General features: G+C 35.6%; 1 long non-coding RNA gene across 3 annotated transcripts; it reads right to left on the bottom strand.

The window, feature by feature from the left end:
- Nucleotides 1-10,091: 10,091 nt before the first annotated feature.
- Nucleotides 10,092-116,715, bottom strand: LOC309635288. 3 transcript variants are annotated; one of them, XR_014248727.1, is made up of 5 exons: nt 111,131-116,715; nt 98,152-98,269; nt 49,118-49,286; nt 25,495-25,701; nt 10,092-19,408 (listed from the first exon to the last, which is right to left on the bottom strand). It is a non-coding gene; the product is annotated as an uncharacterized lncRNA (long non-coding RNA). The 3 variants fall into 3 exon arrangements; XR_014248729.1 differs by lacking the exon at nt 10,092-19,408 and having other exon boundaries at nt 22,903-25,701; XR_014248728.1 differs by lacking the exons at nt 10,092-19,408; nt 49,118-49,286 and having other exon boundaries at nt 22,903-25,701.
- Nucleotides 116,716-144,179: the final 27,464 nt, after the last annotated feature.

Here is a 144,179-nt window from a genome sequence, read left to right on the forward strand (position 1 = left end):
TGCTTGTTTAATTTATCTTTAAATGGAATTGAAGTCTGTACACAAAACGAGTTTCTGCTTGTTAGAGCATCAGTGTTGGCGATTTAGAATGGGGAATTATTCTTTTGAAACAGTTCTGAATCAGTACCTTACAATTGAATTAGTCCTGTGCTCCTGGGAAATCTTAAAGTTCTGACTTCTTAAAACCTCATGAAACTTCTCCTTGATGGTAGCAGTTCTCTAAGAACATTACTAAGGTGACAATTATTTGAGCTGTATTTACTTTTTCATTTTGATAGTTACTCAGCATCATTTAGATTCCCCATGTCCTTTCAAATTGGTAACGTTATAGTCTGTCATTTGAATTTAATTTGTTTTTAGTGATTTGCTTCAGTAGCTATTATATTTCATCCTAGGAGTATCTCAGTTTTACAGGTGAAAATGAATTACCTGTATCTTGTAAATGAAGCTTAGTAAGAGGATACAAATGATAGGATGATATATATGGTAAAGATCAAAATACAATTATTGTTAAACTTGGTCTCAGCACTGAGACAACAGCTAAGGAATAAAGCTTTTGTGGTAAAGAAAGCCTTGAACTAGAAGACATAACATTTGGCTCCTAGTCTTAATGCTGCCACAAATTTGCTATATGATTCTGACTAATTAAACTATCTGGGCTTAGTTTCTTCATCTATAAAATTAGTGTGTGTTCCACAAGAGTTTTTCCTACTTTAACATTACAATTTGAGTCGTAAGAAGCCCAGAAGCATTCCTGAGTACAAAAGACTTAGTTTGAAATGCCATTAGAACCTAGGATGAAAAACAAGAGCATGGGTGTACTTGAATATGGATGTCAGGACTCTGGTCGGACTCAGGAGGAAACACATGGCCCAGGGCAAAGCAGGCTGGAGGATTCGAAATCTGATCAGTCTGAACTTAGGGAACTGACAAGAGCCATAAGTGTAGGACAAATGAATAGAAAGATAGATTTAAGGCTCTATTCCAACATTTTGCCTCCTCCAATCCCTCATACACTTCCTGTTCAGGCAATGACAAACCCCAATTAAGTCTGGCTTAAGAATTGAAAGAAGAGAGAGTAAAGCAGGAATATATTGCTGATGTAAACTGAATCTAGGTAAAAAAAGAAGACAGACTAACCCTTACATATGTAAATCAAGCCATTTTTCCTCTTCATTTACGATTTTTAACGAAAATTGCTTTCTTATATTGAATTTAGGCATGTCTTGATATCTAAGGTGACATACTGTAAACCATCCCTTAAATTCATAATTTTCCTGGTGTTGATTATTTAATTTTTAAAAAGCAATGTCAAGTTAATCACATAAATATTTTGAACCTCCATGTCTTTGCAACTGGGACTATAAACCAGGAATTTGATATTTCTACAAAAATGGAAGGATTCATTTCATTGAGTTTTCTTTTCTCTGGATCTAAAGGTATGTAAGCGATAACAGACAATATAGATATGACTTTTAGAAATGAAAAATGAAAGGGAAGGATTCAGTTCCTAGGCAAAAATAGAACTTAAAATACCTATTGGATATGTCCATTTGAAGATCATGCCATCAAGCCATCTTCCAAACTCCCCTCTCTCTTACTCTATAATTCCTTTTATGTTTCTTATTTCTTCCAGGTATCCAAGTCTAAAACTCAAAAATCATCCTTTACCTTTTCCCCTCTCTGGCCTTTTGTAGGCAGGTAGTTCTAAGACCTTTTAGTTCTCCATCTAAAATGTATCTAACATCTAACTTATTTTTTTTTCATGTCCATTCCCCAAACTACCATTGCCTTCTTAATTTATTCTCAATATATTCTAATTCAGAGGTTACTTCTGCACATCCCTTTATTAATTTTCTCATTCTGAATTTTATATTTTGAAAAGTTCTAACCATAAAATAAACTGCATTTATAAGTTGGCATGGTACTTAGTTAATTTACCTATATTTTATAAATCCAAGATATGTAATGTGTAACTACCATAAAAGTTTGATCCACCTGTAATAATCAGCATAACCACACAAAGAAAATATGCTCTTTTAGCACCCTGTGCAGTCCTCCATTTGTGGACCACACAACTTGGGGCTACAGGCTACATACCACTGTTCTAATCCATTATAGTGAAATACTAATTTCATTATGTTTAGAGCAACTATAGAATTTATTGTTCAAACTGGATCACTTTGAACAATGAAAGGGAGGATATTAATAATTATTATAATTACTCCTAGTGGTATAAACTAGAACTGTCCCAGGCAAAGTGGGAAGTAGGCTCATCCTAGTCATGTCACTCCCATCTATAACCTCAGTGCCTTCCATCACCAATGAATAGAAGTAATTTTTTTAGCTTGACATTCAGGAACTTCATATTAACCCTTCCTGTCTCTCTGATGGGTGTATTCACTGATCTCCTCACATCCTTTGTTTAAACTTTTCGACCCTTGCACCTTTGTTTACATTATTCTCTCTCCTTGGAATGCTATCTCCATACTACTTCACCAATCTAATCCCTATACAAATTTTAAAGTAAAGTTTATCCCTCCTATTTCTGATAAAGCTCCCATACTTTTAGTCTGCTGAGATTACTTTCTCTTCTCTCTGAACTCCTAAGCACTGGTTGATCACTTGTCTTATACATGTAAGCTTGCACTGATAACAGATTTTTAGGTTTAATTATCTGATAACTCTCAAATGGATTTCAGATTCCCCAAAGGCACCTTTCCTATCTTATACTTCCTTTTGGTACTTTAGGATCTTCTTTTATTCTTTCTCTTCACTCTTGTTATCTAGACAAGAAGCTCTAGAGGTGATGTTAAATGAAGGAAGGGATTCTAGAGATCAGAGACTACAAGAGATACTCTCCATTGAGATGAGAAACATGGAGGCTGGACAGATGGACAAAGAGACAAACTGTGTGGCTACACCAATAGTTAATAGAAGGGGAATTGATGTGAGGCATCATGACAGTGGGTCATGGAGAAGAGAATAAGTAGGTTGGGAACAAATCATGGGAAAAGTTGAGAGAAATGGCTGTAGTAGAATCTGAATATTGTCTAGCCCTTGAAACTTGTTATTCAAAATGTTCCACAGTCCAGAAGCATTGGTATCACCTAGGAGCTTATTAGAAATGCATATCATCAGGGCCTGTTCTAGACCTGCTGAGTCAGAATCTTTATATTAATAAGATCGCTAGGCAATTCCTTTGGGAAGTACTGGCCTAAAGTATCCATTTGTCTTTGCATATAGATTTTATGGTCAAGCTGGGTTCTGGTGCATGAGTGGATCTGTCTGAGTTGAATATTCAGGGGTGACCCTCAGTATATCTAGTAATAAAGGTGAGTTGATTAAATGCTAAGTTTAAATCTAGTTTTAATTCCCCATTATTTCCTTAGTGCTTCAAATGATGGTATAGGACTTGTATAGACTTTCACAGAGATGGGGATGGAGGAGATTTGAGCTCTGTGTGTGTTAGAATAATATTTTTTCAGATAACAAACTGTGAATTAATAAGATTTGGGTGGGGAATAACTGAAATCATCTAATTATTGATGAACCAGAGTTTTCAAGTGTCTGTTCATGTCATTAGGATCTGTAAGGTTTTTGACCTCATATATATTCTTGCCAGTTTCAAGTGCTTCAGTACAGGAAAACAGTTGGCCATCTGGTTTTACTAAACACTTTCTCATGTACAAGGACAAGATGTATTACTTGGAGCAGCTAGAATTGCACTGTTGGAAGAATTTAGGACACTTCTCTATACAAACTATTACTCAAAGATGAAGAGCTTGGCCTGCATCAAAAATTAAAGAAATTTTTGTTGAGAGTACTTCTGATTCTTTCTTCATATGCTTCAGTTTTCTGCAGCTGTGTATAAATAAGCATTTGTTTAACTAGAGAAGGTATTTCACAGTTTGAGCTACACATAGCCACTTACCCACCCTTCCCTTCGTGGAATAGAGGATTTGCTCTCCAAATCTTTAAGTGAATCGGTTATGTTTTTCTTGTTGCTTTCATTATTAAATTGGAAATGACACTTAACTAGTTAAAATTTTGTTACTTAACAAGAAAAAAGTGAAGTCACAGATTGAAAAAGACTAATGGTAAATTTCTGATAAAACATTAGTTGTATTGTCCTATAGAAAAAAAAGCAACATTAAATAATAGAAAGTAACAAAATTCAGGGTATGGTGTTAAACATACTGTTTCCACTACGGATGTAACAAACTCAGAAACATGGAAACCTTTCAACATTACTTAAAATAAATAAATCTTTTCCCCCCATGATTTGATCTAACTAGTTTTCAGCAGACTTTCTTTTTTCCAATGATCCCTGTACAATTTGTCATAGGATGCTTTGATCACAGTTAATAGCAGCAGAAAAATATAAGGTCAAAACTACCAATTTATATCTAGGAGGACAGAATCAAACAGATGTCAGCTGGCATATGTATTTGTTCAACCACAGGCAAGATTACTCAGCAAATAGCTAGTTGATGTGTTTCTCGACTTTTGTATTTGATCCAATTGTTTGTTTAGCTAATAATTTGTGCTTGAGGCAGTAACATACAGGCATTTGTCAAAATATTGCTTATTGTAAGATATTAGCCAGTAGCTAAATTTTAAATGTAATTTAACAGGAGGAGCAGGATATTTAAACTGGGGATCAAGAGAACTGGCAGAAAACAGTGGCATTATGTCCTCAAATTCAGTCAGATTGGAGTAAATGTATTTATAGAGAATTTGTGACCTCAAGGACTCCTTACACATGTACAGGCATAACTCAGAGATATTGTGGGTTCAGTTCCAGACCACTGCAATAAAGTGAGTATTGCAGTAAACCAAGTCACATGAATTTTTTGGTTTCCCAGTGCATATAAAAGTTATTTACACAATACTGCAGTCTATTAAGTGTGTAATAGTATTATGTCAAAAAAAAGTACATACCTTAATTAAAAATACTTTATTGCTAAAAAATGCTAACCATCATCTGACACCCCTACCCCTCATCTCTGGGAAATTAAAGATTGTTCATGTAAGAGGCCTGTCTAACTCCTGATACTTTCAATTTCAATACTTGTACTGGTTCCTTTCAATCAAAATTCTAACTAATTTAGAATCATGGAAAATTTATTATGCTGATGTTTAAACTTATTTGGTGGTAAATGTGGCAAATTCTTTTTAAATACCATGATGACGAAAAATACTGACAAAAATCATTTTATGGGTTTTCACGTATTTTTTTAAAAACAGTAATGGTGACACATTTTTGAACACTAAAAAAAAAATGAAATGTCATATTTAAAGTCAGACTCCAGGCAATTTGTTTGAATAACAAATCTGGTTCTAAAACCAGCAAAACAATTGAGTTTTAAAAAATTCAGATGCTAAGTTAGTACAATAAAGTATATACTGTATTGTTACGTGCAGGAATCACTGCCGTCAATAGAGAGACCCCTGCAGCATCTACACAACTCATAGCTTAAAATGAAGTAGCAATTCAGGGAAAAAGTGTCACTCGAATATTTCCTTTTCTTTTCCTTTTAATCCACTTGCTCATTGTATATACAGTAATCCACTTTTATTTATTTATTTATCTATTTATTTATTTGGTTGCACTGGGTCTTAGTTGTGGAAGGCAGGCTCCTTAGTTGTGGTACGTGGGCTTCTTAGTTGTGGCATGCATATGGGATCTAGTTCCCTGACCAGGGATTGAACCTGGGTCCCCTGCACTGGGAGAGCAGAGTCATATCCACCTTACCAACAGGGAAGTCCCAATATTTTCTACTTTTTTTTAAAAAAGAGAGAGCTATGATATTTTTTAGACCATTAGAGTTAGCTCTTTAGTTATCCAGTGACAAACGTCATGAGGCAGGTATATTAGTTTTCTATTGCTGCTGTAACAAATAACTACAGATTTAGGGGCTTAACACAGCACAAATTTATTATCTTACAGTTCTGTAGGGTAGAAGTCTGACACCAGTCACTGGACTAAAATCAAGGTATTAGCTGGGCTATGTTCCTTTTTGGAAGCTCTAGGAAAAAATATGTTTCCTTGCCTTTTTTTAACTTCTAGAGACTGTTCACATTCCTTGGCTCCTGACCCCCTTTCTCCATCTTCAAAGCCAGCAATACTGTATCTCCATGACAATTCTTCAAGACTCACATCTCTCTCTTCCTCTGATTTACTCTTCCATCTTTAAGGACTACATTGTGATTACATTGAATTACATTGGCTCTACCTAGATAACCTCCCTATTTTAAGGTCAGTTGATTAACAACATTAATTACAGTGGATCTACCTGGATAACCTCCCTATTTTACATTGGATCTACCTGGATAACCTCCCTATTTTAAGGTCAGTTGATTAACAACATTAATTCCATCTGCAAACTTAATTCCCCTTTGCCATGTAAACCTAACATATTCACAGGTTCCAAGTATTAGGACACATCATTGTTGGGGGCATAATTGTGCCTACCATAGAGGGAGATGAAGTGGAGCTATGAGAAAGCAGGTGGAAATGCTAGAGCCACATGAAGTATAATTCTTTGGGGGAATCTTTGGAATACTGTGAAGATGGCCCAGGGTCCTGCTTTGCAAGGTCTGGTCCATGGATCAGAACATGGGCATCACCTTGGACTTTGTTAGAAAGCAGAATCTTGGACCCCACCACAGACCTACTGATTTGGGAATTGAAGTTTAACAAGATCCTCAGGTGAGATTCATATGCATATAAAAGTGTGAGAGGCAAGGTTCTATAAGAGGGGCTCTGTTCCTTTAACCAGAGAAACTTTCAGTTGTATGTGCTTCAGTTATTGGGCTACTACTAAGTTTTCACTTGAAGAAATTGTATGGGAGCTGAAATAAAAGTTTGATAATCCCAGCTGTAAAAGATGCAGAGACATTCTCTTCTCAGACGTTTCTATTCCCACTGTAAGTCCATGACTTCATTTGGCATTACTGACCTGCTTCTTTAAGTATCACAATTTTCTTATGGGGGGGTGGGTGCTGGGGAGGAGTGGGAGATGAAAAGTGACAGAAAAGTGTAGACAGCTAATTGTTAAACTTCCGGAGGATGAAAAGAGATGGTTAAGTATAGTATAGAGATTTAGAATGAGGCTCTATTTAGTGACACACTGAGCAAATTTAATTTTACTATCTATTTCTAATATATTGGTTTCTGCCAGACTTTTTTTGGCTCAACTTATCCATTTTAAGTACCTTTTCAGTCTCAATTTAACATGCCATTCTTTTTTTTAAAAACATCTTTATTAGAGTATAATTCCTTTACAATGGTATACCATTCTTATAATATATAACCTTATTAATGTTTGCTGAGTATTAATGTTTTCCATGTGACTCTCAATTATATGTATTATTATAAATTATTTTTGGTATAAGCTTATGCTTTAATAAATATGTCAGCACATAAAGTTAGAAAACAGTAGTTTCCTAAGTCTTGAGAACAAGACCTGAAAACATAATCTCAATCTCTAGGAAAAGTGTAGAATGCAGTAACAAGAAAACGGCGAGCACTTTGGAGAATTTTGGAGAATTGTGACATCACAAGGCTTCAAAATAAGTTCATTGGAAACAAGCCATAATATATTTTATATCCTTCTGTAATAGAGTTGTTAGTATGGTAAATCAGGAAAATATGTGCACAACATCACTTGAGTAAAGTACTTGATATGCTTCGTGTAATTTTCATTTGTAAATCAATTGATAAAATGCAGGGTGAATGACAGAAGTGATAAATTCTGGTCTGGTTAAAAACACTGTACTCAAGGTGTGTTGCATGGTGATTTACAGAGCAGAGAGGTCGAAGGCTCATGATAGGTGTCTGTCCTTGACTCCAAGCTACTCATTTTTATAAAAGCCATTTAAGAAGATGAAAAATGATGTTTTTTTCTAATCTTTGGTTTAAGGGTTTAACGGGGTGATGAATAGAATATACAGTACGGGGAACTGGAATTAAAAATTGTCATTCTTAAAGGGAATGCTGTGATTAAAGTCACAGTGAGTTTCATCAGTGTGGAGGAAAATTTCTTTACATATCAGTAGACAGAGATGGTGATCTGCTTGTAGAAACACAAATGAAAAAGAACTAGGGTTCTAACTGATCATAAGTTTCCCATGAGCTAATAGTGCAATACAGCTATATGAGGGCAGGGACTACTTGGTTTTGAATCCCCAAAGTCTAGCCTAAAACGTAGCACTTAGGTACTTGGTAAATGTTTGCTGAATGAATAATTACTGAATTATATAAAACCTAGCATTATGTCTGGTTGTGGTAATAGAAGTCTAGAGTCTATAGTATAAGATGATTTACACCCAAAATAGTACATCTGCTCTGGGTACCATGTTTTTAGAGTTACACTGACAAAATGCTATGCAGGAGAATAAAATGGAAACTCGAAGAAAAACTAAAAACTGTGTCCTGTGGGGAATGTTATAGTGGAACAAAAGAGAAAATGGAGACATTTTAAATAGTCATTATTTTAAAAACTTTATGTAAACATGAGGACAGGTTTGTTATTATAATAGGTTAAAAGCAAAACCAAAAGTAGGAAAAATGCAAAGCTATAAATTACAGTTTAACCTAAGAATTTTCTAACAAGGCTGTCCACTGATGGAACGAGCCTCCCTTGATGGTGATGCCTTTCCCATCACTGGAGGCTATATGACCATTGGTCAGAGATGCTGGGTAAAGGAGTGTTCATGACATGGAAGGATGCCTTAAAGAAACTTCTGATTCTCAAGCATGTTAGGGTGTGGTTTGCAGATTTTTATTTTTAATCTATCATACTAATCAGGAAATATTTATTGACTTGGCATTTGTTAACTTTTATGGGGTTAACGTCTCTTTAGTTTGCATCTGTAAATTTGAATGAGTCAAAGGGAGAAGGTATGGTGCATAAGGAATGGGAAGGAATAGGACTCTTCAAGACATTTAGGAAATTCAGAAATTTCTAGTTAACCCCTGGCTGCTAAATTTCTATGCAGTCCTCTTATTGATTTCTCTCCTACAGTGAATAAGTAAAAAATTTAGACATGCAAATGAAGCATCTCTGGGTTTCTTCTAATTCCTAGTAATTACATTAGATTTGTATTGCTTGAAAACTTTTTGTTTAATCATTCACTCATATCTCTTACTTTTAGGAATAAAAAAATATTTAAGACATAATCCCTCAAAACATGAAGGGGGACACAAAACTTACTCTTGTAATAGAAAAGTGGAGGGGGGCTTCCCTGGTGGCGCAGTGGTTGAGAATCTGCCTGCCAATGCAGGGGACATGGGTTCGAGCCCTGGTCTGGGAGGATCCCACATGCCGTGGAGCAACTAGGCCCGTGAGCCACAACTACTGAGCCTGTGCGTCTGGAGCCTGTGCCCTGCAACAAGAGAGGCCGTGACAGTGAAAAGCCATGCACCGCAATGAAGAGTGGCCCCTGCTTGCCACAACTAGAGAAAGCCCTCGCATAGAAACGAAGACCCAACACAGCCAAAAAAATAAAATAAATAAATAAATAAATAAAATCCAGCCATTCATAAAAAAAAAAAAAAAAAGAAAAGTGGAGGGGGACATTCAAGATGGCAGAGGAGTAAGACGTAGAGATCACCTTCCTCCCCACAAATACATCAGAAATACATCTACATATGGAAAAACTCCTACAGAACACCTACTGAACGCTGGCAGAATACCTCAGACCTCCCAAAAGGCAAGAAACTCCCCACGTACCTGGGTAGGGCAAAAGAAAAAAGAAAAACACAGAGACAAAAGAATAGGGATGAGACCTGTGCCTCTGGGAGGGAGCTGTGAAGGAGGAAAGGTTTCCACACACTAGGAAGACCCTTCACTGGTAGAGACGGGGGATGGCGGGGGGGAAGCTTCAGAGCCAGGGAGGAGAGTGCTGCTAGAGGGGTGCAAAGGGCAAAGCGGAGAGATTCCTGCACAGAGGATCAGTGCCGACCAGCACTCCCAGCCCGAGAGGCTTGTCTGCTCACCCGCCGGGGCGGGCGGGGGCTGGGAGCTGAGGCTCGGGCTTTGGAGGTCGGATCGCAGGAGAGGACTGGGGTTGGCTGCGTGAACACAGCCTGAAGGGGCTAGTGCACCACAGCTAGCCGAGAGGAAGTCCGGGAAAAAGTCTGGACCTGCCTAAGAGGCAAGAGACCATTGTTTCTGGGTGCTCGAGGAGAGGGGATTCAAAGCACTGCCTAAATGAGCTCCAGAGACCGGTGTGAGCTGTGGCTATCATCACGGACCCCAGAGACAGGCATGAAATGCTAAGGTTGCTACTGCAGCCACCAATAAGCCTGTGTGCAAGGACAGGTCACTCCTAACCCCCCAACCCCAGGAGCCTGTGCAGCATGCCACTGCCAGGGTCCCAAGATCCAGGGACAACTTCCCTGGGGGAAACACATGGTGTGCCTCATGCTGCTGCGATGTCATGCTGGCCTCTGCCACAGCAGGCTCGCCCTGCATTCCAGTTATCACTGCCGTACCCCTCCGCCTCCCTGGCCTGAGAGAACAAGATAGCCCTAATCAGCCGCTGCTTTAAGCCCCTCCTGTCTGGGCGGGGGAAAAGATGCCTGAGGGCAACCTACATGCAGAGGCGGGGCCAAAACCAAAGCTGAACACCAGGAGCTGTGCGAACAAAGAAGAGAAAGGGAAATTTCTCCGTGCAGCCTCAGGAGCAGGGGATTAAATTCCCACAATCAACTTGATGAATCTTGCATCTGCGGAATACCTGAATAGACAATGAATATTCCCAAAATTGAGGAGCAACTTTTGGAGCAACTGTAGACTTGGGGTTTGCTGTCTGTGACTGATTTGTCTCTGATTTTTATGTTTATCTTAGTTTAGTTTTAGTGCTTGTTATCATTGGTGAATTTGTTTATTGGTTTGGTTGTTCTCTTCTTTTATTTTTTTAATTAAAAAATTTTATTTTATTTTACTACTTTTAAATTTTATTATTATTTATTTCTTATTTTTTACTTTTTTTATGTTATGTTATTTATTTTTTTCTTCCTTTTCTTCTGAGCCGTGTGGCTGACAGGGTCTTGGTGCTCCAGCTGGGTGTCAGGCCTGAGCCTCTGAGGTGGGAGAGCTGAGTCCATGACAGTGGACCCCAGAGACCTCCTGGCCCCACGTAATATCAATTGGCGAGAGCTCTCTCAGAGATCTCCATCTCAACACTAAGACCCAGATACACCCAACGGCCAGTAAGCTCCAGTGCTGGATGGCCCATGACAAACAACTAGAAAGACAGGAACACAACCCCACCCATTAGCAGAGAGGCTGCCTAAAATAATACTAAGTTCACAGACACCCCAAAACACACCACCGGACATGGCCCTGCCCACCAGAAAGACAGGATCCAGTCCCACCCACCAGAACACAGGCACCAGTCCCCTCCACCAGGAAGCCTACACAAGCCACTGAACCAACCTCACCCACGGGGGGCAGACACCAAAAACAATGGGAACTATGAATCTGCAGGCTGTGAAAAGGAGACCCCAAACACAGTAAGTTAAACAAAATGAGAAGACAGAGAAATATGCAGCAGATGAAAGAGTAAGGTAAAAACCCACCAGACCAAACAAATGAAGAGGAAATAGGCAGTGTACCTGAAAAACAATTCAGAATAATGATAGTAAAGATGATCCAAAATGTTGGAAATAGAATGGAGAAAATACTAGAAATGTTTAACAAGGACCTAGAAGAACTAAAGAGCAAACAAACAATGCTGAACAGCACAATAAATGAAATTAAAAATTCTCTAGAAGGAATCAATAGCAGAATAACTGAGGCAGAAGAACAGATAAGTGACCTGGAAGATAAAATAGTGGAAATAACTGCCACAGAGCAGGATAAAGAAAAAAGAATGAAAAGAATTGAGGATAGTCTCAGAGACCTCTGGGACAACATTAAATGCACCAACATTCGAATTATAGGGGTCCCAGAAGAAGAAGGGAAAAAGAAAGGATCTGAGAAAATATTTGAAGAGATTATAGTTGAAAACTTCCCTAACATGGGAAAGGAAATACCCAATTAAGTCCAGGAAACAGAGAATCCCATACAGGATAAATCCAAGTAGAAACACGCCAAGACAAATATTAATCAAACTATCAAAAATTAAATACAAAGAAAAATATTAAAAGCAGCAAGGGAAAAGCAACAAATCACATACAAGGGAATCCCCATAAGGTTAACAGCTGATCTTTCAGCAGAAACTCTGCAAGCCAGAAGGGAGTGGCAGGACATATTTAAAGTGATGGAAGGGAAAAACCTACAACCAAGATTACTCTACCCAGCAAGTATCTCATTCAGATTCGATGGAGAAATTAAAACCTTTACAGACAAGCAAAAGCTGAGAGAGTTCAGCACCACCAAACCAGCTTTGCAACAAATGCTAAAGGAACTTCTCTAGGCAAGAAACACAAGAGAAGGAAAACACCTACAATAACAAACCCAAAACATTTAAGAAAATGGGAATAGGAACATACATATCTTTAATTACCTTAAATGTAAATGGATTAAATGCTCCCACCAAAAGACACAGACTGGCTGAATGGATACAAAAACAAGACCCATATATATGCTGTCTACAAGAGACCCACTTCAGACCTAGAGACACATACAGACTGAAAGTGAGGGAATGGAAAAAGATATTCCATGCAAATGGAAATCAAAAGAAAGCTGGAGTAGCAATTCTCATATCAGACAAAATAGACTTTAAAATAAAGACTATTACAAGAGACAAAGAAGGACACTATATAATGATCAAGGGACTGATCCAAGAGGAAGGTATAACAATTGTAAATATTTATGCACTCAGCATAGGAGCACCTCAATACATAAGGCAAATACTAACAGCCATAAAAGGGGAAATTGACAGCAACACAATCATAGTAGGGGACTTTAACACCCCACTTTCATCAATGGACAGATCATCCAAAATGAAAATAAATAAGGAAACACAAGCTTTAAATAACACATTAAACAAGATGGACTTAACTGCTATTTATAGGACATTCCATTCAAAAACAACAGAATACACTTTCTTCTCAAGTGCTCATGGAACATTCTCCAGGATAGATCATATCTTGGGTCACAAATCAAGCCTCGGTAAATTTACGAAAACTGAAATTGTATCAAGTATCTTTTCCGACCACCACGCTATGAGAATAGATATCAATTACAGGAAAAAATTAAAAAAATACAAACACATGGAGGCTAAACAATACACTACTAAATAACCCAGAGATCACTGAAGAAATCAAACAGGGAATTAACAAATACCTAGAAAAAGATGACAATGAAAACACAACCACCCAAAACCTATGGGATGCAGCAAAAGCAGTTCTAAGAGGAAAGTTTATAGCAATACAATATTACCTCATGAAACAAGAAAAATCTCAAATAAACAACCTAACCTTACACCTAAAGCAATTAGAGAAAAAAGAACAAAAAAACCCCAAAGTTAGCAGAGGCAAAGAAATCATAAAGATTAGATCAGAAATAAATGAAAAAGAAATGAAGGAAACAACAGCAAAGATCAATAAAACTAAAAGCTGGTTCATTGAGAAGATAAACAAAATTGATAAACCATTAGCCAGACTCATCATGAAAAAAGGGAGAAGACTCAAATCAACAGAATTAGAAATGAAAAAGGAGAAGTAACAACTGACACTGCAGAAATACAAAGGATCATGAGAGATTACTACAAGCAACTATATGCCAACAAAATGGACAACCTGGAAGAAATGGACAAATTCTTAGAAAAGCACAACCTTCCAAGCTGAACCAGGAAATAGAAAATATGAACAGACCAATCACAAGCACAGAAATTGAGACTGTGATTAAAAATCTTCCAACAAACCACAGCCCAGCACCAGATGGCTTCACAGACGAATTCTATCAAACATTTAGAGAGGAGCTAACACCTAATCTTCTCAAACTCTTCCAAAATATAGTAGAGGGAGGAACACTCCTAAACTCGTTTTACGAGGCCACCATCACCCTGATAGCAAAACCTGACAAAGATGTCACAAAGAAAGAAAACTACAGGCCAATATCACTGATAAACATAGATGAAAAAATCCTCAATAAAATACTAGCAAACAGAAACCAACAGCGAATTAAAAGGATCATACACCATGATCAAGTGGGATTTACCCCAGGAATGCAAGGATTCTTCAATATATGCAAATCAGTCTTTGTGATACACCATATTAACAAACTGAAGGATAAAAACCATATGATAATCTCAAGAGATGCAGAAAAAGTTTTCAAAAGAATTCAACACCCATTTATGATAAAAACTCTCCAGAAAGTCAGCATAGAGGGAACCTGCCTCAACATAATAAAGGCCATATATGACAAACCCACAGCCAACATCATTCTCAATGGTGAAAAACTGAAACCATTCCCTTTAAAATCAGGAACAAGATTGCCCAACCTTTGGTAAACAACAAGGTTGCCCACTCTCAACATTATTATTCAACATAGTTTTGGAAGTTTTAGCCACAGCAATCAGAGAAGAAAAAGAAATAAAAGCAATCCAAATCGGAAAAGAGGAAGTAAAGCTGTCACTTTTTGCAGATGACATGATATTATACATAGAGAATCTTAAAGATGTTACCAGAAAAATACAGAGCTAATCAATGAATTTGGTAAAGTAGCAGGACACAAAATTAACGCACAGAAATCTCTTGCATTCCTATACACTAATGATGAAAAATCTGAAAGAGAAATTAAGGAAACACTCCCATTTACCACTGCAACAAAAATAATAAAATACCTAGGAATAAACCTACCTAAGGAAACAAAAGACCTGTATGCAGAAAACTATAAGCACTGAAGAAAATTAAAGATGATACAGACAGATGGAGAGACATAACATGTTCTTGGATTGGAAGAATCAACATTGTTAAAATGATTATAGTACCCAAAGCAATCTACAGATTCAGTGCAATCCCTATCAAACTACCAATGGCATTTTTCACAGAACCAGAACAAAAAATTTCACAATTTGTTTGGAAACACAAAAGACCCCAAATAGCCAAAGCAATCTTGAGAAAGAAAAACGGAGCTGGAGGTATCAGGCTCCCTGACTTCAGACTATACTACAAAACTACAATAATCAGACAGTATGTACTGGCACAAAAAGAGAAAAATAGATCAATGGAACAGGATAGAAAGCCCAGAGATAAACCCACAGACATGTGGTCACCTTATCTTTGATAAAAGAGGGAAGAATTTACAGTGGAGAAAAGACAGCCTCTTCAATAAGTGTTGCTGGGAAAACTGGACAGCTACATGTAAAGGAATGAAATTAGAACACTCCCTAACACCCTACACAAAAATGAACTCAAAATGGGTTAAAGAGCTAAATGTAAGGCCAGACACTATAAAACTCTTAGAGGAAAACATAGGCAGAACACTCTATGACATAAATCACAGCAAGATCCTTTTTGACCCACCTCCTAGAGAAATGGAAATAAAAACAAATGGGATCTAATGAAACTTAAAAGCTTTTGCACAGCAAAGGAAGCCATAAACAAGATGAAAAGACAACCCTCAGAATGGGAGAAAAGATTTGCAAATGAAGCAACTGACAAAGGATTAATCTCCAAAATATACAAGCAGCTCATGCAGCTCAATATCAAAAAAACAAACAACCCAGTCCAAAATTGGGCAGAAGACCTAAATAGACATCTCTCCAAAGAAGAAGTACACATTGCCAACAAACACATGAAAGGATGCTAGACATCACTAATCATTAGAGAAATGCAAATCAAAACCACAATGAGGTATCACCTCATTCCGGTCAGAATCAAAATATCTACAAACAATAAGTGCTGGAGAGGGTTTGGAGAATAGGGAACCCTCTTGCACTGTTGGTGGGAATGTAAATTAATACAGCCACTATGGAGGTTCCTTAAAAAACTAAAAAAAGAACTACCATATCACCCAGCAATCCCATTACTGGGCATATACCCTGAGAAAAACATAATTCAAAAGGAGACATGTACCACAATGTTCATCGCAGCACTATTTACAATAGCCAGGACATGGAAGCAACTTAAGTGTCCATTAACAGATGAATGGATAAAGAAGATGTGGCACATATATACAATGGAATATTACTCCACAATAAAAAGAAACAAAATTGAGTTATTTGCAATGAGGTGGATGGACCTAGAATCTGTCATACAGAGTGAAGTTAAGTCAGAAAGAGAAAAACAGATACCATATGCTAACACATATATATGGAATCTAAAAAAAAAAAGGTTCTGAAGAACCTATGGGTAGGACAGGAATAAAGACGCAGACGTAGAGAATGGACTTGACATTTGGAGGGGGAAGGGTAAGCTGGGATGGAGTGAGAGAGTGGCATTGGCATATATATACTGCCAAATGTAAAATAGATAGCTAGTGGGAAGCAGCTGCATCTCACAGGGAGATCAGCTCAGTGCTTTGTGACCACCTAGAGGGGTGGGATAGGAAGGGTGGGAGGGAGGCACAAGAGGGAGGGGATATGGGGATATATGTATACATATAGCTCATTCACTTTGTTATACATCAGAAACTAACACAACATTGTAAAGCAATTATACTCCAATAAAGATGTTAATAAAAAAAGTGGATATTTAAAATTCATAGATATAAGGATCACTTCCACTAGAAGTGTTGTGTTGTTATTCAGGGACATGCTTTACTTTTGATGTGACCTTATAGTGCAAACATTACCTCTGGAGTAGAACGATTTCCTAAGGGAGACATGCATTCAGAAAAAAGACTGGCACGTATGACGGTAATATGCTAGAATATCTATGGCGATGGGGGGAATAGTGACAAAATCTCTTGGTAGGAAATGGGAAATTACAGGCTCAAGATTTTCAAGGTACATTGTAGTTTCTAATAACCTTTGTATTAAATCAAAGTGTAAAGGTTCTGTACCACAATCAGACTACATAAAGTTCTGGAAATGCTCTTTGTGACAAAGTTGCTGCAAAAATACATAGAAAAACCAAACAAAAACACTTGAATTGATGTTTGTCATAACTTTTCCCCTCTTACTTGTCCCTGGTGGATTTGAAGACAAAGCCAGTGTTCTGGTTAAACAAAGAAATTGTTCGGGCATAACAATGTGAAATAAAAGATTTTCTGTCTAATTCTTCCCATATGTTGGACAAACTAAGTTTATTGTTTAGAGTACTTTGATAGAGCAAAAAAGTTAATGAAGTAAAAACAAGTAATGAATCCAGTAAATTCATTATAATTCTAAGTCTCCCACTGTCAGATGTTGCTATTAGTTGTTATTACATTGCCATTTCTCTAGGGTAGGATCTACAAATCATGTTTACATTTAACTAGAACACGATTTTTTTCTAAAAAGAAAAATGTTTTAAGGCTGCCATTTTTGAACACTTTTATTATCAGTTAAAAAATATGCTACTTGCTACATAACAAGAATATATGTAACTTATATGTGAATTCTAATGTATAATTATATAATGGACACCAAAGAACTCTGCATTGAATTAAAAATGCTACCAATGTTTTATATCTAAACTGGATGCTCGTTTCCTCTCTTCTCTTCACTCTGAGAATCAACACAGAGATTTATCATTCTCTTGTCTTAAATTAAAAAAAATATGTGTATGTAAGCCTAGATGATATAGTATTATTTTTGCTTGTTTTGAGCTATAACATTTGTGTCATACTGTAAATAGCCTGCAGATTTGTGCTTTTTTCATTTAATTATGTATGTAAGAGGCCATCTATGTTGTTACAACTTGTAGTTATCCATCTATACTATTTTATTATTCCATGTGGGAGCACACTACAATTTATCTATTTTCTTTTAGATGACCATTGGGTTTTTCTAATTTTACTTTATTACTATAAACATTGCTACTGTGAGCTTTTTGGAGCACATGTGCAAGAGTTTCTCTAGTGTATGTGCAAAAATTTCTTTAGAAGTGGAAATTCTAGGTTATGGGCTATGCACATGTTCTGCCTTTACAAAGTAACGCCACACTGTTTTCCACAGTGATTGTTCCAACTTACCCTAGTCCTCATGTAAGTGTTACAGTTAACCTTTATCTTCTCTAACACTTGATATTGTCAGACGTCTCCATTTTTGCTATTCAAGTTATCATAAGTAAAATGTTTTATTATAAATGTGAACATTCACAGACATTTTTAAACAAAAGGAGACAGTAATAAAATGACAATCAAGGAAAAATTGATGTTGTTCATTCATTCAACAAGTATTTATTGAATGCCTACTGCTATGAAAAACATGACTATATAAAGGAAAAATGTAAAAAAAATGTTCTCCCTTTAAGGAGATTACAATATACATAAAACTGAAACATTCAAATAATAGTACAAGACAGTATTATTATCATTTTTTGGATTTCCTTCTCCTCTCCCTTCATATTCTTTGTCTCTATAACTTAGGACTTCCCAAGAAAGAAACTTAAGTGGTTTCTACCTTCAAAATGACTTTGACTGTCTGTTCTGTTTTATTCCTGCCATTTATTCTATCAGCTTACACTCAGACCATTGTCACAATCTTCTATTGAAGGATGATCCAGATCTGAATATGAGCAGAATGGAGAGTTGGATGAGTGAGGCTTTTCTACACGGTGAAAAGATATGCAAGAAGGTAAAAGAAAACAAGGTTCAGGGCCTTAAATGGAAGAATGAAAGAATTTGAACTTTATCCTGTAGACAGCAGGGAGCAGCTAAAGGATTAAAATATTTTTTTCTTAGTTCCTGATTTACTCAGAGGGGATAAGAGATTATATTTAGAAGAGATTTGATGAAGCTAAATGTACAAGGAAAAAAGGCCATATATGTAAGTCCCTGGAATATATTTTTTTTAATTTTTATTGGAATATGTATGATTTACAATGTTGTGTTAGTTTCAGGTGTACAGCAAAGTGAATCAGTTATACGTATGCATATATCCTCTATTTTTTTTTTTAGATTCTTTTCCCATATAGGCCATTGCAGAGTTTTTTTCTTTTTTCTGAATAAATTTATTTACTTATCTCTGGCTGCTTTGGGTTTTCGTTGCTTCGTTTAGGCTTTCCCTAGTTGTGGTCAGCAGGGGCTACTCTTTGTTGCGGCGTGCGGGCTTCTCATTTCGGTGGCTTCTCTTGTTGTGGAGCACGGGCTCTAGGCACGTGGGCTTCAGTAGTTGTGGCACGTGGGCTCAGTAGTTGTGGCTCGCGGGCTCTAGAGCACAGGTTCAGTAGTTGTGGCGTATGGGCTTAGTTGCTCTGCGGCATGTGGGATCTTCCCGAACCAGGGATTGAACTCATGTACCCTGTGTTGGCAGGTGGATTCTTAACCACTGCACCACCAGGGACGTTCCTGGAATATTTCTTTCATGATAAAAAAAGAGTAAAATAGCATATGGTACCAAAAAGCAGTGTCTAAGACAATCTCTAAATTAGCATTTTCAATAAATACAGTAAATTATACAGACAACATTATACTGGAAAAAAATAAAATAAAATCAACCTTCTTTACTTCTTACCTGGTATAAATTATTCTGGATAAATTTAATGCCTACCATAAAGCAGTAGTATTCTGTTTCTAAATAGTTTATTGCTTTATTTTTTAACTTTTGTATTGTTTTAATGTCAAATATGATCAGCTACTTTCCTAATTTGTATATAACACAAATTCCTACCAAACCCTGTAGCTCAGTATTCACTGATTTGGATTCTTAGTTTACATATCAAACATGTTTTTGTAAAGAATATGCAAAAAGATCCAGAGTTCGAATGAAGTATGGAATGAATGAGAATCAGGCATTTGGCTGAATGACATTCAAAATGTCCTATTTCTCTTAATACTTCTTTATAGCATAGTTTTTATGAGACTATTTTCCTGTGAGAATCTTTTCTAGTGAGTTGTGATGTCTTGGGGAGAAAAAATATTATTAGTTAAGATAAAGTTCTGTAAGTAGATCCACTGTGGTTCAAGGATAACAATGAAGGGAAGAGAGAAGAAAATTTCACGGTAGAAACCAGTCTGGAAACTCTTTTATGCTGTAAATGGTGTACCGCATTGTTTTTGGCTTCATTGTATAATGTTTACAGACCTAACTTTACAAAGTAGATATTAACCTTTCAAAAGTAAACAATGAAACCTAAACATACATACAATCTTAAAATTACAATTTAGTTTACTCAATCAAGTCTGGGACATATTTGCTTATGATTGAAGGAAGCTGTTTTATGCCTTTATTAGAATAGTTTATTTTTGTATTTTATTCATTCCCTTTTATTCCTATTCTCTTTTTCCGATCCCCACATAGCCAATAACTGTACTGTGTTTGATGTGTATGTTTTACATTGTATGTTTGAAACAGTCTATACAACTTTCACTATTAAAGCAGACTTCTAAAAGCAAACTAAGCTAAAATTTGTACCTTACTCTTTCTCAATTACATTATTCTTGACCTAAAAAAATAGCAATAATTTTCTTTATTTGGTGTGTGGCTATGTTCTGGCTGGTTTTTTTTGGAGAAAAATGTGGAAAGTCCTAATCAGGATAAAGTATGGGAAAAATAAATCACACATAATTCTAGTGCCCAGAGGTGACCAGTTAACATATTGGTTTACTTCCTTTTAACTTTTAAAAATAGTTCTTTAAAAACAGACTTGAGATCATATTTTAAAAGGAATTTTGTGATTTTTCTACATGGGCATTATAATATAAGCATTTCATTTAAGTATTTTAAACAAAGTTTTATTGGCTATATAATATTCCATGTATAGATATATCATAATTTATTTAATTACCCACTATTGTTAGAATTTTTGATTTTTGTTATAAATAATATTGAACCTTTTTGTACATAAATATTGGTCTTATATTTTATTTATTCCTTATGATAAACTATTAGGCATGGAAATACATTGCCAAGTTATTTTTAGAAAGGCTCTACCAGTTGTCATTTTTATCAGCACTTATAAGAGTGCTCACATTATTAAGCTCTGGCAAATATTGAGTATAATCTTTTTTCTTATTTGGTGGGTTAAACTAAGGTAGTGTTACATTTTTACTTATTTTGCATTTTTTTCAAATATTCACTATCCATTTGTAATTCTTCTTTATGCATTGTCCATCCACTACCTTCGTTCATTTATCAATGAAGGCTTAGTATTTTTCTTATTTATAAGCATGAGTTTTTGTTGTATTTGCAAAGTATTTAAAATTTTTTTTTCAGATTTTGATCAATTTTTGCATTTTTATTTACTATTTAATGTTGCAAAGTTTTAAATTTTGGGTTATTCAAAAACTTTAAACTTTTGTTTTTTATTATTTTCATTGCTTTTATTTTAGAAAACTTTTTCTTTTCCATAGATCAGATAAGTATATATTTACTGACTAAATGTAACTTGAATCCATGTGTAATTTATACTTACTGAGTATCTAAATTATATATTTCCCAAAACTCATGTACCTCAGCCTTGTCTCCTCTTCATCTCTAACTTATGATGTCTCCTCTATTGTATCTGAGATTTGCTGGCAGTTTTTCTATTTCTCTGATCTGTCTGTTCTTACTATGCTGATTTAATTTAATTTCTGTAGTATTTAGCAGCTATGTTGCATATATCTGATGGGACTTGCCCTGAAAGCTTGGATTTGAGGAATTTTACCCAGTGGTTGCCCTCAGTTTTAGGATTGTTTGGCCTCAGGACACTTCTTCACTGCTTTTCCCTCAGCACATGGATGCACCTTCATTGTGTTTCATCCAACGACAATAGACTAATAACACTCTGGTCAAATCCTAGGAGCTATAGGATTCTTGGCTATTAAAACAAAACAAAACCAAAAAAATGAGTCAGCAAAGCAGCTGCTAGTGACTACAGCACAAAAGAGAACTAGGTAAGAATTACCTGCAGCCTCTGAATCATCTGTGAGGAAGTGATGGGGAAAAAGAACTCTTAGAACAACATATGGCCTGTGACCTGACTAGGAAGGAAATGGCCAATGGGTAAATATCCACATAAACCTTGAGAGAATTTTGTGAGTGTGAAACTGTTAGGAAAGTTCAAGAGAATGAATATAATTGTCTCTACTGATTAAGACAGCTTCAGATCAGCTGGGGTACTCAAATCTTTAATGCAGTATAAACTCTCTGAGAGTAGTTTAGTAAGTTATATGATTATTGTAGTCAATTAGATGTGAGATAAAAAGTAAGACAATTTAAATTCCAGGTAGAATTGCATTTCGGATCACCAATTGGAATGAGACTTGCATAAATGATCGTCGTGATGCATTCTCTCATACATTATACTAGTGAAAAGGAGGTAAGAAGAAAGAGAGCTCAATGTTTTCCCTTCCCTACATGCACAAGCAAGGAGGAGTAGAAGCTTAACTGGCACAGAAAAGCATCTAAAGGCAATAACTCCTTTGGAGGGAGTAATACTGATTATTGTTGGCTGTCTAATGTACGGGCTTTAAGAGGAGGGCCAAGATGTGATTTCCCCAAAAGAGGGGCTAAGGGAACCCCATGTTGTTGTTAATTCCTTCTTATATCCAGGCTGCTTCTTACCCAGAGGTCATCATCTTGAATATGAAGCCTCCTTTAGCCCTGTTTAGCATCTACTGTCTTCATCCTAAAGCAGGAAATAGGCAGTGGAAGAAATATATATATATATATATATATATAAATATATATATCCCAATTTCCCATCTCTCAAGAAAACTAGCCAGCAGGATACTGAGTGAATAAACAGAGCTGGAATTTTGAGCATTCATTTGGTTTGATTTTTCTAGCATTCCAAGTTATGTAGAAAAGATTTTACCATTATCTTGACAATTGACTTAGTACTTCCTATTTCCCATAAGGCAGGATGTTAAAGAGAAACAGCAGCACAGCCCCCAATACCACAGAGTCAATACCCTCATGTCCTTTCTTTAGTAAGAAATATATTTTAAAATATTATCTTTTAGAGCCATCAATTCTCTCATTACCTTAAGCCAAAGGCTTTTGCTGGCTAGCTGTAGTCTTATTTATGCACATAATTAATTATTTTTCCAGCAGATGGTTATTTCAGCTAATGGTTCATAGTAAACCTTCTTAACTATCCATTTATTATCAGACTATGGAAGGTGTGGCCAGTACTACCACAGGATGCTAGAAGTTAGTTTTATGCAACCATTAACATTACTCGAATAGGATATCTTGAACAAGAGATTTTTAAAAATCTAAGGCTTACATAATTTTAAATCATGAACAATCTTGTGATATCTATCAGCCTTCCAACCATCTCCCATAACAGAAGCCATTGTGCAAGGCCTTACTGTGGTGTGTGCCAAAAGAGGGTGACTCTCCCTAAGCTGGCGCAATGTCAGTGTTAGGAATACCCAACTGTGACGTAAAAGTACTAATCTCTCCTAGTGTTTTTATAGAACCTTTTCCTAGAGAGCCAAAGGCACAGAATCAATACCAACACCCTTTCCTGATGGTAGGCTTCTTGATTTAGGCTCATCAGCACTTACTCTCTATTAGCCAGATACTGTGCTTGGTGATGAGACACAGAGAACAACACATAAAATATGGGCCTTGCAGTTTAGTGACTTTCAAACTTCAGTGTGCCTAAGAATCATTTTGGAGGCTTGTTAAAAATGTATATTGCTGGTTCTCTTCCTCAGAGATACTAATTCAAAAGATCTGGGCTGGGCCCAGAAGCCTAAATTTTATCAGGTATTTCAGGTAATTCTGGTGCAGACAGTTGTCAGGAATCAGTTGATGAAGGTTTAAGGCAGGACACAGACTTTGTGATCAGATTGGTCACGTACTGTTTCCCCAGTTACTATCTGTGTGATGAAATGAGTTTCTAGTTCCTGGACTCAGTCTCAGTTTCCTTATTTGTAAATTCCTACTTTATAGAATTATTGGGAAGATGTATGGAAGGTACTTAGCAAAGGGCCTCATCTGGAGTAGAAACTCATTAAGCGAGTGTCTTTGTTAGTATTAAAAAGCAAATCTGGACCAACTTTACTACTTTGTGCAATCCAGTTGGGAAATGTTCAAAGTAGGAGTCTGGGGATAATTGAAGAGTCTAGGAGGAATCCACTTATGATGAAAGGCAGGAATGATTCAGCATTTACATCTGTAAAAAGTTAAAAGGTTTAGAGTGGTTGTGGGAAGAGACATAGCTGAAAGGCATAGAGAAGACATCCCTGACCAAAATGCCGAATAAGATGATTAGAGTATTTGATGCAACTAAAGAAAGGAAAGGGAAATTGCAACAGTCTTCCTAACAATTGGCAGGGAGGGTTATGGTCATCCTGATATGTGGGAAGGAACAATAATCTAAAAAAAATGTTAAAATACCATTTCAACAAGAGCAAAAAAAAAAAAAAAGCTGTTCTTTGTTGATAAAAAGAAAACAAAAACAGACAAACAAACAACCACCCTAGGGAACTTTGTCTCCAAAGAGCAAAGAAACAACAAATTGAGGACTTGGTAAGGGATGGAGATCATCAGATTAGAGATCCACATCCTGGGATTATTATTATTTTTCAAATGTCATGCAGTTAGAGTGAAAATAATGAACTATATCTGTTTTTCATAACATTTTAGTGGTCTTATTAATTTATAATATAATTAAACCAAAAACTATTATTTTAATTTTTTTCAAAAATTTTTTATTGCATTATTTTTTATTGTACTATTTTTAGCACTTTATTCGCAAACTTTTATGTAGTGCTTGAGTAAGGAGTTTCTGAACAATGGAAATAACCACTATTTTTGTAAAAGCTTATACAGTATGTGGTGTATGAGGCAATAAAGGTAAGTAAAAAAGTCATTAAAAGTGAATCATTGGAAAAATAATTTACCTTTGTGAATTGCTTGAACCCTAAAGCAGAGGACCGGATTGTCTTTTATTGAGACAGGAAAACCCATATGGCCCTAACCTACCTGGAAATCTTTAAGCTATGTTCCAGTATAGGGAACCAATCTAAAGCTGCCAAAAGCCAATCGGAAAGTCTCCTCATCTTACTTCCCCAAATCCCACCCACTAGAAAACCCCACCTTAACAGAACACTGACCAATCAAAGACTTTCTTAAAATATCCTCCTTTTGCTCTATAAAATTTACTCTCCTTTCAAGCCCCTTGCAGTCTACCAGAACTAAACAGATAGTAGCTAACTTTTCACTAGAGTTAGCTCTGAATAAACAGCATTTGATTAATTCTGTATGTGGTTTTCAACCTTCTGACAATTTTAATAAGGATTAATTTTTAGTATTCCTTATTCACGGCCATATACTGTGCTAATGTATCACTCGAGATTACAGAACCTGTGTCACATCATCGTCCCCATACATGTAGAGACACATCACAAAACATATACACGAATTTTTTCAGCAAGCAGCTTCCCCCATAGAAGCAGAATATACAATCCTTCAGTGTTTTAGCAAAAATAACTCCAGAGAAAGTACCTTTATGTTGGAACATTTGGTTCATTCTGGATGACAGTGTCATAACTTCACTGAATTGTCGGTTTTTTCCCAGTTTACTGCTATTGGCCTACCTCTTGCCGATCTCTTCTGCCGGATGATGGACACGATCCATCCTCATACCTTTATTGTCTGTCAGTTTTGAAGAAGGGGGGAAAGACGAGGAGACGGGACAGGAGCAAGTGTCAGCTGTGAGAATGGAAAAAGGTATAGTTAAATACAGGGTGAAACAAAAATCAAATAATGATTTGTATCTAAGCAGGTTAATGCTTGCCTGATACATTGTAATGCTTTGTAAATATTTTAAAATAAATAAATTGGTCATTAATAAGAAGAGTATACGTTCTTAGTCCTCAAATTAAGTTAATTCCTCTCCCACCCATGATTATAACATGAAACAGGTAGTGGATGGGATTGAGGGTACTTTCAGAGCCAATCTCACCTATAAATGAGTCAGATAGTTAATGTGGTTTGGTAGATTCCTAAAAGTCTATTCCTTCAGAATTTCTCCCATACTCAATGGCCATGGTGACTAAAACTTTTAGAACTGGAGGAATTTACTTTTAGAGAATCCTGGTGAATTGATTATATCTAATTTAGGGGCCATTTAGAAGTCTCAATAAGGTATCTGGAAACGACGACACATTGTTATGTTAGTATCCATTAATCCTTAATATTGACTTGTTCATAGGATTGAGAGTTTCAAAGGACATGATTCTGAGGGAATGGGAGTAATTATTCAAACAGGGACAGGAGTCATAAAAGAGCTGTAGGTAAGAGTGGGACATAAAATTTACTCATGCTGAAATTTTGGATAGGGTTGCCGAAAGCATTTCTCTATGTTGTTAATTACATGCAGTTGGAATCTCTTCTTTCAATTTCCCTTCCCTCCTCTCCTCTCCCCTTCCCTCCCCTCCCTTTCTTTCTTCCTTCTCTCTTTCATTTTACATTTAATTAAAGTAAAATCTTACAATTGAAGATCCTGTTAAGGGGTAAAATTGAAATGCCTAATTGGTATGATTTAGCATTCATTAATCACATAGATCAAAATATTGATAGTTTTAAGAACATTGGCAGACCTCACTGGGGAGAATGTAAAATGGGATAGTTTCCCAGCTCACCTCTGGAGAAAAGGTTTAGCATAAACATGACCTGAGAGGATGAGCAAGTCCCACCCAGATCACAGCAGGCCTGACTGCAGTCTTATTACATGGCCAGCTGACTTGTCTGGGACCTAGGGAACTACTCCTTAAATGAGGTCAGCAGTTGTGAAGAAAAGAAAGCTTGCAAAGGAAAATACCTCAAGTACTGAGCCTAGGGTGTATGCCGGGAATCAAAATAATGTAAGGGGATTTATTAACAACAGCTAACGCTTATTGAGCACTTGCATGATTTCAGGTCCTGTTTTAAGGATTTACATGTTCTAACTCATTTATTCCTTACAACAACCCTGTTAGGTAAGTATTAATTTTATCCCCTGTTATGGATGAGAACCTCATCAATATTAACAGTAGAGCAATGACCCTTCTTGTGCGTGTCTCATGGTGGTCCATCCAAGAGTTTCTTTAGGGTACCTACTTAGGAGTGGAAGTGCTGGATCAGAGAGAATGCACATCTTCTCCTCACTAGATAAGACCAAATTGTTTTCCAAATAGATTGCACCATTTTACCCTCCCAATAACACATGAAATCTCCCAATTTCTTTATGTGGTCAGGCTTTCAAACTTTTGCCAATTTGAGGGGTGTGAAATTGTATCTTATCTAACTTTGGATTTCTCTGATTACTAATGCTTTATCATATTTTCATATGTTTATTGGCCATTCCGGTTTTCTTTTCTAGGAATTTACTCTTTTTATTCTTTCCTCATTTTTATCGTTGTACTTTTTTATTGATCACATGTGATTACACGCTTTGGCTACTAATTTTCTGCTGGTTATATGTAGTGCAAATATCCTTTCCAAGACTTCCTCCCTCCCTTCCTTCCTCTTTTCCTCCCTCTTACTCTCTTTTTCTCATAGTGTTTTTTGACATACATAAAATGTTTTACATTTTAATATGGTCAATTTATCAATCTTTTCCTTAATGGTTTATTCTTCCCATCCTGAAGGCCTAAAGATATTTTCCAGTATATGGTAACCTCATCTTCATCATGTCCTAAGTTCTCAAATATTCTGTTTCTGGGCTTTCTTTCTGATCTATTTTTCTTCTTCTTTTCTTAAATCCCTGAGCCAATATCACATTGTCTCAATTAGTTTATAGTTAGCCAAGAGATCACAAGGGTGATTCTCCATACCTTATTATTCTTCTTCAGTATTGTATTTCTTTATCTTGAATCTTACTATTTTTCTTCAATATTATATTTAGTATTCTTGGGTCTTTGCTTATTCTTATACATTTGATAAAAAGTTTTGTTAACTTCAATAAACTGACCTTCTGTGAGTTTGGATGTAACTGGATGATTTAATAGATTAATTTGGAGGTGTAGATTTCCATTTATTTAGATCTTCTTCAATGTTTTCCAATAATATTTTATCATTTTTTTCATGACATCTTTTGTTAGCTTTATCTCTGGTATCTTATTGCTGTTATAAATGGAAACTTTAAAAAATTTCATTCTCTAGCTGTTTGCTATTGGTGTATGGGAGTATGATTGATTTTCTGCATTGATTGTTACATTGACCATGCATCTAGCAACATTACTAAATCTCTGATTAATTGTAGTTATTTGGCTATCAGTTCTCTTGTGAAAAGAGCACTTTTATTTTACCTTTCATATATGTGTGTATACATATATATATATAATAACAAAAGCACACACACATATATATATAACATATATGTAGATGTCATAATATAAATAAACATCTACGTATCTATGTATCTATAACCTATATACCTATCATCTATTATCCATCTTCCTATTCTTGTCTTACAGAGCTAGCTAGGTCTTCCAATACAATATTATATGGCATTGTTGACAGGGAGCGTACTTCCAGTGTTTCACTCTTTAGTGTCATCTTTGCTTTAGGCAAAGAGGAAATTTCCTCCTACTTTTGGATAGGCTAGGTTAGGCTGTAATAACAAATGACCTTAACATTTCAGTGGCTTTCAAAGAAAAGTTTATGTCTGGCTCACACTTTTTCTCCATTATAGGTCAGTTGTGACTCTGCTTCCATCACCTTATGCCAGGTAAAATGATAATGGAGTTGTCTCTGTAATATTACCAGTTACATGGTGAACAGTGTCTTGGCTCCTAAAGCTTCTGCCTGGGAGGGGCAGGACACATCTCTTATGCTTATATTTCATTGACCAAAGGATGTCTAATGGCCATGCCTGATTTAAATAGGTTGGGAATATACAATCCTCCCTTAGTGGGAGGGTATCATAAAGAGAGGCTGCAAATATTTTGAACACTAGTATAATTGCCCACAGTGGGTAGAGTCAACTGCTTTAATACCTATGTCTATTTAAGTTTTATAAAGACTTTTGCCCACAGTTTAAAACTTATGGAGTTATTTTATTCTCCCCCCTTTCTCTTTTTCTAAACCCAAGAAAGAATTTATGAATAAACAAGTAAACTTTCCTAAGTCTAAAATGTCTTGTTTAAATAATCAACATCATTCTTCACTTAGTTAAAAAGCTTTTGGGGTGAGAATCCTTAACCTTTGAAGCTAACTTGTTGGCATTCTTCTTTGTCTTGGGTCTGCTTATAACTGTTGTGATAGACACAGGAGAGCTAAAAAAATGCATACTTTTTTTCTTGATATAAAACCTATGCCCCTGGGCTTCCCTCGTGGCACAGTGGTTAAGAATCCGCCTGCCAATGCAGGAGACACGGGTTCGAGCCCTGGTCCGGGAAGATCCCATATGCCATGGAGCAGCTAAGCCTGTGAGACAAAACTGCTGAGCCCGCGTGCCACAACTACTGAAGCCTGTGCACCTAGAGCCTGTGCTATGCAACAAGAGAAGCCACCGCAACGAGAAGCCCACACACTGCAACGAAGAGTAGCCCCCGCTCACCACAGCTAGAGAAAGCCTGCACACAGCAACGAAGACCCAATGCAGCCAAAAATAAATAAATTTTAAAAATAAATAAAATAAACAGACAAACAAACCTGTGCCCCTGAGATTTTTCATATGAGGGTACTGGATATTAGAATATTGTCTTCCATGATTGACATTGTCTTAGGGGACAGCATTAGGGAATCCATAATGGTTTGAGATTATGACTGATTGTATTTTAGGAAATAATATATTTTTTAAAAGATAGGAAAAGCAAAAGGGAAATATTGGAAGACTCATTTGTCAAATATTATAGATTATCACTATGGAATGTGAATTAGTATAGTAATGGGAAGGTATATGTGTGCGTGTGTGCCTGTGTGTGTGTATATGTGTGAAGAGAAGAAAGTTAGAGAAGAGATTGTAATAGCTGCCAGAGAGTCATCTATAAAAACATTTTATGCAAGTTTTCTGCTGTATCAGACTTGAGAAGAGTACAGTCTGCTTCCATTGTGTTCCTGGGCATGAATGTCAGTTGAACAGCCCAGGACTCTGAGGTACTCTGGCTGAGTAGAGAACCTCAGTATGCTTGCATCTCAAGACTGAGATCAGAGTTTTTTACACTCTTCTTTCTCATCTATTTTACTTTTTCCTTCTTTTGAGTAAGTAACCCAGGGCCAAATCATTTAGTCATATGTATTATATTAGATTTCTAAAACTGCACACTCATTTTGAACACTTACCTTAAAAGTTTTACCTATTTTTAAAAATAATATTTCAAATCTTTTAAATATAAAAACTTCTTTAGTTTTCAAACATCATTATGTGAAAACTACAAAAGTAACTGAAGGCATAGGTAGAAAGATTCTTGGAATGGGGGTCAGAATGCTTGATCCAGACTCTTAATAAGCTTCTTTCTAGTTATGGGACTTAGGTAAATAGTGTAACCTCTCTGGGTCCCCTTATTCCCAGTGGTTAAAATATGTGAGTGGGAACAGGTAAAATTCATTGAGTAGTTTTTCACTAGGGTTTCTAAAATAACTTTTCTTATTGCATGTATTCTCTTCAAGGTAGGTCAACCTCCTTCAACACAAGAATGAGGAAGTAGGTGGCAAAGAGAAAAGGGTCTATTCTTATAATTAAAGTTAAAATATTTTTGGAACAGCTAGCACAAGTCTGTAATTCCTTAGCTAAGCATACAAGTTCTTCCATTGACTGACTGCTGCTTGTCTCTTCAATGTTACCATCTTTTCTCATGCCAAGCTAGTATACCTGTAACTTTCCCAGATAAACCACATTGTTTCATGCTCTCAAGACTTAATACACACTATTTTCTCTGCTTTGAATGTTCCTCTTTATCTTATCTGTCTTATGAGTCCTTAGTTAATCTTCAATTTAACAGCTCAAACCTTCTCAATCTCCTTCATGAGCCATGTTTGCTAGTTTCTTTGTACCATAAGTGTTGCCTAATATATTCACTTATCATGTCCTTCATCGTGGACTTATCTGTTTGTTGAAAAGGAGAATAGATAAAATCCTAGCACAACACTTGGCACATAAGTTGTACCCAAAAAATGTTGGTCATTATTATTGGAATTATTGTTCATCTGTCTTCTCAGCTCCTTGAGGATAGAGACTATACATGGTTTATTTTTACATTGCTAACAACACATTAAGAGTCTGGTACATGATAGGTGCTCAAAACACATTTGTTAAATTAATTAATTAGGAAATCTTTAGGAAAAAGTCTCTCCTTTAATTCATTAGCCCGTTCATTATTCTGAATTCTTATTTTTATACTTAAAATTACAATTTGAAAAGGAAATTATTAAATCCCTGTTTTACTTCTAGATTCACATAAAAATGGTTTCCACAGGCTGCAATCAGAGAAAATATATCTGTTACTTGGTTAAAATGAATGGCATTCCCATAACAAGATGATTTCTGATGCCAAATGTCTTTCCAAAGGCTTTTTGTTTTTTTCAACATGATATTAGTTTTTTATTGCATGTAACAATTTACCACAAACTTAGTGGCTTAAAACAATAGTTGTGTATTATTTCATCACATAACTTACTGTTATATAAGTCAAAAAACCAGGTGGGCTCAGCTAGTTACTCTAGTCTCACAAGGCTGAAATTAAAGGGGCAAATACTGTAGGCTTTTATCTGGTGGCTTTACTGGAGAGGCAATGTGCTTCCAGGCTTATTCAGGTTTTAACAGTGAGGGCTGCTGGTTGGAGGTGGTTCTCAGCTTCTAGAGAGTTATCTGCATGCCTTGACTCATGCCTATTCCATCTTCAAAGTCAACAAAGGCATGTTGAATCCTTCTCCTTACTTTCTCTTCTCCCACCAGCTAGAAAAGTTCTCTTCTTTTATGGTCAGAGTAGATTACATTAGGACTTGTGTGATCCCCCTATTTTAAGGTCAATCATGCTCTACAATATTATATAATCATCGGAGTGATAATAATATCATATTCATAGATTCTGGGGATTAGAACAAGACATCTTTGGATGACCATAGTTTTATCTACCCCAGTCTACTGCCCCCCTCCAAAGGTTCATATCCATTTCACATGTAAAATACATTCACCCCATTTCAAGATCTCCAAAAGTCTCATTCCAATACAACATCATCTCAAAATTCAAAATCTCATCATCTAAAGCATCTGAATCAGTGCAGATGAGGCTCCTGTGCACAATTCCTATCATCTGTGGACTGTAATACTAAATAAACATCGAATCTGCTTCAAACAGAAACTGGTGGGACATCAAGAAGATAATAGTTACAGACAATATGGCTTAAAATGGGAGAAAAGGAAAATAAAAGGGAGTTTCTATTCCAAAGAAGTTTTGAAATCCATCTGGGCAGACTCCCTTAGGTTTCAAACCCTGGGAACAGTTCTCTGTGGCTCTCAGCTCTCCCCACTGAGCTCTCAGTTCTACTCTCTGGGCTCTAGGCCCACTTCCCACCAATGGAATTTCAGGGGTCCAATAACCTTTCATTTTGTAATTTTTTTCCTTTTTCTTTTTTTGGTCTATACTAGCAGTATTTCTGTTGACATAGATTTCTCAAGAAACTTGTGCATCTCCCTTGGCACAGGGATTCATCTCAATAGACAGATCTCAAGTCCATAACACATTTTGAGATAATCTTTTCTCTATCTTTGGCTTCTGTTGAAATGGCTGATGGAGAGTACCCGTAAGCTTCCTAGAAACTCCCTGTTTTAAAACGATCTGTGAAGCAAACCCTTAATCTCTTGAGACTTAATATTCTGACCTTCTGGTCTTTCCAAAATTTGAGCAAAAGGGTGCCCAGACACACTCAGCTTTTTCTCTGTGCTTCACTTTCAGAAACAATCTCTTAATTTTAGCAATTTTTGCCATCAGGATAGGCTGAGGATTTCCCAGAGCAAGTCCTGGTTCCTTTTTGTTTACTGTTCTTTCATCAATTTTTCTCTCTCCTCTCACATTTTACTATAAGCAGCAGGTAAAAAACCAGGCAGCACCTCCAACACTTTGCTTGGAAACCTACTCACCTAAATAATTAAGTTTATCATTTAGAAATTCTGCTTTCCACATAAATTCAGGACAAAATTCTGCTAATCTTTATGCCACAGTATGATATTGATCCTCCTTCCATAGTTTTCAGTAACATGTTCCATGCTTCATGCTGAGCTGTCCCCAGTCTATGTACTTGACATCCATGGTTCAACTAACAGTTTATTCATGGCAGTCTAGGCTTCCTCTACAGTGCTCCTTAAGGTTCTCCTCAAACTTCTTTCAGCCTCCACTCACTGCCTAATTCCAGAGCCACTCCCATATTTTGTGTATTTGTTCTGGAAGCACCCCACTCCTGACACCAACATCTGTATTAGTTCTCTATTTCTGTGTAACAGATTACCACATATAAAACAGCTTAGAGCAACACAAATTTATTAGCTTACAGTTTTGCAGATCAGAAGGCCAATGTGCTGAATTTTCTGCTTAGGGTCTCCAAAGGCTGAAATCAAGATGTTGTCTTGATGGGCTGTATCTGGGGGATCTGGAGAAGAATCTGCTTCCAACTCATTCCTGTTGTTGGCAGAATAAGTTCCTTGGAGTTGTAGGACTGAGGTTCCTGTTTCCTTGCTGGCTGCTAGCTGGGGGTGGCTTTCTGCTCCTAGAGGCTCCTTGCATTCTTTCTCTTATGTCCCCATCCATCTTCAAACCAGCAATGGTGTATTGAATACTTCCTCAGGCTTTGAGTCTATCTGACTTCCTCTTCTGCTTTTCTCTTCTGCTTTTAAAGGGCTCATGTGATTAGATCATCTCTCTCCCACAAATAATTTTTGTATCTTCAGATCAGCTGACTTAAGACTTTAATTACATCTGCAAAATTCCTTCAGAACAGTACCTAGTTTGGTATTTTATTGAATACACAGGAGTTGAGAACCTTGGGTTGGCATTTTTAGACTTCTTCCAGGTAAAACCATTACTAGAGAATTGATTTAAATAAATCATCTTGAAATCAAGATATGCAACACTTTTTTTTAGTACAGTGTTTGAAATATATATTAAACACTATTTTATATTCTATAACTTCTTTAATGATGATAAGCATTCCATATTACTCTTTGGACATGTAATTAACACTTCTATTTAAAGAAAAATTGCTACCTTATTAATAGGTTTCCCTGAATTTGACTAACATCATCAGTGATTTCAAAGTTTTGGCCTAATTATAGATCTTTGTGATCCTCTAATGTATATGTGTTTCTATCATAGTGTAAGACAACACAGAGGATCACATTTTTAAATCAGAATTAAATTAAAAATCTTAAAATAGTCACACAACTCAATTGCAGCCAATAATTTGAAAGTGGAAGTGAGGCTTCTGGGAAAATTCTTTCCAAAGAGCCAGATTTAGCTGGTATATGTCTTTTTGCCCTTCTTCCTGACTAGACTGTGGATGAGTTCCAGTTGTGGAGCATGCATCTTATGACCACAAAGCCATCCCGACAGAAGGATCCAGAGGAATGCAGAGACTTGAGAGCTGATATTCTTGAGCTGCTGAACTAATGCCACCAACAACTTATCTCTGGACATCTCATGATGTGAGAAAAACACAACACATTATTTGTTTACACCACCTTTTTGGGGGGTTTGTATGACTTGGCTGCAATTTTTAACTGACATAGTAGTTCAGAGTAGTGCCTAGAGAAGATACAGCCGTAGAGGAGGAAAGTACATAAATCCTTTGACCTGTCAAAATACTTGATTTATCTCTCTCATGACATTTGTGTGCCACTGCTGTGTAAATGAAAATCTAATCTCCTGTACTGGTCTAAAAACTCATAAAAGGATATCCATTCTTTGTCTCTACCACATGTTAGCTTAGTTAAATTCACCCTAAATATTTGTTGAATGACATCAATAAGGGTAAAGATGCCTCCAATTTAGACTCTTGCAGCTTGATGTGTAAAAAATATTTTTATTATGAGAAGGGAATAGGAGAAAAAATAAACTCTGATAAAGGGGAAATAGGAAAATCTCCTAATGTGACTTTGCAGAGAGCATTCCAGAAAACTAACAATCATCATCCTCATCAACATCACCAAAGAGTGTATTCAGGTAAGAGAAGGCATAACCAAGGAAAATATAAAAGATCGGCATGGAATTGTATGAAGTATGTCAAGAATCTTGAAGAAAATATTCATGACAAGCAAGATGGGGAATGCTTTTAAGTTATGTTCTGGGTAAGACCTGCTTGACCTGTGTTGTGTGATTTTCACAGATGACTGTAAAAACGAGGAAATTCTTATTTTTATTCTGTGCTGAGTAGCACAATTTTCAAATTGGAAAAATGTAGCAAGATTTTTTCCTTTCTGGGTGCTTTATTTCCACTTCTCACATTTATTAGAGAGGCCTATACTTAAAAAATAGATTAGATTATAAAAGAGTTAGATTTATAAAAGAGTCCCTAACTTCTATAAATTATTATCTCCAGATGGGGAGAAATTTTGTTATAACTTTAGTGAATAAAATACATACTTGGATATCACTTATTATTAGTTGATTATTTTATTCTTACAACAAATTTTTTGAGACCCTACCTGGGAATATAGCAATAAACAGCTAGATCTGTTTTTTTGTACCCTGAAATTAATGTTTTCTGGGGAAGATAGGGACCAAAGGGGTAAGTATGATGAGGTGTGAGCACTCTTAGGATGGGGAAATATGGAAGTGACGGAAAATTTGAGCAGGGAGAAACTTATCCTAGCCCTGGTATTGTGAAATAATGGGAAGATAGGAAAAAGACCAGAGAATGTTTGGTTTAAATCTGGTGGAATAACGATCTGTGCCTCCAAAAAGTGTCTCTTGGTTTTGAATTTAAAAACTATTATCAAGATTCTGGAATTTCCCTGTTTGGCAGATTTTTATATTCTACATTGTGAGCTAAAACACTAAATTTAAAAATTTAAAATACTTACATGTAGTATTCATGGATTCATGAAATTATCAGGATTAAGTACCATGTTATAAGCCAAATGAGTGGTAATTACAGAGAATATATTTTTATGTTTTCTTAATTTCTCTTTCTTTTCTAAGCTATTCCATTTATAAAAATAAAGAAAACAACAAAACAAAAAAGAAAAAGCCAGACAAAACCAACTCAATTTCATGTAAAATAATTTATTATGATATTTTTCCTTGCTGTGGAACACTATAAATATAACTACTTTCAAATTTCAGAAGGGCTTATTACTTCATTCTGTAAAAATCTCAATTGACAATTTTATTGTCAATTTAATAAAGTCAGAATGTTGCATATGTGTTTTTTTTCCATTTCAAAATTAAATATCCTTTATATGCAAAACATCCTTCACAACAATGTTTTCCTCACATGCTACTCCCGTGATTAGTACTAGCTTATGCTTTATAGCGCACTCAGTATCTTAACCCACAGCCAGGTTAATTGTGAAATGGTTAATTTCCAGAGAAAGATGGACTTTTAAAACAGATCTCAGGCATATGCATTATTAACCTGAAGAGAAACATTTGCTTAGGATGTTTCAACAACACTGGAAAGGATAGGAGGGGATGGAGGAGGAAAGAAGAAGGGAAAGGGAAAGGAAAAGACAGGTGAAAGAACAATTTTATTGAAATACTGATTATGGAGTTTCATTGAATGGCCCAAGTGATGGAAAAATGGTCCAGGCCAGTGTTTCTCAGCTGGTGTTTGTACAGTTCATTTGGGACCTTTTAAAGATGCAGATTCTGATTTGTAGTATGGAAGTGATGACTGAGATGGTTTATTTTTAACAAACTTCCACAAGTTTCTGGTCTATGGATTAGCCAGGGTCTAGATCTGTGGTTCTGAGCATTGGCTCACATGAGAAACACCTGGCAAAATAGAAAAATCCTGATGCTCAGGTCACACCCCTGAACCATTAATCTAGAATCTTTGGTACTGAGACCCAGGTTTCAGTGTCTAAAAAATTTCCTTGTGGATATACCAATATGCAGCCAGGCTTGAGAAACCACTGGTCAGAAGATTATTGTCCCTCATCATTGGCAAGAGCTGGTGGATTCACTCCAGTGGTACTTTAGAATCACTCATAAACTGAAAGTCAAATTACTCTATTACAACAGACTGCAGCTGAGAAAACAAAACACGCACCACACTATTTAAATAAAAACCCAGCTCACATAGGATATGTTTGGCTGCATAGACCCTCAGAAATGTTATTGTTTCTGTCCTTGCACAATTTTGCTATTGAGTTCCTGCATATAAGCACGTCTTGGGAATAGTGGTTGAAATAAGAAAAATAAGCCATTTAGTTTCTCCCTGCATGAGACTGGAGTGATTGGAAGGCCAATTTCTTCACATCAACTTGCCAGATCTCAGGGATGGCAGGATTTCAGGGAATGGATCTTTGAGTGTTGGTTCTAACTTATCCTGGTCCATTTCCTACAGTGTGAGTTTCTTGCCAATATAGTACTTCTGATAACTAGAATTACCCCTATTTCCCACATATACAGAAAAGTATGTCTTAATTTTTAACATATCATTGATTCTTAGAATAGTTTTCCTTTGCTCAAACGAACTGCATCAGCTAATGTTCTTAACTGAAAGCAACTGAAAAGGAGTCTGGGTGAATTAAACAGAAAAGGAGTTCATTTAAAAGGATAATGAGAACCTCACAGGCCTGTTGGAGATTTGAAGAACCAGACTCAAGGCTAAATGGCCAGGAAAAATGCCCAAACCACACTGTAGAACTGTCTGAAGGGAAACTGCTGCTGCTGCTGCTGCTAGATGTTAGAATTTTCCCTGCTGCAATTTTGCGCCAGGAACACACGTCAATCGCTTTGTGGCTGAGAGCTGGACACACTCTCACTTCCACCCTCACTAGAAAACCATGCTGTATAGTTCCTCACATTGCTCACTAAGTTCTCCTACTGGAATGTCTGATTGAGTTTCAGGATTACTCCTCACTGCAGGGGTATTTTCTACCTTGGAGAGGCAGGAGTTAAACAGTGGGAAATTCCTCATACAGAGGAAGGGTATTCAAAACATGCTGGGGCAATAAAGAAACACTACTGTCTACCGTCCTTCCTAGAGTCCTCCTTTTGTAATTCAAGTCAGTATAGGGAATAGTGCAGTTTTATTGCACTTCAGTGAGCATTTATTCAGTTCTGCTGCATACTCAAGATGTAAACAAGACAAAAATAAATTGGTGTAGAAGTGCTTACAGTTTGTTAGGAAAAGTTTTGAATGGATTATTTTAATATAATATTGTAAAATGTAATGGGTTGAAATATATTCAGAAGAGGAGACCTTAGTGCCACAAACTGAGTGCAAAGCGGGAGAAAATAATATACCATTTTAAAGCTCATTTGCCTTGACTTAAATCAGGTACAGTGAAATAGCTAATATAGTATTGTATTATATTTGTGTTTTTCTGTAATATTCTCACCAAATGTTATATAAACTCTTCAAGGGAAAATATCTATCTTTTAAATTTACTTTTTATAGTATCTAGCATGTAACTAGGCATGTAGTAAGTGCCCAAGTATTTTTACTGATTTGAATTATTTTGGGAAATGTACAGTCTAAATACTCCAAAACATATCCAACCACACTGTGTAAATAATATTGTGGAATAAAATATTATTTTAAATCATTTGCTGCTTGACCATCTGAATTATAATTAACAGTTGATGGACTGGCAACTGAAAGTTTTAAGATTGTTATAGTTTTCAGGGGATTAGGCCTTTCTAACTCAAACTATACTGAGACAAGATTCATGTGAAAATAGATTTTTAAAAAATTGGCATTAACAGTTGTCATGATATGAATTACTCTGCACTCTATTATTAGTTTTTAAATTTTTATTTATTTATTTTTTTATTGAAGTATAGTTGATTTACAATGTTGTGTTAATTTCTGCTGTACAGCAAAGTGATTCAATTACTCATATACATGCACTCTTTTTAAATATTCTTTTCCATTATGGTTTATCACAGGATATTGAATATAGTTCCCTATTTTTTTTTTTTTTGGACTTTATTATTATTATTGGTGTTGTTATTCCATATTTAAAGGAAACTTTTCCACTACTAGGTTTGTGTATATGACCTCTTCATGACTAGGAGGATGGAAATGTCTCAAGTTTCTTGGGCATACTTGAGATGTCCATAGGTTAGGAGGATGATTATATATCTGAGTAGGGAAAATCACAATGCTCAGGAGAAAAAAGTATGCAAAACAATACAGTTTGCAAAGAATAGGAACCCACTGGAAATAGCTTAAGCAAAAAGGATAATTTGTTAAATGGATAGTTCTAATTTTTTTTTTTTTTTTTTTTTTAAACTTTGGGTTTATTTATTTATTTATCTTTATGGCTGTGCTGGGTCCTCGCCTCCGTGCGAGGGCCTTCTCCAGCCGCGGCAAGTGGGGGCCACTCCTCATCGCGGTGCGCGGGTCTCTCATTATCGTGGCCTCTCTTGTTGCGGAGCACAGGCTCCAGACGCGCAGGCTCAGCAATTGTGGCTCACGGGCCCAGTTGCTCCGCGGCATGTGGGATCTTCCCAGACCAGGGCTCGAACCCGTATCCCCTGCATTGGCAGGCAGACTCTCAACCACTGCGCCACCAGGGAAGCCCCTAATTGTTTTTTTTATCTGCAAAATATTCATTGTAAAGTTGTACTAAAATATATTCACCTATTCCTCTATTCCAGGTGGTTTCTAATGTTTTTACAATTAAAATAATGTTGCAACCTCCATGTGCACATAGTAATATATTATGATATTTTTAACAGAAGTGGTGTTACTGGATATGGCAGATTCTATTATTGTTAACATTTACTCAACATCCCCCTTCCCATAACCATAAGGGAATTATACATCATCAACATTGCCATGTAACTTAGTACCTCCTTATGGTGTTATCAAAATTATAAGGTTGTTCCTAATATTTCCTTATCATTTTAATGTCTTTAGGATCTGTGGTAATGTCATTTATTTCATTTATCATGTTGGTAATTTGCATTTTGGCCTCTGATTCTGTTGATTCTTTTATCTCTTGACATTCTTCTTCTTTTTTTTTTTCTTTTCCTTGCTTTTACTAAAAAGTAAATTGTGATGCTTAATAATATTCTGGTACTCAGATATATGGTCAAACATTATTCTGAATGTTTCTGTTTGGGTGTTTGGGGATGAGATAACATTTAAATCAGTGGCCTTTGAGTAGAGCAGACTGCCCTTCATAATGTGGATGGACCTCATTCAGTCAGTTGAAAGCCTCAATGGAATAAAAGACTGACATTTCTTGAGCAAGAGGGAATTCTGCTAGTAGCCAGCCTTCAGACTTGCACTGTAATGTCAGCTTATCCCTGAGTCTTCAGCCTGATGGCCTTCAGACTTCAACTTCAGCATCAACTCTTCCTTGGTCTCCAGCCTGCTGGCTCACCCTGCAGATTTTGGACATGCCAGCCTCCGTAATCACATAAGCCAGTTACTTACAACAAATCTCTTTCTATAAACACACACACACACACATCCTATTGGTTCTATCTCTCTGGAGAACTCTAGACTCACTGACATGTCTTGTAATGTTGGATTGAACACTGGCCACTGTATAGAGAAGAACTACAAAGGCTGACAGAAATAATACTTATGCTTTGGAATGGCATGCATCTTTTTCTGTCGGTTCATTACTGTGGGAATTTAGTTCAATATAATTAGTAGTTGAGTTGGGTTTAGGTTTCGTTGTTGTTATCATCATTCTCATTACACATTAGGCTACAAATTTCTCCAGTGGTGGCCTGACAAGGCAACCAACTGAACTGAATTTCAAAGTGTGACAAGTCCCTCTGAAAAGAAATTGAACACATGAACTCTGTGTGCTTATTGTGGAGTCTGGGGTAGCAGATAGTTTATCTCAGTATTCTTTCCTCAACCCTGATATTTAAGCAGTCTTTGTACTTGGTATTCTTGTCCAGCCTCGGTCTTAGGTAGAGCCTGTATGCCTGGACTTTAGGAGTAAGGCCTTCTCAGTATCCCTGGTCTTCCTTCTTGTGACAGAAGAGATATGTATTATATCTTTGGAGAGGCTTGGGCAGGATCGAATTTTCTTCCTCTTTCCCAGTGGAAGCAGACCTCTGCTTTGTATCAGTGTAGGATTGTGGGCTAGAAGATTCTCCTGCCTCTTCCACAGAAACAGAGAGCTGTTTCTTCAAGAAGCAGTCGATCTTTGTCTGATATTTTGGGGTGGAAGATAAGGATTCCTTCTACTACTTAAGCCATGCCTAGGGTGTGGTGGGCAAGAACGTTTGATGCCTCTTGCCCAGCATCTTAAGGTTTTTGCTTTATGTGAGAGAATGGAAGCAGCACTGCTTTGTGCCTCTGCCTTATTGGTAGCTGATCAACACCCACATGATGTCCCCATTGAGGGGAGTGGCTCTCCCTGGTATCCTCTTCTGCCCAGAATCTTTCTTATGAGTACTTAGCAGAGATCCACGGAAAAAGAGTTTGTGAGCGAGCAAACAGTTACAAGCCCACACTTGGCCTTTAGGAATTTCTTAAATTTTAGCTGATTTATTCTTGTTCTTTTTTTTTTTTTTTTTGGCAGCCACCTCTTCCTCTTGTGCTCTGTCATAGATGAAAGAGTTCATGTGACCAATCTCTTTTCAGAGGAACTTGTCACACTTTGAAATTCAGTTCAGTTAGTTGCCTTGTTACCAGAGGTGTCTGATGGGTTCAAGAAAAGTTTTGTTTTGTTTTATTTTTAGATTATCTGTATTTTTCTTGTTGTTAGGATGGAAATGATGTTCTCCTGAAAGTTTTTACACTCTAAGAAGATTAAAAAAAAAATTTAAACAGCTTATTGTCTTTTAAAGAAATTAAAAAGAGAAAAATTTGTCTTTTGTATTTATCCATATATTTACCATTTTCAGTGATTTTTTTTTTCTTCCTGTTTGAATTTCTACCTGTTTTCATTGCTGTTTGAGGGACTTCTTTCAGCATTTCTTAGATCTGCTGGCAGTAAATGTTGTCAAAATTCCATGTATATGAAAATGATTTTATTTTGTGTTTATTTTTTGAAAGATAATTCACCAGATACAGGATGCTATAATGACAGCTCTTTTTTGTTTTTCCATTTCAGACCATTAAAGATGTTGTTCCATTGTCTTCTGGCTTCAATTTTTTTTTTTTTTAACTAGAAGTCATCTGTTATTCTCATTGATGTTTCTTGGTATAAAATGTGTGGGTTTTTTTTTTCTCCTTTGGCTTCTTTTAAGATTGTTCCTTTTGCCTTTGGCTTGCAGCAGTTTGACTATCATGTAAGGATGTGTTCCTTTTCTCTTCTTACCATGTAGAATGGTTTTCTTTTTATTTAACACTGAGCAAACAGTTTTTCTCCTATACATAGCATGCTATCAAACCAATTTTTTGAACTTTTTTCATCAAAGCTTCTATGGATAAGGGATTTTATTAAGCCTGATCCTTCAAAGCTTATAATGATCTTCCTTTACTTGATTTTAGACACCATGCATAGCGTACATTATAATAATATTTAGATAATCACTTTTTTATGCTTGCTCTGTTCCAGGCACTATGATGAGTACTTAAAAGGCTATTATTTCCTTTAAACTTCATAACTACCACGTGAATTAGGTACTATTATTCCCATTGTACATATGAGAAACTGAGGCCTAATGAGATACAACACATTGTCCAGGGTCATAAAAAATGTGTTAGAACCAGGATGTAAATTATGATTCCAAAGCCCTTACCTGTGACCATTCAGTATGTTTGATAAATTGAATTTTTTGCTTATGATTTTTAAAAAATATTTATTTATTTATTATTTTTGGCTGCGTCAGGTCTTAGTGTGGCATGCGGGATCATTCGTTGTGGCTTGCAGGCTTCTTCTTTAGTTGTGGCGCATGGGCTCAGTAATTGCAGTGTGTGGGCTTAGTTGCCCCATGGAATGTGGGATCTTAGTTCCCTGACCAGGGATTGAACCTGAGTCTCCTGCATTGGAAGACGAGTTCTTAACCACTGGACCATCAGTGAAGTCCCTTGCTTATGATTTTATTACACGATTTCTTATAATATGAAGATATTTGTCAAACTCTAGAAGATTATTTTTGCCGTGGAATTTACAAAATTACAGAAAAATAATGTTAACCATGATGAAAGACTATATTTTACTGGGTTAGGCAGAATATCTCACCTTATTTGTAGTTTAATTGCACAATTTTTATTAAAAAATTTTGTTGTTTTGTTTCAGTGTCAAAATTCAAGAGGTAAAACTAATGGCATTAAATGCAGAGAAGAGCAGGAAGTGGGGTGTTATTTGCATAGCATATGTCCAGCTGATGACTGTTCAGCTAGAAGCAATTCAAATTACGTGTCTTTATCTTTTAATAGGTACCTTTACTTCACTAAATGAGAGTAAGGAGCCACGTTTTACTTGCCTTACTAAATGATATGTTGCAACAAAATTATTTACAACAGGCAGCAAAATCTTCTATCTTTAGTGGAGGAAAGCACTTTGAAGTTTCAACATAGCTTCCAGAAGCAATATTTAATGAGAAGTCCAAATGACCCTTGCAGGAGAAGATACTCATGAAGTAGTCATGTTTCTCATTGGTTTCTCAAAATTTTTGTGTTAGGGCCTTAAATTACTGCTTCAACTAGCTACACTTTTTTTTCCTACTTTTTCTTCACAGTTTATCAAGATAAGGGAAAAAATAGTTCTCCTTACTGATAAAAACTTTACAGTTGGTATTTACCAATGACCCATTCTTAGTTCAGAGCTAATTTTGTTTATGCCTTAAATACTCATGGTGTTGTTTGCTCACTAGAATGCCTATTGCTTCATTCCACCAGCAGGTGATATTTAGTTGATAGTCAAAATGCTTTAGAGTTGATCAAAAATATAGGCATGCCTTAGAATAAAATCAGTAATTGTAGACAATTAACAAAATGTTTAAATTTTTGTGTTCCTAGTTTAGCCATGAATCAGTTATGACATTAGACATGTAGATATTAAAGATAAGGGAAAATCAACATGAATTTAAATAAGATTAAGAAGTCAGCTTTTAAAATTTAATAATGGTGTCAACTTTCAAAAGGGCCTGGTTAGATTGTTTCATTGGAAGTTTTACTAAAGAGAATAGAAACAAATCAGATCTATGTGAGAATTTTTTATTTACAAACATAGATTGTAATTATTAATTTTCCATGAAACAGCTCAATTTGCATTTTGAATTTTCATTCATTTCTCTTGTTGCAGTGGGATGGGGCTAGAATTTTGGTAATTTCCATCCCTCCTGGTGTTTCCTCCAGATCTCTGTGGTTTATGCCAGCATTCCAAGGTCTTCTCCAGGTATGCATGTGTGTGTGGCAGCAGTGATATCTTATCATTGTTCTAGCAATGACATCATGTGTTCCTAGAAGGATGGCTCTTTCAGTTCTAGAAGCTTTCTACTGCTTCATTGCCACATTTGGGCCATGGGGATCATTTGAAGGGCTATGTTTCTATCTAGATATACCACAAAGCCATTTATTCCTTCGGTCTTATTTCTTCTTGGTGCTGTTAGAAAGCAGGAAACATTCTCTCTCTTCTCTTAGGATCCTCAAACTTCTATTTCTTGCCTTTCCTTCCCTTTGTTGTTTGGTGAGTGAGAATATGGGAGGGAGGCTGAGTATTTTGTCCCCCAAATCAGTGTTGGGATGGAAGACTTAGTGACAGTGGTTGGCAACTGAATGTTGAGTGGTAGCTAATGATTTATATCTTTCTCTTCTTCTAAGTCACCTGCATTTTAACTAGTTCTACTATGGTAGATCACACCTTGGATCAGCCTTCTGGTTAAATAAGAATGGACAAGTTGGAGGTGGGATGCTGTTCCTAGGCAACAAGTGATGGAAGGGAAAGATAAAGAGATGGAAGAGGAGAGGAAATTTCCAATTAATTGAATAGCAAGGGAAGATAAGAATTTGTAGAAGAAGAGTTTTAGTGTTCAGTCAAGCTGGTATGATTCAGTGATTTCCTGTCTATTCAAACATGCACACATACACACTCAATAGAAACCTATTAGAACATGAATTCTAATGTGCTGTAGACACTTTTTGAAGTGTATCTGCAAATAATAAAACCTGGTAATGGTGGCTGAGAGAGACCTCACCAAATATCTATGTGTTCCCTTTGCAGTTAGATGGAGACCATGTGTCTAATTCTGTCTAGTGGATGATGGGTAGAAATGATGGATGCAAATTAATAATTCTGACCATGACTTATCCTTTAGGACCTTCTAGCAGAATATTCTATTGCCACAGCAATCCTGAAAGCCATGAGTTGAGATGGAGAGGACCTGAATCCCAGAGTCACCACATGAAAGACAGATGCTTTTAAGTGATCCCTAGCTAATATCAGGAAGTGATAAACTAACTTTGATATGTTAAGCCACTGATTCTTGGGGGTTTATTTGCTATTGTAAGATAGGCTACCCAATTTTAACTAATACAGTTTGGAAGGTAAGGTGAATATTCTTTTGAATTTTGATTCTGTTACATGAATCTGTATCATAAAAATATTCACTGCAAAGCCCCTTTTCTTCTTTTAAAAAGTAATATCTATTGGTTCTTTTGTTTTAAAAATTATAAATCATTTACCATAGGACAGGTTCTGGACAGAGAAACTAAAAGCCATATTGTTGGGCGTTTCTGCCAATTGAAGAATGACTTGGGATGAAGACAAAGCAAGTTAGAAATTATAAGTTAGTGGAGAAATATGATCCCATTAGAAAAAATAAAAGGTTTATTAGTAACATTTTGGTGGCATGTCTATTTTATAAAATGAGGTTTTCTCAAGATCTGGAGGTCATTCAGATAGAGGCAATTTTTTGTCATTAAAAATTGATTTAACTGTTCTCTATTATCTCAGTGAAGCTCAGCATCTACTACAGAGAAGTCTTACTTGAAAGCCCCATATTTTATTATTATTTGGTGTTACTATTGCCCAAAACCTGAAAAATGTTAAGTTTAGGAGATCTCAATGTTTTGGGATATAGAAGGCCTTAGTAGTTTCTTTAATAAGTTTATAAGTGACAATAATTCAATTTAGAAAGTTAATGTTTTTCTCGGAGTAAGAATTAGATTCTCTGGTTTCCTCCTTCTTTCCCTTCATCCTTTCCTCCCTCTTTCTTCCTTCCTTCTTCCTTCCCTCCCCCCTTCTATTTCTCTTTCTTTCTTTTCCTCCTTCCTTCCCTTCCCTCCCTCCTTCCTTCTTTCCTTCTTCTTTATACTCTTCTGATTCTAGAAGAATTTGTTCTCCATTTTTATAATCACTTGAAATGAAGGTCTTATAAAATACTTTTAAGTATTTGGAATAATCTTTGTAAACCCATTTAATTTTTTCCATCTCCTCTGAAATCCTTTCACAAAATTAAAACAACTTTAGAAGTATATTTCAGATCTCTTCCAGCCTGTCACACTGCTATTTCTTTGGTTTTTGTTTTATTCACAAAGGAATTTATTTACTTCTTTATAACTTTCTCAGGCAATTGTCTTGTGTTCTTTTATATTAGTAAATTTATATCATTTTCCCACACTTTATACATAATAAAACCTCATTACAACTTATAAAGATATTTAGAACAAACTGGAAAACATACTCTTAAGGTTTATTCCCTAATAGCCATTGTTGCTATATTTTCACAAATTCCATAATTCAAATTTTGGGGAACCATGGTAAATGAATGAGAATTTTAAAAAGAAGGAGGTTATTCTAAGACAGCTGTGGAAAAAGGAATAAGTCAACAGCTGATGACAAAGTACAATTTAATATCAGAATTTAATACCTCTAAACTTCCCTTATAACTTGGTCAGATGTTTTGCCTTCTATGTACTTCTAGAGTACACATCTAGTGGCAGACATATTAATGGGAAGGGGTGGTGGTTGTGATGGGAGGATGTTAGTTCTAAAGTTAACCCTCAAGGTGAAATCATATATAGTCACAATTACCTTTTTAAAAATCCCTAAATAGCCAAGAAGTCATCAAGATAATTTTTTGTTTGTTTTTCTTTGTTTTTGGCATGGCTTCCCTTTCTCTGGGACAGTGGAGAACAAGGAATTTTTAGGTCCCCCTGTCATTCCATTGGCTTCCCATCGTTCCCAAGACCGTGACTAAAATCATTAACATGGTGTATAAAGCCCTGCCAATTCTGGCTCAGACTTGTTTTCCAACCTCATCTTGCCCCAAGATCCACACTGTCTTACTTTTAATTTCTTGGATGCTCTCTCCTTTCCCCAAACAGTTCCAACAGCCTTCATCTTATTCTCTGGTAACTTCTTTAATTTTTTAGTACACAGCTTAAACATTTCTCCCTTGGAGAAATATCATGTATACCTGTTTTGTCCTACTGTAACAATCTAATCTTTCCATCATAAAACCTATCATAGCTGTGATTTAACATTTATTTATAGTGCTCTGATTAGAAATCAACTCCCCCAGTAGACTGAGAGCTCCATGATGACAGGCACTATGTTTTGGCCTTCTGGTTCATAGACGCCCATCTTCTTGTTGTGTCCTCACATGGCAGAAGGCTCAAGGGAGTTCTCTGGGGTCTGTTTTACAAGGATATTAATCCAATTCGAGAGGGCTCTGCCCTTATGACCTAGTCACCTCCCAAAGATCTCACCTCTTAATATCATCACATTGAGAGGATTAGGTTTCATCATATGAATTTTGGGGGACACAAACATCCAGTCTATGGCAAGAACAAAATTTTGATTGTAAATCTGAAATTATCTGTATTCAAATATCTCTTTCAATGGGCCTAGATTTGAGTTCCATTAAATTTAGTACTGAACACCAAATTTGTAGCTTATTTGTAACATATTACATGGTTTTGATGATATAGTTTTAATGAAAGAATTTTTATATTCCTAAATAGAGGCCCAAATGTCAATAGCATATTCACAATCAGGTTTTGCTGTCCTTTCCTGAAATGACTGCTGGTCTAGAAATCAAATCTCAAATTAGTGGTATTTACTCATGCCCAACTATATATATTATACTCAAAGGAAATAATATGCTTTAGAAAAAGGACTGAAATTTCTGGGTAGTCTTTAAACAAAACTACAATCTATTTTTTTGAGAAGTCTCATTCAAAGATCAAAAAACATGTAATTAGGAGATAGGCTTTAGTTTCCAGAAATAATTTTTAGTAACTGTTTGATTGAAGAATGTCTATTTGAAGAATATATAATAATTTGAAATTATAATTTGCTTAATATTGGCTCCTTTGAGCAAGAAGGCAATTATCAGCTTAGGTTCCAAACCCTATACAGCTGTTCCCTAACTTTGAGCGAGCTGACCCCACTGTTAACTTGAAAAGTTTGATGTGTTTGTGTATGTGTGTGCACATAAGATGTGTAGCTCAAATTTACATTTCCAATTTAAAAAATGTCCAGATACCCATAAAATTTAGATGAAAGAAAAGGTAAAGTATGTTTCCCAGTAGAAAAAATAAATCACAACTGCTTGGCAGTAATATAATATAAAAGTACATGTGATAGTCTTAGTACCTTAGCTACTTCCAAAATTAATAAATTATTTACTATTCCTCCATGGGAGGCAGAATATAGAGTAAGGAAGATCTGGGGTTGTAGAATTTGGCCAGCCTTGGTTAAAAATCTCAACTCTATTACTTTCTACTCATGTGACCTTGGGCAATTTAGTTAATATCATTAAGGCTCACCTTTCTTATCTGAAAATGAGGATATATTAGGACCATCCTCCTAGAAATACAGTAGAGCTTAATGGGACAATGTATACTAAAAACTTAACTTAGTGCCTGGAACATAATGTGTTTGCAATTAAAGTTATGATCAATATTTTTATTACCCTTCAGAAAAGAGATTTCCAGTGTTTTCCTAGAGTAGTGATTAGATTTATCAATGTGAAGCCTCAGGGTTCCTCTATTTTTGCTCTATATTCCCTTTTCCCCTTCTATTTAATTAAATTATTTATAGAAGCAGTATAAGTATATAGAAGATGGATCAGGTAAGTGTCTTAGACAAAATAGAAGTTGCTTCTCTTACATGTGATAGTCTAGAGGTCGGTGGATGGTCCAAGGCAGTGGTTAGCCCTGTTCAATGAGATCATCCTGGAATCTGGTTTCCTTTCTTTTTCTTGTCCACCATCTCCTAGGGTGAAGTCTTCTCTTGCATGGCTGGAGCTGCTTCACTAGCACTTTGACCATGTTTTAGCCTTTAGAATAAGGGAAGGAGAAAATAGAGATCAAACATCTTCCCATTAGAAGATTGGCCCAGAAGTGGAATACTTTAATTCTATCTACATCCCACTGATCAGAATATAGGCACACGGAGACATCTATTTGTAAGGAAGAATGTAAGAAGTAGTCTGTTGTGTGACCCTGTGCCAGGAGAAAATGCAGGAATTCTATTACTAAAGTGAAGGGGACAGTTAGCAGTCTCTGCCACAAATAATGTATTATAGTGCAAAAGATCTGTTGGACCAGAGGTCAACATAACTGGGAATATGACTTGGGTCAGTTCAAAGTAGTCTGGTGACCTTGAGATCACTGAGCTTCTACAAGTCTCAGCTCTCTCCAGGTCTCACTGCCTTGCTTCTTTGCTGTTAGTTAGGGTACTCCTTAACCCTTCATCATATGACATAATAATAACAAACTTTATTGAGCACTTGCTATGTGCTGGACAATAATCCAAATATTTCACATGTATGATTTCATTTAATTCTCAACAATCCTGTGAAGTAGGTACTATTATTACCCTCACTTTATAGACAAGGAAACTGAAGCATGGAAAAGTTAAGTAACTTGAGCTGTTGGGATTTGATTTCAGGTTTCTTAACTCCACAGCTCAAGAGTTTATGTGAAAAGTGGCAACTAGTTGTTTTTTTTTTAACTATCTTTTTTTAAAAAAAATTTTATTGGAGTATAGTTGATTTATGGTGTTGTGTTAGTTTCAGGTGTAGAGCAAAGTGAATCAGTTATAAAATATACACTCTTTTTTAGATTCTTTTCCCATGTAAGTCATTACGGAGTATTGAGTAGAGTTCCCTGTACTATACAGTAGGTCCTTGTTAGTTATCTATTTTATATATAGTAGTGTGTATATGTCAACCCCAATCTCCCAGTTTATCCCTCCCCACCCTTATCCCCTGGTAACCATAAGCGTGTTTTCTACATTTGTGACTCTACTTCTGTTTTGTAAATAAGTTCATCTGTACCCTTTTTCTAGATGGAGTGGCAACTAGTTTAACCAAAATGTATTAGTTTCTTATTTCTGCTGTAGCAAACTACTATAAACTTAGTGGCTTAAAACAGCACACAGTAATTATCTTACAGTTCTGGAGGTCAGAAGTATGAAATGAGTCTCATGAGGCTAAAATCGAAATTTGGCAAGGCTGTTCCTTCTGGAGGCTCTAGAGGAAATTAGGTTTCCTTGCCTTTCCCGTTTCTAGAGGCCACACGCTTTCCTTTGCTCATGGCCCCCAGCCAGCAATTGCATCACTGTAAATTTTGCTTCCATCATCGCATCTCCTTCCCTCACTCTCCTGTCTCCCTCTTTCACTTGTAAAAACCCTGTGATTATACTTAGGACACATCCAGTTAATCCAGAGTAATCTCCCCATCTCAAAATCCTTAGTTTAATCACATCGGCAAAATCCCTTTTGCCATGTAAGGTAACATATTCACACAGGTTCCAGGGATTTAGATGTGGACATCTTTGGGGGAGCCATTATTCTGCCTACCACAAATGCCTTTTCAAAGGATGTCAGTAACTTATTAACAAATCCGATGGACTTCCTCAGGCTTTGCCTCATACTCTCTCAAAACTCTTCCCACCCATAACTTCCTAATTACATATTGCCTGAATTTCCACTCTCTTTGATGACTCCTCTTTTCAATTCTTTCTCTTATCTTCCTCAATGTAGTTGTTTCCCAAGGACCTACTTTCATTCTTTATTCTTCTCACTCTATACTATTTGCCTTGGTATCTTCTTATATATCTTATAACAGAATCTGTAACTAATATAATACTTGTATTTGTGTTCCCAACCCTGGTTTTGCTGTTGAGTTTCAAAGCAATGTTTAAAAAATGTTTGTTGGATATCTTCCCCTGACTGTTCTGACCATTCAAATTCATCATTTCAAACTGAAATTATGGTCTACCTTCCCATATCTGCTGTTCTCTTGCGTTTACTTTTTTTGTTGATGGCCCTTCATCTTCACAGTTGTTCTGTCTCATGAATTCAGTGTCCTCTTAGACTCCTCTATCCACTTGTTTCTCAAAATGTATGGATTCTAATTGTATAATATGTTTTTCTCCTTCCCCCTATTTGATCCATTTCCACCTCTATTCTTGTAGTTCTCTTACCAGGTGTATCTCATGAGCATACCAATCTATTTTACACATTGCTACCAGATTTACTTGCCTAAAACCGAGCTCTTGTCTTATTATACCCATCCACCTCAAATATCCTTGTTTACAGAATTGTCTAACTTTCCAGAACCTCCTTCATCTACTTTCGACATTATTTCTTCCTATATATATTTATATACTTTTTGTTTCTGAAAAACTTGACTCTTTGTTTCTTATTCATCATGCACTTTCCCTTCTCTGCCCCTCACTCATAATTTCCATATACTTGGAACATTTTTATCAACCATTTAAATTTATCTAAGTCCAATCCATTCTCTAAGATCCTGTCTAATGCTACTATCAGGCATCTTTCAGGTTATCTTTTGCTTTTTGAATTATCAGATACTTCTCCATCTTTTATTAAATTTAACACCTTTTACTCATTTATATAGCTATTTTTGAAAATATCACTGAGGAAAAGTTTGTGTTTGGCTCATCACCCAATATAAGTGTTTACATAGTATTCCTAAAACATGAATCTGCAAAATAGGAAAGTTGGACAAGAGCAATGATTCTCAATTTGGAGAGTAAGGGAGGAGTATAAGAATCTTTCATGGTTGTAATTGTTGCAAAAGGTATACTAAATACTATAAAATACTTGAAAAAATTAAAAACCTATTTTTAAAATAGAAATATTGATAGAGGACATATTTTTGTTATTGCCATATGTTGTAGGGAATGCCAATCTAGGCTTTGAAGCCAGCTCCTCAGGCTTGAAGCCTGGCCAGGCCAGGAAGTAGTTGGCAAGTTACTCAACCTCTCTGTTTCTCATATTCCTCACCTAGAAAGCTGAGAAATAATAATCGCTACCTCATAATGCACACAGAACAGCATCTGGCACATGATAAGTCTCCAAAACATCTATCCAATTATTAGCTATTATTATTAACTCTCAAAAATTGTCATAGCTTTAAAAGATTGAGAAATACTTGACTACATGGTCTTTACTATAACTGTATCCCTAAAATTCTATCGTTCTGATACTAGCATAATTCTGCCTAATCTCTATCATCATGTAGATTTATATACAGAGACAGTTAAAATGATAGCTATTTCATCTTTGTTATAAACTTATTAGGCATTATAATGTTTTTGAAACACTCATTTTGAGTCAATTCTTATTGATTTTAGCTTTTTACAGTTTGTGGCATTAAACTTATAAAGAATAGAGGCAGGTTTTAAAAAATTATTTGGGCAAATTCTTCCTACATCACCCTTTCTTCTAGTTTGGAGTATAGACCTTTCCTGTAATACTTATAACTCTTGCTTGTGTGTGTGTGTGTGTGTGTGTGTGTGTGTGTGTGCGCGCGCGCGCGCACGCTCACGCACGTGTGTGTTTAGTGCATTAAATTCACACAAAATGTAAGTAATTATGCCATGCTTTACCCTAAGCAACCTAAAGGTTGCTAATATTTGAGAAGCCTACTTCCCTCCCTCGGCTGTTTAATTTTGCACTTTGAGTGAAAGATTTTCTTTTTTGTAATTTTAATGTCTGAATTATATGTCGACTACATAGACCATATTAGAATGCATACTCTGGGAAGAAGTAGAAAAGCATCTGTTTGCAATGTAAAATATACCAGTATTTGTTGGTGAGCATTGCTAGGCAAATAGTAAACCATTTGTTAAAAATTTCCATTTTAAGATGAAGGTTGCTACTGAAAGATTCTAATTCGGTACTATGTTTTCATATTCATACTGTAATAGAGAGCATTATTTTAGCCATGCTGAAGTTGTTAGAACTAACTCAGATATGCAGTTAGAATCATAAAAACTTTACATTTTGAGTAATTTTTATGGTATGAGGTAGTGAATATAGAAACTTGTCTATAACATAAACCTGGATGTGTTTTTTAAACTGATAAACATTTACAGTGATCTTTGCTACTGAATCCAGATACAACACAGCCTCTGTAAATATTATCTTGTGGTTTAAAAATTCAAAATGCACTTGTAGAAATGTAAAATGATAAACTTTATAGACTATGATGACTTCTTTTTTACTTTTCTTGTCCCATTTTTTATCAGATTACAAATATGGAATTAGTCTTTAGTCTTTACTCCAATTTGGCTAGGGTAACTTGCTAAAGCCTGTAAGAATCAGGCTTACAGAAATCTCCCAATTTTTTAAACCATTAATTAACCAGCTAAAATGCTTCAACCAAATAAGCAGGTATGCTTTAATAATAGAATCCTCTCTAGTGGTGTTGTTGATAGGTAAAAATAAATATGATTTTTTTCCACTTCACTGTCAAAATGTGCTGACAACTAGGAAAATGGTTTATTTTATAAATAAATGTTTTCAACATAGACATAATTGAAAAACAATATACAGGGCGTGGTAAAATTAGCTATACAGTTGATGAATATCATAACAAGTTTTCAACTCATGTGCATAGTTGAAATAATTTATCTTATTTTAATTTTTTGTTATGTTATATAATAAAAATGTACAACTGAATATATAATACTGGTTCTCAACTTTGGCCACACATTAGAATCACTTGGGGTACTTTGAAAAAAAAATTGGCCTACAAACATCAGAATCTTGGAATGAAGTGGGGCATCCACAATCTTTAAGGGCTCCCAAAAATATTCCAATGCTCAACCAGGTTTGAGAACCACTGGAATAAAATACTTTGGCTTCACCTACTATGCTGACTTATGGGAATGTAGATAACACCTCCATATATATATATATATAATATACAAATTTACATACACACATAGAGATAAGATAATGAAGTACCATTCCTTACCTTTTCCTATGTGACTTTTACTCTCATAACAATAGAATTTATTATGATAAGGCTAACTTAAGGAGCTAAATGTCAGTGACTGTTATTAGTGCTCTTAATGAATTTTTAAATTTAAATCTCACAATGCCCTTACAGAATAGGCATTTTCTCCACTTTAATAAGGAAGAAACTGAGGCACAGAGATGCCAAGTTACTTGTCCAATGTCATACCACTGATAAGCTGTAAAGCCAGAATTTGAAGATGAGCCTTCTCAATTCAGATTCTCAGCAGTTAATCATTTTACCACGTAGCATTTAACAGTAATTTGTATGTTACTAATTAAGTGGTTATAAGAGGAAAAAATTAATTAGATGATGATGAAGACCACTGTGAAAATATAGATAAGGTCATAAGAGATATTTTTTGCTATTTATATATTACTTGGTACAAGAAAGCTAATTTACTAAAATTATTCTAGGTTTTAAATACTTGGTTTTTTAAAATTAAATCCATCTGGGTTTAAAAGATCAAGTCCAACTAATAAGAAATCTCAGAGATCATCTGGAAGGTTTTAACGAACAGGGTGCTTTCTCATGTATTCTTTTTTTGGAATACAGGCTGATATGTTGAATCTGTTTAAAATAGGGACTCTTTGTCCGTGATTTCAGAAAACTTTTTGAATATTTAGGATAAAGTTTCATGAAGACTGTAGATGGCAGCAACTTTCTGTTATTGGGTATTTGCTGTTCATAAGCACTTTTGGCTGGAGAGCTGGCTGAAATTAGTTGTAGGACTATGATCTGTGACGGCTATGTACTAAGGTACGCAAGTGAAGGTGTATTCTCTGTTTGGCTTTCCAAAAGCAATTTTCTGTTATTGGTTTTGAAAAGCTATCCCATACTCTTTATTTGAATAAGGATTGAAGCACATTTGACTGGATCTGAAGGAAAAGCTGAAGCAAAGGAAGGTCATTCTCAACAAAAGTAATTTCAGGGAGCATTCTGTTATCATTCTTTGATATTGCATTTAGGCAGTTACATACTTTTTCTAAATACAGTGACCTGCATGATTTATGTGGAATTCCAAAAGCAATGATCCAGTAAATTTACTAACAGTTTCAGTAAATTTGCTTCACGGATCCCGCGTCTGATGATTGCCTTCTGTTCTTGGCATTTTCTACCTAATATACCATGTAATATGGTTCAAATCGAGAGTCTTATTTTGTCAAATCATTCACTGGAGAGGCTAGTGAAGACTTTAACTGTGTATTAAACAAAATGAAGCCATGATGGTTTGGGTTGCATTGCTTTTGAAGGCTTTATTAGAGCTGTCAAGGAAAATAAGTCATTCGTGCTCCAGTTGCCCTTCAAACAAATGTACTTAAATATCTTGGATGCTCCTTATTTTTATGTTAAATTATATAGGAGTATTAAGATTGCTATAACTGAGATAACTCCTTGTGATCAATACCTCTCTTTGGATTGATTAACTGGTATTGATGAGAAAGGATAGTCCCATTAATATGTTTTAATAGAATTAGAACATTAGCTCTCCAGCCCCGCAAAACATTTGGAACTTTTCCAGCACTGTTTGAGTTTAAAGAAACAGAGAAATGTTTTGTGGATCTGACCCTCCATGGGTTGCCTTCTGACAGTCAGATAAGTTTTGGCATAACTGTATTACCCAGGCTGGTTTCTGGCTTCTGTTTTTTTTTTTGGAAGCAGGACACCTTGTTCAAAAGTTCACAAGTCCAAGTAAATATTCCTGTTTACTAAGACAAAATGAGAGATGAGATGAGCAAAAATCACTTGTTTATGGGAGCTTATTTTCTTTATGTAATTGGTCCCAAAGGGAAGATGAAAGCTAATGGGCTCCAGGGACTTGCCCCTTAATTAGTTTTACACTGTCATGGCTACAATGAACATAAAGTGATGCACAATTGATATAACAGAATGCCTTTACAATTCTGGCATGTAAGGGCAAGAGAAACATGAAGAAGTTTCTTTATATACATCTCTAGGGATATGATTAGCACCACAGAATCATTTTATAGTGAGATGCTTAATGGAACAACTTTATTCTGTGACAGAACTATCACCCAACCATTTTTTTAATTGTTTAAAATAAAAGAGACTATCAGGCCAGTCAGTTTCTATCATTTATAGAAGTGTTTAATGAACCAGAGAAAAGTATCTATTTCTCTATCCTTACCAGCATTATGTTCAATAACACAGCTGAAATAGTATTAGGGGTCCAAATGAATTTTTTAGTGCCATGAATCAAATTTACTAAAGGCCATTTCTTTTTCTTTCTCTTTAAAAATTTATTGATGTAGAGTTGACTTATAGTATTATTAGTTTCAGGTGTATAACATAATGATTCAATATTTTATAGGTTATTCTACAAAGTTATTATAAAATACTATTTTCTCTGTGTGGTATACTATATCCTTATGACTTATTTATTTTGTAATTGGCAGTTTGTACCTCTTAATCCCTTCACCTATTTCACCCTTCCCCCGACCCCACTGTCTTGTGGTAACCACTAGTTTGTTCTCTATATCCGTGAGTCTGTATCTGTTCTGTTCTCTTTGTTTGTTTGTTTTGTTTTTTAGATTCCACACATAAGTGAAAACATACAGTATTTGTCTTTCTCTGTCTGACTTATTTCACTAAGCATAATAACCTCCTGGTCTGTCCATGTTGTCACAAACAGCAAGATTTCATTCTCTTTTATGGCTGAGTAATATTCCATTGTATATATATACACCACTTCTTCTTTTATTTATTTTTATTTATTTATTTGGCTGTGTTGGGTCTTCGTTTTTTTTTTTTTTTTTTTTTCTGTGCGAGGGCTTCCTCTAGTTGCGGCAAGCGGGGGCCACTCTTCATTGCGGTGCGCGGGCCTCTCACTGTCACGGCCTCTCTTGTTGCGGAGCACAGGCTCCAGACGCGCAGGCTCAGTAGTTGTGGCTCACGGGCCCAGTTGCTCCGCAGCATGTGGGATCTTCCCAGACCACGGCTTGAACCCGTGTCCCCTGCGTTAGCAGGCAGATTCTCAACCACTGCGCCACCAGGGAAACCCATACATCACTTCTTCTTTATTTATTCATCTGTTGATGGGCAGTTAGGTTGCTTCCATATCTTGACTACTGTAAATAATGCTGCTATGAACATAGGGGTACATATATATTTTCTAATTAGTGTTTTTGTTTTCTTTGAATAAATACTCAGGAGTGGAATTGCTGAGTCATATGGCAGTTCTAGTTTTAATTTTTTGAGGAACCTCCATACAGTTTTCCATAATGGCTGTAGCAATTTACATTCCCACCAAGTGCACAAGAGTTCCTTTTATTTTTCTTTTTCCTTTTTGCTGTTCTGATTGGAAGGTTTCCACTATTCTGCCTTCCAGTTTGCTTATGCATTCTTCTGTATCACCTAATCTGCTGTTAATTTCTTCAAGTGTACATTTTATTTCAGTTATTGTATTCTTCAGCTCTGATTTGCTCTTTTTATATTTTCTAATTCTTCATTGAAGTTCACACCATGTTCCTCTATTCTTTTCCCAAGTTCAGAGAGCATTTTTATGACAATTGTTTTGAACTCTTTATCAGGTAAATTACTTATCTCTATTTCATTTGTATATTTTCCTGGGTTTTATTCCTCTGTCATCTCATTTTGTTTTACTTTCTCTGTTTGTCTATATGAAGTTAGGTGAAACAGTTACCTATCCCAGTCTTGAAGGTGTATCTCTGTGTGGGAGCATTCCTATGCAGTCTGCATGTGCCCCGTGACTTTGGGTGGGGAGCTGGATCTTAAGTGAGCTGGGCCAGAGCTTCTCCTTGGGCGTGCTGGTAGTCACTGCTTTGGTGAGGGATGAGGCTGGAGCTGGAGGGGCTGGAGCCACAGCCCAGTGCAAGCCATGGCTTCTCCCATAGTGCAATAGCAGTCACTGCCTTGGCAGGTAGTGGGGCTGGAGCCGGAGAAACAGGAGCTGCAGCCCCGTATGGTCTTCAGGGTATTCTGGGGAAGACTTGGCAGGTCAGCCAGAGCACCAGGCACTTTTCATTCAATCTACTGTCTCTGTGCTGGAACCCAGAGGGAGCCACTCTCTGCACATGCTCTTTAAGAGTGGAGTCTCAGTTTCCTGTAGTCCTCTGCTAAGCCCCACTGGTTTTCAACACCAGGTAAGGGGGCTCGTCTTCCCAGGTCCAGACCCTCAGACCAAGGTGCCCAACGTGGGGCTGGAACCCCTTGCTTCTTAGGGTGGATTGCCAAGCTTGTGATATGCCCCTCCTCCTCTGGGTCACCTGCTGTCGGCGTGGGGAGGGATTCCTGTGGATCCTGATGAGATTGTTTCTCTTCCCCTCCTACCCGTCTCAGTTGTATCCTTGGTTGTAGAAAGCCTTTCTACTAGTCCTCAGGCTATTCTCAGAGAGAGTTGTTCCATATGTAATGTAGTTTTGGTGTGTTTGTGGGAGGACGTGAGCTCAGGCTCTTCCTACTCTACCATCTTGATCTTGCCTCCTCCTCTAAAGGCCATTTCTTAGAGCCATAAGGGATTATTCCTAATTTCAACGAAATATCAGAAACTTGAAATTCATGAACTAATTCTTTCATTCAATAAATATTTGAGTGCCTACTTTATGCAGCAATGTACTAGAATAAGGGAAAAATGTACCCACCCCCATGGAATTTAGGTTCTCCCAGGGGAGAGGGAGATTAAATACTAACTTCTCAAAGTAATTTAAAAAATTATGACTGTGTTTTTTATGTTGAAAGAGAAGTATGGTGTATCATTAAAATATACAAAGGAAGGATCTAACATAATCTGGGATTTCAAAAAAAGAGTCCTTTAGAGTTTATTTTTAATTCTTTATCTAAAATAAAATAAGATTTGGACACATACATAGTTCACCTGTTTCCACTGGTGAATGAAAGTTTTACTTTTACATAGAACGGCTATAGGACAACTCAAAGAGAAAAATATTCAAAAATTAGGAAAAAGAAGCTGGCATATTCTGTTAGCAAAAACATGGATATGTTGTTTCTATGAGTTCTTATTAACAAATCTCTCACACAGGCGGGATGGTTATATATTTGAACGGGAGAAGATAATTTGTTTTTTAGAAATGAATTTAACTTCCATTTAAATAAATTAGATTTGATTTTTAAGTTACTTTGTGAGATGATTCTTACAAGTGGATTAAGGTTTTCTGAAAATGAACAGGCTGAAAATTAAGAGAATATTTCCTAAGAAAAAACATGCTGGATTTGAGTGACTATAAATTTGTGGAAAAACAAATCTGGAAAATATGTGATGCTCAGCCCTGTGTACAGGTTTGTCCAACTCTTGTGAAAATGAGATGAGACTCATAAAGCATGAACACTTTATCGCATAGCCCAAGGGATAAAAAAAAGCTATTCACACTTTTTAGATTGAATTCTAATAACTTCTAAAATATAAGGAAAAATAAATAAATAAATAAATAAAATATAAGGGATTGGTTACCAGTAATATAATTTGATTTTAATAATAGAATAGTTTTTTAAAGCTCAAAATTTGCTGGATATGTTTGAAAGCGAGAAGGAGGGAAAGAGGTTATCAAAAACAAATTTAGTGGGGAAAAAAAAAACATTGAAAGGAGAAACACAAAATGACAAAATTCAATTCCTGAAGATGCAGATGAACGAACTGTCCTTTTGATGCCAGAAATCGTTCTTTCGCTCTTTAAGTATATGTAAAAATGTCCTGACTAGGTTTTAGACATGCTACTTTTTAGTAAGCATTTCTGTTTTCATCTACTCAGTCCTGGATGCGTTCTCAAGTCTTGTCAGCTAAATCAACAGATGTCTTTTCTCATCAGTCTTATCAAAGATTTTAATGATGTGTATTATTTTTTTATCCAGAATTTTGTTGTTTTGTTTCCACAAAATATAAAACTCTATCATTTGTTCTGAAGCTTATATTAGCCTAGGTAAATTAATCTAAAACTATTCAAATCTCTCTTAAATTGAACATGAGTTTAAAAATATGGCAGAACTGATCCCAATCATTTTCTTTTTTTTTTTTGCAGAAGTTATACTACTGTTGGTTACTTAAGAATTTTCTTAATTTTATTTTGTATTTAGTTCCTAGAAATCTCTTCTTCAAAGAGATCTTCAAAGAAATCACTTGCTATCCTGTTGCTGTATGATTTATACAGATGCTTGCTCAAAATAGCCAAATTTGAGAATGTCTTGTGCACATAAATAGTGATGTATATCAAGCTTTTCTTGATATTTAACACTTGTCTTCTATATTCAAACATATTGTTACTGATGGTGTTTAATGAACTAGACTTATTTGTTGAGTGAAGAAAATAATCAAGAAAAGATTTACTAAGTCTTTGAACCCATAAAACATTTTTTTTACTATTATTACGCAAAGGAGAGTGACCATCTGTTCTCTATCTCCATTGAAGCCAGAACATGAGGAAATAAATTGCAGTATGAGGTAGTTAGGCTAGAATAATTGAGGAATTTCCTGACAGGGTTGTTAACACTAAGATGAATCAGGAAGAGAGGTTGTGAAATTTTCTTAGATTCTTCCCTGCCCCTATCCCCCTTAATATGCTAGTTTGGTCTTGTAATCTAATAGACTTCTCCAGATTTATTTGTCTTTACCTATGATTTCACAAATGTGTTTCTTTCAAGTTTAACATCAGAGGGAGGACCAGGAAAAACTAACAATAATCAAATAATAGCTGAGATTTGTTGAGTTTTTATTATGTAGAAAGCTCTGTGCAAAGAACTTCGCATGCTCTTTCCCATTTGAATACAGTAACAAATCAGGTAGTTAGTTCAGTCTACCTGGATTCTGTGTAGAGCTCTTAGGTTGATGATGGCTACCACACACCAAAAAACTAGTTACTGGTAGTCGATCTGTATATCTCTTAAACTTACTCTAAGGATTGAAGAGTCACCCTTCTATAACTGTAGTAATTCACATATTTTGAGAAGGACAGAAATGTAGCATGAGAGATGACTTGGTTAGGTCACTTTGGATATGTTAGTATGGCACTGAGAGCCTGACTATTAATTTCATGGAGCTGTATCAGGGAACTTGTTATTTCCAATGCTCCATGTTATCTCTGAATAATTCAGTGAGCTGAAGATCATTGTTTTTCCTTCCAAAAGGCAGAATGCACTTCTGCAAAAGAATGAAACCAAGTGGCTCTCAACAGTCATAATGTAGAAAAGAAACCCATGTTTTCAAAGGCTCTAGACATTTGAAGCCCAAATGCTAATATCCATCTCATTGTCATCTCTTCCTCTTCTGAAACAAACCCTTCTCTTTAGGTTTTCATAATGGATAAGTCTTAGATCTTTCTTGAGTTTGTCAGTCCCGTGTGATGAAGCTTATTTTTGTGTTTGTTCTTTGTGTTCTTTTGATTGTAAACTTTAGCAACAGGGATGGGCCTTGATTTTACAACCTTGTATGCATGCAGTGACTTCATTGATGGGAGATGTAGTAAGTCCAGCTGAAGGAAATAATTATGATAGAAACATGTAAGTTGACAGTTTGCTTGAATCACCTGAGCTGATGAAAGAACATTTTCCTCTTTTGATAAGGTTTCCCAAATGGACTCACTTTCTTTAGCTATGCTTGCACTACTATTGCTATTTCCATGAGTTCTAGTCTAAGTTTCATGAATATTAGGAGTTCCCAAGAGTGGGAGCAGTGAACAAGAAGTCCAGAGCTCTGAGTTCTAATCGAGGCTTGCTGTTTGAGTCACCAAGATTAAACTGACACATGTTTCAAAACTGAAACAGATTTTCTTTGTGGCTTTTAGGTTGTTTTAAACAACTTTTTTTTTTTTTTTAAATTATTTATTTATTTATTTATTTTTGGCTGTGTTGGGTCTCCGTTTCTGTGCGAGGGCTTTCTCCAGTTGCGGCGAGCGGGGGTCACTCTTCATCGCGGTGCGCGGGCCTCTCACTATCGTGGCCTCTCTTGTTGTGGAGCACAGGCTCCAGACGCGCAGGCTCAGTAGTTGTGGCTCACGGGCCTAGTTGCCCCGTGGCACGTGGGATCTTCCCAGACCAGGGCTCGAACCCGTGTCCCCTGCATTGGCAGGCAGATTCTCAACCACTGCGCCACCAAGGAAGCCCTAAACAACTTTTAAAATAATTTTTTCAGAAGAGCAACGATTAAAAACAGTACAGGGGTATCTATAAGGCCAACTATTTCTTAGATAATTCACAGATAATTTAAATTAAACACCTTTAAAAAAGTGAGTGAATAATTTACCAAGTTTTGTCATTGTCCTCTTGTCTTTGTTTAAATTTTTCTTTTCTTTTTTCTTCTTTTTAGAATTGTTGATAGAACTCTGTCATTCCCATCCACGTGGACAAGTGGCCTTTAAATTTTTGGGCTTACAGGAGGGCAGTATAATACAGTGTACATTTGTTTGGGCTCTATAGTTAAATATTCCTGGCTTTTAGCAGTGTGAATTTGGGCAAGATCATAAGCTCCTTTTGCTTGACTGGGGAAATGGGGATAATAACCATAACTCAGGAAATTGTGAGAATTCAGTGAGATAATTCAGATAAGATCATTAACATAGTCCTGTCCCACGAGCTTGTACGCCATGAATGTTATTTCTCCTCCTCCTCCTCTTCTTCTGCTCTTTCTCCTCCTTCCAAGGCTTCTTTGAGTTCTAGAACCCTTTGAGAAGCTAATGAGAGCTCTGACTCCAGCAAGTGAACATATGTCTACATATTTTAGATAACTTAATAAAAATTACTCAAATGATTGATTCACAGTGTAGATTATATGGTAGAAAATTTTATACTTTATATATTGAAAGCCTTTTATTTTGATTAAAATAATGGCAAAATGAAGACTATAATTATTTAGCTGCATTTCATTTTATCTATAATTCTGTTTTATGGTTATTTTTATTTTTTAAATTAATTTTGTACTAAACTTTTTATTTTGAAATAAATTTAATTTAAAGAAAAGTTGTAAAGATAGTACAGAGAGCACCCATATCTTCAATATCTGGCTTTTCCTATTATTACTATATTATCTAAATAAGCTAAGAAACCAAAATTGGTACATGTATTAACTAAACTCCAGATTTGATTCAACTTTAACTTGTCTTCCATGAATGCTTTTTTCTATTCCAGGATTTAGTCTTGGGATAGAAATTGTTTATAACCATCATGTCTCTGTAGTCTTTTCTAGTTTGTGAATTCTTTCCTTTTTTTTCATGATCTTCACATTTTTGAGAAATATTGATTGGAGATTTTGTAGAATGTTCCTCAATTTGGGTTTGTCTGATATTTTCTCATAATTAAACTAAGGAAATTGAGGCTTAAAGAGGTCAAGTAACTTGACCATACCAGTAGGAGCTGGATCTGGAACTTAAAATAAGTTTTCTCCATCCCAAAGTATATGATTTTTCCACTATATATGAATTACACATATATAAAATATACTTTAAAAATTTTTTCATAATATCAAAATGTCTGAGAGTAAGGGGTTTTAATAGTTATTTTAATAATCTCATTAAATTTTTTCTATAATAGTTTAAGATTAATAGCTATTTCACTTGGATACAGTAATACAAAAGTGATTTTGTGGTCACGGTATTCCCAGATCCAAGTATATTCTGAATATTGTTACATTTCTAAAATTCTCCAGGTGGATAAAAATTCATTTTGTTAAGAAGCATTTAGCTGAAGGTGCTGCTGAAAGCAGTCTCACTTCATTTTCCTCAGAGTGCACACTTGCTGCTAATTTTGTTTTTGCATTGAAAGTAAGCATCAAAAAAAAAAAAAAAAGTTTGACAGGTACAGGGGAAAGTCAAATCAGAGTCTTGTGAATATTGTTTGAGAGATGTTAATTTTTAGACATCCAGTTCCTAATTCTCAAAGATACTTAAAATATTATTAAAAGTCATTGAGTATGGAAAAAAATCCATAAATTCCTGCAAAACCTTGTAAAATAAATTTCCTGGTAGCTGAACAAAGAGTTGAATGAGAACGAAATATGCAGGTGAAAAGTCCATTCCCTGTTTCGATTTGGATAACCCTCACTAATTGAACATGAACTAGAATAACTGGTCACTTCTCTATTTCTGTGTTTCTTCTAGAATGGTTTTATGTAGCCTGACATTATAAGCTCGCAATAAAGTTTGCTACTCAGAAGACAAGTGATTTGAGGTACAAGGGAAAGGTGACTGTTTCACACTTTTGATGGGACGTTATGACAGAAGTAAAACAAATCAAAATAACTGAGTAGGCATTGAAGTGACATCTGTAGAAATCTTAAAAAGTAGACTAGCTTCTCACTGGTTTAGTATGGCCCTGATTATCAGTACATCTGGGATTCAAAAAGAGAGAATACCAGGCAAAAGTTTAAAGAAGGTGAGGGACTTCCCTGGCGGTCCAGTGGTTAAGACTTCACCTTCAAATGCAGGGGGTACCGGTTCCATCCCTGGTTGGGGAGCTAAGATCCCACATGCCTTGTGGCCAAAAAACCAAAACATAAAACAGAAGTAATACTGTAACAAATTCAATAAAGACTTTAAAAATGGTCCACATCAAAAAAAAAACTTCAAAAAAACTCTTTAAAAAAAAAGAATAAAGTAGTTGGCATTTTTTTCCATCCTTCCTTACCACCTGTATTACAGTTTTTCCTTCTCTAGAATCACTTTCTGTTATTTATCTAGATCACTCTTGCCAAGTGGAAAGATACAGTTTTAAAACCTTGGTGTATGTTCCTTAGAGTCTGTATTTTTAAAGCCAAACCCTTAATAAGAACAGGGATCAATGATATGTTTTCATACACAGTGGCATCTGGATAGGAAACATATTTTCAGCAATTAGACCATTAAATCATTCAAAATTTATCCATTTCTAAGGTCAGCCTGGGATTGATATTTTTAAAATTATCTACTTTAGCTACAAGAAACAAGGACAATTTACTTATCCAATAATATCTATCAAACACTTACTATGTATGAGTCAGGCACGAACTCATAGTGATCAACATCAGACAGAGGTCCCTGCTCTCATGAAGCATATATTCTTCGGAGGCTGCAATAATAAGACATATATACACAAGTAAATTTTGTCAAATGGTGATAAGTGGAAAGACTTAAAAATAGGAAAGTAAATTGTGCATATATAAAGTGATGGGATTGTAAACTTTTCTTCCTTAAGCAATAGGATGGAACATACATTATCAGAGTGAAGGGATATTAGTATATACATAATTATTCATATGTATTTAGATTATTTTTCCCAGGCAGAACATATACTGACTTTAAAATTCTCTTTTAATTCTGCATTCCATTTATGCTCAAAATGGCACATGGAGTTCTGCAAATTCAATAGAAATTAGAGTCTGTTTCTGGAAGAGTGACAAATGTGTGGGCACTTATCCTAGGATTCAGTAAGTTTTTCTTGGAGACTTTGCTATTAGAACAGAAATCAAAGAGTCCTATCACCTTCACTAATTTATTCAACAAATATTTATTGGGCTTCCGTTATGTGCTAGGCACTGGATATACATGTTGTCAAGCATGGAGCAGAAAGAGCTCTTGATGTCACAGAACTTAGGACCTGTAAGAAATATAGATAATAAATCATTTCAACAGTTAAGAGTATCAAGAAAGGTGAAGTAAAGGGTGCAATGAGAATACACCACAAGGATATGACATGGACACCAGTGGTCATTTAGAGACTTCTTGGGGAAGTAAAATTAACACTGAGACTGCAGGAGGAGTAGAAGTGAGCTAGTAAAGTGTTGGAGGATTCTGGAAGATGGAGAAGGTGGGATAATTGAGAGGAGGCAGAGATCAGCGTTTCAAAGTTCTGTAGGCAAGAGAGAATATGGTGAGTATGGGAAGCAGAAAGGTTGGGAAAGCAGGAAAAACCAGTGATGGAAATGTAGGCAGCCCTGATTCTCTTACACTTTATAGTCCACGTTAAGATTTTGTTTAACCTTATCCTAAGGAAATGGGAAGTTAAGCAATTGTCTTAATAGGGTAGAAAGGGGGCACAATGAAAAAAAGTTAATTTACAGAGCAAAAAAGTGGATAGAATTGGGCATGATTGGGAGAAAGGGGATCAGTTATGAGGATATTGCAGTAATATGGGTGAGAAATCCTGTTAAGTTGGATGAGGATTGTGGCAGTGGTGGAAATAGAGGGATAAGAAAAACAGGAGATCAGTGATAGTTTAGATATCAGTTATGCTCAAAATATCTCACTTTGGCCATGGTCTGGGAGACAGCTTAAAAATCAAAAGCATTACTGGGTATTAAAGAAGGAGGATGTTTCTTAGCGAACAGATATCTGAACACTTTAAGGCAGGTAGGCAAAGAATTTAACAGCTATTGCCACAAGTTCTGTACATATTTATACTGGCTCCAAATGAGCTCAAACAATCTCATAAGCATAATCAAATTAACACCAGAACATCATTTTGAATGAAGTAAACTGCCAATAGTATTGTTTGATGCCTGTCTAAAGACTATATATTTTCTTGACTTTTGAGAGGAGATGCTGATTGTTGGCCCCTTGACATCACAGGAATTAAGTAAGTTTTATAAGCTTGGTAAGACCTTAGCTGCATCCTAAGTCCCAGTCCACTAGTGGGTGTGAGCAGGCATGCACTTGGTTGTGGGTTTGTGGAAGATGGCTTAACTTAGAAACAGTGGAGAACAAATTGAAGAGTTTCTGAACAGCAGTATCATGCCTCTTATAACGCGTAAAATCAGAATTTCTGGTGCTCTTTTGCCACCTTTTGCCAAAAATTTGATTTGGAATCAGCTGTGTGATTGATGACACCTGTTTACTTTACTGAAGAGATATGACAACTTCTTTTCTGGGTAGCGCTGTACCCATCTTTGCAGGAACGGTTTGCAGGCAAGTGAATATGGGAATAGCATTCTCATGAAAACAAGCTCTACCACAAATGGAGAGAGATACAAATCTCATTAAAAAGACATGGAAGCAACCTAAATGTCCATCGATGGAGGAATGGAAAAAGAAGATATGGTGCATATATACAATGGAATATTACTCAGCCATAAAAAAGAACAAAATAATGCCATTTGCAGTGACATGGGTGGGCCTAGAGATTGTCATACTGAGTAAGTAAGTCAGACAGAGAAAGACAAGTACCATATGATATCACTTATATGTGGAATCTAAAAAAATGGTACAAATGAACCTATTTACAAAACAGAAATAGAGTCACAGATGTAGAAAACAAACTTATGGTTACCAAGGGGGAAGGGAGAGGGGAGGGATAAATTGGGAGATTGGGACTGACATGTACACACTACTATATATAAAATAGATAACCATTGATAATAAGAACCTACTGTACAGGGAACTCTACTCAGTACTCTGTAATGACCTATATGGAAAGAGAGTCTAAAAAAGGGTGGATATATGTACATATATAACCGATTCACTTTGTTGTATAGCAGAAACTAACACAACGTTGTAAATCAATACTCTAATAAAAGTTAATTTTAAAAAAGGCCAGTGAAAATCAGGCTATAGACCAAAAATGACTTAGGCATGTCAATAAAATAAATGGAATAATTTTTGCTTTTCTTCCTTTGACCTGGGGATCTATATTCTTTTTTTTTTTTTTTTTTTAATGTCTGAAACATTTATATTAACATATTTCCATACATATTTCCATACAAGTACAAATATAAGATTTTTAGAAATTTCATGTAATGTCTGAAACATTTATATTAACATATTTCCATACATATTTCCATACAAATACAAATATAAGATTTTTAGAAATTTCATGTAATGTCTGAAATATTTATATTAACATATTTCCATAGGGATCTATATTCTTAAAGCTGTAAGGTATGATGTCTTGGCTTAGTGATTTGAGAAGCAGTGACAGAAGTGAAGAGTTTGCCTCTGAGAGGTAAAAATGTTTTTGAGATATGAGGACAGGACACTAAAAGAATTATGGTCTGAATAAAAATTTTTTTAAAGCAGGTGAAATGTAAAAATAATTTACAACATTATTCTATAGCATACAACTTGAGATTTTACTGACCATTCATTCTGAATGTTTGCTCTTATAGACTTTCTTCACTTAGCCCTGGTTACTTTCTCACAAAGTCAGCAAACCTGTAAAGCATTGCAGAGTTGTTTATCTTCTGCAGGTACATGGCTCAGTGAGCTCCTTGTTTAGGTCAATGCAAGCATATTGTTATTTTTATACTTTTGGGGGAAATACACTGAAGGTTTTGTCCCTATTATTCTACTTGAGCAATTTCATACATATTGTTAATGATGGACTGACAATAGCTAGATCTGACTTACATAGCAGTGGGCTGAAAAGATTATGCAGTAGTTTTGACAGATGTCAGAATGCAGTTGACCCAAAATACTGCCCTTCTGCTGACTCTCATGCCTCTAACCCGACTGACATATGTTTAGTTTGTAATATTTATACTGCCCCTTAATTACCATATTCTAATACTTATTTTAAATGCTTAGAATACAACTTTCCCTGAGAAGACATTGCACATTCGATATCAACCCATTAGTAATGATTAATTTATCTGATTACCTATTATCACTTGTTGTTACAAACTTCAGGTTAGGTCATGAGAAAAAATGTTAATTTTGGTTTGGCAGAGACGAATAGAAGTATTAGAAACTAGAGTTGGCATGATCTCACGATGGGGGTTATGGGAGGTGTTGAATTGGGCAGTGAGGGAGCAGTGTGCCAGCACTTGTATGGTGGAGTTCTAACAAACTGTGACTTGGACAAAAATTATGGACTAAGGCAGGGGGTGTTATTGTAGCATAGCTAGTTAAAGGCACTGTCTTTGGAATCCAACAAATCTGGGATAGCATCCTAGCTCTGTCACTTAGTAAATGTGTGGCTTTGGGAAAGTCACTTAACCTCTCAAAGCTTTGATCTAGAATTATTTTTATGCACTTTGTACAGAAATCCCTAAATATGCTCTAAGACTAGATAATTTAAGTGACAATTCATAAAAATGTTTAGCCATAGTTTTCAGAGATCTTTGTCTCCCAGAGACAGAATCATGGCCTTTTAGAAGTAAGGACCTTATTGCTATCTATCATTCCTGAGAGATACTGAAATCCATCATATTTAGGGTGACCACATAATGCCTCTCAAATCAGGACACCTTTGAAAGTGAGAGGAGGCACTTAAAACAACTAATATATAATAATTGATCTAGAAGAGGTATAAATTGGAATTCCCTCAGTTAAACTATTTCAATCTAATGATGTTGAATGTTTGCACATAGGACAGAAAAGTTTAGAGACAAATTGCCTGGGCACCTAATAAAGGCAAAAGATTCTAAAAAGAATAAATGTTTTCTCTTCCCTTTCCTCCTGAACTGTTAGTAAAAACTATATCAGCATAAAGCATTTTTGATTTATTCTACTCTATGTAAAATATTGCTATAGTGAATCATATATCTACACAAATATTTTAGCAGATATATTTTTCTTTTAACTTGAGTTCATCTGTAATAAGAAATTGAACCAATCAAAACACATTCATATGGTTACATTTAAATATATCTACACTTTAAAAATAATAAAGCTGATTGACTTTAACTTTCATTCTGTTGATGAATAACTGACATATTAGTCTGAACATGGAGTCAGTAACAGTGCATTAATATCAGGTTTCTAATTTTTGAACCATTAGACTTATTTGCTTTCTCATGTCTTTATTTCCCTATGAATTAAATAGAATTTATACCATTGACAGTGAAGGACTCTGTAAACATCCTCTGATTATTGATCTTATAGAGGTAAGATGATAATATAAGTATCATTCACATTCTATTCTAATACCTGATTATTTTAGGTGTCTTAAGCGGGTAACTAAAAATACCAATATTAGCATAATTTACTAGTTAATTAATTTAGAATTTGTGTTTTTCCATGAATGATTTAAGAAATAGTACAGGAATATCTGTATTTAAAAAGATAAATGATTTAAAATAAACAAAAGGAAAATAAGATTAGAAAGAAAAGATGACCTCTGGAATGATGTTAGAATATAAAACATAGGTCATGAATTTATATCTGCTTCCTGGAAGGGGTACATAAATATGTCCGTTAGCTTTAGCAGTCGAAAAAAAAGAGCAAAACACTGTGAGATACAACAGTGAGAAAGTCCATAGGCAAAAAATAAAACCACTGGTCCCCCAGAGCACGTACTCATACTGAGAGTAGAAAAAAGTTTCTTCCATGAGAAATGTACATAGTATGACTTCCTTCCCATTTCTACAAGGTTAGTTATGCTATCATCTAATAATACCAGATAACATTATTTTCCCTTTCTTAAGTTACTGATTCCAACACTAAAAAAACCTAACAATCTACCTTATTTTTTTAACCTACTCATTCAAGTAGCTTGTTTTTGTACTGTGTATGTAACGGTTTGATGTTTTAATTGTATTCTTCCTATATCTGATATGAAAATATGTATGCAGATTGCAATGTGAAGTAAATATTTATGAACTTTCATCAGATTGTTTAACATAAATGCTCATGTGAAGGCACACTGTTTTAAAATGTAGTCCTCAGTTCTTCCCATATAATGTCTTTTTTTAGTTACAGACCACTCTAGCCTTCTTCCCTATAGGAGACACTATTTTTCTTATGTCAATAGCCTTAAGATTAAGAAAGCTGGTTCAGGGAGCTGTGTTCCACTGTACATGATATTCTAAGGGGGTTAAAGGGAGAGAATTTTGGCCTGCGGATCTTGCATCTGTGAGTATGAAGTAGATTTGTCCGATTTGAGCATCAGGGTTGCCTCTGCTAAAGCAAACTCACCTCTGTGAATGTGAGTATGATGCAAAGTGTATTTTTAATATGCATCTAAAATGAAGACTAAGCAGTTTTTAAAAATTATACATAACACAAATTGGAGAATGGGCAATCATCTGGCAAATTAAAAATGAAAATAAATGTTTGCATTTAGGAGCTCCAATAAATATCATCCCTGTCCTCCTCTGGGTTTGGAACTAATTGAAATACAGACTTAGATTCCAATAGATGAAGATTTTAAAAATAAGAATTTGAGATAGCACTTTGACCTGTGGCCACATTTAAGTCTCTGAAAATGTAATTAAACTATGATCTCTCCCTTGGTCTGGTAAGCTTGCTGGAGAGATTAACATGTGTCCTGAGAAAAGGATGCTCAAAAAGGAGGATCCAAAACCAATGAGGTTAGATTTGGCTTCATGTGGCAGAAAACTCAAAATAACAGAGGCTCAAACAAATAAAAGTTTATTTTGCTCTCATGTATAAGAAGTCTGGATAGCGGCTATATCAGGGTGTGTATCGTGGTGCTGTGGTCGTTAAGGAGCTGGGGTTCTTTGTTTACTAGCTGTGTTACCTTGGAAAATTACTTCTTCTTACGAGTCTCAGTTTCCTCATATATAAAGTCAGTGTAGTGATGTCTGCATCTCAGAATTGTTGTCAAATTTGTTGTTAAAATTAAACAAGATATAAGGCAACCATCAGAGTAGGTGTAGTGTATACTATTTAACTTTCAGAACTACAGGTGAAAGTAAAAAAGTAAGAAGTCTCAAGATTTTAAAAAAAAATACATAAAGAAGCAAAGGTGAAACTACAGTGACAGAAAACAGAGCTGTAGTTGTTAGGGAATAAGGATGGTGTGGAATTGACTCTAAAGGGAGGTGGGAATTTTTTGGCATGATGGTATTGTTATATGTCTTGATTTTGGTGGTGATTATGTAACTGTAAACGTTCATAAAAACTCACAGAACTCTACATGTAAAAGGGTGAATTTATTGAATGCAAATAAAAGTATATTTTTAAAAATGGAAAAAACCCATAAAATAGAGCCATAAAATTAAAAGCTTGAAGATTCCTTGATTTGTAGGCATATGCTAAAACATACATACATACATTATGCACAGAGATATACACTGAATAATTATACACTTTATTGCTTGATCTGCAGATGGACAGGATTAATCTAGAAAAGAGAGTCCTAGATTTTTAGATCTGGAAGAAACCTTATAAGCTGTATAGACTAATCACATTAAAAACTAAGAAATTTGAGGTCTGTCAAGATGACGTGATTGGTAAAGAAAGGACACAAATCTGTTTCTTTGATGGCAGAGCAGTATTTAGAATCATGTTTCCTATTAGAGTCCTGTGCATTCTGCCATGTCATAATTTCCTTCTTTAAAAACATTTTTTAGAGCAGTCATAATTTTTTAAATTAAAAAAGTTGCTTTTTCTAAAGTAGAAAAATATTAATACTAATCTTAATTGCTGGATACAGAAATCAAAACATTTAGCACTATTCTGAACTACAAGCCAGATGAAAAATACAGGGAAATTTGAAGTTATTGTTGAAACTCCTATAAGTCACATGAATACCAGAATAGCTATGTCACTTTAACTGTGTGTGATTGAATGCCCACATTTTATTAAATCATCTCTGTAGCTTTGGTATAAAAATTCTGGACAAGATGTCAAAAGACTAGGAACCCATCTTAACTTCACCACAAATCTGCTCTCACTTCATGAGTAAATCTTATTCCCTTGAGCTCTTAGTTCCCTCATTTGGTTTGGACTAGATTAGCACTTTTCAAATATTAGGAAACACATTTAAAAAATGAAATCTCAAATGGAACCTTAACATCTTAAAGATTATAGAAAACTGCTTCATCTGAAGCAGGGTGGGAGCCTCTGGTCCCTACCACTCAGCCTCCTCCACCAACCACTCTTCAGGCATACTTTAAGATACTGCTCTGGAGTCTTAGGGTGCCAGGAACACAGTTTAAAAACTCCTAGAAAAGAAGTCCTTAAGATTCTTTTCTCTTTGAAAATACTCTAATTTGTGAGCCCAAAAATGAAAGGAAAGGCATTAGGCATTTGTTTTTCTAGCTGTAAGAAAGATGAAAAATAACAGATACTATGTAAGTCTTTTTCAATACAGTTGTGTGTCATTTCATTGAGACTTTAACCTTTGCCTTAAAAAAAAAGGATTAAAGAACAAAAGAGAATAACTAGGGCTTCCCTGGTGGCGCAGTGGTTGAGAATCTGCCTGCCAATGCAGGGGACACGGGTTCGAGCCCTGGTCTGGGAAGATCCCACATGCCGCGGAGCGACTAAGCCCGTGAGCCACAATTGCTGAGCCTGTGCGTCTGGAGCCTGTGCTCCGCAACGGGAGAGGCCACGATAGCGAGAGGCCCGCGCACCGCGATGAAGAATGGCCCCCACTTGCCGCAACTAGAGAAAGCCCTCACACAGAAACGAAGACCCAACACAGCCATAAATAAATAAATAAATAAATAAATAAATAAATAAAAAGAGAATAACTATCTTTTTGTTTGTAGTAAATCCATGTTGTAGAACGTTATCAACAAAGCTTGCATCATGAATATGTGTATACTGGGGCCACAGTAACTTGGACTAACACCTGCAGTAACACTGCTGCTGTAGGTCTTGTATATCCAGCATTAGTCCAATGGGAGAGCTTGGGAGGATCTATCAGGAAATTTGGTGATTATCAGTGAAATAAATACTATTGCCAGATTGTCCTTGGTCATACACAGGCAGATTATGGATTATAAACAGACACACAAATAAATGTTCTATGATGATAAACAAAAAGGCAGAAATAAGATTCATTACAAGAACACAGTGAAGAAAACTTCAAATAGTGTTGATGGTATAATAAAATGATTAAAAACAAATATCATGGGACTAAAGTGTAGCAGCCTGGATGCCGCAAGTTTGTATAAACCCAGTGGCTCAGGTATATAGTATAAAATAAGCATGTTTGTCCAAAAAGAGAAGCAATACTGACCCCATAATAGTCTTTTGCTACATACTTGGGCAAAACTATCACCGGCAGCAATGTTTCAACACAGACAAAAGCATCAATAGTAGAAATGAGATGAAAGGAGTTCTAATTTGAATACTTGTATTTGGGGATACAGATAAGAGGCTGTGACAAGGAAATCCTAAAACACAGTGGCTCAAACAAAGTAGATGTTTAATGTAACTAACTAGAGGGAGGCTGCTGAGTCATTTAGGAACCCAGGTTCTTTCTATATTGTTGCTCTGCTATTCCCTAAAGTTGTCTTCAATTGCTTGGTGGACACTGGCTCACCACTGTTTGCTTTATCTACTGTGAGATGTGGAAAGATAATTAGAGGGCAAGTGACTTTTCTCTTTTAAAGATAGAAGGCTGAAGTTGCCCCCATTACTCTTGCTTAATTACCATTAGCAAGAGACGGATCACATGGTCACATGAGGCTGCAAGGAATGCTGGGAACTCTAGTTGGGTGATCATATCTTGAGGAGGAGAAGAGTGTTCCTAAAAGGAAGGATAAGAGAAAGGAAACTAGAGGATAAAGTCTCTGCCACTGAATGTAAACCCATTTGTGTAACGAAGTTTCATTTTGCAATGCAGGAAATGCTTTTATGTTAGATTAATGGAATAAATGAGGGGCCTTTGGCTGAGGGAAAATGAAAGACATATGTAAGAGGGAGATAGAATTTTTACTTACTTTGTAGCATGATTGTTATGAATGGAGAGCAATGGAGTTCTGATGTTGATATCCTCTTGATGCAGAGCCCCTTTGAGTCATGTGTGGAATACAAGTTCCACTTTGATTTGTATTTTCTGGTAGTTTAGGGAGCAACTGGTTAAGTCCTTGCAGAATCTAACAAAAATTTGGTTTTATTTTCATCAGACTTCTCTGAGGGAATGATAGTCATGCAAACATATGTCAAATTGTCTGTTCAAATTCTTAAACATTCAACTTCAATCCCTTTTGGAAAGAAGACATGGAATAAATCCAATCTATTGGGGGAAATCTATATGTTATCAATATTTGACTATAGGGATACCCTCAGTATTATTGACTTTCTGTTAGGAGACTAAAAGCTGTATATCCAACTTGGCACTCACATAGGGTGCCCCTTGAACAACTTGTTCCAAGCTTCTGACTTAACTTCTTTTGTAGGATAGCTAGTAATATGTATTTAGTCTAGGATAAATTTTGGTAAATTAACTAAACTTAGTAAATCAGAAGTCCTATACAAGAGTTAAGTACAGTCATTTATATGTGGATTTTAATCACTTTTTAAGGTCAAGTTTGCAAACAGCGTAAATGCTACAAACTTACTCTCTCACATTTTCTTTCTCAAATTCCTGAATAGACTCCTACAGAGTTACACTGTTTGTGTTTGAAAGATCATATCCTGACTTCTCCTATGGAGGCTTTGCTCAGTTTAGAAAATTTTTGCAGCTGAGGTGAAACTATAGCTTGCTGGGGAAAATCAACATGAAACAATTGATCACTCATCCAAAAACATGAATTCTAACAGGTGGTAACTGCTGAAAAAGTATGCTGGCATCAGATGATAAATATGCAGGGGAAATAATTCTGCAGATACACAATAATTTCTAAAATAATTTTTTTCTGTTTAGGGATCACTTTTTTGGGGGCTTTTTATTAAAAGGAGAACTTTGTTTTCCTAAGTGAAAACAAATCTTTATTTCTAAAGGGCCAATATCCTGCTGTTTTTACCTATATGAAGTTATGTGAGATACCGTGGTATGCTACAAAGGAAATTGCATATGGAATTTCTTCACTTAAAATCAAAGTTCTGTGAGTGAAAGTGTAGTAATTAATAACTAAACATCATATATTCATAGAAAAATTTCTAGTAATTGAATAAAAGAATAATCACAAAAACCCAAATGATTGATAATTTTCCTGCAACTGAATGGTTTTTAAGTGTCCTCCAAAATTTGATCCCAATATTTAGACTAAATCTACAAATTTATATCCTTATTTAGATATTTTTCCCTATAATGCTAATAATGAAAGTCCTTAATTCATGTGATTATGGTAAAGATTAAAGTTTGGCTAACTCTTAAGCACTGTGCCTGCCACATAGTTGCATACTTGATTAGTGATTATTCTTATTATAGATTCATGAATTCCTAGAATGGTTGCTAATCAAGCTGTTTCATAAACCTGAAGTCTAATTTACATTCTGGACTTGAAATCCAGGTAAAAGTAAAAGCAAAGCATCATTTATTATGAAGAGTGCTTTGATTATCTTTGATCTAACATGTTTTAAATTTGCATGGCTTTATAAAACAATGTCAGGTGGACACCCTTAATTTGATTTCATGTGACAAAATTGTATGCAAAAAGAACAATTTTCCCTGAATTATAAAATCCCTTATATAGTTAAAGAAAGAATTTTCCCCTTAAATAAAAAAGTTCCCTATCAGGGACTTCCCTGGTGGTCCAGTGGTTAAGACTTCATCTTCCAATGCAGGGGGTGCAGGTTCAATCCCTGGTCAGGGAGCTAAGATCCCACATGCCTGGCAGCCAAAAAACCAAAACATAAAACAGAAGCAATGTTGTAACAAATTCAATAAAGACTTTAAAAAGTGGTCCACATCAAAAAAAATCTTCAAAAAAAAGTTCTCTATCATATATATATATGAATGTATACAGACACAAAATATACACAAATATATAAAAACAAAAAATATATATACAAAATAGAGAATATAAAAGGTGTTCTTCCCCAAGGAAGAGAAATGAAAACTAAAATGATTTCTGCTGGGAATTCCAAGGCTCCTGACTTGAGGATGTGAACTGTTACAACAGTTGCATAATTTGTATTGTAATAGACAGTATCTGGTGAAAATTGACTGTATAAGCTAAAATAGTAGCTTATACAATATTTTTCTAAAAATGTTATATTATGCTAGTACCTAATCGAGTTTTATCTCTATATTACTATTTTTATTTGTACATTCTCTAGCAGCAGACAAAGTTGGAAGTTATAAATAGGGAACTAGAACTCTTATGTCCCAGCAGCTGAGAACAAGTTTGGTGACATGAAAAAGGTGAAACTGTCATTTTTGGAAGAACGCTTAATCTGCTCTGCGTTGGATGACAATACATCAATCCCTTCAAAGAATTAATTCACTTTACATTTGTTTTTGCTTTTTTTTGTGCACCGAAATTTGACCTTTCTGTGAAGTCAAATATATTGCTCCTTTATGATTTATCTCACTAATTTAGAGTGTCCTTCTTATTCAGGGGCTAGTAAAAAGTCACTATTTTATTCTAGCATTTTATCTTAACATAGTTTTTATCACTTGAAATTTATTTTGGTTTATATGAAAACATGATCTAAAGTGATTTGTAGCCAAAATAGCTAATTGTCTCAGAGCCATTTATTGAAAGTTATTTTCTTACCTTGTTCATTTGACCTCCTTATATTATGTAATATATTATTAAAATTAATATTAAGTATTCATAGTATTTCTTCTGTTTTATTGATTATTTCTGTCCTTATAGCAACACCAAACTCTTTTAATTAGAGTACCTTTATAGTATGTTTTAATATAAGGTAGGGCTGCTTCCATCTTATTACTCTTTAAAGAGAAAATTTAAGTAAAACTTCTGCAGGTACATGTATACATGGAAAACCTATTGGGAAATTTTTTTTAGTCAGCATCCTAACACATTCTCCCATCCAGGCTCTCAGCCATGGGCATAGTATAAAGGATCCCTCTTGCTGTGTCCCATTGCTTTAGGGCATCTCAGAAAGTTCTGCCTCTGAACTGCTTCCTGAGTCTTGCCTGTGCTTATTTTATACATTTTTCTTTTTAAAAATCAAAATCAAGTTCTTATTTTCTGATTCTCTTTTGGGTCCTGATAATTTACACTGCTTCAAACTTGTTGAGACAGTTGTAGTTCACTCTTCACTCTGAAGACATAGACAAGTTATATTTGTTCTTCTGCCCTGGAAGTGTGGTGAAAGTTGGGGAGAAGTGAGTATGGATTGCTACTATGTTAATAGTGATGTTATTATTTACTAGATTTATCAACTACTGTCCAGTGTTTGTTTTCCTCTCTGTATTTTATAGTGCTAGCTATATTGTCTTCTTGTGCTTATGGGGGTCTTGCACCATGCAAGCCAAACCACAAAGCAGGACCATTCCTAGCTGCTTCTCTTTGGTATTTCCCCTCCAAATTTTACCATTTAGCACCTAAATATGAAAATAAACCAGTACTACCTTATACCTACATTGATGCCACTATTGCCTTTAGGGTTTCAAAAGAAAAACTTTTAATACTGATTTCTAAATTTTTACTTAGGAAATAAAAGTTGATTGTATGCTAGCCTGTGTTGAATTTTCTTTTAGATATCAAATCATATTCTCCTCTAAGGAAAGGGGCATAGCATTTATTCAGGTTAATATTGTAAAAGGGAGGCACAGAAAACATAGATGTTGAAAACATTTTCTGTAATTTAAATCAATGAGACACTTTATGCAATCTTAGTGTACAAAAGGCAACTGGTAACAACTGGATATTTTAGCACACAAGACTAAAGATCACAAACTGTATGAGATTAAAAAATATCCATTGTACATAATCTTTAGCAACTTCAAATGCTAAATAATTATGTTTAAAAAACTAAAACCAGTTTTAATTGATTTGGACACAATGAGTATATATATATATATATCTTCACTTTTCATGTGGAGATATTGCAAAAATAAGGTACATGATAAACTTCTGTGACTTTTTAAAGCTTGAAATCTTGGTTTAAAGAAGTAATTTTCCTTTCTAAAGCATGCATCTGAGAATAGTATCTATAAGTATTTTAAAATTTTCTTGAAAGTACAACTTGGTTAATTCTTAATGATAACTATGATTTTCATGAGGGGGAAAGAAGAGAGAAAGTATATGAAAGGTCAGTTCCTAAAAATTTAAAATATTAAATGTTGCCCAGTCAATGTATAGCATTATAATCTATACATTGGTCATAACAAATTCAAAGCATTCAAGATTTAGTTGCCTTTGGTAACATGGGCCTGAGCATAGAACCTTTTCAATTACTTCTCTTCAAATATGACCTAATGTTTTGTTTTGTCCACACAAATGCATTCAGAGAAAATATGGACAGTCTTTCACAACAAATCCCATATGTAGATATGGCTTTAGCTCTTAAAATGAAACATTCATACTTTTTATTATGAAATTTTAGCTTTTTCTGATTAAAGGATTGAAAACAAATGTTTATTCCTTAACATTGTTCTCTGATTTCACATTGCTTGTTTCAGCGTGAAAATGAACATACTACCAAGTTGATCAGTCATGATGAGAATAGAGTCCAACTTCTGATTCACTTCCACATGGTCAGTGCCATACAGGCACAGGATGAATCACAGGTGACCACATTTCCACATATGTTATAATCATTTAAAAAAATAAATAGAGTTTGAGTCACTTTGTAAAAACAGGATGAAAAACATGTAGTTGAATGAATGTGGTCTAGAAATGGACTCGGATTTTTGGAGTTAAATAATTAAAAAGGTACCAAATAAAAGAATGAATTATTGAAACATTCCCTTGAATCTTCGTAGGCTATTCTTATCTTCTATGAGTTGGAGAACTGCTTTAGGATCTTTCATAAAGTTCCTTATTAACTTACACTGACACTGAATTTTTAATGTCAGAGACTTTTCTTAACACTTTAAAGGCAAAATATAAAATATTATTTCAATTAAAAGGACAAACTCTGACAGATCTATATAGCTTTCAAGTTTAAAAAGTTAAATAGTTCTAAGACTTACAAAGGCCTCATTAGGGAGAATTGAGGGTTGATGTCACCTAATTAATCCTGAAGGACTTCTGGATTTTGTCATGTAAATGGCAATGGCCTTTGTTAATGCTTAATTAGCTGCTCAGTCATTAAAAATAACTTTGATAATCTCCTGTACACCTGAAACTAATACAACATTGTTTGTTAATCAACTATATACTACAATTTAAAACAAAAATTTAAAAAAACCTTTGATTTTGAAGTGTTCTTTTATACAAATTCAGAAGAGTTGAGGCAGATTAAGAGGAACTACTGCATAGTTATTATTGATCATTTAGCATTATATGAATATATGTCTTCAATTGATGATGGTTGATTTCTACAGAATACGAGAAACATTTATTTCATTGTCATTCTATTAATAATTGCATTCAAGGCTATTTTACAGATTTAAATTATTGCGATTATCATCTTGACAATGTTTAACTTCCCATAATTTGACCAGGGTCTTCTGGTCAGGAACTTCAAAAACATTTTGAACCTGTGTGATACTCCAAAATAGTCTTCTTTAAAGCTCCTGGATTTTGAGCTTCCTGCCAAGCATGTGTCCCTGAGGCACTCAGTATTTTAGTCTAATCCCGTGTCTTCCTAATGCTCATCGAACTAGGTCTCCAGAATTCTATTACCTGGAAAGATATCAGATGCAGTGGGCCACAATGACACTTGAAAATGACACATTAATATCAGTCAGGGCAGTAGCCACTTTGAATCCCATGAGAAAAGTGAAAGAGTAGCAACCTGGAAAATCCTCACTAGTCCATTTTCAGACCATCTGGTCTCTTTCTTCAGAATCATTCTACAATTTCTCTGAAGTTACAAGTGTGGCAGTTCATGTATGAATTTTGCAAAATGAAGTAATAGGCTCTGGTAGCTTGTGAAATTTTTTTTTGAATTTATAAGCCAGTCTTGAATAGCAGTTGCTATTAGTATTTTAAATGTATTAGTATTTTAAATCTCAAGGTCTTTATTGAAACATGAAGCTTAGATGCTTCCATGGTTCTTCTGGTCATAGTTTAATTTTTTACTTTTATTTCCTAAGTTGAATCTGAGGTACTTTGTTGAGTTTCGTGGTTTGATAAATATTCTTCTAGAAGAGCTTTTACCCTGTTTTTGATTTAGAAATATCCAACATGCTTTTACTTATTTGATAGGTCTTGTCTAGTATATCTTTATATTAAAAAGTATGGCTTTATAATAAATATTACTTAATAGTACAGAACTATGTTTATACTTTCTCTTAGATATAAAGTTGAAAGGCAAAGGCAAATGGGGGCTTGTTTCATTCATATTTAAAATTTTCATCTGTTAAAGAAGAATAATAATGCATAGAACAAGATTACAGTGGACTGTTCAGACAGAACCAACATTTCAGCAAGAAGCAGTACTTCAAAATAATGACTACAAAGCTCAAAGAAGGCCCACTGAGAAAACTCAGACTTGATAATGTGACACAAACATGCCAAACCAGTGGAATAACATAGCTACACACATAAAACCTGAATGTTGGAGCAGGCATTATCACAGTCGGTAAAATTACCATAGCCGAAATGATTAGAAGGGATTATAAGCAGTCCAGAGAAATAAAATTAGAATGAAAAGACTATAAACATTAGACTTTAATCTTGTGGTTCCAAGTTTAAGCCAAAAGTCAGGCAAAATTGTGGAACTATTGTGGGGAAAAATAATTTTTCCAAAATGATTTTTCCTCAGTACAAGCCCCAGAATAAGAGATATTTTCCTTTCAATGGAGAATTGTTGACTTGAAAAAAAGTACAACACATGAGCACTATAGGTAGTGCATAATTATGGAGTTATAGTTAACACAAGACAACATTTGAGTTGTTGTATTTCACCTCATGGGAAAGATTTTTATAATTTGTATTTCAAAAGGAGAGAGGCATGCAAAGAAATAGAATGCTGACGTATCTAATTTTAACTTTAGTCAACTTTGAAAAGAGTCTGTTAAATATTAAGAAACAGGATTTAAGATTCTTTAAAACATATTTTATTTAGAGTTAGAAATATCTGTGATTTTAAGAGTATATATTTCTTACTTGTGTTGAGTATTTTCATCCTAGTGAAATTCATAAACCTGTGATTTAATAGCTAGGAGTTTCCATTGGAGTTGTCTTCCTCCTTATGTCTTCATGCTTTCTTGTGTGTGAAATATATTCTAAGGTTAAGAGACACTTCATTGTTCAATAGGAAGCTTGGTGAGAAAGAACAATGCTAGGATTTTAATGACTTATGTTTGAATCAGATATCTTCCACTAACTATGCGTGATCTTGACAAGTCTGTGGCCTTTTGCACCTCCATTTATTCATTTAAAAGTGTTCAATTGGATTTCTAAGGTCTCTGTTTGTTTGAAAGTTCCATTTAAATTTCTCATGATTTAGAATTGCTGACATTTCAATATAAGTATGAAAGTCTGAGTATGGCATAAGAAAAATAATTTTTAGTTATCTGGAAGACACTAAGAGAAAGCCTTTGAATATTTGGGTGTAACTGGCAAATATGAGTGAGTTTTGAATGATGCTTCACTAATTTGCCTGTCTTTAACTCTATGATCCTTAATTGTACTTAACAGAAGCAAATAATTATTTATAAACAGGTTCATCTCTATATCTTTCTTTGAGACAGATAACAAGAACATTAAACAATCTATAATTTATGAATTAAAAAAACTAGTGACTGTTACTCTCAAAAATATCAGGACTGGGGAGACCTTCAAGATGGCGGAGGAATAAGACATGGAGATGACCTTCCTCCCACCAAATACATCAGAAATACATCTACATGTGGAAAAACTCCTACAGAACACCTACTGAACCCTGGCAGAAGACCTCAGACCTCCCAAAAGGTAAGAAACACCCCACGTACCTGGGTAGGGCAAAAGAAAAAAGAAGAAATAGAGACAAAAGAATAGGGATGGGACCTGCACCTCTGGGAGGGAGCTGTGAAGGAGGAAAAGTTTCCACACACTAGGAAGACCCTTCACTGGTGGAAATGGGTGGGTGTGGGGGGGAAGCTTCAGAGCCATGGAAGACACTGCAGCAACAGGGGTGCAGAGGGCAAAGTGGACAGATTCCCGCACAGAGGATCGCTGCTGACCAGCACTCATCAGCCCGAGAGGCTTGTCTGCTCACCCGCTGGGACGGGCGGGGGCTGGGAGCTGAGGCTCCAGCTTCGGTAGGATCCCAGTGAGAGGACTGGGGTTGGCTGTGTGAACACAGCCTGAAGGGGGCTAGTGCACCACAGCTAGCCAGGAGGGAGTCCGGGAAAAAGTCTGGAGCTGCTGAAGAGGCAAGAGAACATTGCTTCACGGTATGCAAGGAGAGGGGATTCAGAGCACTGCCTAAACGAGCTCCAGAGACGGCACGAGCTGCTGCTATCAGCACGGACCCCAGAGACGGGCATGAAACACTAAGCCTGCTACTACAGCCACCAAGAAGCCTGTGTGCAAGCACAGGTCATTATCCACACTTCCCCTTCCGGGAGCCTGTGCAGCCCGCCACTGCCATGGTCCCATCACCAAGGGACAATTTCCTGGGAGAACACACGGCACGCCTCAGGCTGTTGCAATGTCATGTTGGCCTCTGCCGCCAGGCTCACCCCGCATTCCATACCCCTCTCTGTCCCCGGCCTCAGTGAGCCAGAGCCCCCTAATCAGCTGCTCTTTAACCCTGTCCTGTCTGGGAGGGAACAGATGTCCTCAGGCGACCTACATGCAGAGGTGGGGCCAAAACCAAAGCTGAACACCAGGAGCTGTGCGAACAAAGAAGAGAAAGGGAAATCTCTCCCAGCAGCCTCAGGAGCAGCGGATTAAATCTCCACAATCAACTTGATGTACCCTGCATCTCTGGAATACCTGAATAGACAACAAATCATCCTAAAATTGAGGCGGTGGACTTTGGGAGCAACTGGAGACTTGAGGTTTGATTTCTGCATCTAATTTGTTTCTGGTTTTATGTTTATCTTAGTTTAGTATTTAGAGTGTATTATCATTGGTACATTTGTTTAATGATTTGGTTGCTGTCTTTCTTTTTCTTTTATATGTGTAGATTTATATATATTTTTCCTTTTTCTCTTTTTGTGAGTGTGTATGTGTATGTTTCTTTGTGTGATTTTGTCTGTATAGCTTTGCTTTTATCATTTGTCCTAGGGTTCTGTCTTCTTTTTTTTTTTTAGTATAGTTTTTAACACTTGTTATCATTGGTGGATTTGTTTATTGGTTTGGGTGCTCTCTTCTTTCTTTCTCTTTTTACTACTTTTTATTTTTAATAATTTTTAAAATTTTATTTTAATAACTTTATTATATATATATATATTTACTTTCTTTCTTTATTTTTTTTCTCCTTTTTCTTCTGAGCTGTGTGGCTGAAAGGGTCTTGGTGCTCTGGCCGGGTGTCAGGCCTGTGCCACTGAGGTGGGAGAGCCAAGTTCAGGAATTGGTCCACCAGAGACCTCCTGGCTCCACGTAATATCAAACAGTGAAAGCTCTCCCAGAGATCACCATCTCAATGCTAAGACCCAGCTCCACTCAACGACCAGCAAGCAACAGTGCTGGATATCCTATGCCAAAAAACTAGCAAGACAGGAACACAGCTCTACCCATTAATAGAGAGGCTGCCTAAAATCATAATAAGGTCACAGACACCAAAAAACACACCACCAGACGCGGTCCTGCCCCCCAGAAAGACAATATCCAGCCTCATCCACCAGAACACAGGCAATAGTCCCCCCCACCAGGAAGCCTACACAACCCACTGAACCAACCTTAGCCACTGAGGGCAGACCCCAAAAACAACAGGAACTATGAACCTGCAGCCTGGGAAAAGGAGACTCCAAACACAGTAAGTTAAGCAAAATGAGAAGAGAGAGAAACACACAGTGGATGAAGGAGCAAGGTAAAAACCCACCAGACCAAAAAATGAGAGGAAATAGGCAGTATACCTGAAAAAGAATTCAGAGTAATGATAGTAAAGATGATCCAAAAACTTGGAAATAGAATGGAGAAAATATAAGAAATATTTAACAAGGACCTAGAAGAACTAAAGAGCAAACAAACAATGATGAACAACACAATAAATGAAATTAAAAATTCTCTAAAAGGAATCAATAGCAGAATAACTGAGGTAGAAGAATGCATAAGTGACCTGAAAGATAAAATAGTGGAAATAACTACCACAGAGCAGAATACAGAAAAAAGAATGAAAAAAACTGAGGACAGTCTTAGAGACTTCTAGGACAATATTAAACACACCAACATTCGAATTATAGGGGTCCCAGAAGAAGAAGAGAAAAAGAACAGGACTGAAAATATTTGAAGAGATTATACTTGAAAAATTCCCTAACATGGGAAAGGAAAGAGTCAGTCAAGTCCAGGAAGTGCAGAGTGCCCCATACAGGATAAATCCAAGGAGAAACATGCCAAGACACATATTAATCAAACTATCAAAAATTAAATACAGAGAAAAAAAATTAAAAGCAGCAAGGGAAAAACAACAAATAACATACCAGGGTATCCCCATAAGGTTAACAGCTGATCTTTCAGCAGAAACTCTGCAAACAAGAAGGGAGTGGCAGGACATATTTAAAGTGATGATAGGGAAAACCCTACAACCAAGATTACCATACCCAGCAAGGATCTCATTCAGATTCAATGGAGAAATTAAAACCTTTACAGACAAGCAAAAGCTAAGAGAATTCACTAAGACCAAACCAGCTTTACAACAAATGCTAAAGGAAATTTTCTAGGCAGGAAACACAAGAGAAGGAAAAGACCAACAAAAGCAAACCCAAAAACAATTAAGAAAATGGTAATAGGAACATACATATCAATAATTACATTAAATGTAAGTGGATTAAATGCTCCACCCAAAAGACATACACTGGCTGAATGGATACAAAAACAAGACCCATATATATGCTGTCTACAAGAGACCCACTTCAGACCTAGGGACACATACAGACTGAAAGTGAGGGGATGCAAAAAGATATTCCATGCAAATGGAAGTCAAAAGAACGCTGGGGGGCTTCCCTGGTGGCTCAGTGGTTGAGAATCTGCCTGCTGGTGCAGGGGACACGGGTTTGAGCCCTGGTCTGGGAGGATCACACGTGCCGCGGAGCAGCTGGGCCTGTGAGCCACAATTACTGAGCCTGCGTGTCTGCAGCCTGTGCTCTGCAACAGGAGGGGCCGCGATAGTGAGAGGCCCACGCACCGCGATGAAGGGTGGCCCCCACTTGCCACAACTGGAGAAAGCCCTCACACAGAAACGAAGATCCAACAGAGCCATAAATAAATAAATAAATAAATAAAAATTAAAAAAAAAAGGAAAGCTTGAGTAGCAATTCTCATATGAGACAAAAGAGACTTTAAAATAAAGACTATTACAAGAGACAAAGAAGGACACTACATAATGATGAAGGGATCAGTCCAAGAAGAAGATATAACAATTGTAAATATTTATGCACCCAAAATAGGAGTACCTCAATACATAAAGCAGATGCTAACAGCCATAAAAGGGGAAATCGACAGTAACACAATCATAGAAGGGGACTTTAACACCCCACTTTCACCAATGGACAGATAATCCAAAATGAAGATAAATAAGAAAATAAAAGCTTTAAATGACACATTAGAGAAGACGGACTTAATTGATATTATAGGACAGTCCATCCAAAAACAGCAGAATACACTTTCTTCTCAAGTGCTCCTGGACCATTCTCCAGGATAGATCATATCTTGGGTCACAAATCAAGCCTTGGTAAATTTAAGAAAATTGAAATTGTGTCAAGTATCTTTTCCAACTACAACACTACGAGACTAGATATCAATTACAGGAAAAAATCTGTAAAAATTCCAAACACACGGAGGCTAAACAATACACTATTTAATAACCAAGAGAACACTGAAGAAGTCAAAGAGGAAACAAAATAATACCTAGAAACAAATGACAATGAAAAGACGATGACCCAAAACCTTATGGATGCAGCAAAAGCAGTTCCAAGAGGGAAGTTTATAGCATTACAATCCTACCTCAGGAAACAAGAAACACCTCAAATAAACAACCTAACCTTATACCTAAAGCAATTAGAGAAAGAAGAACAAAAAAACCCCGAAGTTAGCAGAAGGAAAGAAATCATAAAGATCAGATCAGAAATAAATGAAAAGGTAATGAAGGAAACGATAGCAAAGATTAATAAAACTAAAAGCCAGTTCTCTGAGAAGATAAAAAAATTGATAAACCATTAGAAAGACTCGTCAAAAAAAAATGGTTAAGATTCAAATCAATAGAATTAGAAATGAAAAAGGAGAAGTAACAACTGACACTGAAGAAAAAAAGGATCATGAGAGATTACTACAAGCAACTATATACCAATAAAATGGACAACCTGGAAGAAATGGACACATTCTTAGAAAACCACAAGCTTCTGAGACTGAACCAGGAAGAAGTAGAAAATATAAACAGACCAAACACAAGCACTGAAATTGAGACTGTGATTAAAACTCTTCCAACAAACAAAAGCCCAGCACCAGATGGCTTCACAGCTGAATTCTAGCAAATATTTAGAGAAGAGCTAACACCTATGTTTCTCAAGCTCTTCCAAGATATAGCAGAGGGAGGAACACTCCCAAACTGATTCTATGAGGCCACCATCACCCTGATACCAAAACCAGACAGAGAGGTCACAAAGAAAGAAAACTACAGGCCAATATCATTGATGAACATAGATGCAAATATCCTCAACTAAATACTAGCAAACAGAATCCAATAGCACATTAAAAGGATCATACACCACGATCAAGTGGGGTTTATCCCAGGGATGCAAGGATTCATCAATATACACAAATCAATCAATGTGATAAACCGTATGAAAAAATTGAAGGAGAAAAACCATATGATCATCTCAATAGGTGCAGAAAAAGTTTTTGAGAAAATTCAACATCATTTATGATAAAAATCCTCCAGAAAGTAGGCATAGAGGGAACTTACCTCAACATAATAAAGGGCATATATGACAAACCCACAGCCAACATTGTTCTCAGTGGTGAAAAACTGAAACCATTTCCTCTAAGATCAGGAACAAGACAAGGTTGCCCACTCTCACCACTATTATTCAACATGGTTTTGGAAGTTTTAGCCACAGCAATCAGGGGAGAAAAATAAATAAAAGGAATCCAAATTGGAAAAGAAGTATTAAAGCTGTCATTGTTTGCAGCTGACATGATACTATACATAGAGAATCCTAAGATGCTACCAGGAAACTACTAGAGCTAATCAATGAGTTTGGTAAAGTAGCAGGATACAAAATTAATGCACAGAAATCTCTTGCATTCCTATACAGTAATGATGAAAAATCTGAAAGAGAAATTAAGGAAACACTCCCATTTACCATTGCAACAAAAAGAATAAAATACCTAGAAATAAACCCCAGCTAAGGAGACAAAAGACCTGCATGCAGAAAACTATAAGCACTGAAGAAATTAAAGATGATACAAACAGATGGAGAAATATACCATGTTCTCGGATCGGAAGAATCAATATTGTGAAAATGACTATACTACCCAAAGCAATCTACAGATTCAATGCAATCCCTATCAAACTACCAATGGCATTTTCCACAGAACTAGAAGAAAAAAATTCACAATTTGTATGGAAACACAAAAGACCCCGAATAGCCAAAGCAATCTTGAGAAAGAAAAAGGGAGCTGGAGGAATCAGGCTCCTGGTCTTCAGACCATATGACAAAGCTATAGTAATCAAGACACTATGGTACTGGCACAAAAACAGAAATATAGATCAATGGAAGAGGATAGAAAGCCCAGAGATAAACCCACACACATATGGTCTCCTTATTTTTGATGAAGGAGGCAAGAATATACAGTGCAGAAAAGACAGCCTCTTCAATAAGTGGTGCTGGGAAAACTGGACAGCTACATATAAAAGAATGAAATTAGAACACTCCCTAACACCATACACAAAAACAAACTCAAAATGGATTAAAGACCTAAATGTTAGGCCAGACACTATAAAATTCTTAAAGGAAAACATAGGCAGAGCACTCTATAACATAAATCACAGCAACATCCTGTTTGACCCACCTCCTAGAGAAAAACAAAAACAAAAACAAAAATAAACAAATGGGACCTAAAGAAACTTAAAAGCTTTTGCACAGCAAACGAGATCATAAACAAGATGAAAAGACAACCCTCAGAATGGGAGAAAATATTTGCAAACATAACAACTGACAAAGGATTAATCTCCAAAATATACAAGCAGCTCATGCAGCTCAACATCAAAACAAACCAACCCAATCCAAAAATGGGCAGAAGACCTAAATAGACATTTCTCCAAAGAAGATATACAGATTGTCAGTAAACACAAGAAAGGATGCTCAACATCACTAATCATTAGAGAAAGGCAAATCAAAATTACAATGAGGTATCTCCTCACACCAGTCAGAATGGCCATCATCAAAAAATCTACAAACAATAAACGCTGGAGAGGGTGTGGAGAAAAGGGAACCCTCTTGCACTGTTGGTGGGAATGTAAATTGATACAGCCACTATGGAGAACAGTATGGAGGTTCCTTAAAAATCTAAAATTAAAACTACCATATGACCCAGCAATCCCACTACTGGGCATATACCGTGAGAAAACCATAATTCAAAGAGAGTCAACGACCACAGTGTTCATTGCAGGTCTATTTACAATATCCAGAACCTGGAAACAACCTAAGTGTCCATTGACAGATGAATGTGTAAAGAAGATGTGGCACATATATACAATAGAATATTACTCAGCCATAAAAAGAAACGAAATTGGGTTATTTGTAGTGAGGTGGATGGACCTAGAGTCTGTCATACATTGTGAAGTAAGTCAGAAAGAGAAAAACAAATACCATATGCTAACACATATATATGGAATCTAAAGAAAAAAAAAGGTACTGAAGAACATAGGGGCAGGACAGGAATAAAGACGCACCTGTAGAGAATGGACTTGAGGACATGGGGAGGGGGAAGGGTAAGCTGGGATGAAGTGAGAGAGTGGCATGGACTTACATATACTACCAAATATAAAATAGATAGCTTGCGGATAGCACAGGGAGATCAGCTCGGTGCTTTGTGACCACCTAGAGCGGTGGGATAGGGAGGGTGGGAGGGAGATGCAAGAAGGAGGAGCTATGGGGATATATGTATATGTATAGCTGATTCCCTTTTTTATAAAGCAGAAACTAACACACCATTGTAAAGCAATTATACTCCAATAAAGATGTTAAAAAAATATCAGGATTATTTGGCTTTCTACCATTTTTAATCTACAGCTATATATTGTAAGGAAGTCTAGGTAAACACTGTCAAAGTGTTTGGGGCTAGACATAAGAATTGAAGAACGTATAAAGTTCTAATGATTCAGAAACAAATTCCATGGCAAGATATGGGTCCTGTGTCTTTTGCTTACAAAAAAACCTTTATATTTTCTGCAGGTCAAATATTAGGTATAATAAGTTTGTAGGACTTAAACGACTACAGTATTGTTTTAAATTGGGTCACAGAATGAGGTAAAGGAAATTAAGTTTGAGTTTGTCTTCTGTGGGAAAGGGTCCTGGTTCTGGGAGCCAAATTGGACTCAGTGAGAGAAATGAAAGTATACATTTTCCTCCTGATTTATAGATTCCTAAAACCCAAGAGAATAGCCAGTTGCTTGAAAGAAAAGACTAAGCAAGAAAAAGTTCCAAGTTTCATAAATTTTGAAACTGATATTATTCTAATTGATCAAATTCCTTGGTATACAAAAGAGGTTATTTAGACTGAATGAAAACCAAGTGAATTCTTACAAAATAATAGGTAAATCATGGCCAAAAAAGTGTTATTGAGAATTAAAGAGAAAGACAAAGCCCACTAAAAATGTGAAACCTTAAAAGAAGTTAAGCACATTTGAAAAGAAAAATGTTTCCAAGCCATAAGTAGGATATTCAAGAGGAAAGTCTCAGAAATCCAGTGGGAATGATGAATAAAAAAATGTCTGGTAGATTTTTCTGCACATTTTTCAGTTAAGTATAAAGACAGTGACCTATGTGGCTGTTAGAATATTCTTCTAAGTAATTCTCCTAGTATTTTAAACTGCCACCATAACTTGCAGATAATAACACTGTGGTTTAGAGGAGGACCCAGTTTTCAGTAGTAAGAGTAAAATAATACTTGTAAATGAAGCAGTCTTGGCAACTTCAATTTTGATTACTTTTAGGATACCTTATCAGTGTCCTTCCAGATATTTTGAAAAACAATTGGACATTTTGAAAGTCATCTTTTTCTGAGACTATGAATACAAATCCTACTTGGAACAAGTCACATGTTTTATTCTTAACATACTATACTATATCCCCAAGGGGTACGAGCCAGGACAAAAAGCAGTAAATTTGAGGGATTCGTGAGAAAATTATATACATAAAATAATAAGAGATCTATCTTAAAACTCCAAAATGGAATGAAAGATCAAAAAAAATTTTTTTTGGCTGATTCTGGAAGTGGAGATATTTGTCAAAAATTTTCCCCTATCTTCTTCTCCCTATTCAGGAGACAGTAGCAGTATGAACTATAAGACTGTAGGAATGTGTAGGAATATTCCATGTGAATGAGACGTTAATCTGGAGAACTGAATACTGACCATTTTAAATCTGCATATTTCTTGAGTGACAATATTAGACTTATTGAGTGACAAGATCAATGCCAGTTTAAACACAGACCCCCTTGAATTTTTATTACCTGACAACTACCTCCTGAAAAGAACCCCAATTTATACCTCATAAGAACAGTTCTACAACATACGAAAACTTACGGGATGCAGCTAAAACAGTCCTTGGAGAGAAATATATATCTATAATTACCTATAGCAAGGAAAAAGAATGATCTTAAATCAATAACCTAAACTTTCTTCTTAAGAAACTAAAGCAAAGAAGAGCAAGCTAAACCAAATAAAGCAGAAGGGAGGGAAATAATAAAGATTAGAACAGAAACAAATGAAACAGAGAATTGAAAAACAGAAGAGAAAATCAACAAAACCAAAAGTTGATTCTTTGAAAAGATCAATGAATTTGACAAACATTTAGCTCGTCTGAGGAAGAAATAGAGAGATGACTCAAATTACTAAAATCAAGAATTAAAAACATATGCTATTCACCTTACAGAAATAGAAAGAATTATAAAGGAATACTATGAATACTTGTATGTCAACAAATGAGATAATCTAGATGAAATAAACAAATTCTTAGAATGACATAAACTACTGAAACTAATGCAAGAAGAAATAGAAAATCTGAATAGGCTGATAACATGAAAAAATTTAATTAGTCAACAAACAAGTCTCACAAGAAAAGTACAGGCCCAAGTGGCTTCACTGGTGAATTTTACCAAATATTTAAATAGAAATTAATACCAATACTCACAGACATATCCAAAAAATAGCAGAGGGAGTAATACTTCTTAACTCATTCCTTGAGGCCAGTATTAACTCTCATACCAAAACCAGACAAAGACATCACAAGAAAGACAAACTACAGACAAATATCCTTTATGAATATAGACACAAAATTCCTCAGGAAAATACTAGAAAACTGAATCCAGTAACACAAGAGGAGGATTATACACAATGACCAAGTGAGATTTAGTCCAGGAATGCAAAGTTGTTTTAATACACAAAAGTCAATCAAGTAAAAAAAGTCAAAAAGTAATACATTATGTGAATATAATACAGAACAAAAATCACATGATTATCTAAGTATACTTCCTATCAAAATCCTAGCTGCCTTTTTTGCAGAAATTGACAAGTTGATCCTAAAACTCATATGGAAATTCAAGAGAACTGGAATATCCAAAACAATACTGAAAAAGAAAAATAAAGTTGGAGGACTCACACTTCCAATTTCAAAACCTACTATAAAACTACAGTAATTAAAACAGTGTGGTACTGGCATAAGTATATTCATATTGCTTAATGGAATAGAATCAACAGTTTAGAAATAAACCCTTAAGTTTATAGTCAATTGTTTTTGACAAAGGTGCTAAGATAACTCAATGAGGAAAGAACAGTCTTTTCCACAAATTGTGCAAGTATATCCAGTTGCAAAAGAATGAATTTGGACTTTTATGATACACCATATACAAAAATTAACTCAATGTGCTTCTTAGACCTAAATGTAAGAGCTAAAATGATGAAACTCTTAGAAGAAAACAGAGGCAAAAATATTTGTGACCTTGGATTAGGCAACAGTTTTTTAGATATGATATCAAAAGCACAAGCAAAGACAAAAAAATAGATAAATTGAGGTTTATCATTTGGAACTAGTATCCATGATGTACAAAGAATTCTTACAACTCAATGAAACAAAGAAATGTAATCTATTTTAAAAATGTGAAAAATATTTTTCTCCAAGAGAGATACACAAATGTCCATAAGTACATAAAAATGCTCAAAATCATTAGTTATTAGTTAAATGCATATCAAAACCACAATAAGATACCACTCTGCATTTGTTCAGATGGTTATAATAGAAAATGGAAAATAACAGGTGTTGATACAGATGTGGAGAAATAGGAAGCCTCATGCATTGTTGGTAGGAATGTGAAATGGTGAAGTCCTTTGGTAACAGTATGGTAGTTTTTCAACAAATCAATATATCTATTTTTATGCCAGTACCCCCTACCCTTCCTTCCTCCATTCCTTGGTGCCTCCCACTCTCTCTTCCTTTTTCACTTCTTCTCTCCTTTCTTTTTGGATTGTCTTTTATTGGATTTTAGAATCAAGGTTTGCTACCTAGTAAAATAGACTAGAGGACTTTTCTTTTTCTATAATTCAGAGTAGTTTAATAAATATGAAGTATTTGTTCTTTAAAGGTGATATACAATACAGCCATGAAAACTATTTGAATTGGTAAAAAGATTTTATATTTCTAAAATCCTCTGTGATTATTAGTTTGGCCAGATTTTCTCATTTTTCTTAAGTTAGTTTCTTATGTTCATCCTTCTACTTCTGTCTTTTCTTTTTCAATAATTTCAACTTTCTTTTTATTGATGCCATTATTTTTCTTGTTTTGGTTTATTATAATTTTTTTTTAACTGCTCCTCAAAGTGAATATTTATTTCACATTAAGTTGTTTTTATTTGATAATAAAGGCTTTTCAGCTACCATCTGAGTCTTATTTTAGTTGTGCCATATGAACTAGTGTAATGTTTCTAAGTACTTTCAAAATAATTTATAATTTGTTTTTCTCTTGGATTGTTGAAAATTTTTAATTTTTTAAATTAAAAAAATTTTTTAACATCTTTATTGGAGGATAATTGCTTTACAATGGTGTGCTAGTTTCTGCTTTATAACAAAGTGAATCAGCTATACATGTACATATATCCCCATATCTCCTCCCTCTTGAGTCTCCCTCCCACCCTCCCTATCCCACCCCTCTAGGTGGTCACAAAGCACTGAACTGATCTCCCTGTGCTATGTAGCTCCTTCCCACTAGCTATCTATTTTACATTTGGTCACTACCAAATATATGCCCCTGCCACTCTCTCACTTCGTCCCAGCCCTTCCCCTCCCTGTGTCCTCAAGTCCATCTCTACATCTGCGTCTTTATTCCTGTCCTGCCCCTAGGTTCTTCAGAACCATTTTTAAAAAAATTTTTAATTTATAAAATTTTTATCCTTTAATGTAAGCTTTTATTGGATTATATTTAAAGAATGAGACCTATGAAATATATCCTTTTTAAAACTTTTAGAATTTTTAAAATGTGATGTAAAATTGATGTATATTTTTCTATGAACATAAGAATATATGTTCTCTGTTTTTAATGTACTATTTTATATATACATATATATTCAATCAGTTAATTGAATTAATTAAATAATTAATATTCTTGATATTTTAACTACTCACTCTGTAAAATTCTGAAAAAGATATAATATTTTCCTATAATTATATTTTAATCAAGTTAATCTTTTTATCCCAGGAGTTCTTAATTTTTAAAAATTTTCATGTTGCTTGTTGCTTAAAAATATTACCATTTTATCTTTTTGATGAATTATATCCTTTGCCAATATGTTACAGTGTCGCCCTTTTCTATTTCAATGTCATTAGCTTTAAATTTTACTTTATCCAATATTAATTAATTATGAATATCAAATATTAAATATCTAATTTTTTAAATCTGTTTGCATTTACCCCTTTTTTAGTTTTGATAGTTCATTGTCACTGATTTGGATGTAGTTTTCAAAAACAACAAAGAGCTGCTTTAAAAATAAAACAGTTTGATTATCTGTCTTTTGGTAGGAGAAAGCAACCTTTTACTATTTATTGAAATGGTTGAAAGGCTTGCTTATATTTCTTCTATCTCATTTTATTTTTGCTGTTATTTTATTTTTGTTTACTTAAAAATTTTCTAGTTTGATCAAGTTTTAGTTAATTCTTTTTTCCTTCTTACATATTTGAAGTTTCATGGCTGTCAAATTTGTTGGTATACTGCATTCATTCATTGCCAAATTAAAGGTCAATTATATTCTCACCATTGAGGGTACATGGTGAACAAGAGAGTTAAGGTGTTTGCTGTCATGAGCTTTATATTCTGGTGGAGGCTGACAGATTATCAACCAACCAACAATAAGTAATCACTTAATATACAAGAAAATATTAGATAAATACTGTGTAGAGAAATCAAATAGCAAAATATAATAGCAAGTGACTGGGAGGCTTCTTAGAAGTATCATTTGAGTTCTGCCATCTTCCATGCTCTGGCAGGTTCCTCTTGATAAAGGCACAGTCACCATCTTCTCAGAATTCCCAATGCTTTTCCCTTTGCCTTTCTAGATAAGTTTACACAGATACATGCACAGATTTTTATTTTTTTTTCTCATTTTAACATAATGTACATATGGAACTTGCACTGGGGAAAAGAGAACATGTGCATTTCAGTAAGATTAATTTTTTTCCTTCAGCAGAACTGAATGTTTTTCCACTCTGACATTTCATTAATTTTGCTTCAAGGAAAAGAAATGAGTCGACTGAAAGTGGAAAAAATGATAGTAGTAGCATATGGTGGTAATATATTTATTTCATGTCGAATTAAGTCAATAAAAGATGTTAAGATTATCTTGTAATACTTCCATAATTTTATTGAGATTTTGAAGATTTTTTCAAGAAAGTTGTCCAACAGCTGATTTACACCATAGTTGCAGAATGCTGATTGATATCACAGCTTCTGATTGTGACAAAATATTATAATTTTGAGAGAATGAAATGCATTAAGGTCAAAGCAGTACTATTAATTTACTTCAGGTTCAAAATTTGTCTACCTAGCCCTACAAGACATAAGAATCTTGGACAATTGAGGCTTTCATTTCATCATTAGTAAACCTTAATTTTTTTTTATAGTGTTTGCAATAGAGTGTTAAACAATACTTGCAAAGTCTTAACTATTAATTTTCCAGATAGTTATCATTAATAATTCAGTTTTTATGGAAAGTTGGTTTTCTTAACCCTTTAAAAAATCACTGGGATGTTTTCAAGAGTACAATAACATAAGAGCAATTAAAATTATCTTAAACTCTTACTTGACTAGCGCTACTTCAGACAAATTTTTGTGTGTCTGTGCAGCTCTAAGAGAAAATCCATATTTGGCTTTACTTGTTATATTACATGATAGTTGGTTTGATGTTATTTAAAACTGTCTGAGATACTAAGCGCTTAGTGGGTTTTTGATTAGTAACTGGCAAACTTCAAAAGGCCTGGATATTTGGTTTGGATAAAACTTGAGTAGTTTGGATGGCTATTCAGATTTTCCCCCAAATCTCCTAGGGCTTCGTTCCAGGTCTTCCCTGTCTGAATATTTCATTCTTCACCCATCTCCCAAGAGACTGAATTTCATGTTTTTAGGACTGCAGTTCCTAGTTAAATATTCTTGAAGCCTGTCTTTATAAAGATTGACAGGTCATATGACCAACTATTTTTTAGAACCTTTATATTCATCATCTTTATACATAGATAATTTTCTTTTCCTACTATCAGAATCATGGACTTTTAGAACTATATGGGAAGATTTGAGATCATCTAATCAATTCTAGTTATACATGTTAGGAAAATGAGTTTTCTAAGGTCCCTTAATTATGTAAGCTCAGTTGTTAAATGGAGTACAAGTAGTTCAAATAAGACTGTTGTAAGTGATAAATCAGATAATATACTAAAAATATCTGGCCATATTAGGCTACACACACGTACACAAACACACGCCTTTTACTTTTCTTCCTTCTTTTCACATAGAGTGAGTTAGTGGATAAACATGGACTGGACTCTGCCTCATGGATCCTCTTTTGACCACAATTCCTAAAATCCTCTTCCTAATTTCTTTCCTGATCTAGAACCATTTCCTCCTTTTTTCCTTTTCCTTTCCTTGATATTTATTTTTCTCTTTGCCTCTTCAATCTTTGCTTTTCTAGTCATATGGGTTTTTTACCCATATATTGTTTTCTGGGATTAATAGCCAGAATTTCAAGAATGCCATCAATATTATATATTGTTCAGTTCTTAATAATCCATCTCAAAGAGATGAACATAAGGATGTAAATTATATACTATGTGATTTTTATGTTCAAAGATATTCCATATAGAAATTATATATGTTAATAGAGATCATTGATAAGCAAATATTTTCCTTTTGATTAGAGTTACTGATTGTAGAATATTTTCTATATACCAGCTACTATGTTAAGCCCTTTGTACAATCATTTTTTTAATCCTCATAGATTTCTAATGAAATGCATATTTCCTCAGTTTGGAACATTCTGCCTCCTGATTGTCACAGGAGGATTTTCCTCTGGTTTCACCTCAAATATCTCCTCCTCAGAGAAGCTTTCACAATATCTCATCTGAAGAGTGTCCCAGGCTCTCCTTAACACAACATTTACTTTTATTTCTTACTACCTATCATATAAATATATAAAATTATCTTAGTTGCTTACTTGTTATTGTTTTCCCTGCCCTGACAACTGTAATTTAAGCCCCATGATATCATAGATCTTGTCTGTCTTGTTCATTGCTGAATTTCTAGCACCTAGAATGGTGCCGAGTACAAATGGATGTTCAATAATTATCAAATGATTTCATGTTACTTCAACTGAACCAAATCTAGTAAGGTTGATTAACTTACCCAAATTACAGAGCTAGTGAGGGGCAGAATTGGCTGTCATACCCATGTTTCCACCATTTCAACATCCATGTTCCTCACCACAACCTTTGATTGCTCTCAGACTATCTTTGGATTCTACCTGAAAAAGAAAATGAAAACAAAAGCCATTACATTCTTGTGTGTGCCAAGTCAGTGTCACACACTTTCGAATATTCTAGACAAAATTATTACTAAACAGCCATGCATGTTTTCCAGATTCTCATATTTATTACAGATATATTGTAATGATTTAGTCATTAATGGGACATTCATTTCTTCCTTTACTTATTAGGAAATTTCAAGGAGATCTTTTCGATCCTTTTTTCATATTGTGATCTAAGAGTGTGACCAGTTTTTGAACTCCTCTTATGTTTATTCATTCAGTACTTTGTAGCCTACAAAATAAATTATAATAGTTCATTGGTCCAAGAATTTTTGCACTTAATGTTTATGACATACATTATCAGATCTGACTATGGCATTTGAATAATTTGTGAGGTACCCAAGCTTCCAGTACCCTTAAAATAGTTTCTGATTTATTGCTATGACAATCTGGGAGCTGGAATTTATTGGTATTATGTTTTCAACATCACTGGTACCACCACGTTATTACCCAAAGAATTAAGATTTCAGTCCTTGAAGGAGAAAGATGTTGGCATTTCCTTCTCTATAATTCATCCATGAATGAGCATCAACCATTTATGAGGAGAAGGAAGAAATTAGAAGTGTTATCTTTTATCATTAACTGAAAACAGAAAGATACATTATTTGTTGTTTAAAGGGCTTTTCAGTAAATACATTTGTTTTATATTTTGCTGAGTTTTTTTTTTTAAATGGAAATTATGTCATAGAAGCAATTTTATTTTGAGAGTCTTTTAATAGGTAAAATAGAGAAGTTTATTAATGATTAGATATAGATATATAAGGAAGTTAAGTATACCAATTAAAGCAGTTTAAATCTATCTTATTCACAATATTGGGGTGAAAGAAACTCAGAAGACATGTAATTCCAGCTACTCAATTATATAAATGTTTTCAATTGGATTGCTAGAAAAAGATTTTAAATGTCATCTAAAAATAAAGGTTGTAAACAAATGACCTTTTAATCTCCTTTTCTGAACACTGATTGATTTTATATAAAAGTTTTATGAAGAAAATATTTTGGTATATGCTATTAGGTCATTGTTTTTACATAATTTGTGGTTACTATAGGTAGACTCTGTTAAGGAAGACACAGGCTAAAGGCTACTTACAGGAAATAAAAAGACAAGAAGTTGAAAGAGGCTTCTACTTTATCAAGATAGTCATAATCCTGGAACTACAGAGCATTCAGAAAGATTTAAAGGTTACATTTTACTCTAATTGATATTGAGATTTTTCCTCAAAATATTTTTAAATTTTAAAAATATTTTTAAAAATCTGTATATATTTTAACTGCTTTAAATGAAACTAATGATATATTGTTGAATACATACATGGAAAACATTTGAAGTATAGCTTTATGATGTAGCATATTAGAGTGTTCTGGGCTTACGTGGCTTTCTAAAATAATTTAGAATTCATTAACCTGATTTTACTATGGAGTTTTTTTTTACTTGAACCTCTATTCTTTGATTTTTCTAAAACATATTTGAGAGGTCAATGTTACTACTTAGTGCCTATAATTATATTTCAACATTGTGAGGTCTGCCTCTTTGTGAGGTCAGCAGTAATATTTTAGGATTATTCCTGATGAAAATGTTATTTGATATATTTCATTTGTTTTTTAAACTAGTAGCTTTTCCTAGTAGTAAGATGACTTTAATTTATTTAAGTACAAGAATATATATGTTTGCCAGCATACACCTGAGAAAGCCAGCCATCCGGGACTCGTTTTAAAAGCAGAGTGCTCATAGAGGGTATAGAAGAATTAAGGCCAACCAAAGTAATTTTCATTAGTTTTCTTGGTTCATCTGTATTTAAATAGTAGCCAAACCAACTTTTTGTAGAAGTATTTGTAAAAACTGTTATGGCTCACTATGGGGCCAGCTCTTTCAAAGTGCCTCAATGATAATGTAGGAATTTCCAGGTTATTTGGGATAAATTTGTTTAAATTGCTTATCTTGTCATGGCTATTCTTTTTAAGCTGAAGAGCCTATCTCTCTACCCATGATTGTCTGAAAATCTACTCTTTGCACTTACATCTATAATGCTAAATGTTGAATGTATGCATATTGAAATATTTCTCCATTATGTCAGTAATATTTAGATGTTAAGTGTGGGTACTGTTGGAAGTTCTCTTAAATCATAAAGGTGCTTGGAGATGACATGGCAAACTGAGTTAGTTTTTTTTTTTTTTTTTTTTTTTTATGGCTGTGTTGGGTCTTCGTTTCTGTGCGAGGGCTTTCTCTAGTTGTGGCAAGTGGGGGCCACTCTTCATCGCGGTGCGCGGGCCTCTCACTATCGCGGCCTCTCTTGTTGCGGAGCACAGGCTCCAGACGCGCAGGCTCAGTAGTTGTGGCTCACGGGCCCAGCCGCTCCGCGGCATGTGGGATCTTCCCAGACCAGGGCTCGAACCCGTGTCCCCTGCATTGGCAGGCAGATTCTCAACCACTGCGCCACCAGGGAAGCCCCTGAGTTAGTTTTAATGAAAAGTTTAAACACTATAAAGATTTGGTTTATTATACTGATACGTGAGGGGAATCTGTATGCAAAGTGGATCATTTACAGCTTTCACTGAAATTAAAGTTTTTAATTTACCTGTTTAATTTACCTGAAATGTTACCTGTGCATTTCATAGAATTACAAGGTATACCTAAATGAGGTAGAACAATATTGATATTAACTTATGATTCTCCAATTTTAGTTTGACTTGAGTCAAAATTTTATTCTGACAATATATGGGAAAAGTAAATAACTGAGCTAAAAATGGTTATGACAAAACTTTGGTGTTCAGGAAAATGTTGCTTACAGTAGTGTTTCTTTTTTTTTTAAGAAGATTTATGTATTCATACAAATTGAATAATCTAAAATAAAAGGAAGGCTTAATGATTTTTCTTGGGAAAAATTTCTAAAGCTAGAATTCTAAAAAAGCTTTTTTCCTCTTTTTTAATTGAAGTATAGCTGATGTACAATATTATATGTTAACAGGTGTACAATATAGTGATTCACAATTTTTAAAGGTTATGCTCCATTTATAATTATTATAAAATATTGGCTATATTCTCCGTGTTGTACAATATTTTCTTGTATTATTTTATACATAATAGTTTGTACCTCTAAATCACCTACCCCTATATTGTCCTTCCCTACTTCCCTCTCCTTACTAGTAACCACTAATTTATTCTCTGTATCTGTGAGTCTGCTTCTTTTTTGTTATATTCACTAGTGTGCTGTATTTTTTAGATTCCACATATGAGTGATATCGTACAGTATTTGTCTTTCTCTGGCTTATTTCACTTAGCATAATACCCTCCAAATTCATCCATGTTGCTGCAAATGGCAAAATTTCATTTTTCTTTATATGGCTGAGTAGTATTCTACTGTAAATATATATCACATCTTCTACATCCATTTATCTGTTGATGGACACTTAGGTTGTTTCCGTATCTTGGCTATTGTAAATAATGCTGCTATGAACATTGGGGTGCATGAATCTTTTCAAATTAGAGGTTTTTTTTTTTTCTCGGATATATACCCAGGAGTGGAATTGAAGCAGGGGACAAATCAGAATCATTTATGGAAAATCTCAATGTACATCTTTATACACAAAAAGACTTAAACCACAGCCATACATGAGAGCAAGGCCTTTGGAGAGAAACAGACCTGGCTTTGATTTTTAACCTTGTGCCTTACTAAAAATATAAAGCCGGATAATTTTCTCAAAGCCAGATCACGAACTTAAAAGCCTACAATGACCCAGCAAAACTGAAATGAGAAATTGGCAGGATGGGGACTTGGTGATCTGAAGTGTCTGTGCCTCATCCAAACTGGAAGTCACTTGTTTCAATGCTCAGTGTTACTAGATCTTTTGTTCTGAGAGAAGGTGGATATATGTATTTCTGTGTTCAATCCTCTGGTTTTTAAGTTTGGCAAGTAATTAAAATATTCTAAAAATACATCTTTGGCTGAGATTCATCCTGTGGGCACCAGATTGTGTTGTCTACTTTCATATTAATCAAATAAACTTTTATTTATTTCCTCATAAGGAAGAGGATTTTTGTGAAGATTAATGAGATAATTTTAAAGTTCCTGACATGTTGCAGATCTTTAATAATGGTTGGTTCCCACTGAACTTTCCTACTCAGTTTTCAACTTCTTTTCCCTTATCAGTAGAAACAGATAATAAAAGCTGCATCTACTGTGCAGCTTTTAGCTTTTGTGTTTATTATGAGATATGGATTTAGCTTTTGTATTTAATACACTGTGTTTAACTATTCAAAACTATCAAACAGAAAGTATGTTTCCTTTATCAACTTTTGGAAAAAATATTTTCACAAGGTGTCTACATAAATGGAAAAGGCATGGTTTATATAATTACTTAAGCTACTTTAAAGATCCATGAAGTATTCCTTGGCAGATTCTTCCAATCCTTATGGTTACTTAATATCCATATGACAAGAGACATATACATGACGTTAAGCCACTATTAAAGATAATGAAAAAAGTTAAAGAAATGCATGAAGATATAGACACCATAATATTAATAAAAGTTTTCCCATTCTGGTGATTTTTACTTTCTGTATATTTGTGTGTCTCTTTTCAAAGTTTTATGTTGTGTAAATATTATTGATATAATTAGATGAAATAATAAAGCTATTTCATTCAGATAAAGAAATATGAATGAGAACTATTTTAGAAAAATAGATCATAATACATTTTCTATTTGTAATATAAAAGTATTTAATTCACTTTCACTTGAATTAAGCTATAGTTAAAGGAATTGAAGTGAAACAAGAAATTGTTAGAGTAGAATAAATATATTTTTGTTCAAGTGATCTTAATTACAAAAAGATGTGTCTAAAAGTAACAGGATATATATTATTAAGCTATTTTTAAAAAGAAAAAAAGAGGATACACTATATTCAGAGGAACCACTGGATGATTAGGTTGTAATAGTGAATCATAATGTGTGATAAATGTAACTATGACAACTCCTCTGGTCAAATAAATGAACTTCTTTTCAAGTAGTCCTCTCTTCTGAAATTTTTCTCATGAATACTATCCGTAATATACTTTTTAGATCCAGGAATTTCCTTTGTTACTTTATTCTCTTTGGTTTCTCTCTTGCATTTATCTTTATTGATTACTCATGTCTTGGTACTCCTATCCTTTAATTTCCATCATGTAATAAATATCTAGTACTTTTCCTTTCAATTTCAGCTGTTGTGGTCAGGCTGACTTCCTGACTGTCCTGCAAACCCACTTGAGTTCATTTTTATGTCAGGTAAAAGATTTATTGTTTTTAACCATGGGCCCTGTTAAGATTTACAAAACAATAACATAACCAAAACCCAAGATTATTAACTTTTAAATTAATTGTAAAACTTGAAAGAAACCCTTCAGGCAAGAAGATGAGTTAATATTTTAGAAATTATGTACCAAGGACTACATTGGTACTTAATAAATAACTAATAGACATTTAATATTTGTTGAATAAATGAAAACAAGTTATATAAAAGCCATGCCATAAAAGGAGGGAAGTTATCCTCTTCTTATATTGCTTTAGAGTAAATACAATGTATTATTTCCATCAAGAGGACCTTAGTATGGTGTCCCATACATAGGAAGGAATAAGAAGTAATGTAGAGGGCTTCCCTGGTGGCGCAGTGGTTGAGAATCTGCCTGCTAATACAGGGAACACGGGTTCGAGCCCTGGTCTGGGAGGATCCCACATGCCGCAGAGCAACTGGGCCCGTGAGCCACAATTACTGAGCCTGCGCGTCTGGAGCCTGTGCTCCGCAACAGGAGAGGCCGCGATAGTGAGAGGCCCACGCACCGCGATGAAGAGTGGCCCCCGCTTGCCGCAACTAGAGAAAGCCCTGGCACAGAAACGAAGACCCAACACAGTCAAAAATAAAAAAAAATAAAAAATAAAAAAAAAAAAAGAAGTAATGTAGAATGTTTCTCTGGTCTATCTGGTTTTGGGGTTCCTGAGGCTTTTGTCTTTGATAACATTAGATATCTTTCAAAAATAAATGGTTGTGCCCCATTGAAAAATGGGCAGAAGAACTGAAAAGACATTTTCCCAAAGAGGATATGCAGATGGCCAACAGGCATATGAAAAGATGCTCAACATCGTTAATCATCAGGGAAATGCAAATTAAAACTACAATGAGATATCACCTCACACCCGTCAAAATGACTATCATCAAAAAGAACACAAATAACAAATGCTGGTGAGGATGTGAAGGAAAGGGAACCCTTGCACATTGTTGGTGGGGATGTAAATTGATGCAGCCACTGTGGAAAACTATATGGAAGTTTCTCAAAACTAAAAATTGAACTACCATATGACTCAGCAATTCCACTCCTGGGTATATACCTGAAAAAACCAAAAACACTAATTTGAAAAGATACATGCACCCCAGTGTTCATAGCAGCATTATTTACAATTGTTTAGATATGGAAGCAACCTAAGTGTCCATCAACAGATGAATGGATAAAGAGGATGTGGTGAATGCACACACACGCACACACACACGCAATGGCATACTACTCAGTCATGTTACAGCAACATGGATGGACTTGGGAGAGTTATGTTAAGTGAAATAAGTCAGACAGAGAAAGACAAATACTGTATGATATCGTTTATATGTGGAATCTAAAAAATACAACACACTAGAGAATATAATAAAAAAAGAAGCAGACTCACAGATATAGAGAACAAACTAGTGGTTACTAGTGGAGAGGGGGGAGGGGGAGGGGGGAGGGGCAACATAGAGGTAGGTGATTAAGAAGTACAAACTATTATGTATAAAATAAGCTACAAGTATATATTGTACAACACAGGGAATATAGCCAATATTTTATAATAACTATAAACAGAGTATAACCTTTAAAAATTGTGATTCACTATATTGTACACCTGTAACTTACATAATATTGTACATCAACTATACTTTTATTAAAAAAAATTGTTGTAAAGCTTATCTGAACTGAGGAAAGGTAAAACTGACCAGTTAGAGTGCTCTGGTTCCACAGCTTTAAATGATGTTATACTATTCTAAAACTGTTTGGTGCTGAAAATATGTTCAACTTCAGTTTATACTTGTTGACTTTTTCTTATATTGATAGACTAGATGAAAAGGAAAGGTCAAAGATGGCAAAGTTGGTCAGCACATACTTCAACTAGAATTGAGCATGTGGGTATGAAAAACATCAGCTGTCATTCTTGGAAATGGAACTAACTGTGGTATTTTAAGAGGTGCATTCAGATTCAATCAATAATGACAGCAAAATCTTATTTCAAATTTAGTTTTATTTACAACTACACTTTTACATTTAATTCTTCTCTGATTTCTATATTTTTGGGGGGTCTTTCCTTAGTTAATTTAATTATTATGCTTCTCTTGTTTTTGCTTCTTGCAGGGAACTTTTATGAATGATCTAGTTCTGATTTTCAGTGCACACTGTGCTCTTTAGAAAGGTTGGATTAATGTGTGTTATATTTTCTCTCTTTCCATTTCCCGAAGCTTACTATTTTAAAAGTTTTTGCAGCTAGAGAATCTAATGATAAATCACCTAACTTATTAATAACCCATTAGTTATTAATGATAAAAAGTCGAGAATATATACTTTATCATAAATGCTCACTGAATTGAGAATGATACAGTCCTGAGAGTCTTACAACTATATTTATTAAAGTGTCAAGTAATAAGAATCCCAGAATGAAAAATGTTATTACTTAATTCCATAAGAAATACAAGTTGAAACAAACAATTTTGTATGGCCTAAAACATCTGGCATTAATAGAGGCTATAATGATTTTTAGCTAGCTATATTAGTCTTTTGCTTTTAGTTAAACAGAGGTTCTAGAAATTAAAATGACAAAAAGGAGACTTACATTGCCAGAAAAGTTTATGTTAATTAGTATCTAATGAAAATCTTTCATTTTTCAATGCCAAAATATCTGAGCCAAGATTAAGAGATTTTTAGCCATGATTAGATTATTTTCCAGTCATAAAATGTGTCAAATTGTAACTCGTGTTTATTAATATAGCTCTCATTTTTTATAAACTAGAATAAAGTCCATGTAGAATAGCAAGTAATTTAAAAAACTAAATACAACTCTATAAACTGTGATTTGGAATTTCATTTAGATCTTATTTCTTAAAGCCAAATAAACTCATACATCATAAATTTTAGAATTTATTAAAATACCAGTCTAAAATTGGACAGCTTTTCGATTCTCTATGGAATAATCCAGGTCTCGAAGTAATCTATGTGAGAAAAATATGGACTATTTGAAACATTATGGAAGCTTTATGAAGGTTTATTTTCCAAGAGGAAGTAACCAAATTTAACCTTGTGTATTTAGTTGGCTGAGCAATACTTAACATATATTTCCATCCTTGTAAAGATGTATCACATTAAAAAGTCCGACTTTTTGCCAGGGGTGGGATGGTGGTGGTGGGATGAATTGGGAGATTGGGATTGACATATATACACTAATATGTATAAAATAGATGACTAATAAAAACCTGCTGTATAAAAATTAAATAAAATAAAATTCAAAAATTCAAATAAATAAATAAATTGTATAAAAAATTTAAAAAATAAAAAGTACAACTTTTTTGACAATTAGCTTTTATTATAGAAATTCTGTCAATTCTGTTTGTCTCTTAATGTTTTGAATGCTGATAAGCTTAAAGAAAATCTACATTTGAGAGTAAAGTAAATAATTTGAAACAAATCCCACATTCTATTACCATAGATACTCTAGAAATATGTTGTATATTATTTTATTATTTCCATCTGCTTGTTTTGGCTTTGGTTTGGTCTTCTATTTTAGCTTCTTCAGGTGGAAGCTTAAAATATTGATTTGAGACCTTTGTGTTTTGTTTTAATTTAAGTGTTTAATGCCAAAAATTACCCTTTAGGTATTGCTTTAGATTCATTTCATAAATTTGATATGTTGTGTTTTCTTTTTTTACTCAGTGCAAAATATTTTATAACTTCCTTTATGCTTTCTTCATTGGTCCATAGTTTCTTAAAAGTGTTGCTTAAATTATGAACATTTGGGGAGTTTCCAGACATCTTTCTAATACTGATTTCTAGCTTAGTTCCATTGTTATCATAAAACATACTTTGTACGACTTAAATTTTTAAAAATTGTTAATGTTTGCTTTATGTCCCAACATATCTTTGTAGATGCTCCGTGGGCATTTGAAAAGACTATATATATTCTTCTGTTTTGAGGTGGAATGTTGTATAAATGTCAATTAGGTCAAGTTGGTTTATAGTGCTGTTCCAATTTTTTTATCTTTACTGATATTCTCTCTTCTGGTACTAACAATGATTCAAAGAGAATTTGTTGAAATCTCCAATGATAAATGTATCTTTCTCTTTTTAATTTGATCAACTTTTGATTTTTATATTTTAGAGCTCTGTCATTGAGTGTATATAATTTAAGATTAACATATATTCTTGACGAATTGACTTCTATATCATTATGTAATATCTTTCTTTTCCTTGGTAATATTTCTTATTCTGAAGTTTATTTTGATATGATTTTAATCATTTCAAGTTAGTTTTGATCAGTGTTGAATAGTATATATTTTCCTTATTTTTATTTCTAATTTATTTGTGTTTTAGTCAAAGGGGTTTCTTTTAAAAAAATTTTAACAGCTTTATTGAAGTATAATTAATTTATAAAAAGAAATGTACATATTTAATGTGTACAATTTGATGAATTAGGAAATATGCAAACACCCATGATACCATCACCACAGTCAAGGCAATAGACATATCTAGCACCTCCCAGAGTTTCCCGTGTCTTTGCTTTTTCCTTGTTTGTTTGTTTTTGAGTAAAAACACAACATGAGTTACCCTCTTAACAAATTCTCAAGTGCACAATTTATTGTAACTATAGGCATGATGTTGTATAGCAGATCTCTAGAAATTATTCATCTAGTATAACTAAAACTTTATACCTATGGAAAAACAACTCCCAATTTCCCTCAACACGTTACCTCTGGTAAACAGTATTGTATTCTATGTTTCTATGAGTTTGACTATTTTAGATTCCCAAGTAAGTGGACTCAATGGGTACATATCCAAAAGAATATCGAGGAGCTTTCTGCATTCCCATGTTCACCGCAACATTATTCACAATAGTCAAGACACGAAAATAGCCCATGTGTCCACTGATAGATGAATGGCAAAGAAAATGGAATACTATTCAGCCCCCCAAAAGAAGGAAACTGCCATTTGTGACAACATGGATGAACCTAGAGGACATTAATGAGCAAAATTAGCCAGTCACAGTCACTGTTTAGTATAACAAGTTCCTCAGCTCTTCTGATATACATCAAATTGTGAGATCCACTCTGCTAAATGAACCCAAATAAGTGTTTCTTGTAGAGAACATACATTTGGCTATTTCTTTTTCATCCAACTTGACAATATCTGTGTGTTTAAACCATTTGCATTTAATGTAATTATTACTTTAATGATAGGACTGGTGTATATCTACCATCTTGCTACTTGTTTTCTATTATCCCATCAGTTTGTCCCTCTTGTTTTTCTTTCATGGCTCTTTTTTGGACTAACTGATTATTTTTTATGATTTTATTTTATCTCCTTTATTGGCTTATTAGCCCTACCTCTTTTTTTTTAAGTGGTTGATCTAGAGTTTGCTATTGCATCTTAAGTTATTATAATTTACCTTCGAATATAGTTTATGCCATTTCTTCCATCTCATCTTTTATGTTATCATTGTCATACATTTCACTTCTACATATGATATAAATCCCACAATACATTATTGGTATTTTCGGTTTGGACGGTCTTCTATCTTTTTAAAGTGAGTAAGCATAAGGAAAAAAAATCTTTATGTTTACCTTCATTTTTACTATTTCTGGCACTTTGCCTTCCTTTGTATAAATTCAAATTTCCATCTGGTTTCATGTTCCTGATGAATGAACACTTTCCTTTAACAGAAAAGTAGCGCAGGTCTGCTGTCAATGAATTCCCCCTATTTTCTTGTATGAGAAATATTTTTAATTTTATCTTAACCTTTAAAAGATTTTGTTTCTTTTTTTGCTGGGTATACAATTCTCAGGAGCCTTTTTTCCTATCAATATTTTAAAAATGTCATTTCTTTATCTTTTGGTTTGTATAGTCTTTGATGAGAAGTCTGCTGTAAATTTTTATCTTTATTCCTCTTTGTAATGTTGGTTGTCTTCAAATATTTCTTCACTACAGTTTTTAATTTCTTCTTTGGGGACTCAAATTTCATGTATGTTAGTGCATTTAATATTGTCTTCTCCCTCTTGGGTATTGTATCTGCTTTCTCTTTTCTTTCTATTTTTAGCTTGGATAATTTCTATTGACCTATCTTCAAGTTCAATGATTTTTTTCCATAGTTATAGCCAGTATGTTGATAAGCATGTCAAAGGAATTCTTCATCTCTGATACTGTGCTTTTAAAACTTATGACATTTCTATTTGACTCTTGTTTTACAGTTTCAGTAACACTGCTGAAAATTCCTATCTTATATTGTATATAGTTCATCTTTTCTAGAAGATCTGTTAACATGTTAATTGCAGTTATTGTAAAGTTGCTGTCTGATAGTGCCAACATATGGAACAACTCTGAGTATGATTTTATTGACTGATTTATCTCTTGACAATAATTTTTCCTTTGCTTTGTTGCATGCCTCATAATTTTTGTCTAAATGCTGGATATTATGTATAGAAGAACAGTTGAGACTGAGGTAAAAATTATTTCCTCTCAGAAAACAGCCCATCTCTTCTGTCAGGTTGTTAATATGGAGGGTTGAGTAAATCTTGTCAGTACTTGAGCTGGGTTTGGATTTGGCTGTTGCTACTTAAACCTTTATTCATTCCAGGCTTTAAATTCCTATTGTGGTGGGCTGTTGTTATCTTGTGCTAGGAGTGATGCCTGGAGTGCTGGAGGGTTTTTCTCAGTATTCTTGTTCCACATTCACCTTTCAGCAGTCTTCCATGCCTATGCTACAGAGAGGATATCTTTCAATGTTCTTACCTCACCCCAGATTGCTGTTGATTGCTACTCATGTTAGGGGAAGAGGGTGCTATATTATCCTGGTCTAGCCTCATTTTTAGGTAGGATCTCTGCTCCTGGGCCTTGGGAGTAGAGTTTTCATAGTCCAGACTTTCTAACTCATGCCAGCCAAACCCTGCCTTGTATATTTCACACATCTTGGGTGGGAGAGTGTTTCCTGCTTCTTCCCCACTGGTAGCAGACCTCTGCTTTGTATCAGTGTAGGATCTCAGGTCCAAGAGTTTTACCTGCCCTCTTTCATGAGCAGAAAGATTTTCCTTCTTCCCTTTCTACTCATCCCCCAGAAACAGTGGAAGTGTTTATGTCCTGAAGATAGGAGGATTTCCTAATCACTCCCAGAAGCAGATGGGTTATGCCTCTACCCCTCCCCTAGAAACAGGATTTTTGCCTGGATCCTAGGGACAGTAGCACTTCCTGTCTCTATTCCAGCAACTTAATGCTTTTACTTTTTATAAGAGAAGGATCTGAGAAAATACAAAGTTTTGTATCTGTTCCCCAGGTGTAGCTGAACACCTGCATACTGATGTTACTGAGGGAAGCTCTCTCCAGTTTTCTACCATGACCTTCAATTTTCATGGAATTGGCTCATGGAAAAATGTTTGTGAGTGAGTGTAAAATATACTTGTTTCGAGGGATTTCAGTTTTTCCAAACTTATATGCTAGTCCATTCTCAGCCTTTAAGAATTTGTTAAAGTTTAGTGTGATTTATTCTTACCCACTTCTATGGTGATCATCTCATCCTCTCATGCCTTGCCAAAGGTGAAAATTTGTGTGTACTGTTTCTCCTCAGAGAGCTTGTCACTCTTTGGAATTCAGAGCATTTGCTTGCCCTGCAACTTCAGCTCTCCTACGGAGTAAAGAAAATGTAGATTTTGATTTTTTTTCTTGTTGTTAGGGTGATAGCAACATTCTCTTGTGGTTTTCTGAATCCTAAGCAGATGCAGAACCTCCCTGAGTCCCTATAGTTGTTTTAAAGCAGGCTGTTAGCAGAACAGATGCATTAACTTAGTAGAATTAATCTTAGCAGAAAAGCAATAAAACATAGTACACCAAATTTGAGACTTAAAGAGTACTAAGCATAACTTTAAAATAATTACAATATTGAAATATGGTCAATAAAATTATAGAGTTGTACATAAGAAAACTGGCTATTGGTACCTGGAATTGTTAATGCAAATAATGAATTATGTGACATTTCATATATTTCTATGGTTATATTCATAACAAAGGTATTAGTTATATTATGTTGATCAGATAAGTTTCTTGGAGGAAGTAGAATGTAAATTTTATATTAAATGATATGTGACTTGAATTAGGCAAGAAAGAGGGATGGGCAGTCTGGGTGAGAAAAACAGCAAGTTCAAAGGCATGAAAATAGAAAATGAGTATTGAGATTATGGTATATTAGAAAACTATAAAGATACTAGCCTTGTTTGGTTTATCTATATCTGAGGTTGGCAAACACAGCCATGAGCCACATTCAACCTGCAGCCTGTTTTTGTATGACCAGTGAGCTAAGAATTGTGTTAAAATTTTTAAAAGGTTGCAAAAAAAGAAAAACAAGATGCAAGAAAAACAAGAAAGATAAGAGATAAAAGAAGTTGAAAAGGAGGAGGAGACTGAGACTATATGTGACTTGCAAAGCCTAAAATGTTTACTATCTGAACTTTCACAAAAGAAGTTTTCCAACCCCTGATTTGTGTAGTTTTCTTATTGTTTGTTATTCTATTACAGAGAAATAGAAATCCCCCTTGAATTTTCAAAATTTATACTAAATATAATTGTCATATTATCTAATTCCTCCCTAATTTGCTTTCAATTGATTTATTGAATTAAACTTATAATTATACTTTGAACTACTATATTTTTGGACAATCCACAACGTGTTTTTTACAGTTCTAATTCATTAAATGTGGATTTATAATTTAATAGATCACATATTGCTATCTAGTTTTTACATTGCCCTTTCCTTTGTTTATTGGTGAGCCAGATACAACCATAATTTCATTTTGCAAATTTCTATAAATCCATGATGTACTTAAGGGGTTTGACAGGACCTGCAAGGAAAAGACAGGACCATGAGATGACCATAATGTATAACAAATTGGTGAAACAATAGATTGACACTGGATTGTTTTCCGTGAAGATAGTTTTGACTTTCTAATTTCTTCCATGTCCTTCCTTTTTTTGTTTTTGTTTTTTTTTAACTATTCCTATTTGCCATCTTCTATCAGATGGCTGAGACAACCACATCAGTTAGACGGGGCTGATCATCTAAGCCCTTTTTCTCTTCTCTCTCTTTCTGTTTGACAGTGACAATGCTCGTTCATGCACCCTCAGAAGATGTGCGGTTATAAGAAAATAAAAAACTAAATCTGATATTCTGATTTTTTTCAGGTACTGATTTTTAAAAATTAGTTTAAAACAAATAAAGAGAGTGTCATTTGGATGATAATTGTGGGATTTGATTAAAGCATTTCACACTTGTCTCCATTTTAATGGACAATCGATAACTATTTAAAAATAACAAATTATGTTTTCATAAATATTGCTTAAAATTTAACTCTTATGTAGTCATATCCTCAATCAAAAACGTGTTCTTAACAAATAAAATATATCTTACAGTATGCTTTTAACTGTTTCACCTGCATCTTCAAATATGCCATAGAAATAACTTCATGGGGAACTTCAGTTTGTTATATGAATCTGTTCAGGGTTTGGCATGCAGAGGGCAGAAAGACCAGGAACATTACTTTCTGACATCTGTTGCTCTCAGCAAATAGATACCAAAGCACAACAGGAAAATACCTGCTCTTTGTTTCAGATATTTTAGAAAACAGCTTAATAGTCTGAAAGCCAAATCAGATATTGTTCAGTCCTAGAGGTAAAGATCAAAAAGATAATGTAACAGTCAAAGTAAGAATAAGGACAAAAAGGAACACGAGTTTGTTTTTATTGGTCTTCTTTTATTAGTGGATTTTACCCAAAAATTTCATAACAGGCTTTTTGCCAGTTCATTCCTTGGCTCTGTGACTTTGATGATTGCTGGCACCCCCATAAACCTAATGGACTTCATGGTGAGGAAAACTGACTCGTTGTTAAGAAAAAATGTTAAGATAAACTTGGTAGGTTTTCTTTTAAGACATAGAGATTTAAACCTTGGATTGAAAACACAGCAGAGGAAAAGAAAACACACATTTTGACATTCAACTTTCAGATGTGGAGACCTCAAAATTATGTTAGCAACAACCTGTTAACTAATGGTCATGGTCCAAATATTTAGGAACAAATCCTTCAGGCTTAGAAAATTACTAACATTTGCTTCTCAACCTTGGGGTCAACAGTAAAACTGCACATTTCCAGCCTTCATTATTTTCAATCAAGACATTAATTAATTTATTTTTTACTTGGATAAAGAGGTATTAGTAGAAAATAGTATTGTATAATTCTAAAGATCATTTCTAAGAAATGATTGATTTATGCTATTGACTAAATTGTATCCTTCTGAAATATTTACATTGAAGTCCTAACCACTAATGTTACTTATAGAGATAGAGTCTTTTTTTTAAAGATTTTTTTTCATGTGGACCATTTTTAAAGTCTTTATTGAATTTGTTACAATATTGCTTCTGTTCTTATGTTTTGGTTTTTTGGCTGCGAGGCATGTGTGATCTCAGCTCCCCAACCAGAGATTGAACCTGCCTCCCCTGCACTGGAAGGTGATGTCTTAACCACCGGACCGCCAGGTAAGTCCCAAGAGATAGAGTCTTTTGGAGATAATTAAAGTTAAATGAGTTGATAAGGATGGGACCCTAGACTGATAAGGCTGTGGCCTTATAAGAAGAGGAAGATCTGTGTGTGTGTGTGTGTGTGTGTGTGTGTGTGTGTGTGTGTGTGTCTCCTGCATGTGAGAACACAATGGGAAGGCAGCCATCTGAAAGCTAGGAAGACAGATCTTACCAGAAACTGAATCCTGCTGGACCTTGATCTTGGACTTTCCAGCATCTAGAGCTGTGAGAAAACAAATTTCAGTTGTTTAAACCACTCAGTCTATGGTATTTTGTTATGGCAGCCTAAGCTAACTAAGACAATTAATTTGCATCCTGTAACTGCCTTAATTTTATCCAGGATATATGAGAATAAGTACTTCCTTGAAATACTTTAAAAGTCTGCTCCCAAAGTAAAAAAATCCAGCAAAGAAAATAATAGCCTAGAGATGTTGATAATTGATCCTGCAATTAAATCACCTTTCAGAACTATTCATACCACGAAGTGCAACTGCCTTTTATGGTTAAGGGTGAGCATAGCATGGCTTTCCTCCTTCCAACAGACCAGAACTTCTTAGAAACATATTTTAGTATTTAAAGTTTAAGGATCTCTTTCAACATGTGCACTGCAGATATTTAATTGGATAAAGACTCAATATTATGTCCAGTAAGTCAAAGGTTATGTTAGGATATAAGCTCATAACTACCTGAAATTTTCTTTCCTCTTTCTCACTGTGTTTCAACTATGCAATGTCTTTCTTTGCTTCAAACAAAGTTTCCAATAGTTTATCTGATCTTTGTTCTATTTGTATGATTTGACTTTATGATAATTAGTTTAACTAATATTTTGCTTTCTTTTTTGACTCTGAAAAGTCTTACCAAATTACCTGTGAAATAATAGTTACTCTTTGGCCTCAATTTTGTTTATACGCAGGGAAGAGAATGTTAGAAGAGATGGAATTTAAGGGTGTGAAAAGATAACAGCATGATGCTGCTTTGGGCATATGGGCCTTCCTCTAACTCAATTTCAGTTTGTAAGGATATCTGCATATGGTCAAATAACTTTCAGTTTCTAATTATGAATTATGGAATTAGTGAATATGGTATATAGTTCATGCTTAAAATGTATGATAGTAAATACCAAATGGGACTTGTTTGTATAAATGAACATATGGAATCTTCAGGCTGCGGGAGAGTCAACTCGGGAGCAAAGAAATTTGCTACTGTTTAATCACTTTATATCCTGGATGACGAAGTCAAGATGTCTCCCATACACGCGTTTATCACACGTGATCATGTTCTATGTGCCAGAATGGTGTGATGGTGGGGGTGGAGTGATCTGCATCTCTTTTTGTTTGTTTGCTCAGTTAGATTTCATTGAACTTTGACTGAACTTAAATGCTTATGACTACTGAGAGGGGCCTGGTGGCTAAAATATCAAATACTCATAAGAAAACTGCAAATAATGCCTTTCCTTTTCCTTCAAATACCAGCAGGATGGAAGAGTTGTCTTTTGAGAATAGTGCTGTCAGAACACAGCCTATCTCAGTCCTGTTATCATACCCACTTGGGAGACATACTTAAATGCTTATATTATCTGTAATGGGTACACTAGATTTTTTATGCCTCCATTACATTACATTATTGGGTATTTTTCCCTATGTTTGGTCCTGGGATTGAATCATGAATCTGTATTCTGAGAAGGGACGTGAGAGGGAAATTTTGGCAAAAAAGGATAGGGAAATAAAAGAAAAGTTCACTTCTTTAGTGGATTGAGGGGGAGGAGGGAATAGGGTTAGCAAGATCAGATGGCAGTGTTATTTTGCCATGTTCCTCGCCCAGTTTGAAGCCTCTCACCCTCAAAATCCATTCTCAGGGAGGGGTAGGGGCTTGTAGAAATATCTGGACATATATACAAGGTCTCTAAGAAGACCAGGGAGAGTGAATTTCTTTCTCTAAAAAGACTAGGGAGAGCTGCACTTTCAAAGGAGAACTCCCAAAAGCCAGATCAGTCACGCATGCAAGAGCAGACCAGAGGAGTCTCACCCCAGCAGAGACCAGGCAGGAGTTCCAGGTCTCTTTCTGCTGCACCAGTGCCCACCTCAGACCTCTGTGGGGATGGTACAGATTCCCTCACCCAGTCAGATGTCTTCTGAACAGAGAAGGGTGAGGTGCCCAAACTCTCAAAGACTGATCATTTTCCTAAAAATCTAAGCCATCCAAAAGATGCATTTAAATTAGGCTAAACACAGCTAAACTTCAAATAGTCCAAGTATTTGAGTTGAAGGAGACGGTTTAAAGTAGAAGAGACTGAGATTTTGTTAATCAACAATTGCAAGGTTCCTTGTTACCAAGAGGGCTTAGGAAGATTATGTTACCTCTAGTAATTGAGGCAATAAATTTATTTGCATATCTGAGTACAATGTGAATAAAATCACAATTCTGATATGCATGACTGGCTATTAATAAAATTATGAATATTGCATGGTCCCTTTTCTGAGTCATGTTTCATTTATCTTTTTTAAACATATGATTGACCCCTTTTCTGAGTCATGTTTCATTTATCTTTTTTAAACATATGGTTGACCTAGCTTTATGCATATATTGGTCTATGAAACTCTCTGAAGTAAAGAAATATTTTCATTGACTGAATACATTTTTCATATTTTCTTAACCCCAAATTTTAATGTACTTATACATTTGAGGTGATTTGGAAAATTCCTTTATTTTGTCAGATGTTAAGGAATAATGTGGTAGAGAAAACACTGGACAATGGATCAAAATACACGTGTTCTACTGTCGACTTTGTCACTCACAGCTATGAGGCCCAAGGCAAGAGCACTAACCACTCTGATTATCACTGCTTTATCTACACTATAGAAACAATCATCTTTCATATTCTATTTGTGAGATGGTTGTAAGAGCAAGTTAAAAAATGTTTGTGAATGTATTCTGAAAATTGATATTGATTTTATCAAGGCAATATGAAAGTATTATTTAATGAAAAACTTTTTGATTCTAATTTATCTAGTGTTTAAAAATTTTTATTTTGAAATAATCTCAGAACTATAGAAAAGTTACAAATATAGTACAAAGAACTCCTAGAAGCTTTCTATTCAAATTTACCTATTTTTAACATTTTACCATATTTTCTTTGTTCTCTCATATATATCCATATATTGTAAACATGCATATAGTTTTTCTGAAAAAATATTCTAAATAACTTGAAAGTACATTTATTATGCTACTTTACCTTTTAAAACTTTAAAGTCCACTTCTCTTTCTTCTTTCTTTCTTTCTTTCTTCTAACAGCTCATATTTTTATTGAAGTATAGCTGATTTACAATATTATATTAGTTTCAGGTGCACAATATTGAATCACTAATCAATATTTTATAGATTATAAAAGTTATTATGGTTTAAACATATTTAAAGTTAAAGTCATTTAAAGTTATTATGAAACAATGGTTATATTTCCCTGTTCTGTACAATATATTCTTGTTGCTTCTCTATTTTATACATAGTAGTATGTACCTTTTTTTGTTTTTTTTTAACATCTTTATTGGAATATAATTGCTTTACATTGTTGTATTAGTTTCTGCTGTATAACAAAGTGAATCAGCTATATGTATACATATATCCACGTATACCCTCCCTCTTGCATCTCCCTCCCACCCTCCCTATCCCACCCCTCTAGGTGGTCACACAGCACCGAGCTGATCTCCCTGTGTGATGCAGCTGCTTCCCACTAGCTATCTACTTTACATTTGGTAGTGTATAAGTATCAATGTTACTCTCTCACTTCGTCCCAACTTATCCTTCCCCCTCCCTGTGTCCTCAAGTCCATTCTCTACGTCTGTATCTTTATTCCTGTCCTGGCCCTAGGTTCATCAGAACCATTTTTTCCCTTTTTTTTTAGATTCCATATATATGTGTTAGCATACGGTATTTGTTTTTCTCTTTCTGACTTACTTCACTCTGTATGACAGTCTCTAGGTCCATGGACCTCGCTACAAATAACTCAATTTCGTTTCTTTTTCTGGCTGAGTAATACTCCATTGTATATATGTGCCACATCTTCTCTAACCATTCATCTGTGGATGGACACTTAGGTGGCTTCCATGTCCTGGCTACTGTAAATAGGCCTGCAATGAACATTGTGTTACATGACTCTTTTGAATTATGGTTTTCTCAGGGTATATGCCCAGTAGTGGGTTTGCTGGGTCATATGGTAATTCTACTCTTAGTTTTTTAAGGAACCTCCACACTGTTCTTCATAGTGGTTGTATCAATTTACATTCTCACCAACAGTGCAAGAGGGTTCCTTTTCATCCACACCCTCTCCAGCATTTATTTTTTGTAGATTTTTTGATGATGGCCATTCTCACTGGTGTGAGGTGATACCTCATTGTAGTTTTGATTTGCATTTCTCTAATGATTAGTGATGTTGAGCATCCTTTCATGTGTCTGTAGGCAATCTGTATATCTTCTTTGGAGAAATGTCTATTTAGGTCTTCTGTTCATTTTTTGATTGGGTTGTTTGGTTTTTTGATATTGAGATGCATGGGCTGCTTGTATATTTTGGAGATTAATCCTTTGTCACTTGCTTCGTTTGCAAAAATTTTCTCCCATTCTGAGGGTTGTCTTTTCATCTTGTTTATGGTCTCCTTTGTTGTGCAAAAGCTTTTAAGTTTCATTAGGTCCCATTTGTTTATTTTTGGTTTTATTTCCATTTCTTTAGGACGTGGGTCAAAAAGGATCTTGCTGTGATTTATGTCAGAGAGTGTTCTGCCTATGTTTTCCTCTAAGAGTTTGATAGTATCTGGCCTTACATTGAGGTCTTTAATCCATTATGAGTTTATTTTTGTGTATGGTGTTAGGGAGTGTTCTAATTTCATTCTTTTACATGTAGCTGTCCAGCTTTCCCAGCACCACTTATTGAAGAGGCTGCCTTTCCTCCATTGTATATTCTTGCCTCCTTTATCAAAGATAAGGTGACTGTATGTGCGTGGGTTAATCTTTGGGCTTTCTATCCTGTTCCATTGATCTATATTTCTGTTTTTGTGCCAGTACCATAGTGCCTTCATTACTGTAGCTTTGTAGTATATAGTCTGAAGTCCAGGAGCTTGCTTCCTCCAGCTCCGATTTTCTTTCTCAAGTTTGCTTTGGCTATTCAGGGTCTTTTGTGTTTCCATACAAATTGTGAAATTTTTTGTTCTAGTTCTGTGAAAAATGCCATTGGCAGTTTGAGAGGGATTGCATTGAATCTGTAGAGTGCTTTGCGTAGTATATTCATTTTCACAATGTTGATTCTTCCAATCCAAGAACATGTATATCTCTCCATCTGCTTGTATCATCTTTAATTTCTTTCATCAGTGTCTTAGAGTTTTCTGCATACAGGTCTTTTGTCTCCTTTGGTAGGTTTATTCCTAGGTATTTTATTCCTTTTGTTGCAATGGTAAACGGGAGTGTTTTCTTAATTTCACTTTCAGATTTTTCATCATTAGTGTATAGGAATGCAAGAGATTTCTGTGCATTAATTTTGTATCCTGCTACTTTACCAAATTCATTGTTTAGCTCTAGTAGTTTTCTGGTAGCATCTTTAGGATTCTCTATGTATAGTATCATGTCAACTGCAGACAATGACAGCTTTACTTCTTCCTTTCTGATTTGGATTCCTTTTATTTCTTTTTCTTTTCTGATTGCTGTGGCTAAAACTTCCAAAACTATGTTGAATAATAGTGGTGAGAGTGGGCAACCTTGTCTTGTTCCTGATCATAGTGGAAATGGTTTCAGTTTTTCACCATTGAGAATGATGTTGGCTGTGGGTTTGTCATATATGGCCTTTATTATGTTGAGGTAAGTTCCCTCTATGCCTACTTTCTGGAGGGTTTTTTTATCATAAATGGGTGTTGAATTTTGTCCAAAGCTTTGTCTGCATCTACTGAGATGATCCTATGGTTTTTATCCTTCAGTTTGTTGATATGGTATATCACATTGATTGATTTGCATATATTGATGAATCTTTGCATCCCTGGGATAAACCCCACTTGATCATGGTGTATGATCCTTTTAATGTGCTGTTGGATTCTGTTTGCTAGTATTTTTTTGAGGATTTTTGCATCTATGTTCATCAGTGATATTGGCCTGCCATTTTCTTTCTTTGTGACATCTTTTTCTGGTTTTGGTATCAGGGTGATGGTGGCCTTGTAGGATGAGTTTGGGAGTGTTCCTCCCTCTTCTATATTTTGGAAAGAGTTTGAGAAGGATAGGTGTTAGCTATTCTTTAAATTTTTGATAGAATTTGCCTGTGAAGCCCATCTGGTCCTGGTCTTTTGTTTGTTGGAAGATTTTTAATCACAGTCTCAACTTCAGTGCTTGTGATTGGTCTGTTTATATTTTCTATTTCTTCCTGGTTCAGTCTTGGAAGGTTGTGCTTTTCTAAGAATGTGTCCATTTATTCCAGGTTGTCCATTTTATTGGCATATAGTTGCTTATAGTAATCTCCCATGATGCTTTGTATTTCTGCAGTGTCAGTTGTTACTTTTCCTTTTTCATTTCTAATTCTATTGATTTGAGTCTTCTCCCTTTTTTTCTTGATGAGTCTGGCTAATGGTTTAAAATTTTTGGTTATCTTCTCAAAGAAACAGCTTTTAGTTTTATTGATCTTTGCTATTGTTTCCTTCATTTCTTTTTTATTTATTTCTGATCTGATCTTTATGATTTCTTTCCTTCTGCTAACTTTGGGGTTTTTTCTTCTTCTTTCCCTTATTGCTTTAGGTGTAAGGTTAGGTTGTTTATTTGAGATTTTTTTGTTTCTTGAGGTAGGATTGTAGTGCTATAGCCTTCCCTCTTAGAACTGCTTTTGCTGCATCCCATAGCTTCTGGGTCATCGTGTTTTCATTGTCGTTTGTTTCTAGGTACATTTTGATTTCCTCTTTGATTTCATCAGTGATCTCTTGGTTATTAAGTAGTGTATTATTTAGCCTCCATGTATTTGTATTTTTTACAGATTTTTTTTCTGTAATTGTTATCTAGTCTCATAGCATGGTCGTCGCAAAAGATACTTGATATCATTTCAATTTTCTTAAATTTACCAAGGCTTAATTTGTGACACAGGATATGATCTGTCCTGGAGAAGGTTCCATGAGCACTTGAGAAGAAAATGTATTTTCTTGTTTTTGGATGGAATCTCCTATAAATATCAATTAAGTCCATGTTGTTTAATGTGTCATTTAAAGCTTCTGTTTCCTTATTTATTTTCATTTTGGATGATCTGTCCATTGGTGAAAGTGTGGTGTTAAAGTCCCCTACTATGACTGTGTTACTGTCGATTTACCCTTTTATGGCTGTTAGCATTTGCCTTATGTATTGAGGTGTTCCTATGTTGGGTGTATAAATATTTATAATTGTTAATATCTTCTTATTGGATTGATCCCTTGATGATTATGTAGTGTCCTTCTTTGTCTCCAGTAATTGTCTTTATTTTAAAGTCTATTTTGTCTGATATGAGAATTGCTACTCCAGCTTTCTTTTGATTTCCATTTGCATGGAATATCTTTTTCCATCCCCTCACTTTCAGTCTGTATTTGTCCCTAAGTCTGATGTGGGTCTCTTGTAGACAGCATATATACAGGTCTTGTTTTTGTATCCATTCAGCCAGTCTATGTTTTTTGGTTGGAGCATTTAATCCATTTAGATTTTAGGTAATTATTGATATGTATGTTCCTAATACTTAATTGTTTGGGGTTTGTTATTGTAGGTTTTTTTCTTGTCTTGTGTTTCCTGCCTAGAAAAGTTCCTTTAGCATTTGTTGTAAAGCTGGTTTGGTGGTACTGAATTCTCTTAGATTTTGCTTGTCTGCAAAGGTCTTAATTTCTCCATCAAATCTGAATGAGATCCTTGTTGGATAGAGTAATCTTGGTTGTAGGTTTTTCCCTTTCATCACTTTAAATATTTCCTGCCACTCCCTTCTTGCTTGCAGAGTTTCTGCTGAAATATGAGCTGTTAACCTTAATGGGATTCCCTTGTATGTTATTTGTTGCTTTTCCCTTGCTGCTTTTAATATTTTTTCTTTGTATTTAATTTTTGATAGTTTGATTAACATGTGTCTTGACGTGTTTCTGCTTGGATTTACCCTGTATGGGATTCTCTGTGCTTCCTGGAGTTCATTAACTATTTCTTTCCTATGTTATGGAAATTTTCAACTATAATCTCTTCAAATGTTTTCTCAGTCCCTTTCTTTTTCTTTTCTTCTTCTGGGACCCCTATAATTCAAATGTTGGTGCATTTAATGTTGTCCCAGAGGTCTCTGAGACTGTTCTCAATTCTCTTCATTCTTTTTTCTTTATTCTGCTCTGTGGTAGTTTTTCCACTATTTTATCTTCCAGGTCACTTATCTGTTCTTCTGCCTCAGTTATTCTGCTATTGATTCCTTCTAGAGAATTTTTAATTTCATTTATTGTGTTGTTCATCATTGTTTGTTTGCTCTTTAGTTCTTCTAGGTCCTTGTTAAACGTTTCTTGTATTTTCTCCATTCTATTTCCAAGATTTTGGATTATCTTTACTATCTTTACTCTGAATTCTTTTTCAGGTAGACTGCCTATTTCCTCTTCATTCGTTTGGTCTGGTGGGTTTTTACCTTGCTCCTTCATCTGCTGTGTGTTTCTTTGTCTTCTCATTTTGCTTAACTTACTGTGTTTGGTATCTCCTTTTTGCAGGCTGTAGGTTCGTAGTTCCCATTGTTTTTGATGTCTGCCCCCAGTGGGTAAGGTTGGTTCAGTGGGTTGTGTAGGCTTCCTGGTGGAGGGGACTGGTGCCTGTGTTCTGGAGGATGAGGCTGTGCCTGTGTTCGCCTCCGGTGGTGTGTTTTGGGTGTCTGTGACCTTATTATGATTTTAGGCAGCCTCTCTGCTAATGGGTGGGGTTGTGTTCCTGTTTTGCTAGTTGTTTGGTAGGGTGTCCAACACTGTAGTTTGCTGCTAGTTGAGTGGAGCTGGGTCTTAGCGTTGAGATGGAGATCTCTGGGAGAGCTTTCGCCATTTAATATTACATGGAGCTGGGAGGTCTCTGGTGGACCAACGTCCTGAACTCGGCTCTTCCACCTCAGAGGCACAGGCCTGACACCCGTCTGGAGCACCAAGCACACACGGCTCAGAAGGAAAGGGAGAAAAAAAAGAAAGAAAGAAAAATAAAATATAATAAAATTATTAAAATAAAAATTAATATTAAAAATAAAAAAATTTAAAAGTAATAAAAAGAAAAAAAAAAAAGAAAGAGAGAATCCCAACCAAAATATAAATCCACCAATGACAAGAAGCACTAAAAACTATACTTAAAAAAAAAGAGACAGAACCCTAGGACAAATGGTAAAAGCAAAGCTATACAGAAAAAATCACACAGAGAAGCATACACATACTCACAAAAAGAGAAAACAGAAAAAAAAATCTATATCATTGCTCTCAAAGTCCACTGCCTCAATTTTGGGATGATTCATTGTCTGTTCAGGTATTCTACAGAGGCAGGTACATCAAGCTGATTGTAGAGATTTAATCCGCTGCTCCTGAGGCAGCTGGGAGAGATTTCCCTTTCTCTTCTTTGTTCGCACAGCTCCTGGGGTTCAGGTTTGGATTTGGCCCCGCCTCTGCGTGTACGTCGCCTGAGGCATCTGTTCTCGCCCAGACAGGATGGGGTTAAAGGAGCAGCTGCTTCGGGGGCTCTGGCTCACTCAGGCGGAGTGCGGGGCGAGCCTGCGGCCACAGAGGCCGGCATGACGTTGCAGCAGCCTGAGGCGCACCCATGCATTCTCCTGGGTAAGTTGTCCCTGGATCATGGGACGCTGGCAGTGGCGGGCTGCACAGGCTCCCGGGAGGGGCGGTGTGGACAGTGCCCTGTGCTTGCACACAGGCTTCTTGGTGGCGGCGGCAGCAGCCTTAGCGTCTCATGCCCGTCTCTGCGGTCCGTGCTAATTAGCCGCACCTCGCACCCGTCTCTGGAGCTCGTTAAGGCGGCGCTCTTAATCCCCTCTCCTCGGGCACCAGGCAACAAAGAGGCAAGAAAAAGTCTCTTGCCTTTTAGGCAGGTCCAGACTTTTCCCTAGACTCCCTCCGGGCTAGCCGTGGCGCACTAGCCCCTTCAGGCTGTGTTCACACTGCCAACCCCAGTCCTCTCCCTAGGATCCAACCGAAGCCCGAGCCTCAGCTCCCAGCCCCGCCCGCCCCGGCAGCTGAGCAGACAAGCCTCTCGGGCTGGTGAGTGCTGCTCGGCGCCGAGCCTCTGTGCGGGAATCTCTCCCCTTTGCCCTGCGCACCCCTGTGGCTGCGCTCTCCTCCGTGGCTCCGAAGCTTCCCCCTCCACCACCCGCAGTCTCCGCCCGCGAAGGGGCTTCCTAGTGTGTGGAAACCTTTCCTCCTTCACAGCTCCCTCCCACTGGTGCAGGTCCCGTCCCTATTCTTTTGTCTCTGTTTTTTCTTTTTTCTTTTGCCCTACCCAAGTACGTGGGGAGTTTCTTGCCTTTTGGGAGGTCTGAGTTCTTCTGCCAGCGTTCAGTAGGTGTTCTGTAGGAGTTGCTCCACATGTAGGTGTATTTCTGATGTATTTGTGGGGAGGAAGGCGATCTCCACATCTCATTCCTCCGCCATCTTGAAGGCCTTCCGAGCCTCAATTTTTTCACCTGTAAAAAATTAATTCCATTATCCCATTTATTATTAGAAATGTGTTATTATAAAAGACACAATAATGCCCTCCGTGGATTTACAGAAGAGGGCTAAGACCTTGTCTTAACTCCGTCTTTGAAAGCCTGGGCAAAAAAGAATGAGTTGCCGACGGAGAGTCCTAAAAGCAGAGTGCAGGGAGGTGGGAGGGAAACTAAGAGCACACAGTGTCGCAAAAGCTAAAGGAAAATTGTTTCCAAGAGGAGTGGTGAACTGTTCTGGCTTTTACTGCTGAAAACTCAAACGGAATGAAAACGGAAAATTAGCTACTGTATTTAGCAATATGGAGTTCACTGATTACTCTAGTGGACGTTTGATATGAGGGAATATTTGGGAATAGAAGTCAGACGGCAGAAAGGTAAGAAAGAAGCAAGGAAAGGGATGTTGTGAATATAAAGCCACACTCCTGGGAAATTTTGCCGTGAAGGGAAATAGGACAGTAGCTAAAGGGGACTTGAGGGAAGGTTGTGAAGATGAGAGACATTTAAGACTGTTTATAATACTGATGGAAAAATGGGGCAAGTGGAGAATACAAAAAGCAAGAGTTCTTGGTAAAGCAGCAGAGAATGGGCTTTAGCACACAGGTGAGGTATTGGTCTTGATAAGAGGTGAGGCCCTTTTCCTTTCCTTATTTTATCCGTAGACCAGGAGGAGAGGATGGGCACAGATAGAAGCAGGTTTACAGATTCCTTGTGGGGAGTTGCCGTCCGTGTCTCAGGGCTTGTACTTCTTAGCTAGGCAGGAGACACAGTCACTTGTTGATAATTAAATGGGAGACCTGGGAGAAAATTGGAGATTCGATTAGAATAGAGGAAATTAAAAATAGTCGTGAATAATTAGCTGACTAGAAAAACACCTTGGCAGGCCAGGGGTGAGGGCCAGTTAAGGCTGTTGATTCATGCTTTAGGTACAATTCTGTCTTCTTTACTAGAATGCTAAGGTTTGGGAAGTTAAAAGGTATGCTTTTCCAGACTTGTCTTACTCAGGTACCAAATAAACATTTTATAATTGGCAATATTGCCCTTAGTTAATAAAGTATAACATCTTAGTTATTAAGATCACTGGTAAGCTTTTCCAGCCTTATATTTTAAACTGTTGAAACTATGTCCCATCTTACATTTTGTAGTAAAACAATTTAAATACCAAGAGTAAACTCTTATATTTCAAGTGATGGGGTAGTTTCAGAATTATCTCTAGAACCTTTAAAACCAAATAAGGAACAAAACAGCCTGCCAAAAATATATTTTAATATTTTTAAGCAACTGAAATGATGCAAATCTTTCATTGTTCTTTGGACCCTACCTTATTTTACACAAATGTTTCAGTTCCTTATAAAATTTGCTTAAATTATTGGAGTTTGAACCTTGATCCTTGAATTTCTCCATGTAAAATGAAAAAGTAATGCAATTTTCCATACCTAGCTTGGGAGTTAGCTCAATTAGTGGGATAATTTTTAATGTTAGTGGTGTTTATATATGTTGGTTAAACACTAATGATTTCACTTTTTCCTATAATAATAGAGGATACTCAAAGATAATTAAGATAGGAACTATTTTCAGGATTCTGTCTTTTTTTCACTTATTTCAGATGCAGCTTTCTATGCTTTAGTGGCCAGGAAGTAGAAGTGGTTTTTCTTTTTCTTGCCTGTAACAGATTTTAAAAGACAATTACAGATGTCTTTTTAGTGGGTTTCGGTTTGGCCTGCTAATCCCTTTCTGCTCTATTTCAATTACATTAAAGAGATTCATGTCCACTGGCTTATGTAACCAATTTTTTATAAAATCATCAGCTTTCTCTCTCTCTCTCTCTCTTTCTCTCTCTCTCTCACCAGTTTCTAGTATCCTTAAATCATACCCTTAGACTCCTAATACATTATTGATGGGCAAGATTTTTTTTCAGAGTGAATTAAAATATCCTAATGATTAGGGTGTTCCCATTCAGTTTTGATTTTTTTTTTTTTTTTATGTTTTTGCCACTTGGAAAAGATCAGCTCAACAGCTGGATCTTAATTTTAATCATCTTTTGAATTTTTCTTTATTTTAGTTTCCTTTGACATGATTTCCAAGAACCATCTGAGAGAATTTGACAATGGTGGCTCTTTTAGAGACGTGCCTGGATTCTAGCTTGGCTGATTGTGTTTGATTTGAAGTTTCAAAGTGGTTTTTAAAGAATTTGAGGTTCCCTCAAACCCCAAATATGGCCTGCATGTATCTTCTGTTTCTATAAAGACACTTGTAATATGAGAGAAATTGGATCTCTTGGAATGTTTACCCTTAAATAATTTAATAAGAATACATTTTGGGTTTCTTTAATTATTTACATTTTCAAAATCTTTCATGTGTTTTAGCCCACAGAGCACACAGACTTGTCAAAGTATGCTGTTTGCAGTGGAGCAGAAGATGAATGTTTTTGGGATCAGACAGCTAATTCTCTTTCTCTTTTTCAGTGGTTTTAAACTTTTCAGAGTAGTTATGCATAGCTATTGATGTTGTTTGTAGTGAATCAGTTTCAGTAATTCACAGAAAATAAGTGGGTGCGTGTGTGTGTGTGTGTGTGAAAGCATTTTCACAATCACCTGTACCATATCAGACAGCTTTCCTATCTGGGGTTGTATTCTTCAACACCTGCCCAGATATTAGAGCTCCATCTTATTCTTATTACGTGGTCTTATATTCCTTTGAAAACTGGAGAATTTAATTCTCTCATCTCTCACTTGTAAATTTTAAAAAACATTAAAATTTATTACTCTATAGATTCTCTACTTGAAATGAGCTTATTTTTATTCATATTTCTTTAAATCCTGCATCTTTTCTAAAATGGCTTGAGGATACAAGAGTTGAGTTTAAAGAAACTTCAGAAAATAGAGTTTTGATAGCAAGATGCAGAATGTAATTTATTACACTAAATAGAGTTGCTTACAGTGATAAAATATTTATTTGATCTTTTTTTCCTTTTAATCTGATCTGGAAGAGGGCAATAAAAATTCAACAGGCCTGAGATCATACAGTGATATTTATACACTGATGGAGAAATATAATACTAACTACAGAATCTAGGCAAACAAGGATTGAAAGACACCCTCCATCATCATATAGATTGAAGGTTCAGACATATTCATCTCATAGGAGAAAATATACTTAATAAAATAGATTTACTTAATAAAATCAATGGAAAGATTTTATATGGCATTCACTGAAATCCTACAAACTGAACTTAATTTACTACTTTGTTATTTTATCTTTTATTATTCTCTGTTTCATATCTTTTAGTCTCCTCAACTTGTTGGTTAGGTCTCCGAAGGCAGGAACCCTACTGTATGCATCTTTGTATTTCCTAAAATGTTTCAGAGAAACTAGATAATAGTTAACATTCAAAACTTTACCTATTTAATGAGAAAATAAAATTGAGAAAGAATGACTGTCTACAGTTAACTTTTTTTCTGTACTAAAGGCAAAATTTTGCCTGTGATGCTATGTGTACCTGGCAAAACGTAAAACCCTATTTTGAACTGGATGAAAGACCATAAGCTCACCTCTTCGCATGGTCACAGCAAATTTACAACTATTTACAGAAAAACCATGGATGAAAAATGAAGATATAAAGAAGGAACCACAGGGACATGGGTAGGTGTGGCAGAGTTTTGATATAGTTAAGTTCCATAACCAGAGGTGGGTGACCCATAAACGGGAGAATAATTAAAGTTACAGAGGTTCTCCCAAAGGTGTGAGGGGTCTGAGTCCCACATCGGGTGCCCCAGCCCGGGGTTCCTGCACCAAGAAGATGAGCCCCCAGAACGTCTGGCTGCAAAGGCCAGCAGCGCTTACTTTCTGGAGTCCCAGAGAGCTGGGGGAAATCGAGATTCCTCTCTTAAATGGAGCACACAAAACCTTACACGTTCTAAGACCCAGGTCCGAAACAGTAATTTGAAAGGAGACTGGGTCAGACCTAGCTGATCTGGAGAGTTTCCTGCCTATTAGCACAGGGACACAGCCTCACCCCAGCCAACAGCCTGGCGGTGCTAGTACTGGGACGCCTGTCAGGCAACTAACTGGGCAGAGACGCAGCCCCATCCACCAGCAGATGGGCTGCCTTAAGACCCTCAGAACCCACAGGAACCCCTGGGCATGGCTCTGCCCACCAGAGGGCCCAGGACCCAGCCCCACGTGCCAGTGCACAGACTCAGGACCCTGAGGGCCCTGTAGTCAGAGACTTCAGGACCGAGCTCTGGCGGGCCACAGAGCTGCTGTGGTCCTGCCTACTGGTAAGTTGGGGCTGGGGCCCAGGGGATCCTTGGGCTGGTGTCCACACACTGTTGAGTAAGGCGGAAACCTGAGGAGAGTGCCAGCCTTGTGGTGGGCAGAGCCAGGCCCCGGGGCTCCTGAGCTGGTGCTCGCCCGCTGGTGGGTGGAGCAAGGTCCCAAGGTGTCTGGCTGTAATTCCCTGGGGTTCCTGGAACTGGAGTTGCCCTGCTGGCGGTGGACGCAGATCCTGGCAGCTACCTGAAGGTTCCGGGTGTCCTGGGGCTAGTGCCGGTGCACTGCTGGGAGGGGCTGGTCCCAGGCCCTCTCGTGTGGTGGCCGTGTTCTCAGGTGGCTGGGAGGTCAGGGGTTCCTAATGCAGGTGGCCTGTCGGGTGAGTGACATGGCCTGAAGTATCCCAGTTCTGGTGCCTACAGGCTGGTGGGCGGGGCCAGGTTCCTGCTTCGAGGGAAGACTCCAAAATGGCACTGGCCGGCACCAGTGTGCTTGTGGTACAACGAGCTCCCCAAAATGGCTACCGTCAGCATCTGTGGCCCCAGGGTGAGCTCCGATTGCCTCCCGCCTATCCAGGAGACTCTCCTAGACCAGCAGGTGGGTCTGACCCAGGTTCCTTTCAAATTACTGCTTCTGACCTGGGTCCCAGAGCATGTGAGATTTTGTGTGCACCCTTTAAGAGTGGGGTCTATTTCCTATAGCTCTCTGGGACTCCAGAAAGTAAGCACCGCTGGCCTTCAAAGCAAACATTCTGGGGGCTGGTTTTCTTGGTGCAGGACTCCCAGGCTGGGGAGAATAATGTGGGGCTCAGAGCCCTCACTCCTCTGGGAGAACCTCTGCAATTGTAATTATCTTCCCCTTGTGGGTCACCAACCCCTGGGTATGGTTCTTGACTATACCGCATCTCTGCCCCTCCTACCTGCCTCGTGGTTTCTTCTTTCTATTTTTACTTGTGGAAGATATTTTTCTGCTAGTCTTCAGGCTTTTCTTACCAATAGTTGCTCTGTAAATAGCTATAATTTTGGTGTGCCTGTGGAATGAGGAGAGCTCATGGTCTTCCTTTTCCACCATCTTGGCCACCGACCTGTCCTGGCCTAGCGTTTTCTTACCTTGTCAGAACTTTGATGCTTTTGCATAAGTTTACAAATATTTTACCCAGAATTTTTAGTTGGTTGTTTTCTATGGAAAGGTTTTTCTAAATAACCTAGCCTCTATTTATTAGAGATGGAAGGGTGACAGAGACCACCAAGATGCTCGTTGTATTAGTTTGATAGGGCTGCTGTAACAAAGAGCCACAAACTGGGTAGTTTAGAACAATAGAAATGTATTGTCTCATAGTTCTGAAGGCAGAAAGCCTAAAATTAAGTTTCAGCAGGGCTGTGTTCCCTCTGAAGGTGCTAGGGAAGGATCTGTTCCAGATCTCTCCTAGCTTCTAATTGCCTCTGGCATTTCTTGGCTTGTAGATAGCTGTCTTTTCCCTATGTCTCTTCCTGTGATGTTCTCCTGTGTCCACGTCTGTCTCTATGTTCAAATTTTGCCCTTTCTATAAGGACACCAGCCAGATTGGATTAGGGCTCATGCCAATGACTTCATTTGCACTTGATTACCTCTGTAAAGACCTTATTTCCAAATCCTATCACTTTCTAAGAGACTGGGGGTTATATATGTTAGAACACTAACATATACTTTTTGGGGGACACAATTCAAATCTTACTGCTCACCAAGCCCATTTCCTCTTCATGGGCATCCTGAAGGCAAGATTTCCTGATCCCTGTCACAGTTGGTTCAGACCAGATGAATGTGGTGGGAGTGATGTCTACTCTTACTAGACCTAGTCATAAAGTCTCCTGGATGTTGTCCTTCAGCTTTGCTCTTTACTCATTGGCTGCCTGAATGTAGAGGACACTGAGGAAGCCCTGGAATCACACAAGATCAGCAACACAAGATGGAGAAGCCAGATATCAAATCACCAGGAAGGCCAGTTGCATTTGGCAAAACCCATTTGGACTGTGATGTGAGAGAAAAACATATGCTTGTTGAATGAAGGAATAATCAGTGGTAAGTCTTACTTTTAACTCATAGTAGCTTCTGTTGTATCTCATGCCTCTGCCTTGTTTCTCATTGATCTCAGGGCCAGAAAATCTCATTTGAAAAATGCTTCTTTTTGATTAACATCCTGCTTTGTTGAGTTATAGCACAGCAGGTTTTTATATCAAATAGAGCACTTTAATAAAAAAATTCCCCTCTATTTTCATAGTAGTTGATATTGTCAAAATAGTTTCATAATAAAGGTAGTTCCATTTACTTTATATAAGCATAAAAGCAGTATTATAGTGTAATCGTGCTCATGCTTATTCATCACTTGATGCTCTCATATATAAATTAGATTTTGTCTTACAGGATCAATTTTTTTAGGTAATTAAATTTTTTTTTAAATTTATTTTCTTTTTATTAATTTATTTTTGGCTGTGTTGGGTCTTTGTTTCTGTGCGAGGGCTTTCTCTAGTTGCAGCAAGCGGGGGCCACTCTTCATCGCGGTGCGCGGGCCTCTCACTGTCGCGTCCTCTCCTGTTGCGGAGCACAGGCTCCAGACGCGCAGGCTCAGCAGTTGTGGCGCACGGGCCCAGTTGCTCCGCGGCATGTGGGATCTTCCCAGACCAGGGCTTGAACCCGTGTCCCCTGCATTGGCAGGCAGATTTTCAACCACTGCGCCACCAGGGAAGCCCTATGTAATTAAATTTTTTATTGGAGTATAGTTCTGTACAATATTATATGTCACAGTTGTACAATATAGTGATTCACAATTTTTAAAGGTTGTACTCCATTTATCGGTTATTATAAAATATTGGCTATATTCCCCATGTTGTACAATACATCCTTGTAGCTTCCTTTATATCTAACAGTTTGTACCTCTTAGTCCCTTACCCCCATCTTGCCCCTCCCCCTTTCCTCTCCCCACTGGTAACCACTAGTTTATTCTCTGTATCTGTGAGTCTGCTTCTTTTTTGTTATATTCACTAGTGTGTTGTATTTTTTAGATTCTAAATATAAGTGATATCATACAGTACTGCAGGCTCAATTTAAAAGATATTATACCTTATCAAATTTATTATAAGCACTCTGCCTTCGAAATACGACAACTATAATTTTCCTAAGTTTTAGATAAAATAAGAAGGTCACATACACACACACATACATGCACACACACACACCTCTATGTATTTCTGGATTTTTTTCTGATATAAAATATATCAACTTCAAGATTCGTACTTGTACAATGTACTGGGTCAATTCTAGATCACAGAAGAAGTGTGTTGAGTCTGGTGCCAAATAGTGGAAAATGAATGAAAAATAAGAACAAAGGAAAAAATATTGAAAAGTATCAGTAAATGATAGCTTATAAAATTCTTGAGAATCTGTTTTTTAAAAAAAGTTTCTAAGTAGGTCACATTTCCCTCCATGTTATACAGCACCAAAAACAGTTGCCATTTTTTAAACCTGTGATTTTACTTTTAAAGATTATTTTTGCTTCATCTTTTCTGTTGTTAAGGAGGGTGTGGTAATGAATTACCATTGCTTTTTGAATAGCTGAAGTCATCTCATTACTCATGTATGTAAAATATTACCAGGTTAAGTAGTTACCCTGTTGTGGAGGGTATATATTTTTATTTCAAGATATAAATTTCTATTACATTGTAGTAGAAAAAAGTTCAACAAGTAAAATTTTCACTGTGAGAAAGAATTTACATGGGTGTTTTAAGGATTGAATATAGCATTAAAGATTGAAGGAGAATTAATCTTCCAAGAAGAGTAGTAGTAACATATTTCTTCATAATATTAAAAACCAGGCAAGGCAGAACATTACAAAATCAGTGTTAGAAGATTATCTGGTATACTAAGGGATATGGAACGTAAAGCCTGAAATACCTATTTTAGCCTTCACCAAGTTTTACTGCTTATTATGCTTGTAGAGAAAAGGAGATGAGGAAAAACTACAGCTCTTAAAATATTTTTCAGTATAAAAGTTTGCCTCTTACAGTGGAGCTAGGGTATAGAACCACTGTCTCATTGTACGGGAGTGCATTTCTGATAATCATTAATGACATTTCCTTATATGACACACCATTTGCTGGAATAGATACGTCATTTTAGACAATCATTTAAAAATACTTACTCAATGGAAAATCCTGCTAGTGATTTGTTTTAGTTTAAACCCACAAGGAACTGCTATGCCCCTGTACTTATGTTTTTTGAGTCAAATTAAGACAGGTTGTTTTCTATAAACTGATCAGGAGGTCAATCAAGCAGTAATGTCAAGATTTTCTATTGCTTCAGAGACCTTAAGTGGTCAGGACAGAATTTTCAACTGAGTAACTGTTTAGGTCTTGTCAGTTACAGTTTTTTTTTTTTTTTTTAATTGGGGTATAGTTGTTTTACAATGTTGCATTCGTTTTTACTGTACAACGAAGTGGAGTTTCCTGCGCTATACGGCAGGTTCTTATTAGTTATATATTTTATACACATTAGTGTATATATGTCAATCCCAATCTCCCAATTCATCATACCTCCCCACCCCCTGCTTTCCCCCCTTGGTGTCCATACGTTGGTTCTCTACACCTGTGTCTCTATTTCATTGGCAGTTACAGTTAACTAGAATAAATTTTGCACATTAATTTGTTGGTAAATTGAGATAGGTATTAGAATGATGTTCTCAAAGAAGTTGCTTGGATGCAACAACTTGGATTATGGGGTTAAAAATGATTATTTGTAATATGATACTTGTAATCTTGAATTATTATTTTTTACCAGAAGCTGTGTTGTCAGCCAAGTTCTAACAGTAGAAAGTTATTGTTTGTAGTCTACACTGTCCAAGTCCAGTGATCATGGTTGATCCAGCCAAATAGGGTGATTGACTGCCTTCACTTTGGACTTTGTAGCCACTGAATGGAAACTCAGTATATTTGATAGAATTTCAAATGCAGATGAAGAACTGCCCACCTTTAATAAAGTTCTAAAACATCAAAAAGTTGGAATTTAAAAAAATTTCATAGTTTAAAACATCAATACTCAAGGAGAGCAAACGATCATTCTATAAGGCTCTTAACTTATAAAAACTGAAATAATCTTTCATGAAGTCTTAGGAGTGGCACTAGAATTAACTAAAGTAAGTAAGCCACAGTCTCTAGGTATGCACAAAAGCATGAAAACCATTAAATGGTTGCTTAAGAATTTGCACATCTCTGCTTCCAGTCAAACCTTATTGAACTCCTCCATTTGCAAATATCTTAGATTCAGAGATCTCACTCTCTCTTCAGTGCCTGTTCTGCTTCCATTTGTCTCCTGTTGTTTCTTCTTCTCAACCTGCCATTTGTCCTCATGGCTACAACCTCTCCACTTTCTCTCAATTAAACAGCTCTTTCCTGGCTCTACTTTTTTCTTCTACTACTCGTGCTTTCACTATCCTCACCTAACTAGTTATTTTCCTGCCACAATTGAAAGCAGTTACATCTGTTTCTAATTTGGGTTCAAAAACTACCCGTGTTGGTGTGGAACATTGCTTACACATGCATATTTATGTTATACAACAGTTTATGACTTTCATTCTAAGCTGTGCCCTCAATACTGCTCAATATTACTTCTACTTGCCTTCAGTGGTCCCCTTTTCCATTATTTTCTGAGGCAGTGTGGCAGAGTGGAAGAGCATGGACATTGGTGACAGACCTTGATTCATAGCCCAACTTCAGCACTTATTATCTGAGGGATCTTGAACAAACTATTAACCTCTTTGATCCTCAGTTTCCATTTAATTCTTACCCTGTAAAGTTTTCTGTAAGGATTTAAGATAATGTAGGGAAGGTGATTTGGGGAATAGGTTGCTAATTAATGGTCACAGTTGTACTTAAGCTGCCTGGTCTGGTGTCTCTAAGAGTGTACTATGGTCCTTAAACTTTCTGCCCTACATCCAAATACCTAATCATCCACAGATGATATTGTCTTCTACTTCACAGAGAAAATGCAAGTTATCAAGTGGGTACTTAACTTCTCTCCCCTCCACTTCTGTACACACTTATGATGTCACCCATTAGTTTCTTCTCTCCTATTTTAGAAGAATCTGTGTTTCATGTTCTTTCCAAAGACCCCAGAGGCAGTAGAGCATGGTAGTTAAGAGAATAGTCTTTGGTTTTCAACTGCCTGGGTTCTAATTGTCTCTCTACCACTTGGGCCAGTTGTTTAACCTCTCTGTATTTGAGTTTCTCCATCTCCAAAATGGATACAATGAGGCATGTACTTCATAATATTCTGAAACAGATTGCATTAACTAAAACATTAAAAACATGACGTGTACTGCCTGGTACACAGTATGAACTTCTGTTAGCCATTACTACTGCTATGAGATAGTATCATTTCCTGCTTTACTCTCTTCTCAAAATGCTCTCTGACTATAAACATACTGTGGACATTTAATCTAATCCATTGTATAAATAGCATTGATTATGCTATTAATCATGAGATAAAAATGATTAATTCATTAAGAGGTAAAAATCTTGTTTTGCATTAAAATATTAAAATTGAATCAAGGTGGTTTAACAAGAGGAATGCTATTGAATTATTATCAAAGAAACCATAAAGTTCTTAAAATATGATGAAAAAAATCATTTTACACAGTTGGTAAGATAGAAGTGAAGACAAAATCAGTTCATGACTCATGGTAGATTCTGAACAGCTCAGAACTCTCCATATATGTAACCCTAAACTGTGAGCCAAAAGCAGGTAGAACATTTCTGACATAGGCAAGGAGGGGTGGATTTCAGAAATTTAAGCTATTAAGACATTATTTTTCATTATTATGATTATTTTTATCTATTCCAATGTTGCCTAACCAGATATATAGTAATGCATTAAGTATCACATTCCGTTTGGAGTTAAGAGCTGCATGCTCACTGAAAGGTCTTCCTCAGTGACTAAAATTTACATTTCTGAGTTATTTTTCCCATAAGGATATTAAAGTTTCCATTAATATTTTAAATATGAAAGCTTTAAAAAAACTTTTGATATTGCTCTCAGAGGATTACCTAATCAATGATATTATTTAGTTGCATATTATAATAGAGAATCAGAAAGATATGATTGCTGTTTATAATGTCCACCTAGTCATTTCTGCATAACAAACTTTATTTGAAATAGAGACCAACACCAGCCAATTTTAATATATTTACTGTACCAGTATTGGTGCAAAAAGAGATGGAAGGTTACTTTCTCTTCCACAGAGGTACTATTGCTGAATACACGGATCCTCTGATGTCTAGTTAACAGTTTACATAACTGGCAGCATTACTTATGAACAAACTGTTTTGCTTGGAGTCAAAATTAGCCACAAATATCATGTACTTTAGGATAAAAGTTACAATAGTATTTTTTAAAAAGACATCTCTTTCAAATTGTGAGACCATCCAACATAATCTGAACCAGAAATCTTGGAAAAAGTTTGTTTAGAGGTGAGCTATGAGTTCAGTGTTTTGAGGCACAAAGGGAAGAGAGAAATGAATATATTTGATTGCATTTTAAAATCCTTCTTCACATAGAAAGTAGACAATGCTCTCCCTGGTAAGTAAACAAGTTAAGTATTACTGCAGCAAATGGAAAGAGCTGGAGTTAGACCTCCATTCAAGTTCATGTTCTGTTGGGATCTGGCCCAGAGCATGTATTTTTGTTCTTAGAACATCGGTTGGGAAATATAAGATACCCCATAAAAATAATAATTATTAAAAAATTCAAACAACTAATTGTTGGACATCCAACTTATTTTTACATTACAATTTAAAATGTAAGTTAAAATGGTTAATAACTGAAGAGCATTTACATTTCCCAGGCTTTTCCCATACCAATAACTTAAAACTATAAGATAGATAGCCAGAAAGCAATATTCAGTTGCACATGGAATGTTCCAATCACATTATTCAACAACAACAGTAAAATGTTTGTTAGAACCATACATATATGTGTTAAGATAACAGTTAAGGTGTTTGGCTTTAGAGTAAAGCTGAGAAGTTAACTGAGGCTATATAGTAAAGTAAAAAAAAAAAAAAAAAATCTCCAAACAAAACAGGTGGTTGGCTATTTGGCAAAATGGATTCAAGGTCCAACTTTTTCACAGACTAGCTTTGTGAACTTGAACCACTTGATATGTCTGTGCTTCACTTTTCCAATTATCTAATAAGAGGAGTAGACCAGATCAAGGGGCCTCAATGTTTTTGTGGAATAGAGTTGTATTTGATTTTCCTGGAGCTTAAGTTGGTGATAGTCATTGTGAATACTGGGAGGTAAGGAGACAGAGAAATTAAAGAAAAGTAGAAATCCATGTATCTGGGAACAGAGCCAAATTTGGGTTTTGTCAAGTGCAATCTCTTTACAATGGAAATGAAGGTAGGTTGGTGGGAAAATCCTATGCGTAAGTAGAATGGTGGGAGAAATTTCTGTTGTAAGATCAACAGCCTTGGACCATCAGACAAAATGAGGACCAACTTTAAAATAAAGCTCATTGTAAGTTTGGAGCTAACCAAAATGATTAACATCTAAATTTATTTTATTTTAAAATGTCTTTGTAGAATACTGTAATTACATTTTAAAATTAAACATGGAACCCTTTATGGAAAGTATATCTTAAAAAACTATTTTATTTATAAAACTACATTTTATAATTCAAAACTTGTGAGAAATGTACTGTAATTTTCTTAGTCATCTTTTAATGAGTATCAAATGGCATTATACAGTGAAAAATAATTTTTGAGTAAATTTGAAATGATGAAAATAATTAACAGTGGTCAATTAAAGCAATTACAATTGATCATATATATTTGGACAATCTCATTTTATTACTAATTATTGACAGTGACTATGAATCACTGCAAAAGTGATGTTTTCTCTTTTATTTTGCTTAAATTTTATTATTTCCTTTCAAGTTTATAAAAATAATTTTGAGTGCTAAGTATCATTATATCCATTTTATAATGAGTAAACTGGGGCTAAGAAAAATTAGTTGTTCAAGGTAAGTTACTTAGTAAGCGGCAGAGCAGGAATTCATATCCAGGTCTTCCTAACACTGAAATCTGTGCTTTTAATCACCATGGACTCTACTCCTTACTTATATAATTATTTCACAAATATTTATTGAACCCCTATAATATTTGAAACAACTCTCTGGGCATCAGGTCGATAGGAGTAAATAACACTAAAAAACTTGCCCTCTTGGAACTTGCAAAGTGAAGTGTGGGAGACAGAAATGAAACTAAACTAACTAAATAAGTAAATTACACAGTATGTTAAATTATAATGATGCCAAAGAGAAATAAACCAAGGGAAGGGGACAGAGGGTGTTCAGGGGGACTATTGCAATTTTAAATAGGGTGCTCAGGGAAGACCACTCTGAGAAGATAATATATGAGTTAAAACTGGGAGGAGCTGAAGGAAACTTGCCATGGGGTTACGTAGCAAATGAGGACTCCAGGAAAGAAAATAGGAATTATGAAGGCCCTGAAGTGTCAGAATGCCTAGCAAATTCAAGCCACATAAAGGGGGCCAGTGTGACTAGAGCACAGTAAATACATGGGATTGTAGAAGATAAGATCACAAAAGCACAGGGAGCCAAACTTCATAGGAACTTGTAGCTGTTGCAATTACTTAGACTTGTCTCTAAGTGAGATAAAGGGCTACTGGAGGATTTTGAGAATTGTGCATGATCTGATTTATATTTTATCAGTGTTGAGAAGAACCTAAAGGGGAGAAAGGGTGGAAGCAGAGAAACCAGAGGAGGCTAGTGGCAATAATTCAGGGGCCTTGGAATAGTGACCAATGGGGGAAATAATGGGAAGTAGTTGATTCTAGATGTATCTGGAAGGTAGAGCTAATGGTATTTGCTGTGGTTTCAACGTGAATTGTGGGAGAAAACTTTGTAAAGCATTTTCTCTGAACTACTACAAGTTATGGAGTTGCCCTTAACTGACATAGGAAGATCAGGTTTGGAGAGAGGATAGAGATGAGGAGCTCAGTTTTGAATATGGTAAACTGAAATGTCTCTTAGACATCCATGTGGAGATATGTTGTGTAGTTGGACCTGGGGCATTGGGGAGAAGTTGAGGCCATATTGGGAAACATGAGTTATAATAGAGAATGGATGAAAGGGAATTAGTGAGGACACAAAAGATATACAAGGATTGAGCCTTGGGTATTTCAACATTCAGCAGTTGTTGGAGAGATGAAGAGGAAACTTCAAAGTAGAATAAAAAGTGGGGCCAAAAAGAAGGAAGATAACTGGGATTGTAGTGACCTGGAAGCAAAGAAAATGTTTACAAGCAGAGTGAGTGTGACCAGTTGTGTGGAAAGCTGCTGAGGGATCAAGTAATACAAGAACTGAGAAGTGGCCATTGAATTGACCAGCATGAAGGTTATCAACAACAACAGTTTCAGCGGGTAGTGGGAGAAAATCTTGAACAGAGTGGATTTAAGACAGAATTTGCAGAGACAATCTTTTGAGGAGTTTTCCTCTAAAGTGAAAGAAGTGTATGGAGTGTTTACTGAAGGAGGGAAATGAGTAATGATGGCGAGAGGCCTTTTCTTTAGATAGGAGAACAACATTTTTATATGTTGATGGAACAATTCAGACGGGGGAGAAAACGGATGATGTAGGAGAGAGAAGTGAGTATTGTGGAAGCAGTGTTCTTGTGTTGGAGAGAGTAGATGAAATTAGAAAGCAAATGGAGGAGCTGGCATTTGCTAAGAGCAAGGGATGAACAAAGAGTTCATCCATTTTAACCACTGGGAAGAAAGAGTAGGTGGGAACAGATTCAAGTATCTGAGGGATGAAATGGTGAAGGTTTGTGGATGTTTTCCTCTGAGTTTTTTACTCACTGAGATGTTGGCATATAATGTTACATTAAATTATATAATATTCAGATTAGGTAGACAAATCTCAGGTATCTTGAATTGCAGACTTACTCAATTTAAAATTTAAAATTAAAGACTAGAATGTGGCATAAACTGAGAATAAAACCTTTTGAAAATTGTAGCAGATTCACATTATGTCTGTTAAATAGTGACTTTTTTATTGCTATAATAAAAATTTATGCTTATTCATGGAAAGAGCTATTGTTCTCTTCTAGGTCTTTTTTCTTCAGAAACAAGGAGGTGGTAATCATCATTATCAACCTTATCTTTGAAGATCAGGGACAGCAATAAATATAATGTTCTTTACATGAGGGTTAAAATCATCATAGGGTGAATGAATAATTTCTATTTTGTGATAGAATAAGTGACCTTTTCAGTGACAGGAGTCTGTGGGAGAAAGAATAAAATACACATTTGTATATTAAAATTATCAATTCCAACTATCTGACAACATTTCTTGTCAAACTATTCTAACAGCTTCTATTAGTTTTGGGAATGTTTAAATAAAATCTTAACAAAAATAGAGAAAACAAGCTTTTCCCTTTCTCTATACTTTGTGCCAAAAGAACAAAGGTTTATATTGTACATTTCTGTTAGCAGGTACAAAAAGAATTTATAATGTGGGATCTATCCAACAGGAATATTCCCAAAGTTTGCTTTAAAAAAGTAATTTAAAAATAGTGTACATTTAAGCTACATTTAGAAGGTTCTACAAGCTTAAAGGATGTTTGGAGTCAGGTTTTAAAAACAGTGGGATTTAGTGTAATAGGTTTGGCAACAAAATCAGTGCAGTTCATACAACTGATGAATTGATGCAGACCCAGCTGACTAACACGTACCATGTGTTTGCTTTGGCAGAGAATTTGGAAAAATAATTTGGAGAAAAACTTATATTATTCAACAGATTTCACTTTTGTTGTTGTTTTGTGGGATTTTTAAAAATTTTCTAATCAGTCTTGCAAAGGTAGAGTTTGCAAAGATCTTCCCATTGATTGGAACCAGATTTGGGCCTTTCACAGAAAAAAAAAAAGATGAAGAGGATAATTCTACTTATTTCATATGTTTCTCTTAATTACCCACTGCTCAGAAATAGATTTATGACTAGTCATTTCTCAATTGATACCATGTTTATGAATTTATTCTATCTAAAAAACAATGCTATAAAACGCCCCTTATTAACATTTCTAATATATTCATGGCATGTAGAATCTTCTATTTAAACTTTGATGGCCAAGAACAGCACTGTGTTTTGCAGTAATGTTTAAGTATGTGATTCTGAGACTTGTTAATTCATAGACTTACTTTTTATGTTGTTGTTCAGACATAAGATTAAAGCTTGTTTCTTTTGTAAAGTAGGTTATTTGAATATTGCTACAAGGTTTCAAAAGAGTTTGTTGGCTTGTTAGAGTATTGGAATTCTCACTGTTTAGTAAAATCCTGAAATATTAATGATGGGATGAACTCAAGGCTGGAAAGAGCTCCGATTCCATTTTACGGGGTTGAAAGTTGCTTCAGAGGCTATTCTGACCATTATAAGATACGTATGTTGAATATACTCCTAAATTGACTTCAGGAGCTAGACAAACTATTTTCCACTATAGATTAGCCTGAATTTCTGTGCCATGTTGCTAAACCATGCCGTTCAGGAGATAATGAGATAGTTTCCTCAAAGAAGTATGAGCAATCCCTAAAGCTGGAGGCAGTGCTGTATAGCATATATAAATGTACAGTGCTATTACATAGGAAAGAGCTGCAGACTGATGCAACAGGCAACTGATTTTCTGAAGTAAACACAAACATTATTTGAAGATTACTCCACCTCTATTTTTTGGTGTCCTTGGACAAGTTGTTAACCACTGTGAAACTCAGTTGGACTTGTATAAAATGTGGATACTGATACCTACTTTATTTCCAAGGTTGTTATAAAGATAAAAGAAACTATGTACTGTGTATTGCACTTGGTACATGGGATCCTTCCTTTCCTCCCACTAGACTGTAACCTTAAGAGTAGGACTGTGAGAATCTTTATGCAGTCATCTGCACGTTCTCATAGGTACTGAGAGAATATTCAGGGGAGGAGAATCTATAACTGCAAGGCAGTGGAAGAGGTGCCATTTATCTAATCGATACAACTTTCTCAGATTGGATTTATTATCTCTCTTTTATTAAAAGAAAACAGGATTAGAAAGTTAAACCCAAAGCCATATAGCTAGTAGTATGAGAAGAAGCTAGAATTCACAACAGGATGATCTGCCTTTCAAAGGCATGCCTTTCTAGAGCTTTCTAGTGGAAAGGGAGGACTAACTTTTTTTAAAGTCATAACTATATGCCCTATGTTTTCAAGAGGCATGTTCTCGTTTAATTTTCAGAACAATACTATGAGAAAGACGTTATCTTTCCCATTTTACATGAGAAGAAACTCATACCCAGAGATCAAGTAACTTTCTTCAGGTCATACAACTAATAATTTAGCAAACAGTGATGCAAATCCAAAAAAACAGTCCAGTTCAAACCCAAAAAAAGTCCAAAAACAAAAGTCCAGTTCCAAACTCATGCTTTTCCTAATACAACATGCTGCCTGGAGGTACAGGTTCAGCAAGATGAGAGGTCAGCACTTGGGGATAAATATTTGGGGAATGTGATTGGAATGCATGTTGAGGAAGAGGATGGGAGCAGAGATGAGAATCCAAGATTGAGCTTTTGGTGTGGGTGGCAGGGAGCTCAATTTATATTTCATCTTCTTCCAAACCTCTAGACTCCTTCTGCTGTGCAGAACTTTCTGTTCCCTGAACTTTCTATGCTTCTGTACCTTTGAGCATGTATTTTCCTCTGTCTAGAATTCCATTCACTCTTCTTTTTCTGGAAAACATCTCTTTAACTTAAAAAATGCAGTTCCAAATTTATTTTGCAAATCTTTTGCTGACCCAACAAATGTTGAATTGGATGCTCTTCTTTTGAGATCCTTTAGTCCAATATTGTCTCAGATACTTACCTCAGAAGCATCATTTTTATGACTCTGGAAGAATGAAATAGAGTTGCTGAGAACTGATGGTCCTGAAGATTTTCTAATCCTATATCTAAGTGTGGATTTGATAATCCTACAAGGTTATTCTAAATGTATAAACTCCTTAGATTTTAGGACAAGGGAGAATTGAAAGCCTTACACACACACACACAGACACACACACAGACACACACACACACACACACACACACACACACACACAGGCAAGATCTGAAACCTTGGGTAGGGTTTCCAGAGATCCTCACCACTGCCCCCATACTGCACGGTCTCTACCCTCGACATATCTACCTGATATCCCTCACCGTGCTTTGTACATAAGTAATATGAACAACTGAAGTTCAGAGGAATTAGCACAATTATGTAAATTAAGGAGAAGTATGATCAAGATTAGAATGAACTAGACCCTTGTGGTATGTGGGCCTTTGCTGGGAAACAGTGATTCTGTCACATTGATTTCCAAGTCCAACATCCTGTTTCCAATGCATATCTATCAACACCTTCACCATTATCTTTTTTTTAAAGAATTACTATTGTATTACAAATGTTTTCTTTTGGCTGTAAAATTTTGATTCAGCAGTAAAGTTAGATTTACTGACTGGGAGAGCAAGGACTGTTTACTTTTTTCTCTGCTTCGTGCCAAGTCTGTAGTGTGTGGTAGAATAGAGCAGTAGATAATTATTGTTTTTCAAATACCGTTATTTTTTCCAATCAAACATTCATTGAGAGTCATGAATTTTACAAGTGAATTTATCACTAGTGCAAATATAGTGATAAATTCATTAACATTTATTTTATCTTCTCCATTCACTGAATTTCCCATATGTACAATCAGGGTCTATTAAATAAAAAAAGAAGAAAGACCTATTAGGGGCAGCAAAGCAAAACATGAAATGCAGAGTTAGCAACTAACTGGTAAATCTAGAATATTCAGGCAACAATAAAAGGCTTATTTGTCTATGTCCATTGTCCCTTCTCTCAGATATTTACTGGCCCCTTTACTTTGGGCTATATTGATCAAGGATAAAAGGGAAGCAGAGATCTATGGCTTGATTTAATCATTGAAAAT

Source organism: Balaenoptera borealis, assembly GCF_965194805.1.
Source record: "Balaenoptera borealis genome assembly, chromosome: 9".
NCBI lineage: Eukaryota > Metazoa > Chordata > Mammalia > Artiodactyla > Balaenopteridae > Balaenoptera > Balaenoptera borealis.